Source organism: Cololabis saira, chromosome 21 (assembly GCF_033807715.1).
Source record: "Cololabis saira isolate AMF1-May2022 chromosome 21, fColSai1.1, whole genome shotgun sequence".
NCBI classification, from domain to species: Eukaryota; Metazoa; Chordata; class Actinopteri; order Beloniformes; family Belonidae; genus Cololabis; species Cololabis saira.
Window position 1 is genome coordinate 11,714,345 of NC_084607.1, and position 142,514 is coordinate 11,856,858.

At 39.5% G+C, this 142,514-nt stretch overlaps 12 protein-coding genes across 20 annotated transcripts; 8 read left to right on the forward strand and 4 right to left on the reverse strand.

Annotated features, from left to right (window-relative positions):
- Positions 1-12,721: 12,721 nt before the first annotated feature.
- fn3krp (fructosamine 3 kinase related protein) lies at positions 12,722-17,198 on the reverse strand. Its single transcript, XM_061711678.1, has 6 exons — positions 16,943-17,198; positions 15,652-15,803; positions 15,466-15,557; positions 15,268-15,350; positions 13,958-14,080; positions 12,722-13,857 (listed from the first exon to the last, which is right to left on the reverse strand). The coding sequence occupies exons 1-6, from the start codon at positions 17,081-17,083 to the stop codon at positions 13,519-13,521; spliced, it is 930 nt and encodes a 309-aa protein (XP_061567662.1). The 5' UTR covers positions 17,084-17,198; the 3' UTR covers positions 12,722-13,518.
- Positions 17,199-17,419: 221 nt separating this feature from the next.
- arl16 (ADP-ribosylation factor-like 16) lies at positions 17,420-21,066 on the forward strand. Of its 2 annotated transcripts, XM_061712436.1 has the most exons (5): positions 17,420-17,495; positions 18,223-18,278; positions 18,694-18,810; positions 19,188-19,303; positions 19,438-21,066. In XM_061712436.1, the coding sequence occupies exons 1-5, from the start codon at positions 17,420-17,422 to the stop codon at positions 19,601-19,603; spliced, it is 531 nt and encodes a 176-aa protein (XP_061568420.1). In that variant the 3' UTR covers positions 19,604-21,066. The 2 variants fall into 2 exon arrangements, with proteins under 2 accessions (XP_061568420.1, XP_061568421.1); XM_061712437.1 differs by lacking the exon at positions 17,420-17,495 and having other exon boundaries at positions 18,001-18,278.
- On the reverse strand, positions 20,522-36,403 carry epn3a (epsin 3a). Of its 2 annotated transcripts, XM_061712434.1 has the most exons (11): positions 36,103-36,403; positions 32,757-33,489; positions 28,201-28,319; positions 26,550-26,627; positions 25,931-26,077; positions 24,652-24,735; positions 24,293-24,422; positions 22,219-22,386; positions 22,023-22,106; positions 21,709-21,945; positions 20,522-21,619 (listed from the first exon to the last, which is right to left on the reverse strand). In XM_061712434.1, exons 2-11 carry the CDS (start codon positions 33,334-33,336, stop codon positions 21,315-21,317), a joined length of 1,932 nt encoding a protein of 643 aa, XP_061568418.1. In that variant the 5' UTR covers positions 33,337-33,489; positions 36,103-36,403; the 3' UTR covers positions 20,522-21,314. The 2 variants fall into 2 exon arrangements, with proteins under 2 accessions (XP_061568418.1, XP_061568419.1); XM_061712435.1 differs by lacking the exon at positions 26,550-26,627.
- A 6,933-nt stretch (positions 36,404-43,336) lies between these two features.
- Positions 43,337-45,212, forward strand: rasd2a (RASD family member 2a). Its single transcript, XM_061712479.1, has 2 exons — positions 43,337-43,880; positions 44,710-45,212. Exons 1-2 carry the CDS (start codon positions 43,337-43,339, stop codon positions 45,210-45,212), a joined length of 1,047 nt encoding a protein of 348 aa, XP_061568463.1.
- Positions 45,213-47,431: 2,219 nt separating this feature from the next.
- Positions 47,432-54,309, reverse strand: rsad1 (radical S-adenosyl methionine domain containing 1). Its single transcript, XM_061712333.1, has 9 exons — positions 54,032-54,309; positions 52,278-52,411; positions 51,989-52,193; positions 50,994-51,359; positions 49,610-49,673; positions 49,385-49,532; positions 48,422-48,476; positions 48,208-48,311; positions 47,432-47,949 (listed from the first exon to the last, which is right to left on the reverse strand). Exons 1-9 carry the CDS (start codon positions 54,173-54,175, stop codon positions 47,799-47,801), a joined length of 1,371 nt encoding a protein of 456 aa, XP_061568317.1. The 5' UTR covers positions 54,176-54,309; the 3' UTR covers positions 47,432-47,798.
- A 1,464-nt stretch (positions 54,310-55,773) lies between these two features.
- On the forward strand, positions 55,774-57,168 carry LOC133422363 (GTPase IMAP family member 8). Its single transcript, XM_061712332.1, has 2 exons — positions 55,774-55,839; positions 56,062-57,168. Exons 1-2 carry the CDS (start codon positions 55,821-55,823, stop codon positions 57,084-57,086), a joined length of 1,044 nt encoding a protein of 347 aa, XP_061568316.1. The 5' UTR covers positions 55,774-55,820; the 3' UTR covers positions 57,087-57,168.
- A 3,538-nt stretch (positions 57,169-60,706) lies between these two features.
- btr02 (bloodthirsty-related gene family, member 2) lies at positions 60,707-62,487 on the forward strand. Its single transcript, XM_061712035.1, has 6 exons — positions 60,707-61,015; positions 61,117-61,194; positions 61,276-61,512; positions 61,601-61,727; positions 61,827-61,853; positions 61,942-62,487. The coding sequence occupies exons 1-6, from the start codon at positions 60,746-60,748 to the stop codon at positions 62,484-62,486; spliced, it is 1,284 nt and encodes a 427-aa protein (XP_061568019.1). The 5' UTR covers positions 60,707-60,745; the 3' UTR covers position 62,487.
- Positions 62,488-64,113: 1,626 nt separating this feature from the next.
- cldnk (claudin k) lies at positions 64,114-65,385 on the forward strand. Its single transcript, XM_061712036.1, has one exon. It carries the CDS (start codon positions 64,127-64,129, stop codon positions 64,772-64,774), a length of 648 nt encoding a protein of 215 aa, XP_061568020.1. The 5' UTR covers positions 64,114-64,126; the 3' UTR covers positions 64,775-65,385.
- A 2,349-nt stretch (positions 65,386-67,734) lies between these two features.
- Positions 67,735-82,959, forward strand: hgs (hepatocyte growth factor-regulated tyrosine kinase substrate). 7 transcript variants are annotated; one of them, XM_061712028.1, is made up of 20 exons: positions 67,735-67,870; positions 72,722-72,806; positions 72,958-73,033; positions 73,617-73,709; positions 74,374-74,497; positions 74,664-74,716; positions 74,886-74,954; positions 75,088-75,212; positions 78,158-78,284; positions 78,402-78,500; positions 78,592-78,687; positions 78,813-78,851; positions 78,963-79,127; positions 79,247-79,460; positions 79,544-79,716; positions 79,803-79,943; positions 80,063-80,246; positions 81,019-81,155; positions 81,254-81,436; positions 81,532-82,959. In XM_061712028.1, the coding sequence occupies exons 1-20, from the start codon at positions 67,834-67,836 to the stop codon at positions 81,661-81,663; spliced, it is 2,352 nt and encodes a 783-aa protein (XP_061568012.1). In that variant the 5' UTR covers positions 67,735-67,833; the 3' UTR covers positions 81,664-82,959. The 7 variants fall into 7 exon arrangements, with proteins under 7 accessions (XP_061568012.1, XP_061568013.1, XP_061568015.1 ...); XM_061712029.1 differs by having other exon boundaries at positions 79,250-79,460; XM_061712031.1 differs by having other exon boundaries at positions 78,158-78,269.
- A 428-nt stretch (positions 82,960-83,387) lies between these two features.
- Positions 83,388-85,873, reverse strand: zgc:103625 (methyltransferase-like 26 B). Its single transcript, XM_061712204.1, has 7 exons — positions 85,778-85,873; positions 85,484-85,686; positions 84,424-84,586; positions 84,278-84,337; positions 84,132-84,199; positions 83,700-83,778; positions 83,388-83,613 (listed from the first exon to the last, which is right to left on the reverse strand). Exons 2-7 carry the CDS (start codon positions 85,681-85,683, stop codon positions 83,566-83,568), a joined length of 618 nt encoding a protein of 205 aa, XP_061568188.1. The 5' UTR covers positions 85,684-85,686; positions 85,778-85,873; the 3' UTR covers positions 83,388-83,565.
- A 2,413-nt stretch (positions 85,874-88,286) lies between these two features.
- Positions 88,287-92,515, forward strand: mrpl12 (mitochondrial ribosomal protein L12). The gene is made up of 5 exons (XM_061711458.1): positions 88,287-88,486; positions 90,123-90,321; positions 90,414-90,485; positions 90,621-90,758; positions 91,918-92,515. Exons 1-5 carry the CDS (start codon positions 88,428-88,430, stop codon positions 92,032-92,034), a joined length of 585 nt encoding a protein of 194 aa, XP_061567442.1. The 5' UTR covers positions 88,287-88,427; the 3' UTR covers positions 92,035-92,515.
- A 4,435-nt stretch (positions 92,516-96,950) lies between these two features.
- slc25a10a (solute carrier family 25 member 10a) lies at positions 96,951-103,754 on the forward strand. The gene is made up of 11 exons (XM_061711545.1): positions 96,951-97,311; positions 98,820-98,939; positions 99,037-99,151; positions 99,232-99,280; positions 99,392-99,433; positions 99,525-99,568; positions 99,850-99,920; positions 100,871-100,963; positions 101,042-101,119; positions 103,159-103,215; positions 103,312-103,754. Exons 1-11 carry the CDS (start codon positions 97,222-97,224, stop codon positions 103,411-103,413), a joined length of 861 nt encoding a protein of 286 aa, XP_061567529.1. The 5' UTR covers positions 96,951-97,221; the 3' UTR covers positions 103,414-103,754.
- Positions 103,755-142,514: the final 38,760 nt, after the last annotated feature.

Below are 142,514 nucleotides of genomic sequence, written 5' to 3' on the forward strand. Positions count from 1 at the left end.
ACAAGATAGTTTCTGTTACTTTTAAAATAAGCTACAGGCAAAGCAAACCACCAGTCAAAGACTCCATGAAACAGATAGACTGGAAAAGAGTATCATCAGACAGCACACTATGTCAGGAATTCACAATATCAGTCCACAACAGATACTCTGCTCTTATCGACCAACTGGACGACCTAACTGACCTCAGCTTAAAGTATGACAAGCTTGTAGATGTAACCCGATAAACTGCCCTTGATAGCCTTCCCAGAAAGAAGAAAACATCACATCTGATTTCCAACAGTGGTAAAGTGCTGGATGCAGGAAGTGTACTGAAGAGTGTGGCCAGCTCTCATAGAGCTCGTCCCACAAGGGGCTCTGAAGCCAGACTAGATGCTGCCAAGCTTGCGCTTAAAGATGCCTACACCAGACAGCTTGAAGAGCAGCTCATATCTAAAAGCAAGGAACTGGAAAAGGCACACATCGAAAGGCGACATGGAGCAGCCTGGGAAGCTCTAAGGGAGATAACAAACAAAAAGGCCTCTCCAATTATAAAGATCAAAGAAGACACTACTCAAGAAAGACTAAACAAATGGTTCGATCACTTCAGTACTCTTCTCGGAAGTCCTGACCAACAATTGGTTGACTTGAATGACCCTTTCTATAATAGGAGGGTGAGTGAGAAGCTACCCATTGATACCAACTTGTTTACCACGGAGGAACTCCAATCAGTCCTGAATAACCTGAATAAGGCAAAAACCCCAGGGCCTGATAATATTCCACCCTTCCTTTGGAAGCACAAGCTCTTTCACAATCAACTGTTGGAATTCTGCAATGGAACTTTCAAGGGTAGGAAGCCCAAAGCATTCTCCAAGTCTTGCATTATCCCGCGCTACCAAAGACCAGTGATCTACAACAACCAAACAACTACAGGGGCATCACTCTATCTGCCATGGCCTCAAAAGTCTACAACTCTCTTCTATTGAACAGGATCACTCCTCACCTTAACCCGATTCTTCGAAGGAACCAGAATGGGTTCCGGAAGAAAAGATCCACCGTCCCACAGATTCCGGCAATAAGGCGAATCATTGAGGAACTCAGGGTTTCAAAGAAGAGTGGCACAATCATATTTGTAGATTTCTCAAAGACTTTTGACATTGTGAATAGAGCAGCCATGATGCACATCCTCCATAATTATGGAATTCCTGAGCAGATAGTGAAAGCCATAGCCATAATGTATGAAAATCCCACCCCTTTCGTTCAAAGCCACAATGGTCCAACAAAAGAATTTACAACCACAGCTGGAATTCTCCAAGGTGACACGCTTGCACCCTTTCTGTTTGTCATCATGGTGGACTATGCTCTGCGGCAATCAGTGGACAACAACAGAGACAACGGACTCATGGTTGGAAGAATATCTGAGCGACCTCGACTATGCGGACGATGTCGCCCTGACCGTAGAGCACACAACATCTACCCAGACCCTGCTCATCGCATTTGAAGAAGCCACGGCCAAAGTCGGACTCAGGTGGAACTCAAAGAAAACAGAATGCATGTTTATCAATGAGTACTCCAACCACCCAAGTATTACATCACGGGATGGATCACACATCAAAGAAGTCAAGGATTTTAAATATCTGGGTTCATATGTGGCTGACAGCAGAAAAGACTTTCTTGCCAGAAAGGGACAAGCCTGGAAAGCTTGCAACAAACTCCTCAGAGTCTGGCAGTCAGGAAGTTCAATCTCCATCAAGGTCTCTTTCTTCAGGGCCTGTGTTGAAAGCATCCTATTATACTGTATGGTGCTGAGACCTGGACTATGAAAAATGAACTACAAGCCCGGCTCAACGGCACATACACAAGACTCCTCATTTGTGTCAAAAACATCTCCTGGAAAACACATCCAACCAAGGAGCAGATCTATGGTGAACTGCCACCAATAACAACAACTGTAGCATGCCGTAGAGCAATCTTTGCAGGTCATTGCTAACGTGCTACGAATAAAGTAATATCCTGCTATGGCGGCTCCCCAAATCATCCAGAGGAACCAGGCCTCATACTTATCCTGACACAATCTCTAGGGACACAGGACTTACATTCCAAGAACTGGGAGCAGCAATGGCCGACAGGACCCGATGGAAAGAAATGACATCTAGGATCTCGATGACAGTCGAGGGATGATGATGATGAAGCTTTATTGGCCAAGTATGAACATGCCAGACAGGGAATTTGTTTTCGTTTTCTTTCGCTCACTGAACCCAGATAGATAGATAGTTACAAACAGTAATAGACAAATGGCTCTTATCAACATATCTACAATTTAAAGGTGAAAGGTGCAGCAGTATGAGGTAGACATGGTTATTGAAAGGTGCATTGTTACAGCATATGATTGTGGTTATTGTTATTGTTATTATTGCACAGTGGTTGATTACTCCTAAACTCTATGAGTGATGAGAGTTCATCAGAGCAACAGCTTGGGGGAAGAAACTGTCTCTGAGTCTGGAGGTTTTGGCGTAATATTGTAGTGGTAACATTTTTCTTAAAAATATAGTGAAAGCACTGATTTGGTCCCTCTAGATTCATCAAACTGTGAAATCAAGAATGACGTAACACTTAAGAATCAATCTAAATAAAGAGATAACCTATACAAGATGTGGCATAAATACTATAACCTGTGCAGAAGATAACAGAATGTTGCCTCGTGTTGTCTGTTGGTTGTTTCTTTTTAGCAGTGGCATGGACTGAAAAAAAATGTCTCATTAAAAGAAAAAAAATAATTTGAATCTAAGCACCATGGGAGTGCTGAACATCATTACTTATGGCAATAGATCAGTCTGAAATGATATGAAAAACAAAAATACACACATTCTGTTCCGTTTCTTTTTTAATCTATGGTCATCGTGTAACATTACATTAACACTTTACTCTTTAACACCTGACATATGAATTAATACAATCATATATTTTGTTGTTTATTGTGTTTATTATACATTGGAATATAATCAACACAATTTATCTTCAACAATTTCTAAATAGTATTTTTTGAATAATACATTTGGTAAATGTATTATTTAGTTTTTTATAGTAGGCTATAAAACGTATGATTTATTCTTTTATTTCACGCGTCTTGTTAAAATATCATTTTCAGTGTCATTTAAAGGCACTTTTGCTTACTTTTAGGATGCACTGTCTATTGAAGTCTCTCATCCACCACCCAACGTATAGCGCTGAATCCAAGCTTGCAACATTTTCTAATGCATATCAAAAATACCTTGAAGTAAGCGACTCAAACTTGAAATTTCGTATAGATTTAATTATCTCGCACAGTAAAATGGAGCGGTTCAAGTTCATCCAAATTAAATCTGTTACTTCTGCCGATGTATTTATTTTTCCATCACTGTTTGCCACTGTTGGTTTACTTTTCCAAGTTTTATGGAATAACTGCTCCTTCACCTCTACTTTCCTTATCAATGTATTAATTAGTGATCAAATACGCCTTTTCATCTATCTGGGGGTTTTTGAACTGTTTTGTAATCTATATTTAAATTAATAAAAGTAGAAAAAATGTTTACTTGATTTCTTTTTGAAATTACACATATTTACTGTGTACCCTCTCAGTATGGAGTGTTAAAAAAAAAACAGAGACATTTATACTGCCTTTATACTAACAGCAAAAGGCAAGAAAATGCTCTAATCGCATTTGCAAAAGGTTAAGCTACTGTAAAACCAAACCTTTTATCACATGACTTCAATTCCTAAAGGTTAATTTCACTGACAACAAGTACACCGGCCATTTGGACACAACAGCATGGAATATTTGCTTTCAAAGTACTTTAACACTGACTCATCCAGTCATTTGCGGCCAAACACGTGCTGAAATATAACACCGTGTCCCAAACAGATAAGAATTTATGAAAAGTGTAAACATAAACCTCGCAGAAAGCAGTGATCTGTATGTAAATCCCCCCGCCCACACATGATGACAGATGTGACAAGAGATGGCACAAGAGGAAGTTCCCTCCATAAAGTGACACTTTAAAACAAGTTAAAAGAGGCCACTGTTGACAGGATTCACAATTTATTACAATCTGCGTCATAAAAGTCATCTTTTTTCGAGGCATTATTATAATATTGTATTTCCGATCTGGAAACAACATAAACAGAACAAAATCTCTCTTAAAATATTAAATATTATATTAATATTATTAAATATATTTGGGGAAGTCTTATATAAAATCAGTTGCCTTTTTGCAATTTTACAAGATATCATAGAAAGAAAATAAATTATTAAGGGGTAAAATTCCCCCATTTACACCCCAATAGAAACCAGAAACAGACCTTTTAAACTAATCTTTATTTAAATACATTTATGTATTTTAGTCCTCAGAGAACAATATATTATTCCCAAAGTATTATATCTAATATTGAGACCTTTCCTCACAGTTTGGCCACCACAAACCCCATCTACATCTGTTCTTATGATCCCAAGCTGCTCTCTGAACCTCTGAGGGGATTTTCACTGTTTCACGTGTTGCTTTGGATCATCAACAGCCTGAAAGAACAATTCAGAAAGTTAGAATGGACAAAAACATAGAAGATGAATGAAGATAATGACCAAAGTATAACCTTCTGGAGGAGATTCTTGGCAAAGTCATCTTCCTGAACTCTGGCAGTGGCCAAAGCTTTCTTAAAGTGGGCCACAGAAGATTCAGACTTTTCAAGCGTCACTGGAAAAAGAAAGTGTAGTGAATTAACAAAAAATAAGAAAATCTGATAAATATTATAATAAAATGCCCTAAAAGGTAAAAAAAAAAAAAAAAGTTACAAAAAAAGGAATGAACCATACAAGTCTTTAACTATGAACGTATTCTTGTATATAAAGTAAAAACAAAAGGATGATTTACATTCAGAAACGGCCACCAAAACATTGGCATACATCGTCCACTTCTCATCAGTTTGGTCAGCCGCGGCAGCTGAGCAAAGGCCGTATTCTCGGACTTCTTCGTGGCGATTAAGCTCCACGTAAGAACATACGCTGAGATGAAACAAACAGGGGCCTCATTTAAAATGGACTGCGTAAATTCATACTAAAAGTGCACGTACGCTCAAAAGCCGAAAATGGCGGGCGCAAAAAAAAATCCGGATCTATAAAACCGCGTGCACGCAGACTTCCACGTAGGTTCTCTTTATAAATCACAGTCCAGCTGGAAGGCTGCGCACGTGAATCCGCCTGGTATCCCGCCCCCTACACGCCCACTTTCTACCGAAAATGGAATCATTTTGCATATGAATGAGCCTGCTGAGCATGCGCAGTGGCTTCCTGCAACCTGTTTGGCTTCAGAATGAATGAATGAACGTGTCGAGCCACCGTGCCACTGAATTTCACTGAGATCTGAGATCTAGATGTTGTTGATGAGGAGGAGGACAGGAAAACCACATTATTTTGTGGTCACAGTAAAAGTAGAAAAATAAATAGTATAAAATAAAGCGAGTGAGTGGCAGCACGCCGTTGCTGCGCGGAACGCCGTGAGTTCCCCGGTGCAACAGGGGGACACATGTCCCCCCGTCTTTTCAAAATCATGTTTATTTTCCCCTTACTTTTTACAGTTTAAAAACTAACGGTAGGCTCAGCCTTAAATTGCAAATTATCAAGACACTGTATGAAAGCGATACGAGAACGGCCCCGCAGCCCCGCTTAACCCCCCCTCCTCCTCCCCCGTCTCCCCTCAGAGCGGCTCAGGCGGGTTTATGGTTCTGCGTCACCAACGCAGAGCCTACGGCGTAGGTGCGCGTCGCCGCGTACCCTACGCCGTAGGCTCTGCGTCGTTTTAACGCGGGGCCATAATTTAGGCACCATACACCCGCACGTAAAGGTTTCACGCGCCCGTAAAACTCATATGAAAACAAATCTGAGTCCCTTTAGGGAAGAAATGAGGGGCTCCGTGGGGCTCCCTAAACGCAGCCCCTCATTTGTTCTGTCCTAAAGCGGTGGAGGAGGTTCCCCGCGTGTCACCGCGGCTGCAGCTCCAGCAGCACCAGAGTCCTGACTGACTGAGCTTCACACACAGAGGAACACGATCAGCGCTATATTATTTTATTTTATTATTTTATTATTTTAAGTCTGATATATTTTGTGATATGTGATGACATTATTAAGAGTATGACATGAATCTGGCTTCATTTCACCACCTCAAACCCTGCGTCGCCAGTTCTCCGTGTCTTAAGTAAATTCTTACGGGAGGGTCCTAGTTGCCGTAAAGATAAGCAGATTTTTCGGTTAGTTTTTTCTTTTTAAATCCGAGGATTTGCGTAGAAGGCGGCTTCCGCAACTTTCAGGCGCTTTTTCTGCGCAAGCAAGCTTTATAGATGAGGCCCCAGGTCTTCTCCAAATCATCACAGACCAAGGGTATCATCTTCCTAAAGCTAAGATATAAATGAAGAGAGAGAAAAGAAAACATGTAACATGAATCTTTCATGCCTGAATGACAATTACTCTTTAAGACAGAACTTGTTTGAAATAAAGCAATATCATTTGATAAGCAGGTTGATGGTTCACCATTTACTTACAATTCAATGGCCAGGGCCTGTTCAAGTTCAACGAAGGTTCAGCCCATTTTATCTAGAGCTTTGGACATTTCTTCTGGACATTTGCAGTTTGAAAGAAAGATTACAGAACATTTTACCTCTTGCTATAATATAATGTGCTTCCAAATGTGCATTTTCTCAAAATTCCCACCACTGTTTAGCCAAGTCCAGGTATTTCTGGTAATGCTTCAATGCCTGGTCGAACAAAGCATTTCCGATGCGATGGTGAAGTTTGGCCAGGAACTGCTTTTTATTAGGAACCTCTTTCTCTGACCACATCTGCACTGTCTTCAGGACTTCTTCAGCCTTCTGAGTGGATTATTAATTTGCTTCATGAACAATCAAGTTATTATCATCAAAATTACCATTGTGCTCTTCTTAAATAGGCCTTAATGTAAGTCTCATCCGGTTTAATGGCCTTAATGCAGTCTTCAATGGCCTGGGGCCTCATCTATAAAGCTTGCTTGCGCAGAAAAAGCGCCTGAAAGTTGCGGAAGCCGCCATCTACGCAAAGTCTCGGATCTAAAAAGAAAAAACTAACCGAAAAATCTGCTTATCTTTACGGCAACTAGGACCCTCCTGTAAGAATTTACTTAAGACACGGGGAACTGGCGACGCAGGGATTGAGGTGGTGAAATGAAGCCAGATTCATGTCATACTCTTAATAATGTCATCACATATCACAACATCAGACTTATAATAAAATAGTGCTGATAACGGAGCAGGCGGCGGGGGGGGCGGGGAGGGGGATGGCTGCCGCTCCGAGCCCACTACTCCACGCCGAAGAGGAAAAAAGAAAGTGTTCTGATTAAAATAAGGAAAGTTGGACTATATAACAATTGCGTTCATAAGGATAAAGTTTTTAATAAAATAAAAATTAAAGAAATAGTCCCTTCTCCCCGTGTGTTTCTGCCTGTCATGCACGGGTACGTGCGCTCATGTTGTTACAGCCGAAATTATGGTTCTGCTTTCACACCAACGCAGAGCCTACGCCGTATGGTCCGGCGTAGGTGCGCGTCGCCGCGTACCCTACGCCGTAGGCTCTGCGTTGGTGTAACGCGGACCATAAATCAGCCTAGAGCAGCACTGAGGAGAGACGGGAGGGAGGAGAGGGAGCGGGGGCTGCCGGGCCGCCGTCCCGAGTGTCTTGATGATTTGCTGAGCCTACCGTTAGTTATTAAACTGTAGTGGGGGGGACAAATACATCATTTTGAAAAGACGGGGGGACGTGTGTCCCCCTGTTGCGCTGGGGAACTCACGGCGTTTAGCGCAGCAACGGCGTGCTGCCACTCACTCGCTTTATTTTATTGTATACTATTTATATACTTATTCTAACTTTTACTGTGACCACCAAATAATGTGGTTTTCCTGTCCTCCACATCATCTACAACAGGGGTTCTTAACCTTTCTGACCTTGGGGCCCAATTTTTTCAGTACAGAGTGGCCCGGGGCCCATTAAATATTAACATTGTATAGCAGGGGTATTCGACTAAAACTTTAAGATGTCCATTTAGAGAAGATTTACTCAAGCATCATCACATCATAATATATATATATATATATATATATATATATATATATATATATATATATATATATATATATATATATATATATATATATATATATATATATATATATATAAATATATATATTATATATTATATTATATTATTTGTGTGTATATATTCAAGTAGCCTCATAGTTGTATCAACATCTGCATCTGACTGTTATATTAAAAAAAGTACATTTCAAAAATATTTGCCACTTAACATGTTTAACTTGAATTACACATATTTTTTTCTCTTAAAAATAAAATTTATTTTATTTTATTTTTCAAATGCTATCTTATTTTATTTCTCTACCAGCAGTTTGAATTTCCCATTTTCTTTGTTAATTGTCTCAACACATTTTTATAATAAATGAATATAAACACATCTTAGCAATTGAACAGTTTTGCAGTTTGTCTTTCTTCCCCTTATAATCTTATGCCTCCACTTTCTGTCGTTCAGTGAGAGAACTGAGCTCTAACTTCTCCTGTCAGGACTTTAAATCTGGTCTGGATGGTGTCAGGTTCTCATACACATGAGAAGGTGCTCATATTTAGTTTTAATTATGTCCATTGTGGAGAATGCTGCCTCACAGCTGTATCTGGAGTCAAACATGGGTGTTTTAAGATTGTATTTATTTAAGATATTAAATTAATCAGTTGTCAGGACTCAGCGTGTCGGGCTTCATCCGAGCCTGATCAACTGCGACGGGCACGAGCCCGCAGCCCTCCGCGCTGCAGCCCAGTCACTTTCCAATGCTTTTGCAACAACAGTCCAGTCCAGCAGACACTTCAGCCCACGCATCTTCAGCAGTAACGACGGAGCCCGCCGACCGAGCGGCAGCCGACCTCCGCGGCCGCGGGGACGCGTCGGCTCCCGCTCAGTCGGGCGGCTCCTCCCGCTCTCCGGCCCGCCTCTCCGGCCCACCTCCCCCGGGAGTCTCGTCTCCTTCTCGGCTGCGAGCCCCAGGTCTCCCCGTCCGCCCCAGGTGTCCCGCCCAGAGCCGCCGCCGGGCAATCACTGGCAAATCACGCCCCCCTTCCCCCTTCTCATTGTGGCTTCAATTACGTCCGCCTTAAACCTGAATTATGGTTCTGCGTAAATCGACGCAGAGCCTATGCCGTAGAATCCCTGATCCTGGCGGATCTAAACGTACTCTGTGCAAAATAAATGATTTTTTCTGTAAATACACACCATTTCTCTTACTATTACACGTACAGCTAGCTCAGTGTCTTCTTCTCCTCATTTGGTCGGGAGTTACTATGCAGTCCCGCGGCCCTCGCGGCCCACATGTACAAAACTGAATTCTTTTTGCGGCCCTCTAGAGGGCGCTCGCGGCCCAACGTTGGGCCGCGGCCCTATGGTTAAGAATCACTGATCTACAACATCTCTGTCTCCGTGAAAGTCAGTGTCACGGTGGCTGCTACTTCTCATTCATTCTGACGCCAAACCATGGATCTGCGCCAAACAGGCTGCAGAAAGCCACTGCGCATGCTCAGCAGGCTCATCCATATGCATTTCTGGGCGTGATAGGAGGCGGATTCAGCTACGCAACCTTCCAGCTGGACTGCGTGGAAGTCTGCGTGCACATGGTTTTATTGATCCGGATTTTTTTTTGCGCCCGGCATTTTCGGCTTTTGAGAGTACGTGCACTTTTAGTATGAATTCTACGCACTCCATTTTAAATGAGGCCCCTGGTCTAGTTTCTTCAGCTTTCAAAGGAGAAAAAAAATGGTGTTATTTAAAGTAGAGACACATAACAGAATATCTAAAAATGTGGTTCTTGTAATCAGAGAAGAAAACACAACCTAACAAGAAAAAAAGCATCATTGGAAGAAGAAAGTAATTGTATGCTGGTTACTCACCTTAGATCCGACAGTGGCTTTATTACAGTACAGCTTGGCATTTGTATTGATATTGTTGGGGTCTATTGTTAGTGCTTCAGTGTACAGCTTAAAGGGCGCCTCAAAATTTCCCTCCTTAAACATCTTGTTCCCTCCCTCTTTCTTGGATTTTAGTGCTTTGGCATTCTAGGAAGATAACAGGCACAAAAGCCTTAAAGAGTACACTTAATCTGACCCAAAATGAATAAAATAAAAAAGGAATACTGTATATTTAATCTATATATATATATATATATATATATACACACAGTGTGTGGCGGACACAATTATGGACCTCGCACCCATCAGGACTGTAGGGAAGGGGGCGTGGTCATAGGTGTTTTATGTTGCTTAGCAACGCGTGTTCAGTTTCTGTTGTCAGCTGTTAGTTGTCAACTGTCAGTTCTGTTGGCAGTTGGATTCCGTTGTCTGGAAATAAAATCCTGTTTTACCAACCTCTGGAGTCAAGCTTCATCCTGCCACAGCCTCAAAATGTCCCTCCTTAAACGTCTTGTTCCCTTCCTCTTTCTTGGATTTTAGTGCTTTGGCATTCTAGGAAGATAACAGGCACTTAAGGAGTACACTTAATCTGAGCCAAAATGAATAAAATAAAAAAGGAATACTGTATATTTAATCTATATATATACACACATACATACATACACATATGTACTGTATGTATATATGTACACACACATCCATATATATTAGATTAAATGTTTTATTGTCGCTAAACGACTTCAGTGAAATTGTGTGATATGTATATATATGTATACACACACACACACACACACACACACACACACACACACACACACACACACACACACACACACACACACACACACACACACACACACACACACACACACACACACACACACACACACACACACACACACACACACACACACACACACACACACACACACACACACACACACACACACACACACACACACACAGAGTATTTAATCTTTCATCTGATTTCTTAAATTCTTGTGTGGAACCGCTCACCCTACATGCGAGACGAGCCTTATCGTGGTCGGGATCCATACGCAGAGCCTGGACAAAGAACTGGACAGCAATGCAGTCCTCAAAGTACAGACAGAGACCACGCACGTACAGAGAATCTGCATTAGTAGAGTCCATTCGCAGTATATCACTGTGTAGAAGTAAAAAACCTGAATACTAATGAAAAATGTGGCATTACATCCAAGTTCCCAGATGTAATTTATATCTAAAAACTAAAGTAAACCCTGGAAATGGTTTCAAAATGCAGATCATTGCTTTCCTATTTGTTGTATCCATTTGTCAAACCATATCAAACATACCTCAAATTACTTTATTTTCCATTTACTGCCTATTTGTAAGACTTCCAAATAATGTCTTATAAGCAGCTAAATCTCTCACAATTCTTACCTTGCCACAGACTGGGCCTCCGAGTATCGCCCCAGCAGGGCTAAACACTGCTTTCAGTATCTTGAACTTGTGGCAGGCTGGGGCAGATTTCAAGGCACGGTCCATGCAGAACCCAACCTGAGGACAACAGCGGAGCTGTCACAGTTTGCTTACCAGTGTGCTTACCATCCTGAAGTCTCTCTTGTCGAATCCAATCTCTGCCATTCTCTCATACTCCAAGATAGACTAGGGATTCTTCCGCTGCCGAAGGAATTTGTAGTATCGGTGACAATGTGCAAGACTTGCAGCAGGTACAGAACAACTACTACTGGCCTCGCCACCGTAGTTCTACCTGGCCAGCCCATAAACCTCTCAGCATGAGATTCGTGTGCTCTATTAGCAGTGGTTGCCCACGTTGTCAGATTATGCCATCTAAAACTGACCTCTTGCTGGGGGGGGGGCAATCACCTTTTCACACAGGGCTATGTAGGTTTGGATTTTTCTTTCCCATTAATAATAAAAACCTTCATTTAAAAACTGCATTTTGTGTTAACTTGTGTTATCTTTGTGTAATATTTAAATTTGTTTGATACATTTAAGTGCGACAAACATCACGAAGGGGGCAAACACTTTTTCACAAAACTGTATATATATATATATATATATATGTATATATATATACACACATACACACATACACACACACATACATACAGGACTGTCTCAAAAAATTAAAATATTGTGATAAAGTTCTTTATTTTCTGTAATGCAATTAAAAAAACAAAAATGTCATACATTCTGGATTAATTACAAATCAACTGAAATATTGCAAGCCTTTTATTATTTTAATATTGCTGATTATGGTTTACAGTTTAAGATTAAGGTTCCCATATTCTAATTTTTTTAGATAGGATATTTGAGTTTTCTTAAGCTGTAAACCATGATCAGCAATATTAAAATAATAAAAGGCTTGCAATATTTCAGTTGATTTGTAATTAATCCAGAATGTATGACATTTTTGCATTACAGAAAAAAAAGGACTTTATCACAATATTCTCATTTTCTGAGACAGTCCTGTGTGTGTGTGTGTGTGTGTGTGTGTGTGTGTGTGTGTGTGTGTGTGTGTGTGTGTGTGTGTGTGTGTGTGTGTGTGTGTGTGTGTGTGTGTGTGTGTGTGTGTGTGTGTGTGTGTGTGTGTGTGTGTGTGTGTGTGTGTATATATATATATATATATATATATATACATACATACACCTGATATCTCTTCAGGTCTGGGCGTAATAACGTCGTCAGGTGATTATACATTTATAAGCAGTTACTGATTAGACTGTTTGAATGGCACTGCTAATATAAATTATATACATTTACGTTAAGGTGATTTTAAGAGTCTGGTGGCCAGCAACCGAGTGATCTTGTTAAAAAAGAAAACAAAAAACATGAATTTAAAGTGCTGGTTAGTTCTTAAGGATGATAGAGGCATACACCTACAGAGGTATTACCAAATGATATACTTTCCTTTAAAGCAAATGTAAGATATACAACACACTTGGTTTGGACAAGGACTTTGAAATGCTGCAACTTTATTATTGGTTAGTGGAAGACAACACAGCAATCAACTACATTTTATGCAGTTTCCTGTTCACTGAGATTAAAGCAGTAAATAAATTGAATCCACAGGGATCACATACATTTCCTTAATGTATGTGGTGAATCAACCTGCATAGGATCCATATTAAGACTTCACAGTGAGACTCAGACATCCTTCATATCAGCATAATTAACTCTGCTCAACTGTAAACAATGGAATAAACGTATATGTTAATTAGAATTAGAAGAACTTGAAGTCTAGTAAGAGAATCAAAGAAAAAAAATACTTTGCATTAACAAGTCTCATAAAAAATATCCAATCTTGTGCTATATAAATAAAAGAGGAATGATTTTATGATTTTTAAGGTGCTTCGACTGTTTTGCAAATATTGCAATGTTAGAATGTTACATTTAGTCTATTCAACAATGTGCTACATTGCATAGGTCAAACTAGCAAACTAATATTTAAACTTTTTAACTTTGGCTTACCGGTAATACTGTAAAGCTTTCCATATATATAAATGCTATTAGAGCATTTATTCTAACAGGTTTTTCATAATCTTAATTGAAGAGGCTCCGTATCCACCACCAAAATGGTTCCAGTGATTTAAATAGTGGAACAGCTGGTAAAGCTGGCTCCTCTTTCTAAAACCTGGTGCTTGAGGAATCTTTTCATGGTAAGCAGAAAAAAAAGAGCTGTCAAAGCCCCCAAACATTTTTGAAATAGCCAGCTCAAACTCTGAATGGCCATAGTACGCCGCTGGGTCAAAGATGACGGGCCCGTCAGCGCACTCTGCCACATTGCCTCCCCATAGGTCTCCGTGGAGGAGAGCAGGAATAATCTCCACATCTTTGAAAAACTCAGGGATCTTCAGCTGTTAAGAAGAAACATTATTTACATTTGCAGCTTCAGCTCACTAACATGGTTATAAAGAGTTGAATAGATTTATGTGAATAGTCAAAGGGAAGGTGCACCTGTAGCCTGGCCCAAAGTTCTCTCGCTTGCCTGTCTCCATATGCTTTCTCCACCATGTTAAGTTGGTGCTCCAACCTTTGCTGGGAGTAAAATGCCACCCAGTCACTCTGCCATTCATTTACCTGGAAGGGTATGAAAACAAGAAAGATTCTGACTACAATATGCTAAGAATCAGAATCAGAATAAAACTCTATTGCCAAGTCAGACATAGTCAGACAAGAGAACTTGACTCCGGTTAACACCGCTGGCACCATTTGTTTCTACGGACGCTAAAACAACATCACAAGGAAAACTTGCATGGGTATGGGGGGTGGGCAAGTGGGGGCGGGGGTCTGTGAACTTTTCCCCAGAGCTACTCCTCAGCCATTGTCCTTGATGTTATCAGACGGCCCGGTACAGTTCTGATACAGGTCCACAGATGTCCTGGGAAGAGGAGGGCTAGTTGGAGCAGAGCATCTTGTTTTCATTCCTCCAGGGAGATTGTGACTGGAGCGGCCCGCCAAGCCGCTCTGCCAAGGTCAGATTATAGAATCAACAATTGTATTTAGGACAGGCAGACTCCAGTCATTTTCCATCTGCCTTAAGTCTCTGGTTCATCAATGGCGACTCCAATCAGAGGAATTTGTGGTCAATTCCCGCCCAGCCGAGCTTCCAACTTCTCCAAGGTCTTTTCCATCTTGCCAATGAGCTCAAAAACCACAGCTAGCATGCGATTCTGCTCAAGAATCGCATCCAGCTTGCGATTTTGCTCCCCCAGCGTTAGAGTCTGAGTGTTGGTCGCAGAGCTTATCCCCTCAGCCACGTCGGGCAGCTTTGAGAGGGCCAGAACAGCTGTCGACGACTTACGAATTAGTCGATATACCAGGTAACCGCCAGCTCCAAAAAGCAGAAATCATGTTATCATTAATCCAATTATGAAGGCATCGTCAACATCCTCGACCGACAGAATGGACAGACACAGGATCCTCCAATGCTTACAGGAGTCCATCACGTATCGGGCAAAAAATGTCCCGTCAGGGCAGGAAGGCTCCCTTGTCCCCTGACTTCTCGTTGCAAAAATTTGGTCAATTGTGCTGAGAGACCAGTTAACCAATTCCACGAATGTAGAGAGTTTCGGAAGATGTGAAAAAGAGAGGCTCTAAGAGTGACAAGACAAAAAGCAGCAGCAGGGCAGATAGGGAGGGAGCGGGAGCAGAAAAGCGTCCGCCTTCAATTAGGGCCGGAAGAAGCTTTAGAGTTAGAGTTTACAGATTTAGAGATTTAGAGTAACAAATATGTACTACAGTAATACATCCCAGTTTTGTTTTACCTGAGGTAAATAGCCACAGCATGTAGGTACATCAAAGCCAAATCTCTGAACAGCAGCCACCTCTGACTGACCCGCTCCTTTTCCTAAACGCAGTCATGCAGAATAAATCAGTTAGGATGACTTTCATCTAAAATTAATGAGACATTTTAGCACCACTGGAAATTTGTGTGCACTTGAGTGCTTTCAAAGTTAATTTACCCACTGTCTGCTGCTCTTTATTTTCTTTCTCAATCTGTTTTTTGTTGTGAAGATGAAGATCTGCCAGCTGCTCTCCAAGACCCTTTGTATACCTGCTCAGTGAAATGTAAAACCAGTGAAGCATATCATAAAGAGAAAGCCACAGTTGAGGCTGACATAATATAAAATCTATGGGACATTTCTTACTTGTTGAGGCTTTTCATATCCAGATGTTCCATTACAAATACACAACCTCTTGTGTCCAGCTCAATCACCTTCACAGGCTTTGGGACTCTGACAGTCTCCGTTTTTAATATGGCTTCCAAACTTGCCATTTCCCCATCAAACATCAATTTAGCCTGAATAAAACAAAATATAGCAGAGTGTCACATGCCATCACTGATGTTACTAAGTTCATGGTGTGCTTTAACAAATCGTATCACTGTTATCAATGACAATATGTTTACACCAGTGGTCTTCAACCCTGTCCTGCATGTTTTAGATCAGAGGTGTCAAGTAACAAAGTACAAATACTTCGTTACCTTACTTAAGTAGAAATTTTGGTTATCTATACTTCACTGGAGTAATTATTTTTCACACGACTTTTTACTTTTACTCCTTACATTTTCACGCAATTATCTGTACTTTTTACTCCTTACATTTTAAAAACAGCCTCGTTACTCTATTTCATTTCGGCCTTTAAAAAAAAACTATCCAGTTAAATTGCTCCATCCGGATAGAGTGAATTTGGTTGTGGTTGTTTCAGATGTTCTTGTCCAGTTTTGTTCTTACATCCGTTCCCTCAGATTCCTGCAACTAAACTTGGATGTACATTCCAATAAAGGTTAGGATAAATGATAACATGCCTCTGAAGTTTGACTTTTTGCACCATTACAATACTTATAGGCAACTAGTCATCATATCTCCTGCTCTCTGAAACACATGTTAATGCTCAATAGTACACATATATGCTTCTTTAATATATTTGCATTATACTAAGATACATTCATTTTCAATGGCTTTTGTCCTTAATGGCTTTTTCCCCCTTACATTACTTTTACTTTTACACTTTAAGTAATTTTGAAACCAGTACTTTTATACTTTTACTTGAGTGGATACTTCAACTTCTACAGGAGTATTTTTAAACTCTAGTATCTATACTTCTACCTGAGTAATGAATGTGAATACTTTTGACACCTCTGATGACAATATGTTTACACCAGTGGTCTTCAACCCTGTCCTGCATGTTTTAGATGTTTTCCTGCTTCTACCACCATGATACAAATGACATTAACAGACTTGTGCATACCTGGATGACAAGCTGATGACAGGCAACATGTAAAACATGCAGGACAGGGATTTATTTACACAACAGTAACAATAGCACTGCTCAAAGCCTTTAAGACCGGGAAACAATGGTATTCACTGAGTTTTGAAAAGCAGAAATAGAAAGCCCGGATTAAACTACGGGTGATTCATTAAAGGAGAGGAAAGATACCTCGGTTTTGTGATTAATCTTCACAAACACTCTCCCAGTGTCAGTATCATAACTCTGGCCCTCGCTGATACATCCTCCTCCTGAGTGGCCAGTTGCCTTTAACATGCTTGTTCCCAACTCCTTTTTTATCTTGGCCTCCATGATTCTCCCCTCAAAGCGTGTTTTAACAAAATCGTGGGACTTTAATACAAAACGACGCGTGTAAATGTTGATCCCAGAGCTCACGGGGGCGTCTCCGACATCATCCGTCGTGTGAGCCAACCGGAGCCAACTGAGGACTTTTGCTACCGGATGATGTTTTTATTCTACTTCCGTTGTGGCGCGTAGCTGGAATTCTAACCAATCAGAGACAAGAACAAGATGATTGATTGCCACATCAGCCAATGGCGCTGAAGTAAACTGGTCACGTGACGGTCGCCATGGTATCTAGTGAGACTGCACCAGGACTGCACAAGCTTAGCTGCTGCAGAACGAGACATGAGCAGCAGAGAAGTGTGTTTACTTCTCGGGGCAACCGGCGTAGGAAAGACGGTGTTACTTAAACGTCTGCAAAATATCCTTTGAATTCGTCTGAATGCTTATAGAGTTTTCTTGATTGTTTGTTTTTTCGCACTGGCTGCTGTAACTTGCTACTTTAGCTATGGAGGAGTGTAGTCAGTACTCGAGTTGTAAAGGGGATGGTGGATTTTATCATATGGGGACAGATAATTTGTACTGATTACAAATAATATAATATATTACAAATAATAGTACTGACCAAAACACCTTTTTTTTCACTTGAAATAAGTAGAAAAATCTGCCAGTGGAACAAGATTTTTTTGCTAAATAAGAAGATAAATCCACTGGCAGATTTTCCTACTTATTTCAAGTGAAAATTTACTTGAAACAGGTGAAAATTGTCAAATAAGTTATTTTTCTGGTGTTATTTTTCTGGTGATGACTCTAAATGTTGAAATAGCAGTAATACCACATTCATTGATGAAATGACATAAGGGATAGAAAGGGGGGGTAGCAGTTTTACAGGGGGGATGATTTTGACCGTTTTTATTTCCTCATCCCCCCTCAACTCCAGTACTGAGTGTAGTATTCGTAACTGTGAAGCACCAGTAAACGCTGTCCCACCGACAGGCTCATGTAAGTCAGTGCTAGTTGGCGTTATTCAGGCTTGAATGCAACAGCAAATGCTACTAAAAAAATGAACACAACGAACAAATGTTTGGATTTTAAGTCAAAGTATCAAGAAGCTACTGTTCATACATTTCTTGACAGATCTTGTTAACTGCTCAGTTTGCATGGTGTAAGTGAAATGGACTTGCTTCCTTCAACTCTCCCCACAGTAAGGACTATAATGAAAAGCAGCTTTATCATGTAGTGCAGTGGTCTTCAACCCTGGACCTCAGGACCCCCTGTCCTGCATGTTTTAGATGTTTCCCTGCTTCAGCACACCCTTATCAAAGTCAAAGTCAAAGTAGCTTTATTGTCGTTTCTTCACATGTCAGACATACAAGGAATCGAGAGGACGTTTCCCACTTCCCACTTATACAAATGACTGTGTCATTAACAGACTTGTGCAGACCTTGATGACGAGCTGATGACGACCATTAGGTGTGATGATGCAAGGCAACATCTAAAACGTGCAGGACAAGGGGGTCTCGAAGACCAGGGTTGAAGACCCCTGATCTAGTGTACATGCTAAGTTGGGATTTAACACCTTATCCCTGTTATGTCCATTTTCTCCAAATAAACTTCAGGTAGGAACCAATCTGACTGACCTGACCCTGAAAAGGAAGAAGTTGACAATACGGGAGCTGGGAGGTTGCATGAGTCCTATATGGCCCAGTTATTTCAAAGACTGTTCCTCTGTCATGGTATGACAATAAAATATATAAATACTGCATAGACTTTACTATGGAGGATTTTTTGTGCCAAAATTAAATAAATAAATACATCATTAATTAATTAAAATGGGAATAAAATATATAATTAATTAATTAAATGTGTCATTAATTAATTAAAATTAGAATTAAATATGTCATTAATTAATTAAAATACAATTCATTTTAAGTAAAAAAATATATTTATTATTTCAGCATTTAATTAATTAATGATATATTTAATTCCCATTTTAATTAATTAATGATGTATTTATTTATTTAATTTTGGCACAAAAAATTCTCCATACTTTACAAGCAAACATGAACTGACTATTTAAACTATGGTTTTTATGTCTTTGTGTTGTTCATAGTTCATGGTGGATTCAACCAACATTGCTCAGGTATCGTCCTCCTGCATCCAGTTGCTGTCTTTGCTTTCTGCTGAGCCTCTGCGCAGTGTCTCTGTGCTTATTATCTTCAACAAGAGGTGAAATTCCCTTCAAGTACATCAGTTGCTACTATTACCTGTTGCTTTAGCAAGATATCTGTGGGCTCAACGCGTATGTTTTCCAGTGTCACAATTTTGCGTATTTTCTTATTTATCCTTCCATTATTTTCCAGGGACATGCCTTGCATTATGAGCCTTACAGAGATCAAGTCTCTGTTCAGGATGGATGACATTGTTGCATCTGCTACTCAGCCCATAACAATACTGGAACTCAGTGCCCGCTCTGGACAGGGACTGCAGGACGTGTTGAGCTGGCTGGAGTCCGTCATAGTAAAGTGACACGTGTTTGCTGTGTTATGGTGATGCATAGTATAGAAAAGTCTAAGAAATGCCATGTGGCCTTTTGGATAGTGACAACGGTATTCTCATATGAAAGAAGCTGTTTACACTGTTTCTAGAGGATTTGTTGCAGTCTTTAGTTACACTGTATTAAATGTGTTAGCTAGATGACAAAAAACAAAACATGTTAATGGTCTTTGAAACCATGTGAATAAGGGAACTAATCACAAAGATGAAGAAAGTGATATTGTGGCAAGATGGGTCCATTTTATGAATGAGCTTTGTAACATTTGTCTTTGCACCCCTGCCGTGTTTACCTGCAGTGATCAGTTATTTATGCAGGTCACCTTCACTAATTATATTCTTGTCTTCAGTGAAAGTCATTACTGACTATAAAATGAACACATACAGTACGTAGTAGCTTCATGTAGTTGGAGGAAAGCTTATATGTGAATCTGCCTGGCCTATAATAAGCTCTTGCTTTTCAGCAAGGAGACAAATTTCACACATTTAAGCAAGTTGTCACAATTACCTTAAGTCTCAATACAATGTCTGTATCAAGTTTTAATCAAAATACCAGAGAAACAATTGCTTCTTTTTCTGTCAGATTTTTAAACCTTTGCTAAAAGTAGCTGGTGTAGAGGAAGCTCCTTACCTCGACTGCATCCTCTCTTCCGGAGGGTCTGTGTCTTGAATTTTGATGAACAGATTTGAGGTTCCATGCATTCTTATGCTTTTTTTTTTTTTTTTGGTGGAGTCTTTAACAATACAAACATTTGAAGCATATATCAAATAGCACAAACCCGAGGTCTTGAGTAAAAGATGAGAAACAAGCTAGAGCCGTGACTGTTTATAAACACCTTCAAGTATGAGTAACAAGTGCCACTGTACATTTTTGTTTTTCAATATAATTCAAACTTCATTTATCAATATCTTTATTTGTCTTTTTTCCATTCATATCAGTTATTATGATTCCATGGGAAATGACAAACGTGAAACAAACTCATCTGAGGAATGAAAGACTGTTATGATTATACTGTGAGCGAGCGATGGTTCAAAAGCAATGAATAAAAGTCAGGTTCATACATACATTCTTCAATCTTGCCTTGCTTATTAGGAATCCTGAAACACCTGATCTTCCCAAAGGAGAATTTCCTTCTGCAATTAATTTTACTATCGTATAACTCGTTTGCTGATAGTCAGTTCTCGTCCATAGAACCTCTACATAGTTAAATGTTCTGATGTAATAACAGTTTAGGCACTGAACACTTGTTTAAATAACTATTGCCAATTATCTGAAATCTGAGACATGTTCCTCTTCTAATGCCTAAGTTCACACACACAACAAAGTTTGATAAATCTGTGCTTTTGTGTAGTTTGTATTTGTCAGTCCTGGAAGATCATTGACTTCAAAGAAGTTTTATATAACATTAATAGGTTTTGATAAAAAACAATAAAACACGTTATCTCATCCTGTATGTCTCTGTTATCTCATATCGCGTCTTGTTGGGAGTGAGGAAAAGAGCCAGTTTGTGTCAATCTACAGGTTGCTGTACTACTGTATACAACAATATAAAAACAACTTAGAATAAGCGTCTTAGACAAGTCCTCAGGGCTGCGGTTTGGTCTGCAGATTGAGCGTTATTCCAAGAGCAAATCCTAAAGGCATTCTCCATATTTCTGAGACATTTCTTTCCAGTTTAGACGCTCCTCATAAGAAAGGGTTTTGACTGCTCTGTGCAGCCTGTGATCCCTGAGCACCGGTCGAGGAGAAGGGCAGCAGCGGCTCGGGGAGGTCGCCTGGAAGTACCAGACCCGGCTGGCTGGGGTGAGTGAGCGACGAAGGGATGCTGGCAACGTGATGGCTCATAGGCAGCGGCAGGGAGGCGCTGTACGGAAGAGACGGGACGTTGAGAGCTGCAGAGGTGGAGCCAGAACCCATCTGGTTCAGACTAAGTTTTGGCTGCTCAATTTGGAATGGGTTGGCGGGCGAGGGGGAAGCACTCAGGCCTGAACCTAAAGGAACAAAAAAGAGAAAAGTAATGTACAGCGTGTCTGCAGTGCAGAATGAGAATCGTACGTACAATCAATAATGCAGCAAATACCTGACATAAAAGGGTTCTTGTTCTTGGGTGGGGGGTTTGTTGGGATCAGGCTATCCAAGTTTACCAAGGTAGCTGCCGTGGGGCCCAGGAAGGACTCAGGAGTCCGGCATGCGCGAGGCCCGGGGTCAGCAAGGGTTTCTCCGAGACAGGTCAAATCAAAAGGCTCAGGGCTACTGTCCCCTCGTCCATTAATACTATCCTGACCACCGTCCATGGCTTCATCAAAGAAATCTCCATCTAAAAAGACAGAAAGGCACCGTCAGAGAAGGAGATGGACAGAACCTGGTAAAAATCCAGTAAAACAAACTTAATACCGGAGGGGCTTCCACTACGAAGATGAGGCTCATTATCTCCTCTTGCTGTTCTTTTTGACGGAACCAAGAATGGATCAACACCCACTGAAAAACCGTAACACAAATATGTTGTTGTAAAACACGGTTTCAAATATCTGCAGGTGTTGCGTTTACTTTAAGAGGAGCTGGACGAATGCATGCAAGAGCACACGCTCACCGGTGTTTGCAGGGAAAACACCCGCTTGGCTGGCAGCGTTGGGGTTGGAGGCGCTGCTTTGCGCCGTATTCCAAGGGTTGGCTGGGGGCTCCCACGGTGGTGGGGGGCTGTCAGAAGTTGGTGGCACCATCCAGGGAGAATCTGCTCTGGACATGGAGGCACTCTCCTCTTTGGATATAACAGCATATTTAGTGTCCAAATTATACAAGACAAATTCATTGTATTTAAAACCAAACCTTACTATATATATATTGTTAGAGCCAATTTATATTGTTGTGCTTCCCATTCAATAACAGGGGTATGTGAATTGTAGTGCCATTTTTGCACTGTAGGTGGTGTATGGAGCCAGGGAATAGGTTTTCTAAGGGAGGCTGGTTGCAGTTTTTGTTGGTCATGCAGTTTTACTGATCTCATGCAAGTTATGCAATATAAGCGCATGTAGTTCGTTGGTGTGAAAGGAGCTTGTGTGTACCAATAAATACCCCTTTTTGATAATCACAAAGGATGTTTATGGACACTCATTCACACAACTGACATGCTGCCCTAGGAGACGCGTTTAAGGTCAATCAGCGTCTCAGTGACTTGTAGGTTTTGTTTGGGTCAAATCAATTCAAGTCACAATATATATATATATATATATATATATATATATATATATATATATATATATATATATATATATATATATATATATATATGTATGTGTATGTGTGAAATGAATAAAAAAATACTGATACCATCGACAAATTCAACCACTTTTATTGAGATTACCACTAGCCCTAATAATCTAAAACTCCAGTTTGAAAAAGGAAGAACATCTGTTAATTGCAAAGAAAACCAAAATGCAATGATTCTGGTATTTCCTTAAATTTTTTATATATTTAGGGGGAGTATGAACCCAAGATATGCCATGTTTGTAATTTCATTTGTCAATATTAGGCATCCATTTTTATATTCCAGGCCTGCTGCGCCACATTCAAAAAAGGTTGGTATGAGAAAACTAAGTTCTGGTAAGGAAACAGATTAAAAAATAGTTTTGTTTTTTTTTCAAAACTGAACTGTCCACAGGTGATTGTAATGATAATTCGGTAGATAAGTTGTATCTGTGAAGGGCTGAGTAAAGTCCAACATATTTGTATTTATATCTCCTATAATACATAAGATCATTAAACAATTCAATGAATCTGCAAGAGTATAAGTGCATGAAGGGCAAGGGCACACGCCTAGGCTGAATATGCTGTGATTTTCCTTCAGATGGCATTAATCAATTAATAGATAAAGTAACAAAGGGCGATTTTGGGAAACCTTTAGAAGTAACTACAAAACAGGGATATAATCACACGATTCCATTTAAAACTTTACTGAAAAAAGAAGCTTTATGATAATGTTTTGCAGTGGCAGCATTGGTGTCTCTGGCGGCTGAGGCATCTGGGATGGATCGTCACATAGTGGAAATATGTATTGTGGTCATATGAATTAGTATTTTGGAAAAAAAAAGGGCTGTCACACAATCCAGTCCAAAAGTCCGGCTCTGCAAAGGTAGGGTGCTGTATTGTGGACTTTGGAAAAGCTCATCTACACTTCTGAGATGACAACATGAATGCTTAGAAACAAGATATTTTCCAGGGCTGTCTGTGCATTTTCCAACAAGCAAAACCAAATTCTGCGGATGTCATAGACATGACGGAGGAAGAAGAGGGTAAAATACAGGAGCAGCCTCCTTGCAGACAAACTATGTGCAGACTTTTCAAATGAAAATGTGATAGTGACCCTGTACGGTTGCATTCCTTCAGCTTTACAGCAAGAAGAAAACAAAAAAAGATAACACTTCATCGATTGGTAGCTGGCAAACATTTTACTGCCACATCTTTCTATTGAATGTATTGCAAGAAATAGGAAATTAGATGTATATTGGCGAATAAATCAATCTGTTTTATTTCTTTTTACTTGTGATTTCCGCATTGTCCCAGTTTTTTTTTAACTTTTCATTTGTTTCATAACATATCATGAAACATTCATCACTAAGTGCTTCAACAGTCTTGCTTTGGTCATGTTAAATTAAAACAAGGCTCACCAAGAGAGTCCCACGGGTCTGTGCCCCCGGCGCTGGCAGCTATCTGGTGGGAGGCATTATTCCAGCGATGATCACCGGGAGGTGGATCTGCAGGCACTGCAAAAACATCTACCAGGTCCATAAAGGACGTCTGACCACACAAACCAGGGGGGAAAAAAGTGTTAGCTCAGCATTTTCTTTCTGCACTTATATTCTGCAGTATAGGTATTTTCTTAGAATGTTTAGTCATAGTTCATGGTTGGGAGTTGATGCAATGAAATTACAACAAAGCTAATAGGTTAACATTCAAAGCTGATGAACAAATATAATTATGTGTCATCGCCCCCAGTTCATATATGTCAAATGCAAATATTTCGTACCCCGCCTTTCGCTGCCATTTCCCGTTTACTCTCCTCCAGAGCTTTCTGGAGCTGCATCTCATCTCCTTGGCGACTGAGTTGCTCCTACAAACAGATAGGGGACACATGTATGGCTTTCAGGGTGACAGTTTGCAGCAAGATTCACATATTGTTGCATCATACTATATTCATGAAGCAGCGACGCCACACAGGCGCAACAGATTCCGGATAGCTTGCATTTTTGCCAAGGCAACATATGCACGCAGTTGGCACAAACTAGAAAGTTCTCCGGTCAAAGAGCGGAGAGAGTGGAGCATCACTGGGATCTCTAACAGAGCAGTCCTATTGTGCTACTGTATATTAGCATAGACAGACAACAAAAAGGGAGAGAATGGACAAAGAAACAGAGTGCAATGGGAGGGAGGGGCACAAATTTGCAGAGATAATACAAAAAAAAAAGTAAAAGTAAAAATGGAAAAGCAATACAAGCAGAAGGTGTGGCAAAGAAAAAGAAAAATTATATGATAAAATTGTTGCAAAATACATGCATATGTGATTCAAATGAAAAAAGTTACATTCTGATTGGATGGGTACAAAAACTTCAGATTCAATTGCATTTAAACAATTTTAGATACACTTTAACATCAGGGTTATGTGTACCGTATTTTCCGCACTATAAGGCGCACCTAAAAGCCTTTAATTTTATCAAAAACCGGCAGTGCGCCTTATAATGCAGTGCGCCTTATACATGATCATTACGGTAATTTCTGTTACTGCAGTCAGGGGGATTGTAGCTACTGTAGTTGGTGTCGCCGAAGTAATGGCATTAAAAACGTCAGGAATCGTCACAGACGTTCAAGACAACAGCAGCGACGCTGACTCGCATAATGGCGACTTTGACGAGACGGAGCAAAGCTGGTTTTTATTTTGTTAATAAAGTTTGACATACGGTACTTTTCTTTTTTTTTTTTTTTTGCATTTGCTGTAGGATTTTGTAGCATTTCCTGTAGCGCAGCTCCATCAGGTAGGTACGTAACTCAACCTCAGCCACTATATTACTGTATTTTACCAGATATTTATGTGCGCCTTATAATGCGGTGCGCCTTATATATGGAAAACAGTTTTAAAGCACGTCATTCATTGACGGTGCGCCTTATAATGCGGTGCGCCTTATAGTGTGGAAAATACGGTAGCTGTGATTTTATACTCCTTTAGGACTTAAATGTACAGTTTATTTATTCTCTTTTTGATGATTCAACATGTGTTTCCAGCAGTTGTTGTGACCCCGCCCCCCTTCTACCTGCTGGTGCTCCTCCTTGCTCAGGCTCAGGGCTAACTGGAGCTGGGCGTCTTCATCCAGGTCCACGGCGGGTTCCGGTGCCGGTGCCGGTGCAGGTGCAGGTGCCAGTGCCAGTGCCGGTGCAGGTGCAGGTGCGGCTTGGACCGGCTATTAGGGTGTTAAACAGCAAGAGAATTATAATCGGCGTGTGTTTTATTAAAGAGGAATTCAAAGCTTGGACATCAGTGTTCATCACATGCAGTTCTAAAGTCCCAATCACAGTGAAGGGGTCAGTCCATCCAGCACTAGGTCAGAGTGTCTGGGATGTGCAGCTCACACAACCTGACTAAGAGAAGAAATTTAGTGATTAGTATGACAGAGGGATGGAGCCACAATTGGTTAAACAGTGGAGAAATACATCCTTTTGTGGTTTAAAACATGAAGTAAAGCAGCTGATATATTTAATTTATGTGCAAAAGAAAAAATAAATAAATAAAAGAGTGAGAAGTGCATGCAGTTGGTCCTCGGACAGAAATAGCATGAGCCATGAGAGGCAGTTCAATGTGAAGAGCCACAGGAAACGTGCTGCAAGGCAAAGAATGCGAAGGAAGGGTCATCCCTCGTCTGAGGATACGTGTACCTTCTGGGCTTCCTCCTTGCTGAGAGTCATAGCAATCTGGAGCTGAGTCTGTTCATCAATGTCCGTTGTGGGAGGGGGCTAGAGTCAAGCAGGGAGGATTTGGGGGGAGATGGATCAACGGTAGATGCTTGATTTTCTGAATTATTCATTAAGAAATCAACGGGATAACATAATTACAAGTTATTCAATAGAAAGAAGTAAAACTGCTTAAATATATGGATTTCACTTTTTATTGAAAAAAAAGATGAATCTTGATTTGTCTGATTTAAACCATGTAAGCTGTTTTGCATTGAAGTACATTTCTTCAGCAGCTGAGCAAAAGTCTCATCAGCTGCTTCTGCCACCAAGACTTCGGCAGGCTGTCGAGAACTGGATCGATACACGTATCCTGTCTGGCTTTCTTCCTTTTCCCTCTCAGCTTCCTCGCTCTTCTGCATCTCTCGCACTGATTGCTCAGAGGACCAGTATTGATTACATCATATCGCATCACTTTCTGTTAACGATTCTGGGAAATGATGACTCAGAAGACATGTGCTTCTCCGCCATGAATGAAGTGTTCAAGCGTGTGCTCGGGAGCCATTCAGGCACAGATTTACTAAACACGCCAAATTAACTCCCAGTCAAAAATCATAAATAGCAGCAACGGGAGCCTCTGACTTTATGGGTCAAGTCCAAACGCTGTTTATCTATAAACACGGGTGAAATCAGCTCACTCCAGTAATGACCAAAGTCGACTATCAGAGGCGAGTGGGATGCAAACAAGCTGATATTTCATGATCACTACACATGTACATGAAAAATAAGAATAGGCAGGATTATACAACTTCACACTTCAGGTTATCTACATGTGAATATATTATTGTTACTTATATATGGTCCAGGATCAGACAGAACATACGCCCGTTATTAAACATAAATTGTTGGCAAATATGAATGATAAAGAAAGTCTTTTAGATTGACCTAACAGTCGGCTATCACCAAAACCGACTATCCAACTCTGGGATATCTATAAACAGAGCTGTTGTTCCAGAAAATAAAGACATTAGAGTATAAATCTTTATATGGATCATTGCTTCTGGGCTTTTAGGTAACGTTAAACCCCTCTACTCTTGTAAAAACTGAGTACAGTGACATGGGGTGGGAGCTATCACCTCATCTTGAAAAAGATATAGGACATAATTGTGGACCTGGAATAAGCCAAATGCTATTTACATCTTGGGACAGGAGGATAACTGCAAAAACCTGGGCGTTCTCCTGGATGACAGAGTGGCCTAAAGGTGCAACACTGAGATTGACGATACACAGCACAGCAGATTTTTCTTGCGGAAGCTTCAAAATTGTTGCACATCATTGCATGGCTGTGGTGGAGTTCAGTTTTCTCTGCAGGCATCTGTTTGGGCAGCAGCATTGCATTCAGTGACTGGAAGGAACTCGTAAAACTCAGGAAGAAGTCTGGTTCTCTGAAAGGACTGTTCTAGACCACCTGAATCTGATTATACGAAGAAAAAAGGTGCATACATTGCAAAAGATAATGGCCGATACTGCACAGCTAAGAAGCCTCTTTCTTTTGGGCACGTGTGCTGGCAGGGGGAGAGGTCTGCACCCACTGGAAGTGTGTGTGGTGTGTGTGTGTTACTTCAGTTAGAGGCACCTTTTCACTTTCTTCTCGGCTCATTGCCAGGGCCAGCTGCAGCTGCAGCTCCTCTTCCCCGCTGGTCGCTGGGCGAGCTTGTTCAAGGTCTGGGGCGAGCTGAGGAGAGGAAGTGGAGGCTGCCGGGACGGAGAAGCAGACACGGTTTCAGGGACAAACAGGGGGCAGTAAAAATGAAAAGAGAAACACTTACAAATGGAAGGAGAGAAACATTTCAGGCAGAATATTATAGTCAGAAAAGAGCTGGTGCTGTGTTTGCATGTAAATTTTTCCACAGCTTGTTGTTAGGGGCCTTTGCTGGCAAGGCTTGCCACAGTCTGCCCGACTCTGCCTGCAATGAGAACAATGGTGCGGCTTGTGTGGAGAGGCAGGTTGCTGGTGAGGGGAGGAATGGACGGATTGGACCGGGGCCCACCTTATTACCCCGAATCCTACGCCGGGGTTTCAGGATTCGGGTCCAGAGATTTCTTTTTGTGTCTGTAAAGGGGGAGCGACCCACACGTTGGCAAAGTCAGGTCTAAGAATTACTTCCTCTGTGCTGCCCTTCCCCATCCCTCTGAGCTGGATTACTTGCCGGCAATTAGCTGCTGCTAACCTCCTGACCCCGGCCCACAGCATCCATCAGCAGTTTGTCCACACTGTCTGCACACTTCTATGTCCTGAAATGCCCTCCAGACCAACATTATCCCTCAATGTATCTTTAATATTTGACCAGAGCAAGAAACTGCTGTTGTGCCAGGAACCTAAGCAACAGCATATCCACTATTGGAGACAGTGCAGACACTAAATATTTAAACACCTGCTTCACGCCCTCAAGAACTGTGATTTATCAGCTGTAGCTTTTTTTTTTTTTTTAAAGCAATCTTGTCTGATTACATTACTTGCTAGGATCACCAAAGGGTTATCATTGTTGTGGTATCAATATGTTAAACCTTAGTTGAATCGACTACAGCAGGGGTCGGCAACCCAAAATGTTGAAAGAGCCATATTGGACCAAAAACATAAAAAACAAATATGTCTGGAGCCGCAAAAAATGAAAAGTCTTGTATAAGCCTTAGAATGAAGGCAACACATGCTGCGTGTTAGTTATAACTGGGGGAAGATTTTTTTTTTTTTCATTATGCACTTTGAGAAAAAAGTCGAAATGTTGAGAAAAAGTCAAATGTCGAGAAAAAAAATTGAAATGTCGAGAAAAAAGTCAATGTTGAGAAAAAAGTCAAATGTCGAGAAAAAAGTCAATGTTGAGAAAAAAGTCGAAATGTCGAGGAAATAGTCAGAATTTCGTGAAAAAATTTTAAATGTTGAGAAAAAAGTCGAAATGTCGAGAAAAAAGTCAACCTTTCAAGAAAAAAAGTCAAAATGTCGAGATTAAAAAGGAAAGGAAAAAGGAAGAAAAAAGAGAAAAAAGAAAAAAAGAAAAAAGAAAAAAAGGTCAAACATTTTTGAAAAAGCTCCAGGAGCCACTCGGGCGGCGCTAAAGAGCCGCATGTGGCTCTAGAGCCGCGGGTTGCCGACCCCTGGACTACAGTATGTCCCTGGACCACAAACCCAGAACTGAGTGGAAGTAACTGCCCACAAATTTCCCCTAACACTCCTTCTGGCTCAGAAAAAAATGTGCAAGTGATGTCTACTGAGTTGAGGATATAACGGAGTAACCGGGGTGTCATGAAACCACAGCAGCTCTACTACAGAATAACACACTTTGTAAACACCATGCACCACATGGACCACACACATGCTAAACTATACCACATGCCTCATTTACATACGACTGATACTTTTGCACCATATGTTTTCTGGTGTGTGCTGTTTGCGGCAGCTGACAAGTCAGTGACATCACATCTTAAGCCACCAGTGGTGGAAGAAACACTCAGATCAAAGAACTAGTGCAGGAATGTAACACTGCTTAATTGCAAGTAGGAGTCTTAATTATATACTTAAATGATGCGAGGAGAATATAGGTTAAGTATTAAAGTAAAACCGCTGGTGTTAATCATCCATGGCTATCTTATAATTTATGATTTAATGAAATGATTAACACTGAGACCTTCCAATGAACCACAGATGTTAAATCTGATTTATGCTCAAGCTCTGATATGCATAAAGAAATTCAATGTATAACATGATCTCTGCGCATCCGCATCTTAGATTACATTTCACAAATTTTGGTCTGATTAACAGCTATATTTTAGTGGAAAGATCGATGTTTATGTCCAGTATCTATACCCACCTACTCCTATTTAGGTCATAGGGGTCTGCTGGAGCCTAACCCAGCTCTCTTTAGGTTAAAGGTAAAGGTACACTCCGGAGAGGTGGGCAGTCGCTCACAGGACCACAGACATGTACAGACAAAGAGCCACACGTGCCTCTTCCCTCACAGCAATGGACAATTTAGAATCTCCATTGTTTCTGGACGGCAGAAGAGTCAGTAATTCCTGGAGAAAAATCCATGCGATTCAAACGCCACACAAAAAGGCCCCCTGCTTGGGTACATTTTCAAAGCCTTTCAATGAGTTAAACTTCCTTAAGACATGCCTACAGATGTACAGGACTGTCTCAGAAAATTAGAATATTGTGATAAAGTTCTTTATTTTCTGTAATGCAATTAAAAAAACAAAAATGTCATACATTCTGGATTCATTACAAATCAACTGAAATATTGCAAGCCTTTTATTATTTTAATATTGCTGATTATGGCTTACAGTTTAAGATTAAGATTCCCAGAATATTCTAATTTTTTGAGATAGGATATTTGAGTTTTCTTAAGCTTTAAACCATGATCAGCAATATTAAAATAATAAAAGGTTTGCAATATTTCAGTTGATTTGTAATGAATCCAGAATGTATGACATTTTTGCATTACAGAAAATAAAGGACTTTATCACAATATTATAATTTTCTGAGACAGTCCTGTATAAAAGACACAGAGAGCAGACACCACTACTTTCTGTATCACATCATAAGCAAAGACAATTGTAAGCAACAACAGGTCCTTTTTGGTTGATTATTATACTGTACTTTTTGTAATATCATCATCTGATTAGTTAGTAAATGTGTCGGAGCTATTAGTATAATATTCCCCTGCCAGGCAGAGTAGAGTGGAAGTATAAAGTAATACAAATGCGAAATAATCTTATAAAGAGCTAGTGAATCAAAACTGCACTAAAGTACGATACTCGAGTAAAGATTAATTTCCACCATTGCTGACCACCTAACTGCAATGATCATGAGCACCATAAGAGCTACAGCACAACGCAGCCCAGTACCCAGTCGTAGTTTCATATTTGAGCGAGACCGGCGCAAACAGGGCCTCTTCCTTTTGTAAATCCAGTTTAGCTGACACGATTTTAACGGAGAATGAGAGGAATGCAGATGCCCAACTGTCAGGGCCGTGTCAGAGCTGGACTGGAACGCAGGGAACAAGTAGCTCACTGACACTTGCTCAAATCTGGTGTTCGTGTGTCCTGCTGGTATTAAAATAGCATCTACAGTCCATCCGTTACAAATCACAGGGGAGGACTCATTGATCTTTGTATCACAGAACTAAAAAAAAAAACTGCAGAGAATAGAAATGAGGAATGGATAGTCCTGATAAATTGTCTGATTCTTTTCCTTTCTCTGAAAAAAAAACTGAAAATCTTAAAGGTTTTCAAGATGCTTTTATCAGTTTACTTTAGGAATGGGCGATATTTTACCGTTCACGATAAACCGTCAAAAAACTTCCACACGGTAAAAATGATAAAGGAAGGAAGGAAGGAAGGAAGGAAGAAAGAAAGAAAGGAACCAGAAAGAAAAAAAGAAAGAAATGAGCCAGAAAGAAAAAAAGAAAGAAATGAGCCTGAAAGAAAGAAAGAAATGAGCCTGAAAGAAAGAAAGAAATGAGCCTGAAATAAAGAAAAAAAGGAGCCAGAAAGAAAAAAAGAAAGAAAGAAATGAGCCAGAAAGAAAGAAAGAAAGAAAGAAAGAAAGAAAGAAAGAAAGAAAGAAAGAAAGAAAGAAATGAGCCTGAAAGAAAGAAAAAAAGGAGCCAGAAAGAAAAAAAGAAAGAAATGAGCCTGAAAGAAAGAAAAAAAGGAGCCAGAAAGAAAAAAAGAAAGAAAGAAATGAGCCAGAAAGAAAGAAAGAAAGAAAGAAAGAAAGAAAGAAAGAAAGAAAGAAAGAAAGAAAGAAAGAAAGAAAGAAAGAAAGAAAGAAAGAAAGAAAGAAAGAAAGAAATGATGATGAGAAAGATTTATAGTTACAAAGGTGGAGTTGAATTGGTATTTTTTTTATCATCTTTTTTATCGTTATCGGGATAAATGCCTGAAATTATCGTGATATATTTTTTAGTCCATACCGCCCATCCCTAGTTTACTTTAATGATTTCTAACTATATGAATGCACCTGATGGTCCTGAGCCGTGTGAATTCCTAACCAATGACAGGTCACATGCCACAAGAGGCATTCGAGTATCTATCAGCTGACTGCTATTAGGTACAAAAATGATGTTACTTTTGGAGATAAGCATGCTTGTGTTTTGTAAAGGGTTAGTTAGGTAACAGTACCATGTTACTCACAGTGGACAGATGACGGTGAGCATGTGGTGAAATCCTCCCTATACGACCCGGCGGAGTGGTGACTCGGGTAAGGAGGGGGCATAGATCCGGAGCCCAAGCTGCTGGTGACCCCCGCCATGCGCGATTTCGTCTTCAGAGCCTGGCTTCTCTCCTTCTTCAGCTTCTCCTCATCCCTCAACAGAGCCACCAACTGTTTCGCCTTCTCCCGGACATTGATGCCCTGATCATGTCCGTCTCGGTCTAAGTACTGGAAGTCTCTCAGCGTCTGAACGGTGTATATGTTGTCCCGGCATTCTTTGGTCACGCGCTCGGAGCCCGTTTTGATCAAATAATCCAGCAAAGTGAGCGCCTTGTAAACGTGACGCCAGTTTTTCCCGTGATCGTTGAGCCTCTTCCAGATCATTCCCATAACCTCGGTGAAGGCCACTACGTTGTAGGTCAGGTCTGCTATTTCAGACATGATGGAGCTGGAAGGCCCCCAGTGGTCGTTGGAGGTGGCTTCTCGGACCTTGATCTCAGCCTCGGTGTAGTTGTTGACCATGTTTTTCATCTGCCGGCGGAGTGATGAGGTCTGCATCATGGCAGTGTTGTTTTCAGACGTGGCAGGAGGTGAAGTCAAACAGCAGGCCAGCCCACTGCCTGGGGCAAGGTGGCTCGTTCAATTCTGCAGGAAAACGCTCAAAAGTAAAAAGGCAACTCGGCAACTTCAGTGACGTCCACAAGTGCGGGTCTCCTGGAAACACACAAAGATAAAAATGAGCCCGTCCAGGGTACACTAACACGAATGTTAAACATTAACGGTGAGACCTTTTTTTCCTCATACAGTCATCAACATTGATTTTCATAAGTCATTCTTTAAGCCGTTACACCTCCCAGTGATGTGAAACAAAGCGTGTGGGCCCAGTTTTCTCTGTAACCTCATGGAGAGATCTGAGCGCTTTCAGTGCATTGTTACTAATTAATCCCCTTGAGTAGTTTCAAAGTGATTTCCGAGATTTTACATAACCTTTTAAGCAAATATTTCCTTCAGGCTCAATGCTACTGAAGTGATTCAGAAACATGCAGCGACAAAACTGTTTGACTTTATTATCCGAGATGGGAAGGGCTCATTCCTGTTGCTCTAACCTGATGACATCACCATGGCAAGAGGTCAAGCTTTAAATCATTAGAAGACTCAAAAACTATTACATAGAGCCCTAAAAGTCTTACATAAATCCCAAAGTAATAGTTCAAATTAACAAATGTTTCCCATTTTAATAATTACTGCAGTTATTAAAGAAAATATTGTCACTTTGCCTTGAACGTCGGACTGCTTAGTCTAATCACGGTAGCATTGGGTTGAGCTGATAACTGTCTCTTCTTCTTAAGAAGAAGAGACAGTTCAGACTCCATAACAGGAAGGACCAGTCTTTTCCTTTCAGATTCAATAAGCTGTGTAATGAGTAGCATTTCCATATTTAAAAGTGGGGGGATAACATGAGTCATAGCCTTTTAAATGCACTTTATCAACTCCCTTGACACAGAGTAGCTACCGATCAAGGCAGCTTCATATTAACGGGTGTAAGATTCCTTTTCTGGTAGAGTAAACACACTGTCATGTTCTACGAGAACATTAGACAAACCTGGAAGTGTGCTATGACGATTAGACCACACCACAGTGATCTGACCTAATGTTTTGGATGATGTGAGAAGGCTGTGGGAGGGAGAATCAGAAATGCTGTCGCTCTCAGGAGGCCCAGTTCACCAAAGACCTCAACTCTGACCTGAAAGTGGCATTTCCTGCAACACTTCCTGTACATTCAAGTGGGCATAGAGGAGACATTTGATATATTGAGGCTATTATTGTTAAAAAGGGGAAGAGTACTGAAAGATTTGAGAGTGAGAGTGGCAGTTTAAAGCTCCATCTGGACAGATTTTCTTCTTCTTTTTTCTTTTTAGATCCAATCTGGTTTCTTTCACTACTGTTGAAAACACATTCAATGCAAGTACATTTTTTGATGGATCAGCCACTTTAATTTAGACATTCCCATTTCGGATTTCAGTAAAACAGGAGACCTCTCAAATATATAACTCATGAGCAGAGGTGGGTAGTAACGAGTTACATTTACTCCGTTACATTTACTTGAGTACGTTTTGGGAAATTTTGTACTTTTAAGAGTAGTTTTGAATCACTATACTTTTTACTTTTACTTGAGTATATTTGTGAAGGAGAAACTGTTACTCTTACTCCGCTACATTAGGCTATGTTGAGCTGTTACTTTTCTTTTATCCCTTTTATCTGCGTACGCGTCAATCTCATGGAATCACTGGGTGATTCTTTGGGAAAAATGTTTGTTTTTGCATGTTTTGTCACATTTACACAGACTCAAACACACACAGAGTTTCTATGAGTTCATGGGCTTGTTCTAGTTCTGCCTGGTTAAAAAAGAAAAGTACAAAGGCTTGAAATTTTGTTCTACTTGTGCTTAATTTATTTTTTTTATTCTGTTATTATTTTATTATTTATTAAAGTACTTGAATTTACATTAAGATTATTTTAATTTAAGCTATTTTTTATGTTTTGTTAATTTTAATTAATTTTATTATTTTATTGATTTAATTTGCCTGAAGATGATTATTTTGTACTTTTGTCTGTTTGAATGGTTGTGTTAAAAAATAAATCAGACGTTACTCAACAGTTACTCAGTACTTGAGTAGTTTTTCACCAAGTACTTTTTTACTTTTACTCAAGTAATTATTTGGATGACTACTTTTTACTTCTACTTGAGTCATATTATTCTGAAGTAACAGTACTTTTACTTGAGTACAAATTTTGGCTACTCTACCCCCCTCTGCTCATGAGAAAAAAAAACAAAAAATGTTATCATTTGTTACAGTGTAACATTCCTGTACAAACATGAGCAGGTCATTCCGGTCTCTGGTGAGAAATAAAATCAAAACACCTACAACAGAAGTTTGTCCTTTTGCGCAACTCAAGCGCGTTCAAATGAGATCCGAATATATGTGGAAGAATATCAAACCATTGAATGAGAGCACAGGACGAAATTCAAACTTGAATGTCCTACGTGTCCTTTATATCCCAAACCAGGACGGCTGACTGACTGATGGCGTCTAAAGGCTGATTTATGGTTCCGCGTTACACCGACGCAGAGCCTACGCCGTACCCTACGGCGTAGGCTCTGCGTCGATTTAACGCAGAACCATAATTCAGGCTCAATGGGACGATCGGTGAATCGCTGTGTGGCTGTGACTCAGCGATGTTTTCTGACTTTAAAAGTTCCAATCACGGCAAAAAAAATTAAAAGCAACAACTCGATTCGTCGCCTCCGGTTTCCCCCCCCTTTACCTTCATGTCATAACGCGTCACTGGGGTCCCAACTTGGGCTGGATTTGGGTGGAATGAGAAACGCGTCCGCCTCTCGGCGTGTCCCGTAGCCGTCCCGGAGAGAACAACCGCTCTGCTGTTTATTTAAAGCACAAAAGCAAAAAAAACATCCACCCAGTGGCCGTTTGTACTCCGAAAGAATGCAAAAGCTTAAGGAGATGATTAGTTATCAAACTTAAGAGTGCAAATCCAGGAACTGATCCTTGCAGATGGCACGGCCCCCTGAAAACACACATACACACACACACAGTTTTAAAAAAATGGATGGAGAGAAGAGAAGAGGAGGGAGGGTGGGAGGGAGGGAGGCCTGCTCAGTGCATGCAGAGTCAGACTTAACCCTTTCACAGCCTGCTGGAAAAAAGATTTGGTCTGACTGGAGCAGGTGATCACAGCCAGCAGGCTCAAAACACAAAAACTGCACACGACAAGATGTGTATGGATCAGGGGCGAAAATCCCGGGGGAGACAGGGGGGACAAGTCCCCCCCATTAGTAAAGCTGTCCCCCCCTAGAATAATTTGAGACAGAATTAATAATTTTGGAACAATGCAGTAGTATTTAGTAGTGATGCACCAAAATGAAAATCTGTGGCCGAAACCGAAATCGAAAATAATAATAAACAGTAAAATCTCATTACACTTAAAACAAGAGTCATCACCAGAAAAATAACTTGTTATTTGACAATTTTCACCTGTTTCAAGTAAATTTTCACTTGAAATAAGTAGAAAAATCTGCCAGTGGAACAAGATTTATCTTATAAGCAAAACAATCTTGTTCCACTGGCAGATTTTTCTACTTATTTTAAGTGAAAATCTACTTGAAACAAGTGAAAATTGTTGTTTTTTTCCAGTGATGAGTCTTGTTTTAAGTGTAATGAGATTTTTTTTAACTAAAAATGAGACATTTTAACGAGAAATAAGACAAATATTCTTGTTAAGATTTTGGGTTTTTGCAGTGTGTTATGTCAGATGTGCTGTAATATTGCCACCTTCCGCCTAATACCATTGTTTTGTATTACTCTAAGAAAGGTCTTCTGCCTGTTTGCGAGATAGAGTTGAAAATGTCAAAATGCTGTATTAAAGGAAGGCTAAAACTTTTATTCCTTGTCCTCCCCTGGATTTATTCTCTAAAATGTTACTGTTTATTGTCCCCCCCAACTATGAAACAGGATTTTCGCCCCTGGTATGGATAGCCACTATGAATATATACATCTTAGTAAAACTCCTAAATAGACAAAGATAAAATCTTCCACAATAGGAGTTAGATTTAGATATACTCAACCTGCCACAGAGCCTTTTATTCTCTGCAAATGTTTAATCGAAAAGCTCTGCCATGTCCCGAAGGAATCTTAAAAAGTACCGCATTTCCTTCTCGGCAGCTTCGTCTTTGCATTTCTGCTCTTTACTTATTTATTCCCATTAATGTGATGTAATGTGAGGTTGCATCCTCATGTATTATACATACATACAAGCAACTCTTTTTGTTGCTACATGCATTGCTTTGAGTACAGTCCAATGAAGAAAGTGACCTCGGGTTGTCTTTTTGAAAGTTCAGGAGGATCACAATGTCGTGCTGAGTGAAAAATGATCACTTGACTGACGGAGAAGCAGCAGGAGAGATTAGTGGGTCTCGTGGCAGACCGAGCAGGATATACAGGAAATACCAGCTCCACCTTGAAACAACAAATACACTCTTGGAGGTGACAACAGGGCAAAGTGCACACAGCTCAAGATTATGAAACTGACTGAAATACACTCCCCTAACCTTGGTGGGACATCTCCAACTGTATAAACTGGAAGAAGTGACTTTGCAAATGAGCCCGCCCCACAGTGGGAGTTGTGCATTTTTCTGCAGTGGTGCCCACAACAGAAAAGTTTTCATTTCCATGCTTCTCTCACTGATCAGGTCAATCGAGCTCAGCTTCACGTGCTTCCTCCAACCCTCCTCCTCTTTGTATCGGCACCCTCTGTCTTTATTTCTTTTGAAAACAGATGCCTGAACATTCTTTGTTTCCCAACAAAGGAAAGATGAGGTCAGTGCAGGGAGGACAAGCAGGCGAGGCCTGGGAAAGGAGAGGGGGAGGAGAGACAGCAAGCCGTGACGTCACACAGGAGAGCAAATCTGGCTTCTTCTGTGTATGAATATCCATGAGTGTGCTGATAAAACTTATGGTGTGAGGTTATAAAGCTCATTACACATTCACAGTATGGTAATTCACCATCCTTTACAAGAATAAAAAGCAAATCGAATGTTTGTGTGGTGTGATGGAGCCAGACATGTAATTAATGGATGTAAAGGATGAAGAGATTCAAATTTAATGGTACAGTAAGGTCCAGAAGAATTTGGCAAGGAAGAACTTTTGATGATTTTGCATTTATACACTATCACAATGAGGGTTGAAAGAAAACGGTCAAATGTGATCAAAGTGTACACTTTCAGCTTTAATCTACGGGGTTTTTCACTTTTAAATTGTATATATGTTAATAAGAGCCATTTGTCTATTACTGTATGTAACTATTTAAATCTGGGTTCATTGAGCGAAAAAAAACGAAAACAAATTCCCTGTCTGGCTTGTTCATACTTGATCAATAAAGCTTATTCTATTCTATTCTATTCTATTCTATTCTATTCTATTCTATTCTATTCTATTCTATTCTATTCTATTCTATTCTATTCTTTACAAAAATATTATATTTACCATTTAGTATTTGCAGCCATTTAAAGTAAAGGTTCTCCATTTTCAGGAGCTTATATATTGGATAAAGTGTACTTTTATTACATGGATGAAAATGATTTGCGGTCAATGACTGCCTGCAGTCTGGAGCCTGCGAGCATCATCAGACGCTGAGTTTTCTCCCTGGCGATGCTTTTCCCGGGCCTTCATTGCAGTTACCTTCAGTTGCTGATACAACCTTCAGGTTTGTCTCCAATAACTCAAAAGCATGCACCATTAGGTGGAGACTTGGCCATTGATTATTACATTTTTTCATCTTAAGCCTTGAGTTGCTTATAGAGTATGTTTAGGATCGTAATCAATCTGCACCGTGAAGCATTACCCTAGTCAAAATGATTGTCTTACTTCTGTTAGCGGTCACATCATCAATAAACTCCACCGGCAGCTGTATCCACCATGGTGTCCTATACCTTGGATCCCGAACTGTTATTTTCCTTCTCCATAGTTTTATCTTCTCATCATACATGATACATGATACAAGTTATTATTGGTTTCATCTGCCTAAATAATCTGATTCAAATTATGAGATGATCTTTTGTTGTTTTCTCGTAAAAGTCTAATCCTGCTTTGATATTCTTGAATGTTGTCAGTGGTTTTCATCCTATTGTAAATCCTCTGTGTTTACAAGGTGTCACTTTATTTTAGAATTTGACAATGGTATGCCTAGGAAAGGATTCTTCAATCATGAACTTTAGTTGTCTTCTGTGATCTGTGCTTTCTTTCTTTTTAAGAACGTACTGAACTATTGATTTGCCCATACCTAAGGTTTTTATTGCCACCTCTCTTATAGATTTATATTGTTTTTGTATTCTGTTTTGTTTTTTCAGCCTAATGATGGCCTACTTCACTTGGACTGGTTTACTGTTTTAAACCTAAGAGGAAATAGTTTCCCCCTTGACCAATTAACTTATTTTCAGTCAGTTGTCCAAATACTCTTGAGCCCTTGTAAAAATGCATATCATTTCCTTTAAATGGCTGTAATTCATGAAATGTAAATGTCCTATTCTTGGGAAACACGTCCTCTGATACCATCTTTGTTGCTTTATTTTACATCTGTTCAGGTGGTGTTTAAAGGCAAGGTAAGGCAAGGCAAGGCAAATGTATTTATATAGCACAATTCAACACAAGATAATTCAAAGTGCTTTACATTGACATTAAAAGCGGCAAGACATAATTAGACAGTAAATACTTAGACATAATTAGACAGTAAATAACAAATAAGATTGAATAAGATGATGATAATGAAATGATAAGAAAAGAAGTAAAATAATAAAAAGCACAAGCTGTTAAAAATAAGGGCAGTAGAATACAGCAGGTAAGTTTAATTTAGGGGTACGCTTGAGTAAACAGTAATGTTTTTAACCCTGTTTTAAAGGAGCTGACAGTTGGAGCAAAGTCAAAAGGCAAAGTCAAAAAGCCTCATTGTAGAAATACTCCCAGACCTAACTGTATCTGTGCTCTTTACTGCCCTCATGTGGCCATAACTGAAACTCTTTCTGCAATATCAGACTGCAGCCTACAGTACATGTAATCAGCTCCCAGACCAGCTAACTTTTAGGAAACAAAAACCTGCAGGACAAAATGGTCCAAAGGTGAGGTCTGAAAAAAAAACAGGCAGCCGATAAAACCCACTATTTCATGGTTTAAGCACAAGATGTTGAGACATAACTAACATAAGGATAATGTTTTATTCTGCACAATTTCATCATAATCAAACGCAAGTAAAATTGACACTTTTGTACCAAGTAGGTTTTTCTGTATTTGTGTCTTCCCAAGCAACGATTGGATGGTTCGTGAGGGGGTTTAATCTCCAGAGTCTTGTTCAACTAAACATCCTGCCATCGCCCACCTCTCAAGGACATGCTGAGCCTCTGTTTTTCATCAGAACAAAACAGCATTGCGATAGTGTTTTATATAAATAGCAGCACACCTAGGTCAAAGTCAGCATTATGACTATTCTTAGCAAATAGATCTAAGGCTGCTATGGAAACTGGATCGACTGCAGAGCACATGTTCAGGAGATCAGCTTCATCATGGAATACAATATGGCCTCCTCAGAGATGGAGAGTTTATCAAAATGATGCAGTACTCCACTGAACCAGTTCTCTGAAGTCCAAATATTTGGGGAGGGATAAGAAGCCTTTCACAGTTAGACAAGTGCCAAAAAAAAATCATTTTTTCATGAAACCCACGAAACCAAAAACAAGTTTGTGCCAAGATACTGTATGTGAGATGGATGTACTAAGGGAAAAGTGACAGATAATAACACCACACTCTTTGAAGCCCACTGTGAAATATATGGATGCAGGTTTTCTGTCTTTTTGAACCCCATTGTGCCAGAAAAGCCCATACTTTAACAGTTTAAGTTACTTAGCATGTGCTGTAGATATGAACAATACACAGCCCTGTGATGGGCTGGCGACCTGTTCACGGTGAACCCCTGCCTCTCGCCTGAAAATAGCTGGGATAGGCTCCAGCAGACCCCTGCAAAGGATAAAGTGGGTATAGAAAATGGATGGATGGATGAACAATAGAAGAGGTGGCATAACTGTTTCTCATACAGCGCTTCCTGAGAGCTCGAAGGCAGCACTGAGTGGGATTTTTGGCCTTTGCCTTTAAACAGTGGGATTTCTCCAAACTCCCTGACTCCCCTTTTGGTAATATTGCTGTTGTAGGTGTTGAAAGAACAGCGTCATCTGCAATTCTGCACTTAGATATATATTTTATATTAACCCTTTGGTAGACTTTTTCTTCTAATTCTGGCATCCTCATTTATCACCAGTTGATATGCTCCAGAGGAATCTTTCAAAAAAATTTTATTTCAGAATCTACACAATTTTCTGTCTGGGCAACATCTGTGAAACACCATTCGTGCTTACCAATATCTTTTTCAAGCAGCCAATGATAACGGAAGTTGGCACTTCTTCCCGCAGCAATGAATGTGTTGGTGGCATGGAATTCAAAATGGTGCATTAAAAAAAAAGAGTAAATTTCAACAACTTTTTCTTTTTCCCCCCTTTTAATAATTTTGAAACCATTAGTGTCCCAACTTTTTATGGAAACAGTGTTGCATAAATGTTTAATCCATAATGTTAAAGCTCCCAGTCATTATAAATATTTATCCAGCGGAAAACTATACCAGCACGATAATATCACATTTCTAAAGCTGGAGGGGCTGCAGAGGACTCATCATCAGCATATGTGAATCATAGATCAGAGAGTGAGCTATTTCCTGCTAAAGAGCAAGTCGTGATAACAACATGATGGGTCGTGCACAATACAGGAACAGTGAACTCACAGGAGGAATGCTATGTCACACTGTGCAGGGACCTGTTTTAAGTGGCCTGTATTATGAGAGAAAAGACCTGTGACCACCAACACATAGAAATGCAGTAAACAAACGGAAATCTACTGCAATATTGAAGCAAATTAAACCGGCACAGTTAATTAGTTCCTCCATTGCACCTCAGGGGCCCATGCTTACAGGGATTCATGCTGTTATCTGGACTGCCATGCATTAGTTCACAATCCATCCATTTATCCATAATGAAGCAGGAAACACCTGCATGTATAATGCCAGAAATAGATTTAATTATGGGCTTTTACAGGTCGTGGAGTGTTTTCCTCAGAACAAACAGGGCATAATAATGTAAGTTGGTTTAGATGGGTTTTTTTTTTGTTTTGTTTGTTTTTTAATATATCCAGAGGGTCATCACCACCGCCCAGAAGATCATCGGCTGCCCTCTCTCCACACTGGAACACCTCCACCACTCCCGTTGTCAGAAAAAAGCCCCAAATATAATAAAAGACACTTCACACCCTGGACACTTACTGTTTGAACTTCTGCCATCTGGGAAACGATACAGACTCATGAAAAAAAGGACAAACAGACTCAAACACAGCTTTTATCCAACAGCAATAACCACTCTTAACAAAAACAGGAGCTAATGTGCAATAACAAAAAAATGATTGTATGTTGATGAAAGTTCTTGCAATGTCCATATGTTGATGTATGTGTGGAGGGGTGAATGTATATGGCTGGAATCTATCCAGCCATATATATATATATATATATATATATATATATATATATATATATTTATTTTATTTGTTTTGATTTCATTTTATTGATTTATTTTTCAGTTATTTTATTTTTATATGATGTGCTGACTAGAGAGCACTTTTAATTTCGTTGTACATAGTGATAATGACAATAAAGATCTATCTATAGATAGCAGTATAAACCTTGACGTTTGTAAGATGTTTTTTTTCCTTTTACATAATGCTTGAGGCAGTGGGCGTCTTCATACTTCTAAAAATGGAATAGTTTGAGAAAGAGATGATGACGCAGGAACCGTATGAGGTGGGTTTATAAGAGAGGAGACTCAGCTCTGCCTCTGCGGACACATGGAGAAGCAACTGCATGTTTGATCCCATCGCCTCTCGGTGACCAGAACAGCGAGATGAACGCAACTGAGAAGTTTAACCTTCCCGTTGATGGCATCCTCGACATGTTCAACTCTTTCACCGGGCACCGACAGTCACCCATCAGTGCGCACGCAGCTCTCCAAAGCACAGCTCTCACTCCTCTGTTCCAGCACCCCAAAGTCTCCAGTATTCCCAAAACTGGCATGGGCATCATCAAAACGGTTAAAGGGTGCTGGAGACGACCGAATGGGAGAGTGACACGTCGGTCCTCAAGTTCCGGCAATCCGCACACTGTATCAACTGATCGACCCTCCAAAAAGTCATTGGAGCAGCCGGAGATGCGTCTGTCCAAGCCCAGCAACCGCCACAGGGTGGTGGTGCTGGGGGCGCGCAGAGTCGGTAAAAGTAACATACTCCGGCGGTTCCTGGGTGAAGACTATGAAGAGCACTATGAGCCCACAGTCGAGGATTTCTACACAAAGCTGTTCCTCATAGGAGGGAAGGCATACCAGATTGATCTCCTGGATGCAGCAGGTGAAAGGGAGTTCCCTGCAAAGCGGAGATTGTCCATACTGACAGGTAAGCACACAGGGGCGTCAATTGGGTATGGCAAGGTCTGGCAGCCGCCACACCTTGGCTTCAAGGGAAAATGTAAATGTTTGTTTTTTAAATACATTTATGGAATTATACTCTGTCTATTTGTATTGATTATTCTATTACTTAATACATATAGAATGACTACAAATGCAAATCAGAACATGATCGATTTCACTAGTTATTATACACTGCAAAAACTCAAAATCTTAACAAGAATATTTGTCTTATTTCTAGTTAAAATGTCAAATTTTTTGTAAAAAAAGATCTCATTACATTTAAGACAAGACTCAAAAACAACCATTTTCACCTGTTTCAAGTAGATTTTCACTTAAAATAAGTGGAAAAATCTGCCAGTGGAACAAGATTTTTTTGCTTGTATGAGAAGATAAATCTTGTCCCACTGGCAGATTTTTCTACTTATTTCAAGTGAAAATTGTCAAATAACAAGTTATTTTTCTGGTGATGAGTCTTGTTTTAAGTGTAATGAGATTTTTTGACTAAAAATGAGACATTTTAACTAGAAATAGGACAAATATTCCTGGTAAGATTTTGAGTTTTTGCAGTGAGCAAGACTGCATTTGAAAAAGTTCCAATTTTCCTGACCACACAGATCAGCTACATAGCAGACTTGTGTGATGAGTATTTGCTGGACGTGTTGGTTGATACTCTAGTTAAGTTCTGTGACTCGTAACCTTGCCATACCTTAGCTTCGACTGAATTGACGCCACTGTAAGCACACAATCAATTGTAATAGGAAAATGCATAGTTTTTAAAAACATGTACTAATCACAGATCATTTGTTTTTCTGCAGGGGACATTTTTCTAGTCGTCTTCAGTTTGGATGACAGGGAGTCTTTGAATGAAGCGCTCGTGCTTCTCGACGAGATCAAAGCTGCGAAAGCCAAGTTACTGAAATGCGCGCACCCTGCGGTGCCGGTGGTGGTGTGCGGGAATAAAGCGGACCTGGGCGCGCACAAAGTCCAGGTGGGACGGTCAGAAGTGGGACAAATCCTCGGCGAGGACGTCCCATTCTTCGAAACCTCTGCCAAAAGCGGCAGCGGGCTGGAAGGTGTGTTCAAAGCTCTGGCGACTTTAGGCGGACTGCCAGTGGAGACGTGCCCGTCTCGGCACCAGGTCGTGCCCATCCGCACCTACCGGTCTCTCCGGGGGGGCAGGAGGGGCCGGAGGGGGACACATGGAGCCCAGGCCGCCATGGACCCTCTGGCACAGCGCCCCAGCTTCACCAGCGACCTGCAGATGGTGCTTGGATCAAGCATCAAACACAAGAAACCCGAGAAGTGTCAGATTCAATGAATTGTGACGCATCTCGACAAACTCATTGCGGTAGTATGCTGCAATGTTATAAATGTAAGGAGTTATACTCCGTAGCACCTGGCAGGACCAGTGCATTCGTATGTTTTTCTCTTTTTGTATGTGTAACTGTATTATACCATGCTTTAATAAAAATGTAAAAGGGTTGTCATGGCTCCATCATGTTCATTGTCCACCAATCAATTCAGGAAACAGATCAAGGAGACACACGACACACGGACGTAAGCAATCAATTGTTGTCAAGTGGTGATGTAAAACCAGTGCAGAGGTGCGGGGGAGGGAGGCTGCTGAGGAGAGGAAATGAGTCAGAAAAACATATCGACTTTAAACACGAAACATCGTTCACACCTAATAAAGGATGATTTATGGCGTTACACCAACGCAGAGCTTACGCCGTAGGGTACGCGGCGACCCGCACGTACGGTGTGCGTCACCGCCTACCCTACGCCGTCGATTTTACGCGCACCATAAATCAGAAGAACGTAGTCGTGCGTAGTCGTGATGCACTTTACAATGTCCTTGATGGGATTCTGCTGCAGTCCTGCGAAAGCACACACCCCGGAATCATCACTGCGCATCACGTTCTGGAAACAACGCGCTGAAGTATGATTTATTTAATATGAAGAGGCGGGTGAAAAGAGAAGAGTCAGGATGAAATCAGCACCATGGAGAGAGCTCGGTGGTCATGAAACAGATGTTTCAGTTGTCAGAGGACACTTTAAACACTGTTAATCCTCAGCCAAGACCGTATTTAATCTTCAGGAGGTTCAGGTTGAAGCTGCTGAATGTATCACTCATTTTCTTTTTTTTCTCTGCATATATATTAATGGTTAATACCAAGTTTGGTAAAAACCTAAAGCATATGCATTGTAAAATATAATCAATTTCATACATAACGTAAAATTTTAATTTATATAAACATATGTGAAGTGGCGTCGGAGGTGAGGGGTGGCATCTGTTGCTAGTCTGAAATGAAAGAAACATAGTGTATTATTATATTAAGTTATGAAATCTCATGGGATGTTAAACTATAATATTATTATATTGTTATATATTATAGTATGGTGATATCATTTTGTTATATGTTATAATATCATATAAATTATTATGTTATCTTAGGATATTACTATATTATTACGCTATATTTATATTATATCGTGCTAGACCACTCTATACGATAATTATTTATTTGTTTACTTATTTATTCTCGAATTAATATTCTTAATTTATGTATCTACTTTCATAATCTTATTTACACGCACACACCTACTGTAGATACATGTCATTGTAACTGATGTCGTCTTTTGTCGCTGTTTGCACTGTATGTTAATAAATAAATTAAAAAAAATGAAATGAAAGAAGCAGGGAAAACGCACAACGGGCACACAAGCCTTTGAAATCTGTAAGAGAGAAAACAAACAAACAGACACGAGAAGAGGTAGAGACATAAGCAGCAACCATTAATGTCCCTGAGACTGAATCCAGACTAGGCTACTGCGATTAACTGTCCCCCAAAACTGTGGGGGAGTCTGTAGGTGAGTGTGCAGGTGTGTGTGTGTGTGTGTGTGTGTAAGGTGAAAACAAGGCTTTACCTGAACTGCAACTCCAGTGGAGGAGGGAGGCACAACCCCACTACCAGGGAGACCAGAGGCCACTCATTTTCAACAGCCGGTGACAATGAATGCTGCTTCATCACAGAAACATTAACTTCATAACTTCAGTGATGTACTGTCTTTACATTAAGATAAAGTTCCTAGAAGATATTTTATGTTAATTTCTTAAGTTTATAAAATATGGCTAATATCTTTCAGAGATTTCATTCAAAGAAAAACAACAAAACCATTGATTTATTTCTAATTAATTTGATTTAGAAAGTGTAAATGAATATGCACCTATTTATAGACCTACAATGTGTTTTTCCAATACAATAGTATTGTATTGTCATTACTCTTGAATTGCCAACTTGTTTATTTCAAGGCAACTGCAGTGCTGCAGGATGTCAAAATCATCTGATTGAGTGCATGCGCTCATTTTCAGGTGTTGCCTCAATACAGTTTGATAATAAAAGTTTTCTTAGTAAGTTTAATCCGTAAGCAATAATGTGCTAATATTACATGCATTCTCAGCAGACATTTCTGGAAAACACTCTCATATTAACTCGGGCTGTGGAGAATAATAATTATGTTAAGCCGACAGCAAAAATGACTTGATGAGAAATCTTTTTCTGCCTAACTTCATTTGAACTGTGTAAATGACATTAGAACCTAATTTCCTGAATCTCATTCATTTCTCATCCAAAACAGCAGATGATTAAAGTAAAGCCCATGGTGTGTTGATTTAGTTTATGTAAGTGGATAAGACAATAACTTTTTTCCCGACAGTGTGGTGGTTTATTAATACAGATAAAAAGCAACAGCCCCACTTCACACTTAGCTGAGAGGATACAATACCATTTATGTAGTGAATACTTCATTCAAGTACATACAATGTGTTTTTATTTAAAAAAAAGTCATATATTGTCAACGACAAGGAAATAAGGTGTCTATAAATTAATCTTCTCTTAAACTGTCACAGAGGGTTGGAGATCTCCGTATGTTCACCAGTCCACAATGAGTGAATCATGTGTGGCTTTTGGAGGATTTGCTTTTCCAGCTCCACCAGCAGAGCTGGAAGTATGCTGTCCAGTAGGGCCAGGCCATCCCAGGAACACCTCATACCCCTAACACATCAAGGGGGGTGGGGGGGTATCAAGATTACTAAATCCGCACACAAATTCAGAGCAAAATGGGTTTGAACATTCTCTGCATCAAACGTTTTTACTGTAGTTAGCGGAATATTTTGGAATGAAAAGATGATAAGGTGAGGGAGTTTAATAAAACTGTATGCCCTATTGACTAAACAATTAATCAGAAAATTATTTATGAACTGTAAATTAAAACAAATGCTCTATTACAGGCCATTTAACATTATAAATCACCTGTTATCAAGAATAAGCTGTCCACTTTGCAGAAGCTCTTGGACGTCGATAGATGCACCAAAGATTTTATAGAGATCCATCTGAGGACTGAATAAGTCCCAGTGCTGCAAAATACCAGAAAACCATCAAAAGCACCATGATTACATTAATGTTGAACATAGTTGTCAGTGACACAGATAGTTATAAAGAAAACAAATTTTACTGTGTGCTTCACCTTGTGATTAATGCCCTCAGTCATTCTCATTCCCATCACCAACACCTCCTCCAATCTGCCAAACAAACACGATTCTGAAGTGAGATTCACATTGACTGAATGGTAACAAGAACAAATCTGATAGTCTGACAGAACATCCTAGGGAACAAGCACATGCACAGAGACCTCTAAACCCCGCTGCTCACTCTCTACCCATAGGCTGATGCTTCCCTGCTACATAGTTTATAGTTTTATTTGGATCCCCATTAGCTGCAGCAAAACTGCAGCTATTCTTCCTTTTCACACGTGAAGATAGGGCTGGGCGATATGGACCAAAAGTCATATCTCAATATTTTCTAGCTGAGGGCGATACTCGATATATATCGATATTTTTTCTGTGCCATAATTGGGGTTTCCCCCAAAGCATTATAGCATAGCATCTCTGTTAGCTTCATTTTTTTCTGAGGCAAACCCTTAAAAAAACAGTCAGTTTTAATACAAAGCCTCGTGCCAAATGTCACACAGGTACCTTTATTAACAGAGGTCTGCACAATATCAAAATGTATAAAACAAATGAAATAAAAATAAACTGCCTGCATATACAGAATAAAAATGCTTCTTGAATAAAATAAAACAAATATCCCTTTCCTGCATAACAATTACATTAAAATACACTGTGCAATTAATACAATGTAGACAGTAACAGGCAGACCTTTCCACTGAGGTTGACAGTTGTGCAAATAACAAAACATTTGTGCAAATCTCAAATAAAACATTCAAGTCAATTTGTCACAAAATAAGCTATATCAAAATCATAAAACATTTTTTTTTTTTTTAAATCGATATAAACAATATTGTCTCGTACCATATCGCGTTTGAAAATATATTGATATATATTAAAATCTCGATATATCGCCCAGCCCTACGTGAAGACAATTTCTGGAAACAGTTCTGTTCTTATGTAATATCAGTGCAACAGCTCACAAGTCAAGATGGCTCAGTGGAATCCGCCTCCGCGTGCCATGACCCCTCTGCTGGACTTCACGGATCCACACGTCAGGCTCCAGAGTCTGTGTCCGGGCCTCGCGAACAACAACCCCCTCCGTGAGAGGAACGAACCGTCCGTGTGCTCCTGTAGGAGACTAACAAACTTACTTATCTACAGCTACTACCAATATAATTTATTGCTTTAAGTATAGATGATACTACCTGGGCCAACACCAATGTACTGTTTTCCTTTCCAGTAGTTCAAGTTGTGATGGCTCACTGAATTCTACACGACAAAAAGACAAGCATTACTTTGCTGCTGTGTGTGGAAACTGCTTTGCTGGTGAAGAGTTGATGCTTTAAAAAAAAAAAAAAGGAAAAGAAAACACTAAAAATAGTCAACTGTTTTCTCCATTATTGTGCATTTTTTCACCTCTCTTTTTCTGAGGATAGTTTACAAGACAGTAGACAGTGCCAGCTCCACAGCAGAGAAGCATTGTCTGCAGTGGTCTGATTTCAGAAACAGAACTTCTTTAGTCTCAAACAGATGCTCCTGAATATGAATGAGTCACGTTAAATTAAATATATTCTCACTATATTCTCTCTTAAAGCAGCACAAAAGACTGTACTCCATGTTAAGATATCAGTTTCAGTTCCATGGAAGGAATATTGGATTACGTTCAGTAAGTGTCTTTTATCTCTTGCAGTCACACTTCCCTGCTATTGGCTGAAACCAGCCAAAGTAACTCTGGACTCCCATCCCACATCTCTCGTGTCACAATAGCGCATCACTTCCCAAATACTATATCACATATCCACTTGAATTTAGCCCACAGGCGAAAGTGGACATCATGGTAGAGGGAATTAGGAGACTCAAGAATGACGGAAGAGATAATGAGAGCATGAGTGAGAAAGCAAATGAATAAGAGTAACACAGTGCACACTGTCGTGAAATTGACTTAACCGCTGCATCTTTGTGCTGCTCTAAAGTGCTGGCTGCAGATAAAATAGATGGAATCCTGGATTGAATGAAGCATTTTTGATTTTAAATCCCTTCAGCAGATGAAGTCACACTGCTTTACTACACCAATGATGCTTTTCAGAGAGGAAATTAGCAAATATAAATTCATAAAAATGGCTATTCTAAAAAGAAAACCACAAAGAAGTTACTTTGGAATAATATCTAAGTGAAGAAGCTCACAAACTTGCCTCTTTCTTTCTTTTGACATACTTTGCAAGATAATTAATGCCATGAAAAGTAAGGAGTTTAACTGTTTTATTCATGATGTGTTTAAGCTGCTCCACTGTTCATGACAGATGTGGACTGCAGCAGGAATAGTGCAGCACCTGGACTTTACTTTCTGCAGAATTTACCTTGGCATTGTCATGCTGAAAGAAGTAAGGCTTTTTCTGAAAACCCTGTCATGTAGACGGGAGCTTGTCTTGCTAAAGCACTTTAAAAAAAGCCCCTCTTTGCCAAATGTGATATACATTGTAATGAGGACAGGTTCCTACCATAAAATTTGATTTTCTTTGCGTTGTACACCTCACAACATTTTAAAAATAAGGGTCGTAAGAAACAAGTGACTTTCTGCTGTAGACTTACGTGTCTTGCAAAATTAGACACCTCGTACTGCAGAAAGCCATGCTGGTGGAGAGTCTTCCTGGCAATATAGTACATCTCTGCTGTTGCTTCCTCAGATGGCATGGTCACTTGTCCACTTTCCACTTGTTTAAACAGCTGGGTGCCTCTCTCGAGGGTCAGCTGATACAGAGACACATGGTCGTCACACACCCTCAGCATCTCAGACAACTCTTGTTCCCAGGACTGAAGCGTCTGTTTGGGCCGTCCAAACATGACATCTACCGACACCCTCCCGGGGCACAGCCTCCTGGCCTCCTCAAGGGTCTTCAAAGCTTCCAGAGAACTGTGGTCTCTTCCCAGACTTTTCAAGTCGTCATCCTGCAAAGACTAAATGACAGAAGATAAATTACAAGAGATCTGTGGGTAGATCTGTGTATATTTATGTACAGAAATGGGCAGCAATATATATATATAAATAAGTATATTTATCTAAATATCTATATGGGCATATGTGTACAAATATATAGAAATATGCAACTATGTGTATGTATGTATGCATGTATAAGGATGTGTGTGAGTATAATTACATTATATAATAATAATAATAATAATAATAATAATAATAATAATAATAATAATAATAATAATAATAATAATAATAATAATAATAATAATAATAATAATAATAATAATAATAATACTGTTACTTAGCAGTGTGGGAATAGTTATAAATACAGGTTAAATGATCAGTGAATGGGGGTAGGACTAAATAAGTTTACACTTCTTTCTACTCCTTTTTTGGCACATGTAAATCAAGTTAGCAAGTTTTAAAGGATGAAATTCTTCGTTATGTTGTTATTTTCTTAAACTTCTCATGAAGTGTTGTTTCTTTTTTTTTTTTACATGTACAAAAATAAAATAAATCAAATCAAATCAAATCAAATCAGAAAATGTAGTATACAACCACAGATGACACTTTTATTTTGTGGGATCAGAAACCTCTAAATTATATTTACCTGCACCCCGATGGAAAAACGGTTCACCCCAGCATGGCGATAGTCCTCCAGCTTTGACATTCCCACAGGAGTAGGGTTGACCTCGAGTGTGACTTCAGCCTGATCTGATAGAGTCGCCTGCTTGGAGACAGTTTCCAGGACCGCAGCAATGGTGGAGGGGTGGGCCAGGCTTGGAGTCCCACCACCAAAAAACACTGAGGTGATACTGCAAATAAAAGGATTTTGATTCACTGGAAACTGCATTTTAAAGTGGTTGATCGAATGTTGAAATTCTAGCAAATCACCATACCAGGATACTTGACTGAGCTGCAGCAACGTCTCAGTTTCCCTCTGAAGGCACTCAGTCATGATGTCATCATTGTTCCCTTTAGGTATATACTTGTTAAAATTACAGTAGGAGCACCTCTTGAGACAATACGGCCACTATAAGGGAAAAGGGGGTGAGACAACATTTGTGTAGGACATAAACTGCAAACATGCAAAAATAAAACCTATGTGCAGCTCCAGTACAGATAATGCATGAGTCAAACTTTGAAAAACTAAAAAATTTGACAAACTAACTTTATTAAAAAAAAAAAGAGCTCACGTGGCTTGCATTATTTAATTCCTTGAGCGATGTTTTCAATATGATCATTGATCCACATCCTCTGATAGCTATATTTGGAGTAAAACCTGAGGACTGCGACTGGCCATTAAACATGTATAATGTGGTGGCCTTTACTACCTTTCTGGCCTGACGCCAAATATTATTGAATTGGAAGAGCTCAAAACCTCCCTCACATGTCGGGTTGGATTAGAGACATTGTTTCATCTCAAGTTGGAGAAGATCAAATTCACTCTGAGGGGTGATATGGACACATTTAAAAAGGTTTGGTTGCATTTTCTTATATATTTTGACAATCTTACTACTGTCACAAACTGGGACCCCTCCTGATCAGACCCTGGTACAGCCCAATTCTAAGTAATCATAGGACAAGGGTACCTACATGTGCAGCATCTGACCATAGCTGTCTTATATGTTAGTACTATTAGTACTTTTTTTGTCTTTTCTTTCTTTCCTTCTTAATTCAGTTATTTACTCATTTAACTATTTATTGTTGTTGTCATTATTTTCTGTATTATGTTTTCCCCTTATTTTACTTTGTTGCTGTATGTAGGGGAGAACTACATTTTAGAAAACATAAAGTACGAACAACAATGAAAAGCATGTGCATATCGAACTGTGGAGTGACACTGTGGAACAGTTTGGAGCAGGAAATGAAACAAAGTACTAACATAAATCTGTTTAAAAAGAGATTCAAAAAAATTATTTATAAACAGGTATATGGAGGAGGAAAAGGGTTAACGAGGAATCTGAGAAACAAATAAAATAGGGAAAAATGGTATATTATACTTGCTTAAGATATGTTTAGATATTTATGTAGTATATTATATGTTGAGAGGGATAGTTCTAATTATGTAATATATTTATTATGTATGTAGCATATATATATATATATATATATATATATATATATATATATATATATATATATATATATATATATATATATATATATATTTATAGGGATATGTATGTAGTTTATATAGTATATATTTATATAATATTTATATTTTCTAAATATTGATATAATATGAAATATTTATATTTTCTATATACTTATATGGATAATTATTTAGTAATAGGCATGTATGTTTACGTAGTATTTATATAGACTATATTTATATGGATATTGTGTAGATATAATAATAGCAATAATGTAAATTCATAGTTATAAAGGGGTAGGAACTAGGAAAAGGTGTATACTTCTTCCTACTCCTTTTTCGAACATATGTGCATATGAAGATGTTACTGTTTATTTTTATTATTTATATACATGTTACAAATAAATTAATTCCTTCATTCATTCATTCATTCATTCATTCATTCATTCATGTATGTATGATTTTAAGGACATAGGCCTATTGTGTAATTTATTATTTTTCTAATAACAGATTTTTCAAAAAAAAAAAAAATAAATAAATAAAATAAAATGATCTCACATGAACATAAAGAGACGCCTGCTGTGTGAGCTGTGGAGAAGCAGCCGGATCATCAGGATCATCAGCTGTCATTTCTCCGACAGAGAGGCGTCTCATTCCTGCAGAAACGGCGCGCCTGAGCGCCCGGGACGCGTGTTGGATCATGTCGTGTGACTTTTCTCTGGCATGTTTATCTGTCTGAACTTGACGGGGACCAGCGGACTGGTTCTGCTTTCATAACAACTGTCACTGCAGAAATCAATGCTGCAAAGTTGTCCCCTGTTTCCGGAAGTCCCACGTTTCTCCAAACAGGAAATACGTTTGATGACTTCCTGTGCGATTCATAATTTGTCCACGTGGAGGCGCTGTTTATGTACAATACATGTATTTCCCCCGAGAAAAATATCCTGGGATATTAAAAACAAACAAACAAACAAAAGACATTAAAAAAACGGACACCAACTCTGTGTATGTGAGTAAATATGTGTATTATTTCTGATTAATTGAACCTTTACTGTGGTTTTGGGTTTACACTCTACAAACATCCAATGGTTAAATGGTTTATGTTATCTAACTATCACATTTTTAAGCATAATGTCAAATATTTACTTTATTCTGTGTAGGACGGAATGATATTTCAATCAAACCAAACCTAATGGAAGACTATGGATAAAAATGAAATACGTCTTTAAAGTGACTTTATAATATAAACTGAATGACTGAAATTGTAGTTTTGCATTTGTGGCTCAATAAACTATACGTTATGTTGATTATAACTGAAGCTGAATAAAAATGAAAGAAGGTTTGCAAGTTTTAAAAAACATTAAGCATCTTTTACATCTTTATAGCTCCTTGTCTATTAAAACTCTCCCAAAAATCTGAAATCTTTTTTTTTTAACCTTGCAGCTTTTAATTTAACTTAACAGCCTATGCAATTTGCTTTAATCTATCAACCAATTAACTTTGCTTTTTATCATGATTCTATTCTACCTTTATCAAACAGATTTCAAAAGTATGATTTCAGAGCAACTATGAACACTTCTAAACTTGGACTTTGGATAAGCTGAATTCAATTATCTGCAGGATTTATATTGTTGCTGTTAGAGACGACAGTCTGCATTTGGAAAAAGGGATTTTTTCCCCCCCTCATGACGGATCAAACTACTTTAATGAGCTATTGATTCCCCTGAAATAGGAATTGAAAACAAATATAGTCTGGTCCAGTGACGTAACCTTGTCAGATTCTCTTTTTTCAGTTAATTCATAAATCAATTACATTTGTTTTGCACATTTTTAAGGACAACCCCCCCCCCCCCAAAGAAAACCAAAAAACATACATTCAAATGAGTATATGGGAGAATTTACTTGCCCACAGAGTACTGAACAAACAGCTTTGCATCTGTTATTCTTATCTTCAGCTGTCCACCTCTGATCAGCACAGTTAGTTTTGAGGTTGAAAGAACAAATCAGCTGTATGATCTGCGTGCAAGTGATCAAACTGACTGTTCATCACCTGCAAAAATTAATATAAATGCTGCCACCCTTTCACCTGTTTTCATAAAACAGAAAAAAAATATGTAGTACTTATTTGAAAAGGATAACTTGAGAAGTCAATAAATGTGGATGTGCACACTGGTGGTTTCGGACCCCGAGGGGCTTTTCCAGTTGATAATAAACCTGACACCACATTATCTCATCAGCAGGGAGAGACAGACAGGGAGACAGAGACAGAGAGGAAAAGGCACATGCTTTTGCAGAACACAAGAAAAACAGTTGAGTCCAGTTAGTTCAAGTTTAACAAGGGAATAAAATGGATAAGAGGACCAAAGGTGAGCTCTGATGTAATACTGCAACATTTCTGTAATAGTTATTTCTCTTGCTTTCAATTTCTCCATTTTCTATTGTCTCCAGTGCAACTTGTTGCTTAAGAAAAGATTCAATGAAAAGCAATTTTCTATATAAATGACCTGCTGTTCTTTTTTTTTGCTCTTGTTTTATATTAAGTGATGTTTAATATTTCTTAACTCAAATCAAACTGAATGCTCTTGCAGGATCTGCTAAGGAGTTGAGACTGTTGGTGGTCGGGAGCAGTGGACTCTCTCATTTGCAACTCACCAATGCCATACTGGGAAGGGAAGAGTTTTCCAAGGACTTAATAGGCATTTCAAGCAGTATTAAGAAAGTGGGAGAGTTGGCTGCTAGATCAGTGGCTGTAGTCAACGGTCCAAACATCTATGACAAGAATATATCGCATGCAAAGAGGAAGATGGAGCTAAGGAGGTCCAAATGCTTATGTATACCAGGTCCTCATGCCTTCCTTGTTGCCTATGACATGGAGAAAATCTCCCAAAACGACATAAAAACCCCCAGACTGTTGAAGAAACGCTTTGGAGGAAAATGTTTGAACCACTGCATGATCCTCCTGACCTGTGAAGGACATGTGGATAGAGCTGTCGTGGAAAACAGGGTGAAGAAGTCCGACTGGTATCTGAGGGAACTGATCGAGACGTACGGCGGACGCTTTCACGTTTTCAGCAAGAACTGGAGAGATCGAAGCCATGACAGAGAGCTCCTGAGAAAGATCGAGTTGATGGTGGCTTCGTTAGGAGGGGGCTGCTTCTCCAGCAGAACTTTCCGGAAGGCTGAGCGCAGCGTGAAGAAGGAGGAAAAGAGACTCAGGAAAAAAAGAGCTGAGGAAATAGAGAGAACATGGAACAAGATGGAAAAGAAGTACATCGCCGAGGAACTATGTTTCCAGAAAGATACTTTCATTGCCAACGTTGGAGCAGAGATCCGAGCCAAAGCGGAAATTGACAATGACTGGCTCAGGACTTCCCTGGCTCGAGGACTGGGGACTGGTGTGGTTGTCGGGGCTGTGGTTGGTGCACTTTTTGGATCCATCGAGGGGCCAGGAGGGATGGTTCTGTATGGTATAATCGGTGGAGCAGTGGGAGGATCTGCAGGAGGAACCGCTCAGGTGGCAATAGAGCATATGGAGGACAAAGTGGCCCCACCTATCGGGCTCAACTTCAACTCAATTTTCATTAATCGCTTCTTTGCAGCTCCTCATACATGACCAAATGACCTCCTTTTATGGAATAAAGCTTGAGTTATGGTTCTGCATCAAATCGACGCCGTGCACACGCCGTCACCGTGACGCCGTCACCGTGACGCCGTCGTGAACCCTTCGGACTTCTCCGTCACTCCATTTCGCCGCGGTGCAGTACCCCCTGTAACCGCTAATTCGCGATCTTTTCCTGAATGGTTTATCCGACTTTTTCCGGTCACAGTGAATCAAAGAGATAAGGACAACTATTGTGCAAAAAAACAAAACAAAAAAAATCACACATACACGAAGAAAAGAGCGCTGAAAGTTCACGACTGCTTCAAACCGGAAATCGGAAATGCGTTGCTTCCAAGCAAACCAATCACAGCCCTCTCGTCTGCGTGTGGTCTTCGTCGCCTCGACGCGTAGTTACAATTTTCGGGAGGTAAGCGTCAGTGACAGCGTCAGTGACGGCACGTAGGCACGGCGTCGTTTTGACGCAGAACCATAACTCAAGCTTAACTCTTAGAAATATATTTTAGCATAATGCTCTTCGTATCTGACTGTTCAGTATATAGCACCTTGATTGGGTCAGGTCATATAAGAAGGTTAAATCTTTTTAATTGCTCTCTACAATATTTACTGTACGACGTGCTTATGTAATATATTTATTTGTTTATGATAGTTAAGTGTGAAAACTTTGTACCGGTGGTATCAGTTTGAATTAGTTGGCACTCCTGATGACAAAAGACATAGAAACATCTGGAGAACAGCCAAGAAAAAAGCTCCCCCCTGTTTATACGCTTAGGATTTAGGGGTTTTAGGCGTTTTCGAATGCATCTGACCAATAAGTTGTGTATGCTTTCTCACATGATGCAACAAGTGCAAAAATGTAATTTATTTCAGCACTTGTAACACACTAAAATGTGAAGGACAGACACGTACATGTTATGTAACGTGTGCAAGTCAGCATATGTTATCAGTTAGGAAATAAATAACAGACACTCAAGGCTACGCAACCCTGCAAGCCTCAGGAAGACAACCTGACCTTAACTGTGCAGAGTCATTTATCTGCACAGGCAAACTAGTAATAATACGATTTATCAAGGATGACACACTTTTAGAAGCAGCGGTCAGTCAAAGCACAAGACTTCTAACATGTACAGCTAAGTTTACATCTGTTTTAGGAAAATATACGTCATGTTTGGGTTTCTCATCTCTGCATGGTAAATTGAGGAAACATTATTTATCAAAGGTTGTTTAGGATTCCTTAAAGAACATTTGTTTATGACTTTCTTAAATATTCAGACGTTTGCATACGTCTGTGACATTAGATAGTTTGGAGAATACCGCATGGTGATCTCCAGGTGTTAGATAATTCTGACAGGTTAACTCTTGTTTCAGGTCATTCAAGGCGCACTCGTGGGAGCATTTTTAAGGCACACCTTCAACCACAAGGGTCTACTTCCACAACATTACATAAGATAAGATAAGATAAGATAAGATTGTACTTTATTGCACCCTCAATGGGGACATTCACTTTTTGCAGCAGCAGTACACTCAACACACACATGCAGGTAAAGGGTAAAAAGCAAAAAATATAATATTACAAAATCAAAAGAATCAAAAGATCATCAAAAGAAATCGACCCAGAAATCGAAAAAAAACAACATTTCTCCAGAGATTTACAACTCTGGTTCATCCTTGGGGACCATTTTCAGATATCTGGTCTGTTCACACACACAAGTATGAACACCATGAAAGCACATAGCCATCATACCACCAGAAGGGAGATGACTCTGCGTCAGAGATGTATGTGAAATGTGAAAATGAAAACCAGTAAAACAACATACAGTAAGAACTTGGAAAGGTGCCACCTGAAACAATAATTTGTTTTAAACAGCACGTTAACATCTGGTTGCAACTTGTCTTTAACTTATGTTGAGTTAGGTGTGCATGAGCTGTTACATTATTAATTTAGGGTGAACTTGTCTATGTTAAATAAACCATTTCTTAAATGTAATCATGTTATATTGATGTTCTATATATATATATATATAAATATATGAATTGTTTGATTATTTTGCAGTAGTTAACTTTGAATGAATCTATTAGAAGTAAATGGAGCCATGATTCTCGTTGTTGAGTTTTTCTTCTTTGTGTGTGTGCACATGCATATGTGTTTGTGTGTAGGTGTGTGTGTGTGTGTGTGTGTGTGTGTGTGTGTGTGTGTGTGGGTGTGGTATGTGTCTGCCTTCCAAACATTCTGTCCAGGCTGCTCAGATAACACAGGGCGGAGTTTCAAACACTTGCCATCGTCATAAGCACTGCCCCTAGACAATACAAATACCTGAGCGCAAACAGGTGAACAGGTGTTGTCTTCCTAAATAATACCTATAACTGTGAGTTCAAGCAGCGCTGTGTGGAACAAATTACCTGGAATCGGTAAGATCACGTCCGTCTTGCTCATTTTTCAACCAAGAATTGTTCTAGTTTCTATAAACTATTCAGTTTATGACTGCCATTCCTCCGAGTCACCGAACCTGTTACATAACCTGAGAGTGATCTGATATGTGAGGTAGGTGTTGTTAAATCTCAGGAAATATATGTTAGAAGAAACATAATTTTAACATTTGAATAGTCTCTACTTGTTGAGTTGTTTTTCCCCAGCTGCCGGGTAGGCCTACCTGTTTGACGACATATTTAGTCGCTTCAGTTCTCGAATGCTTTATCTGCCGTTGATCACAAAGAACTTAAAAGACAGTGACAATGAACTCAGGGTTGGGAAAAAAACGAGACAGGGTTTTGTTCAAGACAAAAAAAAACTAATATTTGGTTATTTGCTTAATAAGAGAGTAATGCGCCTCTGATTACAAACATGGATGTTTCACTTGCTCTCATCCGTCCTGAATTGTTGTAAGTAATTTCCATGTTAATGTGTAAACGTCACTTCTCTAAGTCGTCAGTGGTCAATTTCTTCAAACGAGATAAAGACACTTTTTGTACGCATAAGAAAAACGTTTTTACTCCATACATGTGTTAATCAAGTCGTTCCCTTGCAGCTGCTCCAGTTCAGTATCAGTTTTGATTTCTCTTAAACTTACCATTCAAACTGCACTTAGCCCTGGAAGACTTTGGGTAAAAAGTAGAAAAACGTTGTTTTATACTTAGTTTACAATATTTTCCACACTATAAGGCGCACTGCATTATAAGGCGCACTAAATATATGGTAAAATACCGTACTATAGTGGCTGGGGTTGAGTTAGGTATCTACCTGATGGAGCTGCGCTACAGGAAATGCTACAAAATACTACAGCAAATGCAAAAAAAAAAAAAAAACAAGAAGAAAAGTACTGTGTGTCAAACTTTATTAACAAAATAAAAACATGCTTTGCTCCGTCTCGTCAAAGTCGCCATTATGCGAGTCAGCGTTGCTGCTGTTGTCTTGAACGTCTGTGACGATTCCTGATGTTTTTAGCGCCATTACTTCGGCGATACCAACTACGGTAGCTACAATCCTACTGACTACAGTAACAGAAATTACCGTAATGATCACATATAAGGCGCACTGCATTATAAGGCGCACTGCCGGTTTTTGAGAAAATTAAAGGCTTTTAGGTGCACCTTATAGTGCGGAAAATACGGTACATCAATTAATTATTTTTTATTATTCTCATCATTTCCAGAGGATGACCGCTACCATCAGCCTCTTCCCAGAGAAGCACTTTTTGTGTTCTTTGTGCAGGGACATCTTCTCCAACCCAGTGACCATACCATGTGGTCACAGCTTCTGCTTGTCCTGCGTCTCCAACTACTGGACACGGAAACAGTCCAAGTACTGCCCTGACTGTAGGAGAGTGTTCCCCGACAAGCCCGACCTCAGTGTCAACCACATTCTGGCAGATGTTGCTGACGACTACAAGAAAATTCGACCTCAGAAACCACCTGAAACAGACATGGTACTGTTTCACCTTTATCAGTCATCAAAGCCCACTTAATAAAATCATACAAGTTCGGTGTATTTGTACTCGTTGTTTACATCGTGGTTGCATGTGTACAGGTTAAAGATGTTGCACAAATGATTCAGGAAAGGCAGCAGAAGATAGAAAGGCTAAAAAACTCTCTTGAGATTCAAAAGGTGAGTTGAAATATAAGTGAAATAAGATTATTTCCTAAAATGTTCACTCCTCCTGAATGACTGATGATGCTTTCCAATCAGAGTTCTTACCTCCGCGAAGCGCGGGAGAGCCAGAAGGTCTTCTCTGAGCTCGTAAATGCGATGGAGAAGAATCATAAAGCAGTTGTGGCTGCGATTGAAGAAAAACAGAAAGAGGAGGAGAAGAGAGTGGAAACTCTAGTGAGAGAGCTCAAACAGGAAATCCAGGAGCTGAGCAAGGACATCATTGAACACGAGCCTTCTGCTGATCAATGGGATGGCATGAAGCAAATCGTCCTTGTAAGCATCTTCGTGTACCGCACACAGCAGGATGATAGTGGTGAATTATTTTCATAAAGTCATTTTGAACATTGTTTATTCCTTGTAGCCTCATGAGATGAAGGACTGGTCCAGGGTCACCATAGAAACGGACCCTTGTGTTGGGATCACTAGAAGAGCATTGTCAGACATACTGGAGAAAATAAAGATGGACGTTAACAGACTCTCCAAAGCTGGTGAGTACTATCCTGTGGCTGTAACGTTGTCTACTTAGTCAACATTCTTCAATACATTCAGTGACGGTGATGTCTCTTTTAACCCCTGCTGTCCTTCAGAACTCAAGAGACTTCAGAAACACAGAGGTAAAGCTTTGTTGTTGCTGGAATGACATATTCTCCATTGAGATTCTCTTGGACAAATTCCTTATTTTTTCTCCTCCTTCTTTTCTAGTTGACATTAACCTGAGTGCCAAGACAGCCCACCCCTTCCTCTCCGTCTCAGATGACAGGAAACAAGTGAGGCACACCGATAAGCTTCAGGAGGTACCAGAGAATCCCAAGCGCTTTGACCGTGTGGCCAACGTGCTGGCCAAGGAAGGCCTCACCAGTGGGAGGTACTACTGGGACGTGGACGTCGGGGAAAAGATTGAATGGAACCTGGGTGTTGCCAGACAGTCCATAAACAGGAAGGGAAAGTTTACTGTGTGTCCCGCGAACGGCTTCTGGACTTTAAGCCTCAAGGCTGGAGGCCAGTACCTGGCCAACACCTCTCCCGTCACCTCGGTGGCTCTGGAGCACCGACCCAAGAGGGTCGGGGTGTTTTTGGATTACCCAGAAGGCCGTGTGTCCTTCTACTGCGCAGAATCTGGAGTCCACATTCACACCTTCACAGACAAGTTCACGGATAGGCTTTACCCGCTCTTCAGTCCCGGGCGTCTGCATGGTGGCAGAAATGCAGCTCCCCTAAGCATCTCTTCTAGTTTTTGTAGCATCTAAGTCCTGACGCTTGTTATCATTGTTTCAACTTTATTACCCTTCAGAAATTGTATATATATGTTAATTCAAAAATGCATTTGTCGTTAATGAACCACATTTCTACAATGAATGGAGATGAAGAGGGCGCATACGGTCTGACTCCTCACCATTGAGCACTTCAATGTAAGGAACCCATAGACAGATTGAACAGAAAGAAAAGCAGCGTTATGGAAAAGAGAAGGCTCTCATAAGTGAACAAGTGTGTTTAAGTCAAAAGAAGAGGAGAAAGAGGGGATTGCAGCGTTGGATGGATGTGTGGGGCAGCGGGGTTGGGACAGAGGCTGACGAGAAGCTCTGAGGGAGGGCGCAACAAAACAGCAGGGCATTGTGCTTTTACACCAGGCACTGGGAGACACACTCAAACACATTCACACACTGACATAACACACTGACACAAGCGCATGCTTCTGCCCACTGTCACACAAGATTCCCGCTGGCATCTTGGAGGGCAGTCCCATCCCCAGAGCAGTCCAGGGTGTAGAAGCTGATTGCTTCTCTCTGCTGCAGTCCACCTCTGAGACAAAGCCTGGTCCTCCTGTCGACTGAGCTGAACTCTCAGGGCAATCAAAACACCAGGTATCCACTGCTGGAAAGACCAGTGAGAACGACACCCAAGGGGGAGCAGTGAACACCCAGCATCCTTCATTGACGGTAAATATTATTTATGATGTCCAGCGCTTTCAAAATGCTTGTCAAAATATATAAATGTGTCACTTGTTTTGTTTTATCTTCTATTGTATTACTCCTGTCTACAGGATGTTGAAGGTGCATGCATGTGATGTTATCAGCTGCTTTTGTCCATTGTTTTGCTTAAAATTACTCTCAAGTACAAATCTGAGCTTAAAAAAAAGGAAAATGACCATTATGCTCTTTTAATAAGATCCATTTTGAGTGTAATTCATTTTTTATCGATCAAAATGTACTTGAATATGACTCGTAGGTGCAGGCTCATCACACGAGTGTATTCCTCTGATGTTGTGTTTCCCGATGCATCTCTTGGATTGTTCTTGTACAGATTGATTCACAGAATTGGGCAAATGTAAGAGCTGTGATAAACAGATGACACAGGTCCTGCTGGCCCACTCTACAAGCTCTCATGAAAGCTGCTTGTGTTCAGAGTCCCCTCATGTTTTTCTGAGATAATCCACTCGCCCGGCAAGGCGTAGCTTGACACCCACAGCTGTGTCAAAGAGGGCTATTCTCTGCAGCGTTCACTGGAATCCACTTAACATGGGCCTCTCAGCCCCTTTCCAAATATTTATGATAAATATATGCCCCATTAATTTTTCATAATTCATAACCATGTTGTTGTAAAATGAAATGTCATTTTTCTGAGATTTACTGTACATATTTTATTATTTTGCATCGAAATGTTTAAACTGGCTCAACTTTCCCATATTTCCTGAATTCCAGGAGATTTCTTCTCTTCTAAGTCTGCCTGAACTCATCAACATCATCGCCACTCAGACTGAGGACGGAGAAGTGGACCACGATATTTCCAGCCACACAGACTATCACATTTTTCTTTCTGGGACAATAAGTCGACCCCCAGCGGATAAAACAGAGTTGAATCCACCCGATTCCAAACAGCACATTTCGAGATGGCGACCACAGGCATGCAGTTGTTGGGCCTGATCCTATCTCTCGTAGGCTGGGTGGGTGGGTTAGTAGTCTGTGCCATCCCCCTGTGGCGAGTCACTGCCTTCATCGGTAACAACATAGTGACGGCTCAGATCATCTGGGAAGGCCTTTGGATGACTTGCATAGTGCAGAGCACCGGTCAGATCCAGTGCAAGGTGTATGATAGCTTACTGGCTTTGCCCAGTGACATGCAGGCTGCCCGAGGCCTCACCGTCTTCTCCATCCTGCTCTGTGGTCTGGCTCTGGCTCTGGGAGTCCTCGGAGTCAAGTGCACTAAATGCATAGGTGTAAACAGCCTGAAGGCTCGCATTGCTCGCATTTCAGGTGCCCTTTTTGCCATTGCAGGGTTCCTTTACCTTGTACCCGTCTGCTGGACAGCCCACTCCATCATCAGGGATTTCTATGACCCTCATGTGGCCGCTCCACACAAGCGAGAGCTTGGCCCTGCCCTTTACATCGGCTGGGGAGCGTCAGCCCTGCTCCTGATCGGGGGATCCCTGCTCTATGCAGGTTCGAGTCCCCCCGGCATGCCCGGCTCTCCCACCTTTAGCAGTGGAGAAAGTAGTCCACGCAGGGCACCTGCCGGACAAGTCAAAGGTTACGTCTGAATGCCCCACATTTCCCAGATCCACCCCAAATGATGACAAACCTGTATTGGTTTCCTCTTGAATTAGCTCCCTGTCATTATTTTACATGTAATGTTACTCCAATTTTTCCTTTGAAAAGCCACAGGAGGCTGTATAGTGACATTTTTATTTATTTTATTATTTCATACCTGATTTCTTTCAATAACCATTGTTTTCCTTCTGTGAGTAAAATACAATAAAAACTGTATCCTCTCAGAGGAAAATCGTGTGTGTTCACATTTTTACAAATATAAAAAGGCTTTGATAAAAACCTCTTTCAGCTTTATGTGTTTACTATGTGTAGATTAGAGTAGTGCTACACTGATAGTTAAAACAAAATGTTTGACTCATTTGGATAAACACTGCTTTGGCTTAATGGAGAAAAACAATACTACAATGGGGATGTCTGTACATTTGCTTGTGGTGACATATTGTTCAGAAGTGTGTGTGTGTGTGTGTGTGTGTGTGAATGTGTTCCTTACTTCATCTTGTTTTTCCTGTCTTAGCTACTCTGTGCCAGGGGGCGAAGAAAAATACATTATTTTTCTTCTATCATGTGAAAATAATGGCTTTTATTTTTTATTTTTTATTTTTTAAAGAAAACATAAGTTCATTAAACCAGCGTCACTTAGCTCAACTCTATCAATACATGGTTTCTTTCTTTGAATCACAAACATTCACCCTTTAGCTAAAGCTTAAATTACAGCAGCTGTCTTGAATAGTTCAAGTCATATTTTGACATTAAGTATAAACGCAACCAGCACATGTAATGTGTATACAAATAAATTAGCGTGTGTGGGATGTTATTCATAAGACATTATTCATCATCTTCAGATGCTGCTACTTTATTTTGAGGTGAATATTTGTCCACATACAATGAAAACAACTGCAGAGATGTTTTTTTTATAATTACCAAGAGATTACCCTCACTGAACATGTCTGAAACATTTTTGGTGCTGCCAACTGTAAATGTTGATCATAGCTGCAAAGACGTGGATCGCTCTCTTAGTTTTGTCCCTTATGTCTTTGACAGCAGAACGACACAATGCCACTTTATAGAACATTACAGCACCACAATAACAATGGCCATCAGTGTTCCAAGTGCCAGGTAGTGACTCATACATGACCCAAAGAGGCCTATACCATGATGGCAGAGTAACGCTGTGAATACCGCCAGTCTGTATTATTAAACTGTTCTGTTGTAGAGGAGAAAGGTCAAGTTCACCTCTTATATAGTAAATCATATATGGAATGCCTTTAGTGTTTGGTGCCAAGACAATCCCTGAAAATGACATTAATAGATCGATCATACAGCTTTGCATATTTGTCATGGAAGTCAGTCATCTGTGGGAGTAACTATACAGGTCAGTAGAGGGACAACTCTTATTTCAGCTCACTGAAGAGCTTCTCTGATTTTGGCCTTTTATGAAGAATATGCAGTCTAATTTAAATCATTTGTTTCTTCTGGTGAAGCTGAATAACTTAAAAAAATGGCTTCCCAGTAAAATTACGTTGGCACATAAATGTACCTACAACATGCAGCTAAATATTTTTCTTTAATTCTCTTTAATTCAGTTATAAAAAATAAATCTGCTTTCATGGATTACAGAATATAAAATATACCGTGAATGATTAAGGGATTGGTGTGCAATAATGTTCTTTTCTTGCTAAAGATGACATTTGTCCTTTAGTTAAGGTTAAAGAAGAGTTATTAAATCTGCAAGACTGCTCCTTTGGATTCAACCTTTTAGTCAAGCAGAGGCATGGTAGCAAAAATATAGTTTACACTAATTGTATATCAGCACTTATCTTTTCATCATTACACCCGCCAGGCTGGATTATACAGATGTATTACTAAACCGCATCTCAGAGAAACCTAACACCAGGGCTAGTACAATAAGGACTTACAGTAGCTTCCTCCCTGGTTATTGAATTCCCACTGATCAAATTGGCTTTGGAAAGAAGAGTCCATGAACCTGATGAACATCCAACAGTGATGTCATAGTTTCCTAAAATACAGTGTAAATACCAAACTCTTTCTTTTTTATTTATTTGTGTTTTATTGAACACAATTTATAAACCAAAACACACATTTATACAAACTGCTTGTGGAGGAAATACAATACAATATACAAAAGTAGAACATATGTCCAGTTTCCTGGTGTTTGTAAGGCCTTTGTCAGTAAACAGTAAGGCATTTTAATGCAAATAGCATAAACATTTCAGAAAGAGATTAAAATAAAAGATACTTTGATATATCAGCTAATAATTTTTTTGCAGAGTTTACCAAACTCTTTTATGATGGAGTATTAGGGCCAAGCTAAGACAAAAAAAAAAAAAAAATGGAAATTACGAGAATAAAATCATAATATAATGAGAATAAAGTCATAATGTTGCAAGAATAAAGTCGTAATAGAATAAAGTCGTAATAATATGAGAGTAAAGTCGTAATATTATTAGAATAAAGTCGTAATATTATGAGAATAAAGTCGTAATATTACGAGAATAAAGTCGAAATTTATGAGAATAAAGTCGTAATATTATGAGAATAAAGTCGTAATATTATGAGAATATAATTTATGAGAACTCTAACAGGAAGAGCAGTCTTCTCCCTGTGTTAAAATGAGGAATATTGAGCATCTTGTGAAGTAATATTTATAATATATTTAATATTATGACTTTATTTTCAAAATATTACGACTTTATTCTCGTAATATTATGACTTTATTCTCATATTATTATGACTTTATTCTCGTAATTTCCTTTTTTTTTTTTTTGTTTAGTTTGGCCCTAATACTCCGTCGTACTCTTTATATGCTTTATATTTATATGGTGTACATGTACATTGGTGTACTTGTAATGTCAGTAGATGGACGCTAGAGGGCGACATCCGCGCCGCGTCTCTGTTCCTGCGGCGGAAGTGGGAAGTGCTGCGCTGCTCCAGCTGCGGCTAACTGCTAACTGCTGAGCTAACACTTCAGCCTGAACGGTGCAAATACCAGGCTCCGTCTCGACAACCGCTTTGACACTCTCAACCAAATATGGGTAAAGGTGGAGGAACATTTGAGAGGCTTCTCGGTGAGTCGACAGCCCGGTTACCGAGTTATTAAGTCAAGTGTCCTCCTGCGAGTGAAAAGTGCGATGTTTTGCAGCGTATTGTTGTGTGTGTGGCCGGGGCTGTGGCTCTCAGGCCGGCCAGCTCCGTCCAGCTAACACACTCACTGCTATTGTTCCAGGGCCAGACCCAGTCTATTTGGTCTTTTTATTAACAAACTGGCAAAATAAAAAAAAGTTAGGAGACACAATGTTGTTTTTATCTGACAGGTATTCGACATGTCATTGCTGAGCTTACCTGTCAAGGTTTGGATTTAAAATTACGGTGTATTTTCCGACACCAGTCCAACCGAGGTCCAGTATCTTACATTTTAAGACAGATTTAGGAGAAATCCAAAATAACTACCTGTCAACCACTTACAATCTACAATTATGTGCTCATAGCCTGACAGGCCGACCTTTGTTGACACTGAAATGCTGTGTACTTCCTATGTATGTAGTTCCTGTAATATAACCTAAATGGAGACACAAAGGCGAATTAAAGCACATTTATTTATTTTAAATTGATTTTGAGTTTTTTATTTCGGTCCATTTGGATACAACATAATACAACATAAAAAAAAGGTCCAATATATTAAATGGCACCGAAAAGGTATAGGCTGAAGCCAAGGCTTATTATGCCTACCCTTTTATGAACCTCGACTCAGGAGGTTTTATACAAAACAAAACTAATAATTTGGGTTCAAACATTGAAAAAGAATGGATATATTGGACAAGAAACAAGCAAAGACAAAAAAAAAACAAAGATGAAAACAAAACGAAAAACATACTATAAATTGCAAGGAGTGATAAATTAAGTGGTTCTTGGCTAGAGGCTGTACAGTGCAGAGAGCAGAGGTTAAGAGTAGGGTGTGTAAAATATTTTTTAACATACCAAGTGGCTTACAGGGCACCTGGTATGATGTGGTGCTGCTTCACCACACTCCTCAGCTAAACGGCCATAGAGAGCGGTCATGCAAACACTTGCTTCAATTTGGTACTATCATGGTATTTATTATCATATCAATGTTTTATATTTATTTAATATTTTATTTAGAAACGTATTTTTGAATTTGGTTACAGTAGTGCATAGTTTTAGTTCATTTTCTAACTTGACTGGTATGTCGGCGAGGGTGCTGTTCGTTGTATTTAGATATGACACATTTGCTTAACAGTGATGGCACTAGTCAAAGGTTTACCTCATAGCTGATACATAATACATGACCAGTGACGTGTCCAGGAAATCCAGGCGGAAAAGCATAGCGTTTTTATTAATGTGAACCTAACCCTTCACTTTTCTGTCCTTTTAACATCTCAACAGGTTTGTTTATAGTTAAATATATTTAACCACTAATCTGCACGAAATTACGCTTCGACTCCTTATAGTAAGTTGGTGAAAAATGTAATTAAATTAGTCTTGGAAATAACATGTTCATAAGTTGTTGTAGTTTTAATCTAACAAAAAACATTTAAAAATATAATTAAATATCTTTATTTATGGAGTTCATCCTGTGGTATCTGTGTTGTGTGTTTGCATAAAACACACAGATGCTGGAAATTATAATGTATTTATTACAAATCTCCTTTGTGCAGTGAATTTCCTGCAAACCTCAAATAGTTACGTGAGATATTATGTCAGAGCCAATATATAATTCGATTGTCTTAAGTAAATGTTTATTAAAACCATTGTTTTATTGTTTTGATTTAGCCATGCAGTCAGTCTGCTCTTGACATAAAAGTTCATGAAAAAAATGCTTTATTGTTACAAAATGACTGACATTTAAAGAAACACAATACATGTGTTTTGTAAAGAAGCTTAGAAATGTTTTAAGACGATAGTCCAGTTCTAAAAAATATCATATTAATTAAAGCATCAAGAAACATGAAAAACTAGATCTTTACTGATTAATGAAATGCCACAGGCGTTAAAGAATTAGTTTTGAGATCGTTAATAGAACATATTCCTATTAATGCATATTATAGGAAGAAGATGTGAATGTTTTTTATACTCATAAGGAAATCTGACATATAACATAATCAGGCTTAAGTTCTACATATAGACACAGTATGCAGTTAAATGTGAAAATATTATTGATAAAAAAGATCAATTATTAAATGTCTGTTTAAGAGTAAATTACTATCTGGACAAGAGTATAGTACTTTTCTAGATATGAATGAACAGGAGTCAACATTATTACTTTAGTTCTCTTAGTTGCAGTTTCATACAAGTGGTTAGTGGTTTTTCACCAAAAAAGTGTAATTTGATTGCAGAGTATATGTTGTCTTGTTATTTATTTTTATTTTTTTGAAAGAAAGCTTGTCTACAGTATGTCTTTTATGAGAGTATAATCCAGCACATTAACAAAACAGTCTTTATCAGCTCAGGAATTACATGAACCTTTGGGTCAGGGCAAACTGCACTGTCATTTCTTTATGCACTCAGAGTTTGCACACAGACCATGTACCACTTATTTTCTCAAAACATGTTGTTTTGTCTTAAAAATCCATATTCCGCTAACTAATGGCATACTGTATTATGTTAAACAAAACAACAGTAGATAAAAGTATTTTCATTTAGAGATCTAGCAGATGATTTACACTTGGAGTAGAAAAAAAACTTTTAACTTAGTCAAAGGTTTACAAAATGGCTTCACATTATGTTTCTTATTCACCCATTAACACAAAAACTACCGGTGCATCTTGCATTTATTGTACCGTATGCAGTTTTGTGGGTCTTTAATTCCCCCACCCAGCAGCAGTGTGTGAGCTCAGTATCTTGAAACATGGAGGGGCTGGAGATGGAGCGATTGATTCTTTGATTGGAAGATAATCACTTTAGCCACAGTTGTGCTAATGGCTCTATACAAGTACAGGCTATATGAGCAGAAAGAGCCGAAGCTTCAAGTGTAACTTAAATGATTTGTATGACTTTTTTTCTTGCTCATTTGGTTTGGATGCTAGGGGAAAAGTATTGGTTTATATATCACACTTCATTTTGTCACTGCAATTTTCAACACAGTTACTATTGCTTAGCACATGTTCTCCTAATACGGTATCTTGCAGCAATACTTCAGATTTGCCTTGACTGTATGTTGGTATGTCCAACCAATTCAGATTGCTATCAAAATCGGTCTGCTATCAAATGGTTTGACTATGAAATAAGATTTGGGTGCTTTTATTTGTGAGGTGACAATTAGTTGTTTGTACTTTATCCAATTTAAAGATCAATGAACTAATAAGTTTCAAACTTCACAACGTGTATGAAGTGCATCATGACACAAAGGATATTTTTGAGAGTTTCAGGAAATGATCTGTTGACCCTCATAAAATTGAGTTGTACAAAACCAGTTATAAAGATTTTTCACTATATACATACGGTCAGAATGTATACAAATGTAGGAAATTAAAGATGTTTTCACTCTCTCCAGGAGTGCCTTATCAACAAAGATAACTACAGGCATAAGCCGTGTTTCCATTACACTTCCGCGCAAAAGAAAATCAATTCTCTCAAAGTTCGACAAAGGAAGCGCCGCAGGGCGTCTGTCTTTCCATCGATTGCTGTTTTTCAAATAATTATTTCTTGTCCTGCGAGACTTCTCTACAAAATAAAGAAAAAGAAAATTTCAACATTGAAGAAAATGGACGAAAACATCTTTAGTCTTTGCTAAATTATTGCAATTGCCGCTACCGCTGTTGAGGAAAAAGCCAGATGAGGAAAGCAGCGGATGATTATTCAAATGTCTATTCAAAAGAAACGCCCTTATGTAATGTATAATGATTAAGTAGTGTTACAGGACAACTGCATTGTATTATGAGGCCAAAAACAGCTTGAAACTAGATTTTGATTACTTTAGATTGACCGGGTATGTCACATCTAGTGTTGCCAGAGATGTGAAAATTCGCAAAAAGCGTTTCCATTACACTTTTGCGAATAAGTGGATTATCGAATCACCTGAGAGCCTGATGACCTCCTGGGAGCGTAAAAAGGTTCATTCGATATGCAGGAGTTTTTTCAAATTAGTTCCATTTCCATTACAGGATTTCTTTTACGATATTTGTTTTTTTTGCAAATCTAGGGGTAATGCGCATATACAATGTTTGAAACCTATAGGGCCATAAAAGATGTTGGAGTAACATTCATGGAAATAAAACTGAAAGAAATTCAGCTGCCTATTGTTGTAGTTTTGTAAAAATAAACCTAAATATTGTCTGGAAAATTATTTGTGGATAGTCAAGAGAAGACCAAAACAGACATTTTTGGTTAAAATAATAGGGACAGTTTTTTTTCCCCCCACGTAAATAGGAAAACATGGTCAACCATAAGAGCCATATTCCATCTGTGAAGTTTGTGATCGTTTATATGCGTCTCGATGGACCAATACATTTATAAATATGCTTTCTAAAGTGGAATGTAAACACAGCTGACTCCAAACTGTATTTTAAGAGATGATATTCATCCAACAACGTAACCTTCAGCGAAGAGTAAAATATATAGTTTAGAGTGACCAAACAAACTATTATCTCTAAGTTGATATGCAAGACTGATCAGCTGCTACTAGAAACATTAAGCTGTTGCTGCATAAAGGTTTATGTTGGTCACTCACAGAAGTATAATATCAGATACATTTCTCTCTAACTAAATGACCAAATTTTTCCAAAGGTTTTCCAAATTTTAATGGATGTTTGCATTCCTTAGAATTTGAGCTAGTGTTAGTTGAGTTTTTGGATCATGTTTATATATGAACATGCAAAATTTTGAAGGACTCGGAAACGTTAGCCACTGCATTTGATAATCATTATTCATGATTAATCTTTAATTATCTTCCTTAATTTCAGATAAAGCCACCAGTCAGCTGCTTTTGGAGACTGATTGGGAATCTATTCTTCAGATCTGTGATCTCATTCGACAAGGAGACACGCAGTGAGTTACTCAGCCTATTTCCTGTCACATTCATATGCTGAGATGTTGCAATGTATCGGTTTTAATGAAACTTTACTCTGACAATATTCTTTGTTTGTTGTTTTCAACATCTAAAATCTGCATTGGATAATGTGTGTTTTTGTAATTGCAGAGCAAAATATGCTATTGTGGCCATTAAGAAGAAGCTGAATGACAAAAATCCCCATGTGGCTCTTTATGCACTTGAGGTATGACTTATTTGCAGTGGAAAATATACTGGAAGCATGTGAGTTGTATACTTCATGTGTGTCACATTTTTTTGTCATCGTCTTTTTCAGTTCAATTTATGGTTACTTTATCCTGTAGGTTACTTTCCAACAGAATCTGATTGTGCTTGTAGAAGTCTGAGGAGCAGTTAATTCAGCCCCACCGCTGTTCTTTTCAACTACATTTATATGTATCTTTACATTTACATTTAACTTTTCATTATTGGTTGTCACATATGAGAAAACAGAATACCTTCAAGTTTTTGTCTGTCACATTAAGTTCCTTGTCACATGAAGATGAATGCTGATCCTTCTTATTTCTCCCACTAAGTGAAGGGACTGATCAAATGCATTTCTGCTTTTATTTGGTAAAATTTGTCACCCTCATGGTTTGAATAATCCCACTTATTTATTATTATAGTAATGTGTTGGTGCAAGCTCTTTTTTCGCAGTGCCAAAAATGCTCAATTGACATTAGTCAGCCAAACTTATGTGCGCCAACTCACTTTACTGAAACATTTACAATAAATGGTGCATAAAAAAATAATGTTCTTTCACGTGTCAGGTCCTGGAGTCGGTGGTGAAGAACTGCGGACAGACGATACATGATGAGGTTGCCTGCAAACAGACCATGGAGGAACTAAAAGATCTACTTAAGGTGATTTTTGTTAGAAATTACACTTTTCCTTTGTGTCACTCTTCATGTTCAGTTTACAATTAAGTTAAATAGTGTGAAACTCTAAATTCACATGTTACTTCTATGCTGAAATAGCTTAAATTAGCACATATGCCTTTGCCAAACTAAAATCAGATTCGGTGCAGCTTTGCATTAGATCTTTATTCTTCTCCGTGTAAATAAACGGGTATTATAAAGTAGGGTTATAGTGTTTTAATTTTTAACAGACAAAATGAGCTGTCCTCCATGTTTTGGCTGGAAGTGTTACCATTCTTCCAGCCTCTTTGCCTTGTTGGACACTGCTCATAACTATCTGGCAACTGACTTTCTTACACCAGATAGCAGCATTTGATTGGACCTTCAGATACCATGTGACACAGGCTCTACAGCCCATGTTGGTTTCAACTTCCTGGTGATGTCATTGTCTTGTGACAGGAGCATTTTTCTCAGGCAGACACTAGGGACTTCCCACCTCACTTGTTGCCATCCGTCTCAATGTTGCTAACTTCTGTTATTGCATGGAGAGCACAAAGACAGGAAGGACTTAAGAATGTAAAGGCATGTTTTACATTGTGTTGTTTGAATTTCCCTCGGAATTAATAAAGTATCTATCTATCTGTCTATCTATCTATTCTGTTACTTCAAGAAACAGACAGAACCAAATGTCAGAAACAAGATCCTGTACCTGATCCAAGCCTGGGCTCATGCCTTCCGCAACGAACCCAAATACAAAGTCGTTCAAGATACGTATCAAATCATGAAAGTGGAAGGTAAGCCTGCTTTAGTGGTGTTTTCTTTATATTTAAGGTCACTATTCTGAAAAACAAACTATAATCTCAGTGAAGTGTTGCGCTACACAGCATTTATTCTCATTTTTTTACTGTCCAGTTTTTAAAACCATTATGAGATTTACTCAACAATTCTGTTTCCCAACAGGTCATGTTTTCCCCGAGTTTAAGGAGAGTGATGCCATGTTTGCAGCAGAGAGAGTGAGTTTTCTATATATATTATTTCACCTCTTTTGCAGTGTTTGTTTTATATGGTACATTATTCCCATGAAATGAAATGCTCGCCATGACAAATTTAGGAGACTGATGAACAGATAAACATTCAGTAAACTTGTGATTTGATATTTTTTTCCCCCAATGCTCTGTGCAGGCCCCAGACTGGGTTGATGCTGAGGAGTGCCATCGGTGCAGAGTCCAGTTTGGAGTTATGACAAGAAAGGTAGGCTGGGCCTTGTTTGAAATAGGGCACATGGAGATTGTATAGTTTTCGTCTTTCCGCTGGAGCGCTTTGCTTAGAGTATTTGCTTAAAGTTTAGAAAGTGACCCTTGATTTTTGTTCTGTGCTTTTCCAGCACCATTGTCGAGCCTGTGGTCAGATTTTCTGTGGGAAATGTTCTTCCAAGTACTCCACCATTCCAAAGTTTGGCATTGAGAAGGAAGTGCGTGTGTGCGAGCCGTGCTTTGAGCTGCTCAACAAGTAAGTACCCTAATGTCCTGATGGAAATACCAAAGCTGGTGTAAAAACCAAACTGGAGTATTAGTGTGTGAAATGTGGTGATCCTGAATCTTAAGGTCAGGCTCCAGACTGTAACTGACTGGGTATATTTAAAGGTGGTTTTTAGCTTGGTACAAGGTTTTGTTTTGCCCCTGTAAAGATCTCTATGACCTGGAAAGTTAGGCAAAAGTTAGGCAAATATAGTCAAATGATCTCTGCACTTCACAACATAGGCATAGCATGCTTCTTTTGTTTTGACTATATTTAACAAATTTGAATACAGCTTTGTAACAGTATTCAGCCGTGCTTACCGTAATGACTTTACTAAGTCTCACCCCTGTCCAGTGACATCTGTTGGATACATCTGAGAGTTAAAAGCAACAAGATTATACACTGCAGGCTGTGGAAATATGGTGGATGGTAAAAATGGTGCAGAACAAAAGAAACTTCAAAAAATTACATCTGCATTGAGCAGAAGCAGCTGTGCCTTTTAAAGCAGCTCATTTATCTTTTGATTCTCAAAGAAATAATGTTCATTTTCTTCTTTTAATGAGGTCAGCTTAAGAAAGTTTTAAAACTGCAGATATTTTTGTCTGTTTCAGGGGGTTGATGCCACATATTTAACAACGTGTTCTCCATCGGTTGCTGGGAGTATGCCCACCGATGAGCGTACGCATGTGTTTCAGTGAGCACATCAGGGCAGAACCCGTGAGACACAACAGAGAAAATTATAAACACGTGGCTAAAGACATGCTTGCCGTGTCTTTGGGTTTTTTTCTCTGACACTAAGGCCCACATAGCTCAGAAAGTGCTCCCCAAAACTCGATAAAACGGTCCATAATGTCCAGCGTCCCCCTCACTTCTCAAAGCTGCCGATGGCCACTCAGCATACGTTTACGGTACTGTCAAGTGTATCATACAGTACACCATGAGAAATCCCTCGTTTTCCACGTTAGAAACACTTTAAAATCTTGATTTGCACCAACCATTTAGGAGTGACGGTGGTGAGATGCTAATGTTGCAACTGTGGGACTGTTGACTGTAAATACATGTGTGAGACTGCTGAATCTTTTCTGTGGTTGTATATCAAAAGTCCTGGTGGCACTGCAAAGACTCGTGTACGCAAAGCTCTATTTCCCTCCCTTTTGGTCTTGTCCTTTCACCTATTCACTTCAGAGTGAATCATCATCATCTTCTGTCACAAAAACTACCTTTGTGTCCTCTTTCCCTTCTGGTATCCTGTGATTTTCTCATAGTATCTTAAACAATCAAGGAGTAATGGTTATGAGTGCTCTGCCAAATCCTGTTGGAGAAAACAGGTCGTAAAGGGGTTTTAACTTGACCAACTTTGTTTATTTTTTATAGTGTCATGAGCAGCAAAGGTTGTTCATCACACAGCTAAATAAACCACGTATTTTTGACTGAAGAAGTCATTATCAATGTTTTCTTGTTAATTGGTGCATGCCTTAAACATTCTTAGGCCAATTTTAATACCTAATATGTAAATATAATGGTTTGCCATTGCACAACTCATAATCCGATTAATGTTTTCAATAATTGATAGATTAATCGACTAGAAAAATATCTAGATATCAAAGTGCTACGTACCTTCTGTTGAAAGGTTGGTCCTATGATAGAATAGAATACTTTATTGTCACTATTCATGGGTACAGTGAGATTAAAAGAAGCATCACCTTTCCAGTGCAAGATAGTGCAAACAGATACAAGAAATATAAATAATATAAAAAGGTTAAGGTGCATAAGGTGCATTTTTAAATAGGATCTCACGTCTTGATTTGACTATCTACAGATAATTACACATATTGATCTGAGGTTTTGTACTCCACTTTTTTTCCCACATTCTCATTATTTTTGTTCTTGATATTCACTCCACTCGTCTGGGGTTGTGTCCTAGGGCAGCAGGCTAAGCAGATCCCTGGTCACACCCTCCATTCAGAGGTGTTCCCCGCCCACAAAGAGAGAGACTTTATCTCTCCACCATGTCCTGTGTCTGAGGACTTCTAACCAGGAGCATCTAACCAGATTATTGAACCACCTTAGTTGGCTTCTCTGAATATGCAGTAGGTCTACTCTGAGTACCAGATGACTGAACTTCTCACCCAGAGTCCAAAAGAGACACCATTCAGCCTGTGGAGGAAACGTATTTCAGCAGCCTGTATTCTCACAACCCTTGTTTTTTTGTTCATTAGCCACAGTTAGTGTTCATAGATGAGGGTAGGAACATAGATCAACCCATAAACAGATACATCAGACAAATAAAGAGTCCTCATTACAGCAGATGCCACAATGATCCACTCACCGATGGCCAACTCCAGCCTTCCCAAGACCCCACCATAGTTAAGCTCTTCTATTTGAGGCAGTGCTTCTCTCCCAGACTGGAGAAGGCATTTCCAACTGAGGACCATGGCCTCAGATTTGGAGGTGCTGGAATTTATTCCTGCCACTTGACACATGACACTCTGCGGTGAACAGTCCCAGTGAGAGTTGAAAGATGCGGCATTGTGATGCAGACAAGACTGCATCAGAGCTGGGAACCCGAGCCCACTGAATCAGATCTGTGGCAGAACTGAGAAATCTTTTGTCATAAAAGTTGTAAACAAAATCAGCACCAATGAAAAATTCACCCAAAATGGATCTGATTTGCTCCCAGCAATGGAGACCAGAGTTTCTCCATTTGCAGAGAATGAATGAATGATTAATACTGTTGTTGTTACTATTGTTATTTATATTATGTTGTTGTGCGACTTGTGTGAGATTAGATTTAAACTTTAATTAAAGATTCTTGAACATTTCATTTGAAAGTTTTTATGTGCTGTTGTTTCTGGAGAGTTCTTGGTGTTTTATGCAACATGCTCTCCTCTGATTCACAAGGTTGTTTGTCCCTCCTGATCCCTTTTCCTTACCAGCCACCCCTCCCTCTCTCCTCCACTTAGGAAGGCTGAAGGAAAAGCCCCGTCCACAGGCTCCGCTGACCTGCCCCCCGAGTACCTGACCAGCCCGCTGTCCCAACAGTCACAGGTAATTCCGGAAAAAGTAGGTTGTTTTCTTATTCCTAATCTTTTCATAAATCCTTAGAGTTTTCAGATTCTCATAGTTGGTTCATGTTTTTTTTTGTTCCTATTCCCAACTCTTGCTCCTTTTGCTGTTTAGATGCCCCCCAAGAGAGATGAAGCAGCTCTGCAGGAGGAGGAGGAGCTGCAGCTGGCCATTGCACTTTCCCAAAGTGAGGCAGAAGAGAAGGAGCGGATGGTGAGTTGCCCACGAGAAAGTTCAATTTGCCCTTTTTAATGCCTGATTGTTGGAGGGTAAATCTAATGAATTGTAATATAATCACTTTCAGAGACAGAAAAACTCCTACTCAGTGTATCCCAAAGCGGATCCCACCCCCGTGACTTCTTCTGCACCCCCAGTCAGCACCCTTTACTCTTCTCCTGTGGTAAGACAAAACTTAATATTTATACAAGAAGACATATTTGTTATTGTGTTATGACCAAAATACTTTGAAAGTTTTGATTATTTCACAAGTATGTCTTATGATTGACCATCTATGCATTTATGCAGAATTCCTCCGCTCCACTAGCTGAGGACGTGGACCCTGAAGTATGTTTAGTTTATTATTATAATTTCCATTATTATTTTTATTAGTTGTAGTATCATTAGTATTTTTGATGGAGCCTTTGTCTTTAATTTTTTCACGTCACATAATTCCAGCTGGCCCGCTACCTGAACAGAACGTACTGGGAGAAGAAGCAGGAAGAGGCCCGGAAAAGTCCAACCCCCTCGGCTCCTGCTCCCGTGTCGTTGGCTGAGCCGCTTCCACCAGTCAGCCAGCCTGTGGAAACCCACGTCCCTGTCCAGCCCGTCAACATAGTGGAGGTATGTTTACATTTGACACCGATGGCAAATATTAGACAGAATTTCTTTATTTGTTTTATCTTTATAGTGGCCAAGGTATGACTGACTACTCACTGTTTCCTTGCCATTGGCTCTTTCAGCAGCAGTACCAGAACGGTGAATCAGAGGAGAACCATGAGCAGTTTCTGAAGGCTCTGCAGAATGCCGTCACCACCTTCCTTAATCGCATGAAGAGCAACCACATGCGTGGGCGCAGCATCACCAATGACAGTGCAGTGCTCTCACTCTTCCAGTCCATAAACAACATGCACCCACAGCTTCTGGAAATCCTCAACCAACTGGATGAAAAGAGATGTGAGTGTTGGTTTTGCATGTGTATATTTGCATACCTGCCTTCCTGTTGCATCCGGTCTGACTTCCAAACTGTATTTCCCCAGTGTACTATGAGGGACTGCAGGATAAGTTGGCTCAGGTGCGCGATGCTCGGGCTGCCCTTAACGCACTCCGAGATGAGCACAGAGAGAAGATGCGGAGAGCTGCAGAGGAGGCAGAGAGACAGAGACAGATCCAGCTGGCACAAAAGCTGGAAATAATGAGGCAGAAGAAGCAGGTAATAAAGTTAGCCCGCCCAGTAAGAATAGGGATGCTGTTGCCTTAATCTCGACTGTGGCAACAACTAGTTTCTCTGATCTCTAGGAGTACCTGGAGATGCAGAGGCAGTTGGCTATTCAGCGTCTTCAGGAGCAAGAGAAGGAGAGGCAAATGCGTTTGGAGCAGCAGAAACACACAATCCAAATGAGAGCCCAGATGCCTGCTTTTCCGCTACCCTATGCCCAGGTACATGCTGTAACAGTTTTCTCACTTCAAACAGAATAAACTGACTCACTCTGACACTGCATTACCTCCTCATCCTCTTGGATACATGTTTATTGATGGCTGAATGTGCTGGTATGCAGATGCAGTCTTTACCTCCCAATGTTGCGGGCGGGATGGTGTACCAGCCCGGTGCTCCACCGAGTTACCCGGGAACGTTCAGTCCTGCCGGCTCCGTGGAGGGTTCACCCATGCACAACATCTATATGACTCAGCCTGGGCAGACTGCACCAGGACAATACCAGGCCATGCCCAACCCTGCAGCAGGTGAGGAGGTCACCAAACACCTGACATGTAAACTTGGAAAGAAACTTCTTTTTAATAGCTTCTTACTGAGAATAGGGCTGGGCGATATGGACCAAAAGTCATATCTCGATATTTTCTAGCTGAATGGCGATACTCAATATATATTGATATTTTTTCTGTGCCATAATTGGGGTTTCCCCCAAAGCATTATAGCATAGCATCTCTGTTAGCTTCATTTTTTTCTGAGGCAAACCCCTTAAAAAAACAGTCAGTTTTAATACAAAGCCTCGTGCCAAATGTCACACAGGTTCCTTTATTAACAGAGGTCTGCACAATATCAAAATGTATAAAACAAATTAAATAAAAACAAACTGCCTGCATATATATAATAAAAATGCTTCTTGAATAAAATAAAACAAATATCCCTTTCCTGCATAACAATTAAATTAAAATACACTTTGCAATTAGACAGTAACAGGCAGACTTTTCAATTGAGGTTGACAGTTGTGCAAATAACAAAACATTTGTGCAAAACTCAAATAAAACATTCAAGTCAATTTGTCACAAAATAAGCTATATCAAAATCATTAAAAAAAAAAAAAATTTAAATCGATATAAACGATATTGTCTCGTACCATATCGCGTTTGAAAATATATCGATATATATTAAAATCTCGATATATCGCCCAGCCCTAACTGAGAACATCTAACCTGATTGATTGGTTAACTGATCATGCATTGAAAATGTTCAAATGCGATCTTTCTTTTCGTGACTGTCTCTCTTTTTGGCCAGATCCCAATATGGTTAATGCGTACATGTATCAGGCTGCGGGCACCAATGGGCAGCCTGCTCCTCCTCCAGGCCAGGCTCCACCCACTACCTGTCCACCCTACACCAACTATCAGCCCACACCAACACAGGCCTACCAGGTCTGTATGACTACAGTGTAGTTCTCTGACCATTACGTCAAGTACCACAGAAATATGTAAAACAATATGACTGACTGTTCTGTCTGTGCCTTGTGCAGAACGTCGTCTCTCAGGCACAAAGTATGCCCCCCATGTCGCAGCCAGCCCCCTCCAACGGTATGGGTTATATGAGTTACCAACCATATAACATGCAGAACATGATCTCTGCTCTGCCAGGACAGGATCCCAACATGCCTCCCCAACAACAGTACATGTCAGGCCAGCAGCCCATGTACCAGCAGGTCAGTCGTGGCTCACACTGATGTTGGTTTCAAGTCATCTCAGTCTCATCCTCACTGGTCTTTTCCTTTTTTCCTTTTACATTCCTCTTTGCAAGGTTGCTCCCCCTGGTGGCCCCCAACAGCAGCAGCAGCAGCAGCAACAGCAGCAGCAGCAGCAGCCACAGCAGCAGCAGGCACCTCAGTCTGTCCCCGGCAGCACAGAGGCACAGCTCATCTCCTTTGACTAAAGGTTCCCAGGTGTCAGGAGCCGACACACTACACCTTCTCTCCTCCTTTGGTTTGTCCCCCTTCTCCTTCCGGATTCTGAGGATGCCCTTTGGACACACACACATGATTCTCACCATCCACCTTGCTGTTATCTTGTGGCAAAGTGAAATATTGTGATGATGTTGCAGAACTGTAGTTCTCCTTGCTCTCTCTCCTCTGAAATATGGGAACCTGGTGGGGGGAAAAAAGCTGTGATGGAGAGCACCATAACCCAGATCCTCTATCTATCTCCCTCTGTTTTTCCAACTGATATGTATGTAGTATTTCCATATTAAATGAATAACTCAAGTGCAGAAATAGTAAGTGATATTCAAGTTAAAATGAATAAAAACATCATACTAATTTAGAAGATAAAAAGAAGACAAAACCATCCTTTATCATATTTTTCTAAAGCAAAATTTGCATGTTAAATTGAGATTATTTTCTGGAATTGATATGTGTTATTGCGTCCTGTTTTAACAGTCTGAGCAGTGATTGAGAGACGCTATAAGTGGTTTTGAAGAGGTTGTTGATGTCTCAAAAGAGCAGTCTGTCGGTAATGAAAGCACAGTGAGAAGCATTGAATAAATGGGAATAACTCGCATCTCCCGGTGCGTAGCTTAACATTCCAGTTGTAGTTTTCCGATCACATTACTCATGCACACAGACTGGGGGTCCTCTTGTTTTAGCATTTATTTCTTGTGTGCTGCTTGGACTGTTGAGTGTCTTTATGTTGTTTCTGAGATGACAAAAACGCGTTACAGGGATTGTACATTGTGGGAAGAGTGTTAGATAATCTGCTGGGTGGCTTTCTAACCTTCACAGAATATGCTATCACAGACGGAATAATCGAAATTCACTACTAGTTACCGTGAAATAGACGTAATAAACTCAGTACAGAATCATAATTGAAATCTGCATCTTTTAACTGAAATGACTAGTGTTGCCAAACATAAAGCACCATCATAAGGCTGGAGGCATCAAAGAGCCTTCACCTGTGATTGACTGCAGGTCGCCTCAGGGTGCCGCGACCCGCGTCCAGGTGGCTGTACCTGGCACATGCCGCATATGAAGTTCAACTGGACTCTCCTGAAGTGAATTTAACTATTCAGTAATGTGGAAATGTAGAGTAAAAGCGATGTGCTGCATGTATGTGTCACTCTTTCAGTCTGTCATATCTGTAACTTTTCAGTTTCCACCTGTGAACTTCTGTCTCCCATCATACTGACTTTAATTTTGAAATTTATATTTAATAAATATCAGGTTCTTATTGTCCAGTGGCCTCAATTTTTTTTTTTTCTTTTTCTAAGCTGCCTGTGATTAGAAAAATAAATGTGTACAACATGGCAAACTTAAGTCATAGTTTTGTGTCACATTTACAAATATGCCTGTTGTGGTTATAACAACACTGACAACATTAATTAAATACAAACCAGACTAAACACAAAACACAGCAATTAAAAATTGTTTAAAAACGACAACATAGAATACACTGAAGTAGAGACGGTGAAAGAAACTAAAAGTGGTTCCAAAAAGGAAGAAAATAACTTCTCATTTGCAGAAAAACTGCAGGGGAAAGATCCATTTATTTATTCATTTTATATACATTAGCAATTTCAATTTCTAATATTCATTCAAAATGTATAAGAACCTAATCAATGTTTTCACTTGAGCAGTGATGCATTTCTTTGCTTCACTATACATTTACAAATGTATATATAATGCAAATCATCTTCCCAGTTCCAGGCCTCCGTCCAGCTCCATACATCGTAGATACCATATTGGCATAATGTCCAGTGAAGTTTCAAAACCTCAGCAGTTGTTTTAAAACAGGTCTGCACATTCCCAGAAAGCACGAGTGAATCCATCCAATATATTACATATTACAGTTTTCTGAAAATGAGGCATTTGTAGTAGTCATCCATCTCGATCTGGAAAGGAATCATTAGAGGCATAAAATGATGAATTGCTGGTGGTGACTGATATGATCACTTCCATAAGCTGCATCGTGTCTCACCATCCTCTCCAGACGAAGCCCATTCCCATAGGCCAGCTGTCTGAGGACATCAATATCTGGAAGACCCCACTCTGGATTCCTTTGAAACACATTTAAATATTTCACAAGTGAGGAACATCCTACCTGCAGAACCAGACCAATCACATGATTTTCTGTAGCAGTTAGGCTGACTGACTTCGGAAAAGACTCTTAAAGACGTACATCCAAGTGTAAGTGTTTGAAATTTGAAATGAAATGTTACTCTAAGCATGATTGAATGACTTAGCATTCTACAGGCTTTAAACAAGGAGTTTAAACAGGGTAACATTAATGCAGTAATTTAACATTGCAATGATTCTTCTGACACTTAATGATATAATTATATATAATTGTATATAATTGAGTGATGACGCAGCACTGCTGCACCCAAGTGTGTCAAAGAGTTTCACTCACAATTTCCGAAGTTCTTCATCCAAGTCCTCATTACAACTTGGTGTTATGATGCCATTAACGGCATATACCTGCAAAAAAGAGGACATTTTAAAAATTGTTTTATTATCATACAATTAGTGTAAAATAAACCTGTCGTTAGAACATACCCCGTAGGTTATCAAAAGTCCATTTTGTTTGAGGATTTGACCCGATCCACTGAAAACACCCTTTGGAGTCATAGATAACAAGCAGTTATCAAGTTTCTCAGCTGCATAAGAAAAGCCACTTAACTTTTTATAATATTTATATGTACCTGTGCTGTTTTGAAGGAGCTGTACTGCAGTAGGTTTATGGCAATGATGACATCACAAGAGTTGCAGGACAGGCCTGCCCATTTCTCCCAGGGTTCGCTGGCATCCAGGTGGACCGGCTGTAGCACTGTTGTCACATTGGTCGCAGCAATATATGCCTTGATACTGTAAACACAATGTGTTCATTGTTTCATCACAACTAAAAAGTATATATATTTATATATGTATATGTAGTACTGGAGTTGAGGGGGGATGAGGGGGGATGGCACCCCCCCCTGAAATAAAAACGGTCCAAATCATCCCCCTGAAATAATAACGGTCCAAATCATCCCCCCTGTAAAACTGCCATCCCCCCGATCCATCCCTTATGTCATTTCATCAATGAATATGGTATTACTGCGATTTCAACATTTAGAGTCATCACCAGAAAAATAACTTATTTGACAATTTTCACCCGTTTCAAGTAAATTTTCACTTGAAATAAGTAGGAAAATCTGCCAGTGGGACAAGATTTATCTTCGTATTACAAGCAAAAAAATCTTGTTCCACTGGCAGATTTTCCTACTTATTTTAAGTGAAAATCTACTTGAAACAGGTGAAAATTGTTGTTTTTTCCAGTGATGAGTCTTGTTTTAAGTGTAATGAGATTTTTTTACTAAAATGAGACATTTTAACTAGAAATAAGACAAATATTCTTGCTAAGATTTTGAGTTTTTGCAGTGATCCATTTTACGTATCCTGTGAAGGACAGAATCATATTGATAAATTCAGAAAACTGTTTTTATTTTTGTGTTTTGATGTATTTGATGTAAGCCCAGTGGATATTTAAAGCTTACAGAAGGCTGCATTTAACTGCTGCTATGTCATTCCTGCAGTATTTCTGCAGGTGTTTTGGTCAATGCTATTATTTGTAATATATTATATTATTTGTAATCAGCACAAATTATTTGTCCCCATATGATAAAATCCACCATCCCCCCTGATTTCTTTTTTACAACTCGAGTACTGTGTATATGTGCAGAAAGCTACATAACAGTTTAAGAACATTTTTTTTATAAGAACCTGTCCCGAGATTCCTCTTTGATGTCAGAGGGCTGCCATGTGATGAAGGGTATCTTCTGGGCAAACCGTATGACATGCTGTCCAGTTCCCGAGCCCAGCTCCAAGCCAAACAGCTCCCTGTGGGACTGGTCGTCCAGCACGTCTTCAAGCACCGAGCAAAGACTCTCCCAGTTCCTCTCTGCCTGAGGAGACACCAGCATGGCCTGGAGAAAGAGAAAGAGAGATCATGTCAATATTTCCTTCAAAAATAACCAGAAAAGGGAATATGATTCTCTGTCAGTAAATGCAGTGTACCTTTGCTTGAACTGGATAACAAAGGCAAGTGGGGAAGTTGCATATTGGTGGGGAGCGTAGGTGGTGGATGACTGTAACAGCAGATGGGTGCACAGATTACCTGGTTAAGAGGATTCCCTCTGTGCTCCTCCTTGGTAGAGTTCAGACAGGACACACACACACACACACTCACTCTGAGAAACACAATTTAAATAATGCATACAATAAATGTTTATCTGAATGATAAGGTGCAAATATTTTTATATAAAAATAATAGTCCACTCAATATTATAGGAATAATATTGAAAGATCTGCGTGTCCGTTTGTCTGGTGCACCATAAGAAAACCAGTGAACAGAATCAAAGTTATTACAAGCTTTATTATATCATGCACAATGTTTTTCAGCCGGATGTACACACCTCTCTCAAACCACAAAGGTAGGAGAGAAATGCACACAGTGGTCATCGATCCGGTCGTATTTATACTAAAAAGGGAAGTGTTCTTTGTACGTGAACCCTATCTGCCAAACATATCAGACCTTCAGCCGTATATCCCTGTTTATTGCTTCCTACTTGAGATGTCAACACAGATAGCGGATGAGACCCATCAGTGTTAAAACATATGTTTGTCGTCATTATCTTCACCTAAAGAAACACTATTTAACAGCCTAGTCATAAAACAGGAGTTTAACCTGCAAATAGAGAAAAACCACCAGTGTAGAATCTTATAGAAAACCCTTCAAACCTTTAAAAAATTTGATAAAATTCTAACAATATGAATATAATACATGTTAATAGTATAACATGTATTGTATTCATATTGTTAGGATTTGTGATGTACTAACTTAATACATTACACCGGTCATGAAATCATTACACTGGCTTCCAGTTAGTCAAAGGATAGTTTAAAATCTTACTGCTGGTCTACAAAGCACTGAATGGTCTTGGACCAAAATACATGCTTGATCTGTTAGTTCCCTATGAAGCTCCCAGACCCCTGAGGTTCATCTGGATCTGGTTTGTTGTGGTTCCCAGGAACCAGAACCAAGCAAGGTGAGGCAGCGTTCAGTTATTCTGCTCCTCACCGGTGGAACAAACTTCCTGTAGACCTGAGGTCTGCTCCAACTGTCAGCTCCTTTAAATCAGGCCTAAAAATCAGAATCAGAATCATCTTTATTGGCCAAGTTTGAACATTGTCCAACAGGGAATTTGACTCTGGTTGTTTCGCTCGCTGTATTTAAAAATAGCAAACAGTAAAGTAAATAAACAAATGTAGGCACTTATTAACATATATACAATTAGAGAACTGAAATGTGCAGCAGTATGAGGGAGAAAAATGACGGCTCTAAATAAAATAACATATGTACAATTTATTTATTTTTTTAAAGTGAAAGGTGCAGCAGAATGAGGCAGACATGATTGTTGTTGGAAGGTGCATTGTTACAGAATGTGATAGTTATTATAATTACTGCTATTATTGTTATTGCACGGTGATTGGTTTCTCTGAGACTCTATTAATTGTGAGAGTTCATCAGAGCAACAGCTTGGGGGAAGAAACTGTCTCTCTCTCTGGAGGTCTTAGCGTACAGTGCATTACTTTATTACTGTTTACTCAAGCGATACATAAACATTACTGTTTACTCAAGCGTATTCTTAAATTAAATACTTACCTGCTGTACTCTACTGCCCTTATTTTTAACAACTTGTGCTTTTTATTATTTTACCTCTTTTCTTATCATTTTATTTCATTTATTTGTTATTTAAGCCTACTCTTAGATCAGCAACTTGTACTTTTTATTATTTTACCTTCTTTTCTCATAATTTTATTTCATTTTATTTGTTTCTGTCTAATGTCTTGCTGCTTTAAATGTCAATGTAAAGCACTTTGAATTACCTTGTGTTGAATTGTGCTATATAAATAAACTTGCCTTGCCTACATCACATGTACAGGACTGTCTCAGAAAATTAGAATATTGTAATAAAGTTCTTTATTTTCTGTAATGCAATTAAAAAAACAAAAATGTCATACATTCTGGATTCATTACAAATCAACTGAAATATTGCAAGCCTTTTATTATTTTAATATTGCTGATTATGGCTTACAGTTTAAGATTAATATTCCCAGAATATTCAAATTTTTTGAGATAGGATATTTGAGTTTTCTTAAGCTGTAAGCCATGATCAGCAATATTAAAATAATAAAAGGCTTGCAATATTTCAGTTGATTTGTAATGAATCCAGAATGTATGACATTTTTGTTTTTTTAATTGCATTACAGAAAATCACAATATTCTAATTGTCTGAGACAGTCCTGTAATAATGCTAATAAAAAAGTGATTAATAATTCTTATATTTTTTTGTAAAAACGTTTAAGTGGAATTAATAATATATTTATATTTGAAAGAATGGTGTTCGTTATTAAACAAACTTTGATATTTACTGAATGTATTGTAATGTGTCACTACTAAAAGGCGAAGTTCCATGCGAGTGTGGCTCGTGGGCTCCCGTGGGTTTCCTAACAGTTCACGGGCGCGGTGCATTGTGGGTAGGTCAGGAGCGGAGAGGACGCCATGTGCCTGTGAGGCTGGAAGCAACCCCCGTCTCTCTCCGTCACGCCCGGACTCTATTCCAGTCACCTCCACGCCGTCTGCACGGCTCCAGCCCCCGCTGACATGTACTGCACCAGCCGCTGCCTCCGGACCGCAGTGCGGGCCGTCGCCTCCTCACGCCGGTACGTAACGCGTGTGTCGGTCACGTAACCGCGGATCTGCAGCACATCCCCGAGCCCGGTGCGCTGCTCAAGGGCAGACTGCTGCCCCCCACCCGGGACCCGCACCAGCACGCTCAGTCCTGCAGCCCTCTGCACGCCCCACACATTGTTCATTTTTCTCAAAAATACATGTTCATGTTTGGCCTGATGGTGTTTTAGTAGGTTAATGTTTCCATTCAGGCTTCTGCTGGATTCAGCGTGGGAAAAAAATACACCAATTCCTCCTCTTTTGTCCTCATTATAAAGTCTTTGTGACCATCCTTTTCCTCATTAAGCAGCTTTTCTCAAAACGGCACAGATCAGGATGCAAGGAGACGTGCGATTTGCCCTTTCATCACCTCTAAAACGTATTATTGAGGACTTATCTTAACCTTCTGGCTCTCTTATGTTCCTTAGTGGATTTAATAATCTGGAAGTAGCACATATGGAAGAAGTGTTTATTCTACAAGATTAAAAGGTGTTGCTCAGTGGGATGTTTTAACATTTGTTACATACAGTTTAGATGTATTTTCTAGACTTCGTTACTAGGGGTGGGTATTGGGAAGGACCTCACGATACGATACGCATCACAATACTTGAGCCACGATACGATACACATTGCGATATCCCGATTATGCGATATCCCGATTATTATATTCTACATAGTTCACCGAAAAAATTAAAAATGCATTACACATCTTAAAATCCAAGTTGTATGTACATCAGATGATAGTGATGGATCTTAAAATCCGAGTTGCACGTTCATCAGATTATAGTGACAATTCATGGGGAAAACTGAGTCGAAACAATGTTTTATTATAACTATACAAGCTAAAGTTACAACTTATTTGTATATGTTTTTCATATTATTTACATCATATGAAATTAACATTAAATTTAGTATGAGGTTGCTTTAATTATGTGGCAAATGATAATAAACACAAGAAAGATGGGTACTAAAACCAAGGACAGGCACAGTGATCAGTCAGTATAGATATAAATCCATAAATAAATAAACCTCTGTCCATTATTTTTCATTTTTTAAGGACAGGCAATTGTGTTTATATAAAAAATAAATTATAAAATGAAATAAAACGTTAAATAAAACCTGAGCTCAGTGCAGGGCCCTCCCAGGGTTGGTAGAGAGTGGCAATGCCCAGGACTGTCACTTAGGTAGGAGCACTGGGTGATATAATGGGAAAAAAATCGGGGATAAAAAATATATAAAATAATCGATATTCAAATTTTTAATATCGATATTGAATCGGCTGGAAAAGTATCGCGATATATTGCCATATCGATATTTTTGCCCACCCCTATTCGTTACAGGGTTTATTTTTAGAGGGCCAACAATTACATTGATTGATTGATGGATTTTACACTGTTGCTGAGCAACAATTAGTAGTCTAACAGTGCTAGATACCATATGTGAAAAACCTGAAAATGGCGTTAGAAAGAACTTGAAGATAAAGTGAAGTAGTAAGGGGAAATTTAATAAAAAATGCTTGATATTCAGATGTCAATTGCACAAAGATCCTCATTCAGTATTGACCTTGTATGGTCTGTGACTCTCCATGTTATTATTTATATAGCTAACATACTTGTATTAAATCTTCAGGCAACACCTTCAGCGGCAGGCTCCATCCTTGTGCGCTCTTAGACTTCTAAAAACCAGTCCAGCCACCCACTCGGATGCCATCGCCACCCCACAACTCGATGGAGCACCCAAACAATATTCCCAGAAAATCCAACAGCTTGTCAATGACATTGCCAGCCTCACCCTGCTAGAGGTGTCAGACCTCAACGAGCTCCTTAAGGTTTGTGGAAAAGTCCTCAGGGCGGCATCTAAATCAGTCATCAGTTGGTATCCATGTTTAGGGCTGATCATTTTTCTTGTTGTTTTTCACAGAAAACACTGAACATTCAGGACGTTGGAATGATGCCAATGGGTGCAATGGCTGCATCTGCACCAGCAGCCCAGGTACAAAATATCTCACATTTCTGTAAAGGAAATAAGCACACATATTTGAAATAGTCTATCTGTTTAAACCAGCATGATTCAGCAGTGTGCGCAGTGCTGTCCTTATTTTATTTCATTTATTTATTTTTTAATAAGGCCACAGAAGAGGAGGAGGCACCAGTTAAGAAGGAGAAAACCCACTTTACAGTCAAATTGACAGAATTAAAGGCAGCAGAAAAAGTGAAGCTCATAAAGGAAGTGAAGAATTGCATCCAAGGCTTGAATCTTGTTCAGGTAAGTGTAATCTTTAGACCCTTCAGGATTATCTCATGGACGTTTTATTGTATTGCCATTTATGACCTCTTTCAAATATGCGCTTCATTTTATTCATCTGATCTGCTTGATATTCATATTTGAGTCTTTTTCAAATTTTTTGCATCAACTGTTGTAATAATCATACTATAACTGACTTTAAGAAGTTTTGCATCCAGGAAGAATTTGCCGTAGTGAGTAAAGATGTAGTTACAAGTGAGAGACAGGCAAGCCTATGTGGTAAAACCTCTGGTTCCTGTGAGTGTAACAAGCATAAGTGTTGTTGGACTGTTCAGAAAAAGTATTTAAAAAAAAAAAATATATATATATATATATATATATATATATATATATATGCTCCACTCGCCATGTTGTCACAGGGAAACCCTGAACGCACGCATTGAACATTACTTGATATGTAGGTATCAATCATTAATATGTGTGCAGACAAGGTAAAAAAAAAAAAAGAACATTACTTGATATGTGATTGACAGATAGTGAGTACAGAATATACGTGCTCATGCAGCTGTGGAGAACATTGGCTCTTAAGTGGCTCTTTCACTTTTATGTTGATGAAAGCAGCAACATTGTATATTTGATGTTGGTGTTGGTTGTGGTCATCTGTCATTATGTATTGTACCACCACAGGAAAGGAGCATCAAATATGGATGTAAACAATTTAACATTTTCTTTATAACGAGGGTGGCCCTGTTAGCACTAATATAATGTTGATATTTTAACATTATTGATGCGGTATTTATGGCCTTAAATTCCACATTTCAACAAAGATAAAGATCATAATGATAGACTCTGAAATGATTATCATAATAACATATTTGTTGTGATGTGTAACCGGCTAATGTGTGTAAAGAACATGCAGCTTTTATCATAGCTTTCTTTGTGGTCTTCCTTTTAGTTTTCAGTGTTGTCTGATTGATGCAACATCATTAGGAATAAATGTTTTCAAATTGAAGTCAAAATACTGCTGAAATAATGATTTTATACTATGTTTATTGTACTGTATGTTGTTGCTGTGTATATGCACTGAAACATGCGTGACTCAAGTTTGTGTGAGGGCGCAGATTTTGATAACCACTTTAAATCTTTTTCTTTTTTTTCTGCTTTTGTTCCCATCCATCAGTCTAAGAAACTAGTGGAGTCTCTTCCCCAGGAAATCCGGGCCAACGTATCCAAAGAAGAGGCAGAGAAACTTAAAGCAGCCCTGGAGGCTGCAGGCGGCACCGTGGTGTTGGAGTAGATCTGTGCCCCGACGTGCCCACCTGTCCTCTGCCATTTTGCTGGTCATGCACTTTGTTCATCATTATGTCCTTTTTTTTTTTTTTTTTTTTTTTACACAACCAAGAAGATTTTAAAGAGGAAAAGAAACAAAGAAATGCCTTGTTCCAGTAATGCCGTCTCCTAGCAGCATCAGGTGGAGCCGAACAACTCAGATTGAACTTTCCAAGGACAGAACCTGCACAATCGACCACCTGCTGTTTGTTTGTTTGCTCATGTGTTCGTCTGACGCTTCTGTAGCAATCAAGCTACAGAAATAGTGGTCTGTGTGCCATGGAAGTCATGTGTATGTAAAATGTTTCTCAGTGGGAAGGTTGTAGGAGCATGGTTACAGATGTTGAGAAACTCCAGATACTGTATCTAGCCTGTTGGATGGCAGCGCTGAGTACTTACGTGGCTCATGGAAAATGCTAGTAACATGATTAAAGTTATCATTTTCTTCATTTCTTATGTGGTGTTACTTTGGATAAAGTTTAAGACTTTGTGACAATGTAACTTGTCTCTTGTCTTTAAATGTAATGCAGTCCTGGAACTGAGAAGTGTTTAAACTGCTGAGGAACTAAATATTATCTAAAGATGACATCCTGCAGTACCGCTGCTGGCCACTAGAGGCCACTGCGCTTCTGGAGGATGTTTGTTGCAGTGCGTTTGTGTCCAAGATTACAGGACTGTCTCAGAAAATTAGATTATTGTGATAGTTATTTATTTTCTGTAATGCAATTTAAAAAAAGAAAAAAAAAAGGTCATACATTCTGGATTCATTACAAATCAACTGAAATATTGCAAGCCTTTTATTATTTTAATATTGCTGATTATGGTTTAGAGTTTAAGATTAAGATTCCCAGAATATTCAAATTTTTTGAGATAGGATATTTGAGCTTTCTTAAGCTGTAAGCCATGATCAGCAGTATTAAAATAATAAAAGGCTTGCAGTATTTCAGTTGATTTGTAATTAATCCAGAATGTACGGCATTTTTGTTTTTGTAATTGCATAACAGAAAATCACAATATTCTAATTTTCTGAGACAGTCCTGTACATCTGATATAACTAGTTTAATGTTAACGCTAATAGAAGTAAGTTACTGTTGTGGATGAGACAAAATACGATTTCAGATTTAGGTAGTAAACAATTTGTGAAGAAAAAATATGCCCGTTGCTGTGATAATTAAGACTAGATGTTAAAAAAAAAAAAAATACTAGAAGCCTGAATCCAAGCATTTAACGATTTACTGAATTTATCTTTTCCTTTAAAGTGTCCATGTTTCCAACTTCTCGGAAAAGCACTGATCACAATTTATCTGTCAATGTTCCAGTAAGGTAAACAGTGCATTTGTAAAATACTGAAAATGAAGCTACTAGATTGACATAAGCTTACCATTTTTAAATCCTGGACATGATGAAACCACACGGGTCATCACTGGCTGTAGATTTCCTCTAGGAGGTGGATGTACTGTGTGGCAAGTACGACTGTCGACTAAATATAACCAAAATGCCAAGATTAGATCATGTTAAGTTTCAAAGTCGGCAAGACTGAACTGTTGACATCTTAATGATTTAATAATTCATGTATGACTTAAATGATGCCACCTTACAGCAAAGATAGTTTTCCAAGCTGGTCAGTTGGATTACATACGATACTCTGGTGCAATTTAAAGTTGTCTGTATAGCACACATTAGAGAGGGTTACACAGACAAAGAGGAGGATGACAGACATCTTTTTATGAAGAATCTTAAAAAATGTGTAATAGAAATAGATACTTAAAGAAATGGAGAATGTTTTTAAAAGGCTGGTTGAACAAAAAGAAAATACACTGAGATGTTTATAATCTGAGAATGAATGTGCTTCATGGACATGGCCTCCAGGGGGAGTGTGGGCTTCACCAACGCTCCTGGTCTGTGTTCCTCTGGAGCCACAGCCTCATGTGACATTTTTCCCTGCTTGGACACATCAGATTCAAATGAATGGTTCAGCAATAGAGTTGTGCAGGCCTTGAGGGAACCTGGTGGTGCATTCATTAAAATCATGTGTTAAGGAGCAGGAAACCATCTTAAATGTGTAGGACAGAAGTCCCCGAGGACTGGCACTGAAGAACTGTCATAGTAGACGGGTGGATATTGTAGGTGGTGTAAAAATGTTCAAACCTGCTTTGGTTGTAAATGCAAACGTGAACATGCTTGTCCCACCCCACCCATCATGTAAAATTTCACAGTTCTTTTCCACTAGTAGTCTACAGGAAAACACAGGTGTTAGGTATATCGACATGTTCTGTACATGTTCTGATATCTCATTTGCTGTCCTGAATTCTCACATTTGTCAATTTCAGTAAAAAAACAAGAGTACTCCTTAGGACAGCTGTACGTGCCACTTTGCACAGGTAAATAATAAGACAGGAAACGTGGGAGACCATCGAAACATGACAGGAGATAGAAACTGGGGATGTGTTTCACAGTCATCCAATTTCCCCCTCGGAAAGAAACGTCAGTGTCGTTTTGTCCTGGTGACAGTCAGGAAATAGTTGTGGAGGATGATGAGGTGATACCCAGCTGAGCTGGAGATGATGGTTTCAGGCTGCTCTGTGGCAGCGCATGAGGGAAACGCTCAAGTCAGGAAGCATTATGACAACAGACCCGTGCAGGCAATTTAATTAAGTTTGAAAGAAATCATCTGCATTAGTCAGCCTATTTTTCCTTTTCTTTTGCATTCAATCAGCAGCACAGTTGATATCAAATAATACAAGATAATTGAAATTTAATTCAAGAGGTTTCACAAAAAAAGTGGGATTTACAATCTACAAATTAAAGCACCTCAATCTGCAAGGGCTGAAGTGCAAGTTCAGCAAGTAAAATTAGATGATTGCAAATCATTTTGTGTCTTTGGTTAAAATGGCTTGATTCCTAAGGGCTAAATAGTATATTTATCTGTTTTAGCATTTGTTATGTTGTGTTTCTTTACTGCTTGTATGGCGACCTTGAGTATCTTGAAAGGGGTTTAATACTAAGTAACATTTATTGTTACCATATTTTTGTGAAACCTCTTAAAGCTGCGAGTCAATACATTAATCGCACACTGATTGATATATTTCCATGCCATTTGTGCTGGTGTATAGAGGCAAAATTATAAAAACTGTAATTTTACTTCTAAATGTACCTGTAACGCTGGAAGACTGGAACCAGGGCGTACATCTCATCTCAGCTCAATTTTCAGAAAAACAAAATAAATCAAGATTTAAAATATGAAGATTTTTCTTATTTAGAAAATTAAACCTGTTTTTACTGAAGGAAACCACAGCAAAAAGCTTAGTTTGCAGGCATCAATATTGGCAGAATACAACGTCAAGTCAACTCAGACTGAGTACTACCAACAGTAATGTAAATAATGTTAAATATAATTGATTAGACTCATGTAGACACAAACATTTGATCTTTGGTCATAATAACAGAGTGTGCCTGCCAAATAAGAGAAAACAACTCTAAAGAATGAAATAGTGCCACTCTGGCCAGCATTTACTTTAGATCATTTTTGTCAGACTGAATTAGTTTTAACTGAGTGGAGCTCATAAATGTGTCACTGAGTGGATTGAACACATTAACATCTGCAGACCCCTCACACCGGGACACAGTCTGTTTGAACTGCTCCCCTTCTGTTGCCTCCCTCCTACCTCTCCCATCTATGGGGTTGCTGGTGGCCTGGGTTCCAGGTTCTTCCTTGTCGGCCTCTGGTCTCGCGGGTGGCGGGGTTGCCTCCCCCGCCTCCCCCACTATAGATACACTTCAGGTGGAGCTTTGATAGGATTATTACACGCACGCACGCACGCACGCACGCACGCACGCACGCACGCACGCACGCACGCACGCACGCACGCACGCACGCACGCACGCACGCACGCACACACACACGCACGCACGCACACACACACACACACACACACACACACACACACACACACACACACACACACACACACACACACACACTTACATATACATAGCCACATAGACATATATACACACACATATATATATATAACGGAAAGCTTAGACTGTGATCGGATCTCGAGATTTGGGTCGATTGCTGCTCGTGTTTTGGTCGGCTCCGTGTCGGTTTTGTGAAAAAAAAAATCACTGGGTTTGTATGTGTATATATATGTGTGTGTATGCGTATATATATGTATATATATATATTAAGTATAGTAATAATGCACATATATATGCCTTAGGTTTTTACCAGTTAAGTGTTAAAAAGAGCCATTTGTCTTTTTTTCTGTTTGCAACTATTTAAATCTGGGTTCAGTGACCAGAATAACCAGAGTCAAATTCCCTGTTTGGCATGTTCAAACTTGGCCAATAAAGCTGATTGTGATTCTGATTAACACATCAGTGACTGCTATCGCGAGACGTGTCCGTTGAGCCAGCATATCCGGGGTGTTTGCTCAGGCCTTGCTTTGCTCGTACGTGATGAGGTATCCAGTTACGGCCTCTGTCATATGTCTGGAATCCCCTCCCTCCTGGCCGCTTCTGGGCCAGCACACGGCGCTCTGCCAGGCCCATTCATACCACTGCTGCTCATTTAAGACCATGTCACGCTCACACTGAAACAGCCGCTTGAGAAAAACAAAAACAAACAAAACCAAAAAAAAAAAAAAAAAAAGACAAGAATATGGCCGCTTGAACTCATGGTGTGCTGTTGTTGAACAGTTTAGACTGAATGTTGAGAATGTATAAGCCTTTTATATGACTCTGAGACGCAAGATTTGAACTTGAACTCTTGCATGTTGCCATGCTACATGCACAAAACTATAGCAGCAGTCAAGCTATTTTTATATTAGTCACATACTCTCCCTCCCACAAACCAGCTGCACCCCTTTCTTGGCACAGAAACGCACACGGAGGTGCTGCACTGACCCAGGGCTGAGCTCAGCCATGTGCTTTTCCAAAATGTCCAGCTCTTAATCAAAATTGCTGATTCACATCAACATGACCTTTTGAACCAACTCTGCGTACCTGCATTTAATATGAACAATACCCACAAACCACCAGCAGCGCAGAGAGACAGAGATGAAAAAGGGCACCCTTGGACAAAGTTGTCCCTGCAAGATCTGAGGAGGCGGCCTTTTCCGCTCTTTCTTTTGGAGTTTGTGACGCTGACAACATGCAGGAGAATCGCATTTCCCGTTGGTACTTTGGTGGAGTTTCCTCCAGCGCAGCTGCCTGCTTAACACACCCACTAGATTTGATTAAGGTAAGATAAAATGAACTGATATTGTACTATTGTGAGACACTTTCCTATTGAAATTGATCCTAGCAGTGGCATTTATATTATTACAACAAGAACATGGTCTGCCATCCTCTCATTTCTTCGGTTATTTACAAGTTAGAAGTTATCTGGAAAACAGTGATATACAGAAGAAAACAATTAGAGACTTTCATCCTTTGATTCAATTTTTAGTTAAGAATTATAAGTGTGTGAATGTTAAACATCATATATCGGTATTATATAATATCTTAGAAAGTGATGACGAACCAGAAGAACTGAGACAAAAAATAAGATGGCAAGAAGAACTCAATCTTATTATATCTAAACCCGATTGCGAAGATATAAGTTTATCCTCACATAAAACAACTGCATCTCTGTTCTGGCGAGAATATGCATGCAAGATTCAGATGAGATATTTTCTAACACCTGTCCAACAAGCTAAATTCCAGCAATCCGCAACATCAAAATGTTGGCGGGATTGTGGTGAAAACCATGCTGATTACGGTCATATCTTCTGGTCCTGTCCTATTTTGAAAACGTATTGGTCAAGTATTTGTAAAAAAATCTGTTGTATTTTGAAATTGGACTTAAATATCGATTATGATTTTGCTTTGTTAGGGAAAATGCCAAAAGAGATAGTTAAAACTGAGGATAAGTACCTTATAAGAATTTTAAGAATAACAGCTCATAAACTCATAACAAAAAACTGGCTTCAGAAATAAAGTCCGGTTTTAGAGAAATGGCGAGACTTAATGGAACAAATAAAAGAAATGGAGCAATTAACATATAAAATCTTTGGATGAGACACATGCTGTGGGCTAAATGGGAGAGCTATATAAAAAATGGGGGTGAAATGCTAAGATTGCATCTAAATGCACCTAAAAGCTTAGTACTCTTAATACTGAGGCGGTCAATGGATTATTTGACAGATAGATATATGGAGGAGTCAACAACTGAACGGGGAGCACTTAATGTTTTTTGTTTGTTTTATCTTTTTTTTTTTTTTATTAACTTTTTTTATTTTTATTATTTTTATTTATTTATTTTTTTATTATTATCTTTGGAGGTATTGTCATGTACTTGCTTGTTTACTTGCTCTCCTGGTGCGTCTCTCTCCCTCCAGAAAAAAAAAAAAAGAAATTGATCCTAGCAGGCTGCAGTTATTTGTCAAGGTGTTTTAGACATTCAATATGTTTTGACAAAGGTTAATAGTATGACATCACAGGTTTTTTTTTTATCATTTTAGTTCAGATTTGTCATGCCCTGAACACATTTTCTTATAAGCAGCACACTGGACTGACTGCTCGAGGTGAAATTGTAACTCACCTGCATCTAAATAGTTCATGTTTGAACCCGTTTTGTTTTAATGATGCGCAGTTGTACCTGTTCAAGGCTTAAAGATACTTTTTTTTTGAGGGGTGTCTAACCCCTTGGGACAGCCGTAGCTGCTCTAACCACAGACGTGATCGAGTGTCATTGCTGGACGTTTCCAGGTGCACTTACAAACGCAGCAGGAGGTGAGGATGAAGATGATCGGGATGACGTTGAACGTCGTGAGGAAAGAAGGTTACCTGGCACTCTACAGTGGCCTCAGCGCCTCCCTCGGCCGGCAGGTGGAAATTTAAACCGGAAGTAATGTGCACACGTTTTGTAATCCTCTACACGATGCACATTCTTGGTATATTTTACAGTTTTTGTGCTTTTCTCCAGATGACATATTCTTTGGCACGGTTTGGCATTTATGAGACAGTCAGGGACAGGGTGGCAAGAAATAACAAAGGTCCCATGCCTTTCTACCAAAAAGTCCTGCTTGGTGCCTTTGGAGGTAAGAACACCTAAAGAGGTTGACGAAAATTGAAAATTTAGGCAGATATTTTTCATCATCATGTTTTCTTTTACCAACAGGTTTAACGGGCGGTTTCATAGGGACCCCAGCTGACCTGGTGAATGTTCGGTACGTTGACGTCGTACATTCATTAATCCACTAAAGACCACCACCGTAATCTTGATTAATCACACTTACAAGTCACTTGGCTTTGAAATCTCTGAATCTCTTCAAATACAGAATGCAGAATGACGTCAAGCTGCCGGTGGAGCTCAGAAGAAAGTAAGAGCATGAAAATGGGAACAATTATCCTTCCTATCAAGCGCTGGAGCTTCATTGTGAGATCTTCTTCTTTTCTTTCACTGTCTGCCAGTTATGCTCATGTGTTTGATGGACTATTACGTGTGATGAGGGAAGGTAAGATGTTTTGTCCTCTAATGATATGAGGTGGGTAAGTTGTTCCGGTCATACCTGTGTGCTCAGTTAGATGTGCAAAAGATGACAGAATCTAACGGAAAATATATATTTCAATCATATTTATATTTTTGTGGACACTAAACACTTACATTTTGATGTTAAAAATCTTTAAAAGATGTTTTTTAAATAAATCCTGGTAACTTTGAGTTCACAAACACAGATTTTCCACATTATCTGCTTTTTCCTTCACAATGATCTCCTCTCTTCAATTTTTCTCGTAGAGGGAATGAGAAAGCTTTTCTCTGGAGCGACGATGGCCTCTACTAGAGGTGCACTGGTCTCTGTCGGACAGGTAAGTCAAATTCTGCTCAGTCAGAGAAGTAACTAATTATTACCTACAAACAGTACTGGAGTTGAGGGGGGATTAGGGGGGATGGCACCCCCCCTGAAATAAAACTGTCCAAATCACCCCCCCCCCTAAAATAAAAACGGTCAAAATCATCCCCCCTGTAAAACTGCCATCCCCCCTTTCCATCCCTTATGTCATGTCATCAATGAATGTGGTTTTACTCCTATTTCAACATTTAGAGTCATCACCAGAAAAATAACACCAGAAAAATAACTTATTTGACCATTTTCACCTGTTTCAAGTAAATTTTCACTTGAAATAAGTAGGAAAATCTGCCAGTGGGACAAGATTTATCTTCTTATTACAAGCAAAGAAATCTTGTTCCACTGGCAGATTTTTCTACTTATTTCAAGTGAAAACCTACTTGAAACAGGTGAAAATTGTTGTTTTTTCCAGTGAAGTGTAATGAGATTTTTTTACTAAAATGAGACATTTTAACTAGAAATAAGACAAATATTCTTGTTAAGATTTTGAGTTTTTGCAGTAATCAAATTTCACCTATCCTGTGAAGGACAGAGTCATATTGATAAGTTCAGAAAACTGTTCTTTATTGTTGTGTTTTGATGTATTTGATGTAAGCCCAGTGGATATTTAAAGCTTACAGAAGGCTGCATTTAACTGCTGCTATGTCATTCCTGCAGTATTTCTGCAGGTGTTTTGGTCAGTGCTATTATTTGTAATATATTATATTATTTGTAATCAGCACAAATTATCTGTCCCCATATGATAAAATCCACCATCCCCCCTGATTTTTTTTTACAACTCGAGTACTGCCTACAGACAAGACAAACACTGTTTTAGTTCTTGAGCTTGTTTCATCCTGACTACACCTCAGAAAACATGGATATGGAATAATATTTGAGAAACCTGCCGTGTGTATTTGGTCCCTGCAGCTCGCCTGTTACGACCAGTCCAAACAGCTGGTTCTGGCCACCGGCTACCTGACGGACAACATCCTCACTCACTTCCTGGCCAGCGTGTTTGCAGTAAGTGGTTCGTGGCTGTCAGGAAAAATGCTGTGAAATACAAATATTCACTTCCTTCCTTCCCTCTGTTCCGTCCAGGGCGGCTGTGCCACAATCTTGTGCCAACCACTTGATGTTGTCAAAACAAGATTAATGAACTCAAAATTGGAATATCGGGTGAGTGTTTTGTGGAAAAGATGAGATCTGCCATCTGTCGCACGAATTTGGACTTCATGCTGTTTTTTTGGTTTATTTTAAATATGAAATATGTTTTTCCTTCGAGGGTGGAATGATGATATAGCTTACATCCTTTATTGAATTCTACAATTTTACTGAGGAGCCCTGTGCAGCAAGCTCATTTCAGTTGCTTTAGCTGTCTAATGATCGTTGGAGGGTTTTCCATATGAATTGATTTAATCAATCATAATAAACTGATAAACACATTGGAGTTTCACACAGTATCATTAAAAAGTTGTGCAAGATGTTTGTCCAGTTGCTGGCAGTTTGATTTCCAGCAGCATTGCTTCCACAGTGCTATCCTATTTTCTCCTAATAAGTTCTACATAAGTCTATTATTCATTAATAATGTCAGAGGAAGACTATGGTAAAAGAAAAATGTCCACTGACAGCACAGTAAAACAGAGTTGAGCATATTTAGCCTTCAGTTTACCACCAGCGTTAAACATTTTTGGGCCAGTTTCTGTTCACACAAGCTGACTAATTCACACTGAGCTGCTCCTGTGTGAAATTCATATTCATTTCAGAGAAAAGAATAAACAATTGTCACGTTGTGGTTCTGCAAGGGCCCTGCGATGGACTGGTGACCTGTCCAGGGTGAACCCCTGCCTCTCACCTGTAATGAGCTGGGATTGGCTCCAGCAGACCCATGTGACGATGGATGGATGGATGGATGTATGGATGTATGGATGGATGGATGGATGGATGGATGGATGGATGGATGGATGGATGGATGGATGGATGGATGGATGGATGGTTCTGCAAGCTTGTGAATAACTGCCTGAAAAGCAGCAGCCTGTCTGCATTTGTGCGTGCTCAGGGCAAACCTGTCCTCAAAATAGACACCAGTTTAGAGCTTGAAAAAATAATATAAAAATATATGAATAAAACCCCGGGGAAGACCCAGGACACGCTGGAGAGACTATGTCTCTCGGCTGGCCTGGGAATGTCTCAGATTCTCCTGGGAAGAGCTGGAGGAAGTGTCTGGTGTGAGGGGAGTCTGGGCATCTCTGCTAAGACTGCTGAATAATTTAAATGCAGATGAAACATCTTCACTAGATGGGTTATTTTGGAAAATACCTACTGTAACATTACAATGCAAAAAAAAAAAGCTCAAAAGGCTCCATTTTTCCACACGTGTGCATTAGAAGATTAGAGGAAATGTTGCATTAACATAGACATTTGAGCTTGTTCAACAAAGATTTTTGCTTCTGGCTGGCTCTTTTACATACATCCAGGAAGCCCTATAAAAAATAATAATTGAACAGTTTTATGTGAATGAGCTTTTCTTTTTCTTTCACTTCTTTTTCTTTCCATGTGTTATGTGCTTATGCTTGACATAACTGTTGCTCTTACAGTGGAAAGGCTCAGTTTTACTCCTCTAACTACATCCCTGGTTGTTCCTTAGCAACCAAAACTTTTTCTTGTATCACTATTAATCCAAGGCCTTTGAGTCCATAGTGACTTCCAACTAGTTTCTGTAGATTTACAGTCCACTTTCTGCACTGAGCTCAACGGTATTTACCAGGAGTTACTTGAGCTTTCCCAGTTCGGTGGTAAGCAACACACAGGTCCGAGGAAGTGAACATGTGGCCTCATCCGGCCCTCACAAAACAATGAAAACAGTGAAAACAATGTCGGTATATTTTAATTTTAGAACCGGTATATGTGAATTTCATCCTTACATGACTGAATAAAACTGGAAGTTGAATTAACTTGCATCCGATATCACTGTGGATGTTAGATTAGATTAATGTTGTTCAATCATTCTGCCCCACAACTGGTTTTAATCCGATTATTCAATCCTGTGGTGTTTAAACTTGCCTTTGTGACTGTTTTTATTAGAGCCTTCTGTTGGTACAGTTGGGATTATTCACAGGGTTTCTCCTTCACCATTCTGACGCATATGTTTTATTTATTAGTCAGGGGAAATTTGCTCTGCTTGGCATGTCTCACGTACCGTTGTCTCCTTTTTCCAGAGCGTGCTTCACTGCCTTTCGGAAACGGCGAAGCTCGGCCCGAAGGCCTTCTACAAGGTGGTTGATGCTTTGACTGTCATAAACACAAATGTTTTACCTCACCTCTAATGGTCAAAAATAGCATTTTATAATGATGATTTGATTTGTATGCAGGGGCTTGTTCCCGCAGCCATTCGTCTCATCCCACACACGGTCCTCACCTTCATCTTCCTGGAGCAGCTGAGGCAGCACTTCGGAGAGGTGATCGTCACCTAAGAACATCAGCCGAAGGTCATGCTTGGCGAGCGATGGCTGCTTTCCTTCCATCTCGGGCAGCACGGTCTGCTCTTACTAAGTACCCATGTCTACGGTCTAATAGAACCAAGAGGAAATGAAAGAAGACGTGTCAGAGTTTATTTATCCATAACAGAAAGTGAAAGTGTCTCGTGTTAATATTCAGTGATATTCCAGGCAACCAACCGGAATTAAATATACATATATTTTTAGTGCGTGTCTCATAGGATTACAGGATCACTTGAATCATTCAACCTTGTGGCATTAACCCTGTCATGAACTGTACGACGGCTGTGGTTTCTCAAATAAAAACTGTGATTCAATTAGAATCTGGACTATGTGGAGTTGACGCGAACAGATGAAGACTTTGCTCTGTGCTGGCTGGTGATTGTTTTCATAATGTTCATGTCACAGATGAAAATGTAATTATTTTATGTCTTTGAAAAGGAGCCACATGACCCATTGGTTTCTGAAGAGTGGGTTTGAATCCAGGTTTTCTTCGTACGGGGCGCAGCCATGTTGCTCCTGAAGCTGATGAAACGCCGCCCACCGCGTTTCGACCAAAGTTAACTTTGGCTACCAACTCTTTCAGCTGAACCGCGCGAATATATCTCCAGAGCGGTTGGCAGACGTTTACAGCAGAATATAGAGTTTATCCCGTCCTCGGCGGTGGAATCAAAATCAATGTAGCGTTTAACCGACCCTGGGGTGCGGTCCCAAGAGCTAATACTTGGTATAATATCGCACACATTTGAAGACATCTCTAAGGAATTTGAACTCCAACTACAAGCTGAGGACTGAAACCAACGGACGTCAGAAGAACATCATATTACAGAGCTCAAGTTTACACCGTGAAATCAAATGTGAGACGTTATTTGTTTTGAAAAAAACCTACTTTGTACATAATGAGGCGCCTTAGTTTGGTTTCTTAAGATAGCAAACACTGATGAAATTGTTTAAGGAAAAGATGAACAGCCAGGGAAGGAAGGAGGAAAATAAATAGACCCAGAATCAACTGTTTGACACTTTATTTTCATCCAACCTCTTAGTGGAAGAAGTTCAATGACAAAATTCTTTGTGTAAAGACGTTCCAACAAGTCTTGTGTAAAAAATCAGTAAACTCCAGGGGAGAAAAATCCAGAGGGTTAAAGACAATTTTACAAGTTTTACACATTTGTTGGTGATTACTATGAATGCAATAAATGGACTTCACTTTTGAACAGATTTGATGTTGAGGATTCAAAATGCAGCACTGTCAGAAAATAAAATAAATAAATAAATATAAGGTTTGTACTCAACACAGCTCAAGTAAATGTCACTGGTCGTTTGAGGTAATCCAGTATGATGAAAATAGCCATAGGAGCAACAGTTTCTCAACAGTTTTTTAATTTTTTATGAACTCACAACTGTCTTTTTCTCTTCATACAGAGCATTATTTGCCCTCCGGGGGACACTGTTACACTGAAATAGAGCGAGGTGCATTTCTAATAGTTCGTTTTAGTGTGATTGCAGTTGTATTTATACACATTAAACACCTTGGCAGGATTCCTCCTGGTAAATCACAAATACTAACCTGACCGGCTCAGCTGGTTTAGATTGAAAAGCTTCAAAGTTTCTTGAACACATTATGGCCGTGCTTTCGTGAGAACAATCAGGAGGGATTTTGAGAAGTTTAGAAGAGTTGTGTGTCTTGGTTCAGCCGGTGTATGTGGGTTCGTGGCTTCATGTTATTTAATATTGTTCTAGGTATTATTTTTCTAAGTATCCCTTTGTAGAACGAGGTACAATCCATCATGCTCAGTCTTAAAAGACACCGTAATATTTTTTCCATTTTTCCTGATTTCCCTACTTCCTGAGCCAGTGTCTGCTTTTGAGCCATGATTTCTGACAGCTCCATGATGGAGCTGTCATATAAAAGGATTATATAATCTGATCTTTCTCCCAACGATTTGTGCATATTTATAGTATAATCACTAAAGCATCTCTTTTGATAGATAATAGTCGCTTTTGACTTTCAGTCTGACTTTTTGAGTTACTTATAGATAATGGAAAGGTTACATAACCTTGTTAAACCTGTGCAAAAAGCCATCTAATGATGCTGTTATCATCCACGGTTGTTATGGAGCTTGGAGAACGCACAGGATGTAATGGCAGATAATGCATCATATAAGAAGAGTACACCGAAGCCACATGTGTTTTTGCATGTACTTCCCTCTTAATCAGACACTCTCACAACACACAGACCCGTTTGCTTTAAAACAACTATTGGGGTTTCAGTTAATGATTTCCATCACATGCACATATGGACATACATACATACATTTTAATTATTATTTTTTTCCTGTTTCTCCCTTTTGCAGAGAAAGAGGGAAACAACTCAAATTCTGGTCTGAAGCTGAGACCAAACAAACTCAAGGGTGTTGACAATAAAACTAATATTGGAGATATTGGAGCAAAACTAATCTTCATAGCAGATGCTGTGGGCTTATATCTCAACACAAGGGGCAAAGCTTTGCTTTTTTTTTTACCTGATCCAGCACTCCTGGTATATAAAAACAAATCTGTTTTTTTAATTTCTTAAGAGCTGTTCATCTGAAAAGAAGAGAACATCTCTCCTTCATAGGAAAACGGGACAATACAGAAATACATGTGGGAGCTGGCTATAATTTGATGAAAAACACGCAAATAGAAAATAATTCAGGTTCGTATTTTTTAGACAGGGACATGAACAAGGTTTCTGCTTCACTGTTATAAAGGGAAACACTCAAAACATATCCATCTCTTAATGAACATTCGTACCAAAACAGGACTGAGATTGTTAAAGGAGCACAACCTTTTCATTTATTAGACCTATTCAATCTGTTATATGAAGATAATGTTATGACTTTTTATGGATTCACTCTTGAACATGTAACTAGACAGCAAAGTCAGTTAAAGCTATTTAGAAGGTTTTTTGAAACATTTGCTTGAGTTTCAGGTTATAAAATGTTCATACTTGAAGATGGTGCCCTCTTTCAACTCTTCTTAGCTCTAGAAAGAAAACACTAAAGTCTCCATTACTCTTTATAATTAGAGTATCTAGAAAGCAAACTTGTTCCAAACATTCCCAAATCACAGATTTTGTTAAAACAATTATCAGCAGTTTTCATGCAAGGTGGGATTTCTCTATCTTGCTGCAAATCTGAAATACACGAGAAACAAGAAACAAGAAAAACACACAACAGACACAAACTTTTGGCATCTGAAAGAGAGAAAACAAGCAAGAACAGAAACAGGCAGAGACAGAAACAGCAACCATTCCAGGTCTCTAAAACTGAATCGGGACTTCTGCAATTATGTGTCCCCGAAACTGTGGGGTGAGCATGTAGGTGAGTGAGTAAGCAGGTGTGTATGTATGTGTAACAGTGTTTTTGCAAGGTAAAAAAAAAGGTTTTACCTGAACTGCAACAAGAATAGAGGAGGGAGGGCACAACCACGCCACCCGAGAGACCCAAACCTGAACCCAGGCCACCAGCAGCCCCACGGAGGAGCAACGAGCCGCACCCGCCCCGGTGACCTCAAATATGGATTCATGTCCACCCTGCCAGGGGGGATCTGTAATGAGGAGTTTTGCTCATCAATATGTTCACCTCTGTAACCGGTGACTCTTGCTTTAGCAGGACAGTGGTAAAAGCATCTACTCTACATCCTAAAACCAATCTTTTTCTCATCTCTATCCAACCGATCCCCTCTGAATTATTTTGCTCCGTTGGGATTTTCTTCAAATATGCTGGAACAGATTGACTTTTTTAGTAACATTTTTAAACAGATTTCTAAACAACTCAGTTTATCCTCTGACCACTGCGGTCTAAACTGGAACAGATGTCTTTTGTCTTTTTTAATCCAGACTTTTAAAGACAATAAAATCTTGTTATTATTTCAGACTGAACAGCAGGACAGCGAGTGACTGTATTTCCAGTCTAGTCAAATTCTTCAGTCTCATCTTTGTTTGTGCATGTGTGTCAATTTCAGAACGTTAATGTGAGTTAATCCAGTCAGCAAGTGTTTGTCTCTGCGAAGACAAAGTGAGCTTTGGTCACGCTTGTTCAGACAGATGACAGAAGCCTCGACTATTGCACAACGGCGGCCGATGTGAATGCATCCACTCATGATAAACCCTAGTATGATAAACACTAATCCTTTACAGTGTGTTGAGTCTGAAACAGAAATGGCTGCTTGTGGCAAGAACCAGAATTTCTCAGCAGATGTGCGATACAGACATCAAAATTGTTGAAATGTTTCATGAAAGAGGGAAATCCCAAATGATTGATACTTGCTCATCATCAGTCTCAGTCATGTTGAGCAAGAGAGCTGGACATGTTTTCATGTCTGCCGTTCGATATGGGGAAACATCTGCCTGGCAAGTCCCACAAACTCTTGAGCATTTGGAAATGGTGGGATTGGGGATGCAGGAGAGAGGTGACGGGGAGCAGCAAGCTGACCCTGAACAAGAGGTTAGATGCTGTTGTAAACTAGTGTTTAATTCACTTCACTTTTGTGTGTGATTATCATACATCTTAAGCCTCTGTTTTGGCTCATGTTGGAGTAAATGTAATCACCAGCTGCACAAATGTAATACTTTTTTAAAGGACAGTTTTTAGATTGAGTTAACTATTGGATGCAACTTAAACCTTGTAAAGGTGAATCTGCACTTTGTTTGGGGTTCCCACCGTTGAAAGTTCAGTAAATGAGCAAATGGAGCAGCTTCTTATCGTACTTGTTTCTGTTTTTAATGTGAATCCAGAGCCTTAGCCCTGTTCCCCCTTCAAATGTATTTTATCTGTGTGTTGTCATTTCTATGCCTTGTTATTGTTGTTTTGTTGTGTGACTTGTGTCTGCAATTGTAACTTCTTTTATGCTGCTGTCTTGGCCAGGCTTCCCTTGGAAAAGAGGTCATTGTGTCTCAACGGGACCGACCTGGTTAAATAAAGACAAAAAAAAAAAAAGATTTTCAGGTCCTCTCTTACTGCCACTCCAGAGACAGATGGCTTTCTGTGAATTAGTTTTTTATTACCCACACTCCATGTCTGCTGGATTTCTTCCAGCTTGTACAGACCTTGTCGTTGCATCCCCTTTATCAACCGCAGAGCCAGTCTTGAAAATTGTCCTTGGAAGCTGAAAAATGCTATACACAGTGTTTTGAATGGCCTTCATGAGCCCAAATAAGTGCAACAAAGGAGTAATAAATCCACAAAATTATATCTAAAAAGGAAAATAACCAAATTGTAGGTCCCAGGCTTTCACTTAACAGAAAAAAACTTGTTGCCAGCTTCTTACTGTGTGGTAACACCGCTGATCTCCTTTGGTTTGGAATGACGACAAAGTTGAGAGAATAAGTGATGGTTCCACATTATGGAAAAGTTTGTGGGAGAGAGTGGGAGCCAGGCTTTTCTCTTGGGGTCTGACTGGATCTAAACCTACATGCCTCATCTCTCCGCTCCATCCTGCTGCAGCCTTCTTCAGGCAGACAGAGCATGATCTCTACAAAATAGGAACTAGACCCAAGAGTGGCGACTTCAAAAAAATCCTTCTACGAGGATGATAACAGGTCTTGACTGACAGACCAGAGCATCAGATTTATTTCACCTTTTGCTCCACAGGCTAGAAAGCACAAAAATGTCATAAAAATCACAGTTTTTTAATTAGTTTTGCAGGTAAAATATAAGAATTACATGTCGTGCAGGCTCATTTCAATTAGTCCGTTTTCTCTTCGAATCAACAGTTTATGTCTAATTCTGAAGCTGGACTCATTGCACTGGACTATTTGCCGACACTGTTTCTGCTGTCAAGCCTTCTTTGAAAGGTTGGGCATGATTCCTACATCTGGAATAACAACAGCTGCAATAATGAAAATACAAAACGTTGTTACATCCAAACGTTCAAGGTTGATTTTTCGTGTCCAGAGTAAGTTGGTTCTGAGTTTAATTTCAGCCCACTTCTGCATCTAAAGCCAACAATTAGAAAAAGGTCAAAACTGTCTCAGCTGTCAAGTTTACATTCATCGGCATGATTTATAACATCAGTGAATGATCAGAAGCTATCACTGAACCGAGGAAATCAGATTGCTTGTGATGCATCTTTGGTTTGTTACAAAGGAGGAGTGGAGAGAAATAAATTTGAAATTTGACCGTTCAAGAACAAAATAATTTATATTTACAGTCTGGCTCATGGTTTCACACATGAAGGACTTTCTGATGCCTCAACACCATCCAGGTTTCAGCGTGAGGGCTGTGTGAAGCGAGACGTTGTACTCTTGACCAATCTTAATCTTATCTCCTAATCACTGCTTACTCAGGAAGTGTTAAAAATGACTTGGTATTGAACTGAGAGTTTGTGGATAATCAACAGGACAAGATCTCATTACTCAAGTGTTGGAGACCTCCCAGCTGGCTCCTGCGTCTGGTTTCTTTGGAAACGGCAAAAGGGCATCGGCTCTGAATCTGTGTACTCTGGCAGCCCTTTGTTCCTGCGGTGACATTGGGGTTTAAGTGGTTTTCTCCTCCAGCAGGATGCTTCTTTTAAACCACCTATACAAAACACTGGAGCACTTTCGTGGCCCATCAACAACATCTTGAAGTCCATGTGATCAAAGCTAGTGGTGTTTATTGGTAGAGTGGCCAATTTATTTCATGGAGCATAAAAATGCAATAAAGTTTATTGAAATGGTAATCTAGAGCAAGGTTGTTCTTACTACGTTACATAATGTCCCCCTTATTTTATTTGAACGCGACACCTTATAGCGCTTGTGCCCCAACTAGTTTCCAAACAATTTAATAAGCTCCTAAACATCTTAGTTGCATCCTTTCAGACGGTAGGCATTTCACGTGCACTGATACGCAGCGGGAAAATAACCTTGTTCAGACCAGAACTCCGACACGTATTCATCATAGGGAAAATATTCTCATTTAATCACTAACTACAGGGTTGTGCAAATCTGCCCAGCGTCTCATGATCATGATTTCTTTTCGGTCGTACTTTTTTGGGAGAAATTCCTATTTACTTATCAGCGTGGAGGATTTGAGACCGCGGATAAATAAAATGAACAAGGATGAGAACACGGCAGTAGGAACATATTTCAGGCTCAGAGAGGTATAGGGTAACCGTAAAGGTTACATATGAGTTATATAACATTAGATGTCATTTTTTTGTAAAATGTGACCATGTGATGGATGCTATACCTGAAAATATTGTATGAATTTATGTTTCTTTCTTGCACATGTATGTTAAACTACAGAAAATGAAGAAAAGGATTAGATTTTTTTCAAGAGCTACCTCATTCATTTGAGGATGAACCAATTTCCCAACATATTTGGCTATTAACTGGGCAAGTAATCCATCAAACCCAGTTAAATTTGGTCACATATGGGTATTATTACTCTCTCTGGACACATATGCCAAAACACAAATCGTGGACATATGAGCAAATGGCCTCTTGGAGCAGAACCCACTCATTTGTAAAAGGAGAACTTGTTAACAGCTTGTTAACTACTGACTCCTTCTTTCCTTCTTTTCTATCATTTACACTGCAGCTATTCAGTTTTCATTTGGGAATTAATTAATTCTCAAATAAATCCAGTCTGTCGACCTTGCAGTTTTCAGAGCTGGACTTTTTGTATTTGCCCTGGGGTGTTTGAAGAACTGACAGGCCTCCTTTTCTCTTCAATTCATATTCTAATTATCTTGCTGAAGGATTAATCAAGCGTCCAGAAGGTACACAAAGCCCTGCTTGTCTAGCAGGTATTAGTTCCATCCATAGTGACTGTGTTTAACAGTCTAAATCTTGCATCATTAACAACTACCGTCGTTTCTAGTTTTTCTATCAGCACACAAATTATTCATTTTAAGCTGATATTAGCTTTGTGCTACTTTCATGCAACACTTCTAAAGATTTCGTTTAAAATAACGTAATAAATGTGTAACATAATGTAAACCAGTGCCTTAAATTGAAACAATACTGGAACACCACTAATCTAAAACCTCCAGGTGTGCCTTGGAAAATATTAAGGAGTAATATGAAATATATCTTATTTGTTCTATATTATATATATATATCCTCATGCAGCCGCGTGCAGAGCTGAGGTGCACATGTTTTATAGATGTATGTTGTACACTGCAGTCATCATCAAATCTCTCTCTCTCTCTCTCTCTCTCTCTCTCTCTCTCTCTCTCTCTCTCTCTCTCTCTCTATATATATATATATATATATATATATATATATATATATATATATATATATATATATATATACATATACATAAAAGAATACCTATCAAATAACTAATTAGCTAATCTGGACGGGATCAAGTTTTCCTCCTATTTTCTAAAGTATTATATAACCTTAACAGAATTTGTAACACCAGACCGTTACAATATATTTTTGTAAGATTTCCAATATAGAATTGAACTAATTAAATAGGATTGTTTTTATTTCTATTATAACGTATTTGACTCTCTGAAAAGCAAATGCAAATTTTCATATTATGCTTTCAACGAAATTAGAATTAAAAAAATAAATACAGTGTTTTCTCTTTCACTAAAGCCTTGTTTGGGTAAACTTGCTTGACGTTTAGCCCAAATATACCTTGAAAAAATGACTTTTCCTGGTCTCTGCCTGCCTGCCTCTAACTAATCTCCATGTTTTGCATTTATGTGCCTGGAGACGGTTCTTGATCCATTAACGTGTAAGAACAGTCAAATATTGCTTTGTTGCCACATTATAGAAAAATTGCTTTAATTTCCTTTGGTCCTATGTTTCGCTCCTTTGGCCAAATTAACTTATTTAAAATAAACAATAGATTCACCCATAAATGCATATTTCAAATGGAGGAAATAACATCTGGCATAATATATGAAATGTTCTTTCTGCTGCTGCGGGTTGTTGCTGATTTGTTTTAAAGCTTGTCATTATAAACCTAATACACCTCCTTTATTAAACAGCGGAAGGACAGTATTAGTAGAATATTGTTTTGTTCACACCTTGGCCTCTGATAAAGATGCAGTCTTTAGGGAGGCGGATGTTAGTCATCAACAGAGCTGCGTATCATTGGCAGCTAAACCTGCTAAAAAAGGAAAGATCAACAGGTCAGTCGGCCTGTTGCTCTGTGCAAAGAATAAATAATTCAAAAGCTGCATTAAACATACATTTATCAGACTTTAACTTGTTTTCATACAGTAGTGAGGCACAACTTATGCTGTAACCTTTGAGCTCTGATGTTGTAACCTATCAGCACTGATGATGAATGCGTCATCAGTGATATGCAACCTTTTAAAACAAACCTTATTTCTTCTGTCCCCTAATTGTGCTGCCATTGGTGTTAACAGTTCACATGCTTGATGGTGTCTGTAGGATCTGCACTGAGTTGGTGAATGTTGAACTCCAAATTATTTGGAAAAGGTTTCGTAACCCTTTCCAGATTGATGTCCAAGCAACAACTGTTTCTCTACAATTGCTGCTTACGTCTTTCACTCTTGGCATTGTCTTAAGATGCATTTGTATTCTCCAGACCATTGTTGTGGAATTTATCAAAAACCAGTTCAGAAGTCCGCTCGTGGTATAGAGAGGTTTTAATCAGTTCAGCCGGCGGTCGACATGACCATCGCAGATCGAGTCTGTATTTGGTGTGTCGACACAAATTGGTTTGTCCGAAGGGTTTTTATACAAAAGTTACAGGAATAAACCAGCCCAGTGAGAGAGGTGGGACTTTTAGCTTTGGGACCACCCCTGAGTGATCAGGAAGTCCGTATATGTTCTTTGTCTCTGTGGGGGCTGGAAGTCTCGGCAGGGATGCAGAACGCCGGACCTTGCGTGACAATGTCCCGGCAGGGGTCCCCAGGAACTGGAACCCGCATGTCTATGAGCATAAGGGGGGGCTTGAGCAATCTGCAAGGCGTCGTTGTGTCCCTGCAGGGGGGCCAAATGGTCAAAATGCTTCATCAATTCACAATTTTTTTTTTTTTTTTTTTTTTTTTTACAGTGGAGTACATCATTTTAGTAATAGTTTGAGTGATACATATGTTTGCAAGTAAACCTTAGACATGTGGTCGGAAACCAAATAACAACAAGCCAACAAAGCAAATTCAAAAATCAAGTAACCAACGTGTCCTAACTGTTCTTTAAACCAATGAAACAAACTACTTATGACAGGTGTATGTAACATTTTGGCAATATCTTTCAAGTGATGCGTTATTTCTTGGACTGTGGCATTGCGGGTATAAATGTACAACATTCAGTTTTAATGACAGCACAAGTTCCCCCTTGAGAAGCTAATAAATCCATCATCCCTACAGCAGTCATTTCTTGTGAGAGCATAGGCATGTCTTTTGCAGTGGTGTTGGCTAATCTTCAACTGCATGGGATAAATCTCTTATCTGTTCCAAAGCTGCCATGACTCCGTAATTTGGAACGAGGGCACCAAAAAATCTTGTCCATGGTGTTTGTGTGTGTGTGTACAATTCTCTTCTAACAATGTGAACGATTCTCATGGCTGGTACCGCATGGCCCAGACCACATATTCCAGACCAACCGTTTGGAAGATATTCACAAGCCTTCACGCCACAAATCCAGTAAACATCCTTTGGTAGAGGTATGGAACAGCGATTAACCATTGTAGCAAGGTAGCTATAATCCTCAATGGAATCGGGCAGTGGATTTTGGCTTGTTTTAGGCTTAACAAGCGGTTCTTCAGAAGGAGAGCATGTGGAGTCACAGTTTGGCCTGTGCTGCTCCTTTGCTCCCCTGCTCCCCTGCTCCCCTGCTCCCCTGCTCCTCTGCAGAGGTCCCAGGTGCTGGAGCTCAGCTACTTCCGGGCAGGAAGAAGAAGGAATCGGCTGGTTTCCGCTGCATGGTCGAGGAGTTGTGTTCTTGCAGTGGGATGCGTGGAACCAGGTTAGACGCCCCTCACACTTGACGGCGGTGTTGGTGGTGAGCAGGACGTGTTGAGGTTTAGACCAGCGAGGTTTCAGGGCGTTTTTCCGTCGGAACTCCCTGACACAGACCCAGTCGCCGGGTTGGAGGTTATGGCACGGTTTGTCACTAGGAGGAGACTGGACAGCATTTACTTGTCTGTGGATTGACTGGACAGCAAAAGTTAGAGCAGAACAGAATGATATCATGGATTCATCCATGGCATGGAAGTCCATCTTCTTCATATATACAGAACTGAATTGCTTGGTATGGTCATAGGTCTACCCATAATCCTTTCATGAGGCGTGAGTTTTGTGCTTCCTAATGGGTGTTAACAGGTGTCAACATTGTCCATTTAAGTCCAGTTTAAAATTCTCTGCACATACAAAAACATTTTCATACATGAACATTTTCATACAAGAATAATTTCATATCCCTCACATAATGTCTATTTGTAGAGCTTCAAAAAAAAAAGTCACGGTGGGGGGAAGTGTTGATAATGTTTGCAATATTTTTATAGGATGCAAATCTTGGAGCTTATCAGTCTTTCAACACTATCTGACACATTCCCCCTTTTGCTCATCTGTGATTGCCAACTGTGATCAGCTATCACGGGTACAAGGATGTGGGTGCAACAACGCGGCCGTCGTTGCTGACCCATAATTGTTTACATTTTTACAACCATGGGAATGCTACAATCCGTTTTTTCTTCACCTCAGTAGTCTTCTTGTAGGAGGGCTACATCATTAGGAGAAACCAGGTCGTTAGCGGGTATAGAAGGGCAAAGTTTTACATAGACAGGTAAGCCAAATTTGGCAGTTTCTTTTGCTGCATGGTCAGCTGAAGCATTGCCTAGTGAAAACAGGGTTGGACTGGGTGTGGGCTTCACATTTAACAAAGCAATAGATGAAGGTAGTTGACAGGCTTGTAACAGTTCACCAATCAATTAACCACATTTATCTCCGAGGATGAGATAAATACTCGGTTCGCCCACAATATATAAAATCTATAAAATACAATATACACAACCAAAAGCATATCTGGAATCTGTATAGATTGTAACAGTTTTACCTTTTGATCAGTATATATAGTTTCATCTACTTGGGTGGAGCTGGAGGAGGAGGGCGCTTTCAACAATTAAGAATTATCACAAATTGTATAACCTGCGTATGGTATTCCATTTTTATAAGCAGAGTCGTCAGTGAGGAAAACAGGAAAGGTCAGGACGAGTGTTAAAGACAGAGGTGTCAAAAGTATTCACATTCATTACTCAGGTAGAAGTATAGATATTAGAGTTCAAAAATACTCCTGTAGAAGTTGAAGTATCAACTCAATATTTATTTATTTTATTTATTTATTTTTTTTCTCAAGTAAAAGTATAAAGTACTGGTTTCAAAAGTACTTAAAGTATAAAAGTAAAAGTAATATAAGCGGGGAAAAACCATTAAGGCTAAAAGCCATTGAAAATGAATGCATCTTAGTATAATGCAAATATATTAAAGAACCATATATGTGCATTATTGAGCATTAACATGTGTTTCAGAGACCAGACACGTACAAACCAAATATGTTTATACTTCTCATCCAACCACAACCAAATTCACTCTATCCGGATGGCACAATTTAACTGGATAGTTTTTTAAAAAGGCCGAAATGAAATAGAGTAAGGCTGTTTTTAAAGCGTAAGGAGTAAAAAGTAAAGATAATTGCGTGAAAATGTAAGGAGTAAAAGTAAAAACCGTCTGAAAAATAATTACTCCAGTGAAGCATACACAACCAAAAGTTCTACTTAAGTAAGGTAATGAGGTATTTGTACTTCGTTACTTGACACCTCTAGTTAGAGATTAGTTATACATGCATTCAGAGACGTTATAGTAGGCCACAGACAGATTTCCATGCACTTACATGATGAAGTTACCATAGGCAGGATAAGATTATGTAAATTGGGATGCTCTGATTTGGCTCTCCTCTCAGCGCTCAACCTGTGTAGGAAACACTTTTGAAAAAGACATTAGTATTTTCATACATTTCAGATTCTTTTTTTTTGCGTTATCCAGGCCTACCCTTTGTGGAGGGCAATTAGCAAATATATATTTTGCATGTACCCTGGAGGGAATCCATCAATCTGATCTCGTGACAGACCACAATTCTCTTTTGCTGTCAACATTATTTTAGCATAAAGCTCCCTGGGATTATCAATTTCCCCTTTGAACTGTTAAGGCAATAAATACTGTGAAAAAAGGTCTGAGCTTGCTCTGGTGTGATTTTGGCAACAGCTGTGGGATTAAAAGGGAATTCTACAAGCATCAAGTACTTTGCGCATCAAGTACTTTACTTTTCAAATCATGTGGCAAAGTTAGTTTAACAGCTGTTTCCTCTAGCCATTTTGTTTATTAATTTAAAATCTCTTACTATTATTTGGCTCCAAATTTTGTAGGCAACAGATCTTGGATTTTTGTAAAATCCAGTCGTCATCAGAAGTGTCATCGTCATTTGATTCTTTAATCAGTTTCACCGGATAAAGGTTTTGATTTTATCATTTAACTGGTTCTCTAATTTCATTTTCGTCTGCGTTGTGTTTTTAAATCCTTGTAGTAGAGCCATCAGCTTTTTATTTAGATCAGTAAGCGAAGCTATTTGGGATTCTGCATTACGGCGTCTACTTTCATCCCTCCAAAAATCTGAGGGAGTTTGAAGTGCTTTTTAGTTATTTTAACAATATTTAATACTAACTAAGTAACAAAAAAAACTAACAAATAAAACTATCGGTACCGTGATTACCATACATGTATTTAAAGAACTGAAAAACTTCCCAAAAACTTTCCAACTATCAGTCTACCTGAGCATATAAATCATTCCTGTTGATGCAAAGAAGAGCGAGTCGATTCTTGCAGAAATGAAATATACTCCATTTGGGAGAGCGTGTCATCCCCACTTATAAAATAAAAAGGGCAGTTCTTCTACATACAGTATGTCTATTTCTCACAAATATATCAGTGTTCCAACACTTACGGACCCCACGTCCTGCATATGCATAAGAATAGTCCCCCTGGACTATCTTTTTATTGGTACCAGACCAACCATGGCGCCATTTCTCTCTTTAATGTTACCCGAGATATTAAACCTTTTTTTTTTAGAAGAGCGAGTCAATTCTAAGGCAGGAGAAGCAGAACATTCTCACAACACAATCAAATTCAAGTGTTATGAAATTGCCAGCATTCCTAAAACATCTCTACAATAACCTTCCCAATAACACAAAATAATAATAAAAAATATAACCTTCACAACCACACAGCGGACTTACCTAAATTTAAGGATAACGTCAACTTTCTCTGGCACTCCAGTTCACAGACTTTCGACAACAGCCCAGAAACAATAATTTGGGATTTAAATGGATCCCTTACCTTTGAAAATTTAGATAGAGTCGGTGGTTGTGCCGTTGGTCTGGAAAAGGAGTTTCCGTCGAAGGTTTATTGTCAATCCGGGTCACAGCACCAAATTGTTGTGGAATTTATCAAAAACCAGTTCAGAAGTCCGCTCGTGGTATAGAGAGGTTTTAATCAGTTCAGCCGGCGGTCGACATGACCATCGCAGATCGAGTCTGTATTTGGTGTGTCGACACAAATTAGTTTGTCCAAAGGGTTTTTATACAAAAGTTACAGGAATAAACCAGCCCAGTGAGAGAGGTGGGACTTTTAGCTTTGGGACCACCCCTGAGTGATCAGGAAGTCCGTATATGTTCTTTGTCTCTGTGGGGGCTGGAAGTCTCGGCAGGGATGCAGAATGCCGGACCTTGCGTGACAATGTCCCGGCAGGGGTCCCCAGGAACTGGAACCCGCATGTCTATGAGCATAAGGGGGGGCTTGAGCAATCTGCAAGGCGTCGTTGTGTCCCTGCAGGGGGGCCAAATGGTCAAAATGCTTCATCACCAGCAAACTGTCAAACATTTACTTTTATAGGGGTCTGTACACTTATTGAAGATCATCTTAGGCCTGATGATTATGTGACAACCAGGAGGAATATTCGTATCTTCGCTAAGAGTAATTATCTTGTGTGGTCGCTCTTGCTCTGTCTCGACTTTAGAGTCCCTCATGACAGTGAGCAGCCTTCTGTTGCATCTTACCTTTTTAAATCCTGTGTAAGGAGATATGTTATTGTTTATCTGAGGTTTGTTTCCCAGCTATGATCAGAGGATTTTTACATTTACATTTTACATTTTTATACTTATACTATAGTAAAAAAAGATTGATATGAATGTCAAGCATGTGATGGTAAGTCAGTGCAGCTTTGTGTTGCTTAACACTATTACCTTACAACAATGAACTTCCATTTTCTTAGCAAACTGGTGTCCACCCCAGTCCAAAGAAATGCTTTTAATTAAATTCACTGGTCTTTTGATGTTATCATTCTTGTGGCTCTTTTCAAATGTCTTATTTTTTGAAGTTTTGCATGTTAATGTTGCTACAGGACAGATTTATTTCCGTTTCTGGTTTAAAATCCAGCGCGTGTGTTTGACTTTGATAGTTTCAGTAATGAACTAGCCTATTGTGACAGGCTGCATTCGTTCACAGCCAAAAAAGGAGAAGGAATGCAGTGTACTCTGTGCATGGTCCCTGCCATTGGCACTTGATGACAGTCATTCAGATACAGGAGTGGCTTGGTTGGAGGATGTGTGTGATTACCGTTGCTGCCGAACATCAATCAGCCTCTCCCATCAATGGGGTAACTTATTTTTATGTCCGCTGGTTCTCGGACAAAAATGTCTCCGGGGGAAATAATTTAACGGGTGAATGATGCACAGAAATGACAAGGCCTGAATGGGAATACTGCTCGTGCTTATCAGGTACGGCCGGTGGAAAATGATTGCTACTGGCTGGCGGTCTAACAAGGTAATTTAAACACTGCCACCCGGATGCGATCTCGCCATGATGTTGTCTGTAAGCAGCCTCTAACACAGACTCACAGCCCCTGGTGAACATGCTGCCTCGTCATCACAAAAATGAGCCCATTAATCCCATCCTGCAAAGGACAAAAAGCCTTTTAAATCTCTAATTGATTAATTATCCTTGTTGAGATATACACAAAGGACATACAAACAGTGCTGGGGAAATGTTGAAAACATAAACAGGAGCCTGTTTGCATACAGTGAGTGTCTTATTTTTGAATTGAAACTGAATATAATTTACTTGTAAATGTAACACCGCTTCCTAATACCGAGCCAATTCAAGAACAAATGCATCCTCTGAGAGTGTGTGAAGAGAATGTAAACTATTGGCCCCCTATTTCTAGCTTTCAGCACTGGATAATGATTCCCAGCAGGCACTGCAGGATTTCCAGTATTTATGTGGTTATAGTAAGCAGGGGTGCAGGCAAGAGCTCTCACCTTTCACTGCAGGAACACGGTATGTGTGGGCAGCAGAAAAATGCTGCTAACATACTGACACAGCAGGCATTTTCAGGGCTATTAACCTCTTAGTCTTGTATGTAATCTTTGGTCTTTCATTTTCTAATTGTTTTGAATCATTTTTATATTAGAATGAATATAAATAGTTAAATCATGAATATACACGTTTACATTAAATAGCTGCAGGGTTTCCTGTAAACACAGAAGATAGGGAGGCTTTTCCAATCCCATTATAATAAAAGAAAAAAAAATTCCCAGTTTTTTTTGTTTGTTTGCGCTTTAAAAAGTTAATTGAAACCACATTCACATCCATAATGGGTCCCTATATACCTGTTTTATTTATTTATTTATTTTTACTTCTTGTGTAGAGCCCTCAGCCAAAGGGGGCTGTTATCCAAATGACACCAAGCTCAGTGATGTTTTGTGAGGAATGTAACATACTGTACAGGTTGCCAAACTTTTAATCAGCTATTCTATTTATTTATCTATTTTATGTATTTGTGTATTTCAACTTTTTCCTCATTTGGTGAACAGGGATTGATGAATATACTAATATAACCCTGTGATGTTTACATGAGTGCTTTAATTGTACTGAAGCTATTTTGAAACTACCACCAACAGCCAGACAAGTAAACTTACAAAATCACAAAAGCCATATGAAAACATTTTTAACCAGTTAACTTGCTGCTGACATCTGGTTCATGTTTAAAACACATTATAGGCAGCTATTAATATCTCCTTCTAATTATTTGTAAGACAGGTAATTAACAAATCTTGCAAAAGTCACATAATATAGTAAGGTTAATATACTGCCAAGGTTTACTGTAAATATGTGCAATTAATTTGTGTAATTGATCAGGACCGGGAATTTTAGTTACACAGTGTTCTTCATGCTTCATTTAATTAGCAAGCTTTAGCTTGCTATTTATTTTATATATTACTGTGTGCACAATCAACCCCCAAGTAATTTAGCTTTGCCTCTTTCATTACGGTTGCCAAATGAGAAACCATATGAGAATCCTTGTGCAAATAATTAAACACATCTGTTATAGCAATTTTCGATAACACATAAGCATTTCAAGCAGTAGGAAGAAGCCACTTTGCCTGCTAATAATCATTCCACTCGTTCCCCTGCTGCTGTTTTCATCACTGTCTTTAGTTTGCTTTTGTTGCTTTTAATGTGCCCTGGGCACGGCCAGTCACGCTGACGACCGCCGCATGGCAGAGAAAACAATTCATTACTTCGTAGCAGCTCTTCTCTCGTCCCTGCATAATCAGCCAGAGCCATTAGCTGACAGGGAAATCATCCTGTCGGGTAATGTTGGTGCCAGGGCACTACCGACACTGGAGCAATCAGGGAATGCCCCCCAGAAAAAATGAGACATGTCCATCTTTTTAACCCTTTAAGTGGAAGTGGCCCGTGAGGGCCTGAAACAGAAGTAAGATAACGATTAGAGAAAAGAGCAGCAGTTGACCGTCACATAATGAAATTCAGATATGGCAGCCTGAGAAGTTTCACAAATTATCGTGGAAAAACAGAATGTCTCAAGAGAGGGCAGATGACATTTCCGGAGGAATGGCATACTACAGATGATTCAAAATCTGTGCAGCCAGATTACATGGCCCATCAAACTTGTAGAAACACAATAAATTATGTGTGTGCAAATTATCAGAATTTTTATTTCAATACACTAGTTGATATTTGGTATAGAAAACTATTAAAATAATGAATGATTGAAACATATATTTAAGTATATGGCCCTGTGAGAGACTGGCAACCTGTCAAGTGTGTATCCCTGGATGGATGGATGGATGGATGGATGGATGGATGGATGGATGGATGGATGGATGGATGGATGGATGGATGGATGGATGGATGGATGGATGGATGGATGGATGGATGGATGGATGGATATAGGAGCAGTTTTAGTAACTGAATAATTGTGTTCCAATGTGTAAACTACTGCCTTTTATATGTCATTTTAAATAAAAAAGAGACTGCTAAATGCTGCCATTATTTTATTAATACTGAAAGATAAAAAAATTAAAGACTTTGTGTTTTCACTACTTTCCAGTTTGGATTTCATCATGAGTTCACCGTCTTTAGCCAGATTATAACTGTATAAGAGATCATAGCCTTGTTATACAATAAAGTTAGAAAAATAATATGAGTAATTTAATTTAAATTTATTTCCTGTAGCATAATCTTGGGGGAAATAAAAACACATTTTTCCTTTTCTTTTTACCATGCAATGGTTAATAAATGGAAAATATGTGCACTTTGGTCTGTGAATGCATTTATGGAATTAAACTATTTTTTTAAATCCAGTTTCTTATGGACACATCTTTGATTATCAGTAAGACTAAACATTACTCAGGCATTAACCTTTATTTTTAAATCAGTGCTAGAAAAACAAACAAATATAAAGGCTAATTTTACCGTGTCTATTGAATTATTTACTTTCACCATACTGTTTTTTTAGTCCCTCGTTTCATCTGTATGGCAGACGGGTTGCACCGTGACCTGCAGCGTCTTGTGCCGCTAAATTAGGCAGAGCGCTGTTGCCACTGTCTCTAATTCAAACTGACTAAGAGCTGATCATGCACGATTATGCCTCTGAGGGCAACATGTAAGACCCAAATATAAGAGACAGTGCTCGGCGCTCTTTTGAGAAACGTTGGCGGCCCAAGCACACCTCGTAAAAACCATAATTTATACCATTACTTTATGACAGAACATGTGTTTGGCAAACTTTTAGTGCTCCTGAACTTGATCTTTCTTTATAAATAATTAGGACACAAATACTCCAATAAAAATATGGTAGATTATTATTCTCTAACGACACTCTCAGTTTTAAATAGCTTCACTTCCCCTTTCATATATTTGATGGATGCTTCTCCTCTGAGTTCAGGTCTCTTTTTAAGCTTTTTTTTTTGGCTAAACCAAATATAACTATGTTCCACTAAATTGTCTATAATAATTTTGCTTCCAATTATGACAGCTCTGTAGCCATGGCAAAGAGAAATGAGGCAGACAAAGATGCCTCGGCAAGCTTCCATGTTTTCTTTCCAAAGAGAAGAAAGTAAAAACACAGTTTTAACGTTTGCTCACCTGGGCTGTCCTGTACATAACAAAGGAAATGTAAGGACTTAAAGCATGAAATCTGCCATGAATACATTTCCTGAGAAGGAGCAGATAGGGGACTGGCATTGCCACAGGTTTTGCAGCTCTGTTGCTGAGTGGTATTTGCACTGTGGTACGCCTAAGCTTAAACAGCCTGGCGTCTTCAACCGTGGTGCTCTGCGGAAAACTAACGAACCAAGAAGAGTTTAGCAAACTCATTCATAGCTGGAATATGGAAAAGTCTCAGTTTAGGCATCACTTCAAATTAAAAAAGGCACAGCCTCATAAAGCAAACCCCTTATTCCATTTAACAGCTGGAATTCAGCATGTCTGAATTCTTGCATGAATACACTCAGAGTCGATTTACAATTCAGAGAGTCTATGAACACTTTAAGACTTCACAATCTTGTAAATTTTTTCAAATTTATACTTATACTGGTTGGTTGTTTTTTTTTATGTTTGTAATTATCAGATTCAGCTGGATATTTAGTCTTTATAGAATTATATTTGCTCTAAAATGCTGTTGATCATGGATTTATGAAACTGAAAGAGGACGCTCGAGCAGCCATTTACTCCGTCAGAGCTGCCAAGATGACAGGCCCTTAGTCGTGAAGATAAAATCTTCTGTGTTTGTGTGTGTGGGGTGTAACGATACACTAATCTCACGATACGGTACGGTACACGATATTGAGGTCACGATAACGATACGATAACGATACGATATATAGCAGTATTTTTTTGCAACCTTGAATGAGGAACATATGACTGGAAAAAAATGTCCTTTATTTGAAAGACACAAAATACAAAACAGTGCTGTGTGTTTGCCCTATTGTTACAGTTTGTAATGCTTTATAACTGTTTAAGTTTTAAAGAGAAAGCCAGGCCAACCATTTTCCACAAACTGAACTAAAAGTAAATGTCAGGTTTGCATTATGCATCTTCAGTTTCATACAAGTAAAAATATTTTGCCGCAAACTGAATAGTTTCTCTCATGTATGATTCTACTTTTTTCTTTTCCAGAAATTTAACAACTAAAATTAAATAAATAAATAAAAGTAAATAAATACATAGCCTACAATTTTACATCATAAAAAGGATTGATTCATGCTCACCTTATAAGTGTAAGAAGAGATTTCTTTTTGTTAAGAAGGTTATTTTGGTAATTCAGGGTTCATTATTTTATAAATATATTCTTTATATTCTGATGTAAATCAGGGACTATAATGACACTAGTCAGTTTATCTGTAGTGATTAGTCTGTTTTAGATTGGGCGGAGTGATACAGCACTAGGTGCTGTGTTAAGGTTCTAAAATCCTACACTGTTGAGCGGACATTAAAGTACACTGACTGGAACTCAGCAGAAGTTGTCCCGTGTTTATCCTACTCACGACCCGAAAAAGGTTTAATTTAATAAGGTAAGGCTTAACTCTACACCAGCCTTACATAAGTAAAAGTTCAGAGCTCAAAACGGGACCGGAAAACGGGACTAGTTTCTTCTGAGCGGAGTAAGATTTTGGTCCGCGCGGTCGCGACCGCGGTCGAATGTGTGTTACTAGTCAACACAATAGATTAATATTAATAACCCAATATCGCGATACACTTTGTCACCTCCACGACACGTATCGTGACGTTTTTGTATTGCGAAATTTCGTGGCACGATATATTGTTACACCCCCCTGTGTGTGTTTGTGCATTTGTGTGTGAGAGTGGGGGATAACTGGCTACAGATACCAAGACAGGTCAAGGAAAGAGTCAATTTAATATCTTAACCTCAGGTGTAAAACTTTGTCAGCATTGGAAGCAAGATGCACTGACTAGTGACTGCATGTCATTCACCAACCAGAATCAGGAATAATTACGTTATATGGCTTCAATTCCCCTGAAGTGTTTGCAGTCAGATGTGCACTCTGTGCTGCCTGGACTTATTGGGATAACCGGCAGACGTGGGTAATGTTGAAAATCTGCCAAAAATGGAAATACTCTGGAAGAACATTCACTCAACATTCACAATTACACACAGGTGGCCTCCTGCATACCACGCTGTGTGTGTGTGTGTGTGTGTGTGTGTGTGTGTGTGTGTGTGTGTGTGTGTGTGTGTGTGTGTGTGTGTGTGTGTGTTCAGTAAAAAATAGACATTTGAAAGCTGACAGTCAGCTTGTGTGGAATTTCCTTGGTGAAAAGAAAAACCAAAGAGTTAAATGGCCTGGCCAGCCATCCCAATTATTTTCTTCTTCAATCCAAAGATTCCATCTGATTTCAGGGGCCAGAACCAACGTCCTCTGGGAGCCCTGAGATGGACATGCTGCCATTCAGAGAAACATGCGTTGCCATAATCAGACTAATATCAACAAAAAACATCGTAATTTACCTGCTGTGAGTGGGAGTGGTCCCACACACATTTCAGAGAGAATAAGTATCTTTGGCAAGACTTGGTTTAAAGGGAATCCTGACTAAAATGTCTCGTATGACCCATTAGTTTGACATTGGTATTTGTTTCGTGGGTGCAATAATGGTTAAAGGAATTGTTGCTGTAAAGTTAAGATAAAGCCCTGCGTGTGCTCCCTGCAGGAAGGCTGCCTTTGAATATAAATGGAGGAACCAGGTCTTCTACCATCTTGCGAGCTTAAAGGTGACCTATTATGGCATTTAATGTATATTTTAAACAGGCCTTGAATGTCTTAAAAACAAGCTTTTGATTGTTTTTTCGACATAAATCAGAAATTCAGCCTCTGGGCCATGTCTTATTTTTTACCGCTTCTAACCTCCTTCTCTATGCTGGATTCTGAAAGGAGAGGAGATTATGATAATGAAGCTCTGCGCTGATTGGCTGCCTGAATGACGTGTAGCAGGGGGAGGGCACAAAGCATCGCTCTGGGCAGAAGATCCAGCTCCGTACACTATTAAAGCGTGTCCCATGCGAGCGAGCTTCTGCGATTGTATTGGACTGTCCTAACTGGCCGCGAGTTTAACGGTTTCAGTGTGGACAGAGAGCGTCCGATGTCACGCAGCTCGACGCGATAGTCGGACGCTCGCATGCTGTTAGGACACGGTGTAAACGACTCCCTGGGATCTTAAAGCCTGAATTACGGTTCTGCGTTAAATTGATGCGTACCCTACGCCGTAGGCTCTGCGTTGGTGAAACGCGGAACCATAAATCAGCCTTTAGTTACGTGAAGAGGGGAACGGGTCACCTTGTCTTCACACAGGAAGCTTTAATTGAATTCTAAACAGTTACACCACAGTTATTTACTCCGATTCCTCATCATTTCATTTCTTATGTTACAAGAAAAATGAATCATGTTAACTGTAAAGAAATCACAACACTGAATGTTCACAAATGGAAACTTTATTGTTAAAAAAAATCTAATAAAATTTGTACACATTATATACACCATATACACTACTTACAGTATATACACCATACACTGTTTATATACACCAAGTTGTATATAAACAGGTGCATTGCTTGGAAGATCTGAAACCATAGACAGAAAAAAATTTATTACTAATAGACCTAACGGGTAATCTGTGTTGGCAGGGTGGCACTTTATATACTGTATGTTAAAGCAAGAAAAAACGTGTTTTTCCATAATAGGTCCCCTTTAAGGTAAACCAACTGTCCTGAGCCAAACACTAAAGGGATTTTGAGTAACAAACATTTTCAGGTCAGCATGTGCATAAACTCAAGGAGCTGATAACTTCCACTACAAATTGTTTATTTGTGATGAACCAACTGTGCTTCAGTGGCGTCGTGTTTGAACTCTAACTGTTGTGGTTTTCAAGGTTTAAAAGGCTGAGAACAGTTTGAAATCTTTCAAACCGTTACTAACTGTCCTGCGGGAAACAGGCAGACACAAGCCCCTTTCACACAGAGATTCCGCAATATTGGTGTAAAGAAGTCCTGCCAATACGCCGCCTTTGTTGGTTCACACAGAACCATACAACGCCGGCATAACGCCGCTCCCGTCTGTAAATTCACACAGCATGCCGGCGTTCCGCAATCAGAGGCGTGACGACAGCGTCCGCGTCTAGTGGCATGCCGGCATGCCGGCTGTGTCATTCACACAGACCCCGTTTCGGCTCTGTGACTACCTCCGCTGCCGGCTTATTGGTGGGGCCACTTGGCCCCCCCATTCCGCCTCCGTGACTTTCACACAGAACAGCGAGGCGGCTTAAAGGCGCAACGTTCCCGCCTCGAACTGGCTGTGTGAAAGGGGCTAATGTCAGCGGTGGGGGTTGGGGCATATCTAAGGACAATCAGAGCATTTGCTCAGCTTCCTTGCATACTTTGACAAGTGCTATTTCATTGTGGTAATCCTGCTACGTTTCGCTGCTTTTGTGTTTAGTCTTGGTGGAAACAACTCACTGACTAGTAAAAGCTGTAACACGATTAAAATAGTAACAAAGTGACAGAATCATCAACCCTGAATGCATCACGCTTGTCCCAGAAACCAAGCTCTCCTCCCGATCGCAGAGATAGCTGTCTAAATGTAACAGTCAAACCTCCACATTGTCTTTTTGTTTTGCATTTCTCCACTGAAACCGTCCTGTGCAAATAACCTTGACTTTTATTTCTACCTGCATACATTTTACATGTACTTAGTCATCAGAAACACACACACACACACACACACACACACACAGACAAAAGCAAACTTGATAATATTTGTGTGGTCACATAAGTTGGAGCAGCAGATTTGTAGGTCTAACCACAACAGAAACTGTTTGCGCTTCATCCTCCTGCCTCCTCACTGGTCATGTTTGATCAGCTGCTGGACATTATCCTGCTCTGCCTTTTCCACTTCACACATCTTGGATGGCTCAACTAATTCCTCTCCATCTCCACTGAGGTGTGAACTGGATTATTTTGCCAGCTGGATCATTACAACCTGCCTTCCAGAGATAATGGCCTCCCTCCTTTCCATCCTCATGCCTAGCACTCATCACCACTGCACCTCTACATGCCTTCAAGTCAAACTGTTGCAGCTGGGAATTATTGTCAGGTCAGCTTTGGGTGGAATATGGATAAATTTGACACCTTTTAGCAGATAATGACAAGAAAAGAGCCTACAGGATGGGCAGAAATAGATATATAATATCAATATGCTGTAACAAGAGACATAAATGAGAAAATAAATCTTTATAAAAGCACTTTTATTTAATCTGCGGGGTAAGTTTTACTCGCTTTACCACACCGTGTGACATATGACCATTATAAAGTGCAATATGATCATAAATCACTGCATTACTGCTAACTGAAGAGATCGTGAACCATTTCTTTGTAACAACCTGAGAATAAATAGTCATTTCAAGTCTTATGAGCTATGAAAAAAAGAGGGAAAGTTTTTAAGTATTTAGTAATTCCATATAGTTTATCATACCATTTCATTCAGAGATGGTTTGCTGTCAAGGGAAATGATTTATGACGATGATTAGAATATGATGTATGAGGCTTCTTTCCTTTCCACCCAAATCTGCAGATATTGAGAAAGTTCTGTCCCCTCTAAGCTCACTTTTTGCACATAAACAATCACACAGTCACTTATTGTTTCCAAACAGTTGTTTCCTTTTTTTTTTTTTTTTTATGATTAAACTTTTTTATTGATTTTCCATCACTCGATCAAGCACTTCACATGTCCATAATATGGCCATTTACAGCAATACAAAACCACGCTGTGAACACGAGAAAGGAAAAGACAAAGAAAAAAAACAAAAACAAAAAAAAAAAAACAGAAAACAAAGAAAATGCACATTCCTCTTGACACCATATGCAACACCGCATTTCCTCCTACAAAATTGCATTTCACATTCATCTACCACACATTATTTGATACACATACCTCCGGGATATGACACAAAGATTTCAATTATTATGGCTAACCTCTCCACTCATCATTTGCAGATATGGTTCCCAGACTTTTCTGAACACACTTATACTGTTGTTAACTCTGTGAATAAGCTGCTCAAATGAAGCTATTTTAGCCAGTTCATCCCTCCATTCCTTAAAACTGACCTTCTCTCTTGACTTCCAATGCCTAAGTACTATCCTGCTTCCTGTTAAAAGGGCCAGTTTCACCCAAGAACACTTATGTGCAGACAAGTTAGCTTCTGTTGGTATGATGCCTAATACACATAGTGCTGGATCCTCCGTGAGTTCTGTTCCCAATATATTGTTAATACACCTAACAACCGCTGACCAGATGTCCTGTACCATTTCACATTCATACAACATGTGGATCAATGTACCCCTCCCCTTGTCACACCTCCAACACTTGTCGTCCTCCCTTAGTCCCAGCCTCGACATCTTTGCTGGTGTCCAGTAATTTCTATTTATTATCTTGAAATTAATTAGGCGTGTTTGCATGTCCCGGGCTGTGGAATACCACGATTGTATTGTCTTCCTCCAGCTATCCCCTTGAATAGTTATTCCCAAATCTTTTTCCCAAGCCAGTTTGACACCCACATAATTTGGTAGTTGATATTCTCTAAACTTATTATAAAACCTGGACGTCCCTCCTTTAAGCTTCCAGCTCGATCGCCACAACTCCTGAATATCAGTGACAGGGGCAACATGTTTCTTCCTATCTGCTGTTGTTATGCAACTCCTAATTTAACAGTTGTTTCCTTTTAATTAAATCACTTACCCTATTGCAATTAAAACTCAAATTTCTTTTTTTTTCTTTTTTTCTTTTTTGGAAAAGATGAAATAGAAGAGTTTATCATTAACAACTGTGAGCACTGATTATTCTCACTGATAGGCCATAATTCTAATGACACTAGATCGTGCTAATGGTACAATGAGCATATCGGCAAGACACCCCATAGCCATTTTGAGGCGTAATCAGCCTCATTCTGTCAAATATTAACGCAGGGACAATAAACCGAGACACGCGGCACTTCCCTGCGTGTGTCTCACCAGTTGTTCCCATCAAAATGACGATACCTCCCACCCAGTTTTAAATTTGAGTTGCTCAAATTGTTGCAAAGTTTAATGTGATATCTTACATGCGGGTATTTGAAAAGTTCTGGTGAGGGATAAGTAAAATTGCATTTTAAAGGTGGGTTTTTCTATGCCATTTAGATTTTTGGCATGTTGCTTTAACTGCTCAGAGTTGGTCTTTCAGTGCGTTCGTTGTCTGATATAAAGATCCTGGTAGTAATGGCACAGACCCACTTATATTATATTTCACTCTGACAATGACATGGAAATCTCACATTTGTCAACTGACTTTAAATTGTACAAGCGACTCATTGTCTGGATTATGGTACTTTTTATTCAACCAAGGAGTCCAGCTCCTAATGTTTTACATCAATAATGTAAAAATCCTTTTAGGGCAGCCAATAAAATACTTGAAATTTAGAAATTTCAACCCAAGGGAGTTGTTGGAGAACATTAAACAGCCCTTTTTTATTTTTAAAATGTTCATAGTATCGAGGTCAACTGAAGCTACCCAATAGTTGTAATGTCCCCTTATTCCTATTGATCAAGCACCACTATTTAATCATCTTACTTTAATAGCGAGTCAGAAACTCTATGGCTCTGTTATATTTGCAGCCTTAATCTTCTACTCTCTGTGTGCTCTGGTGAGCTGTTTGGTGATCAGATTTTAGAGGACTTATTTGCATAAGCAAATTATTTATCTATCTAAAATGGAATCTAAATGTTCTGTAAAACTGGATTAATCACAGTTTAAGGCAATTTTAAACCTTTAAAGGTGTGGAAAGGCGTAATATGTGCCCTTATAAAAAATCCTTCTGGTTATAGTATGAAACGTCTGTGCACACAGAAAGAGTACTGATGCATGTATTATTTTTGTTTTGTTCAGATCATTATTGCATGTAAGAGTTACACTATTTGTTTACCGAACTGATAACTTTAAATATGGTTGTGCGCCGCTGCGTGGTCTCTTCTCAGCTGTAGAAACAGGGGACAGGGATCCAAGGAACAATACCAGGGAAGGGCCATTAGTACAGCTGTAATGATCTTCTTCATTAAATGCAGTACTGTGTAGTGTGAGAGACCTGACTGCTGCCAAGATGCTCTGAGACTCTTTTTGTCTGGTTTTCTTTCAAAAAGAAATGATAGAAACCTTGTGTACATGTGGTTGTGGGTCCAGAAAACAAATAATAACATAAGCATTTCAGCAGTTTAATTACATACTTTTTTAATTACAGTTATTTAATGAGTATTTACATGGAGAAGGCTCCCGAAAGCATCATTATTGAAAGTATATAGCATCATGCTCTTCAAGACCCTTCCAAGTGACCAACAACCTCTGTGGAGAGGTTTATGGGGTCCATTATGATCTGAACATCATTAGATATTCTTTTTTTCGTTCCACTTTAGTTTTCCCTGTAACCGAGGTAAACCCTCGAATCCAACCACTTCCAAAACAGGTCGCCAATCTACTACACTTTTCTCCATCTTTTTTTAAGCATATAAATCATGTGGTTCAAATAGTCCAGGCAGCAGAACTGGTTTTCCTCACATGAGAAAGCTGTGGTTGGGTGTGAGTGGTTCCAGATCCTGAGGGTCATCAGGCAGGTTGTTATGGGTCACACAGGTCTTTTTGGGTCTGCTGTGGTCCAGCTGTTGCTGCTGAAGAACTGAACTGGAAATGTATTCAATTATTATACCCATGCATATTTAACCTTTCCCATATGCCACCATAATGTGAGCCAGTTAACGGGTTAGGGTTAGGGTTAGGGTTAGGTATATGTCATGACTCTTTGATGCAAGGTTCTTTGAGTCTGGCTATGATTCAGAGATGCCAGAGCTTCTCTCATTTCCCGCCCTGCTTCTACAAAGTCAGCACCAATGTCACATTGGATGAGAGTGACCTCTTCTTCTGATAAAGCACCATCTTGCATTATTGCATTATTATCTACTAGGTGGATTGCTCTACTGGAAAGACATGTAGTCATTAATCCATATCTTTTAATTGCGCTTTGCCTCTTTTTTGACCTCCTATAGGTCCAAATTAGTCGACTCCAACATTTGTGAGTTGTGGATCAGGCTGGAAAATCTGCCTTTTTTTTTTGTTTCATTATTTTCCCATGATACCTCCTATGATGAGAACATCGCCTTGCTAACTTCCAACTCAACTCAGCTTTTACTTTATAGTCCCCAGAGGGCAAATGGTTGTTCAGCAAGACATCAAAAACAGACACAGACAACAACAAAAAACAAACAAACCATAAAGTACAGTGTGTGTGCAACATACATAATGTTTCCATGCATGATACAACCAAAAAAAGTTTTGTTTTTTTAAATATAGTTCTAACAGCAAAATCTCCATTTATGATCCAATATCTTCTTCCTAGGGTTATAAGTGTTTGATTTACCATGATGGCCACGTAGATAGATGTCCCTCCAATTGAGTGAAGATATCTGCTGATTTTTTTTTAGGGATGCTTAGTTTGCTCAGGCAAATGCACTTTCCCCAGTCTGCCTCTAAACCAAAATAGCCTGTTATCCATATATGGATCCTATTGCTAGAAGGCTCGATGGTTGTTTACTTTGGCTTACCATTTGCAAACTGCTACGAAAGGAAATGTGGCAGTTTTCACCATCAAACCTTTGTGGCTGACAGAAGCGAATGGTTGCAAGCTCTGCTTTCGAACCATGGTTCCTCTGTTGGTTCATTCACATCCTTACCTCTGTGTACCTCACGAATTGCTTGGAATATGGTTTGGGTTACTTCGGATGTGAACTTGAGCTAATTTTATTCTACTGTTCGCCATGGAGTGAAGCTCGCACAGCTCAGAGAAGATGCACCAAATAGATGAACCATGCTCCTGAACTCAGCCACTCCATCAGACAGGTACCTATAAAGGCACACGGAAAATCTCTGTCTTTAACCCCTTTGACTTAATGGGACTTAATAAAACTTGCTTCACATATCCTTTATCAATAACCTTGCTCATAAATATGGTGTAGTCTTGATGCTACTGTTCTCTGGCTTTGAAGAACAAAAAAACTTTTGTTCAGCTACCAAGAAGTTGTCAGGTGGTGTTGCATTTTCCTGCTGAAAGGCAGGGAATTTTCCATCATTTTCAATGATTTATTGTCTTCTCCTGTCTTCTGTCTCTTCTCTTCAGTGAAATTATGGTTGTATATAATACTGTATGTCAAATTTCTTTCACAAAAATCCAGGTTACCAGGTTAGCTAAGGTACATTCATCTTAAATGTCGCTCGCACTTCCTGCTAAAGGGCCATTAATTACTCGCCCTAATGCCGTCTTTAAAGCAGAACAAAGACGACAGTGATCTTCACCAGCTGTGTGACCACATGTTTTAAGAGTGGCTGTATTTTGAGATGTAGCAGGCTGTTTATATTGTGTTAGAAGAGGGTTGACTGTTTCTTTTGGGTCAATGTGAGGCACACAAGGATGACTTCTCATGTACGTAGGATTCTTGATAAAATTGCTTACCTGTGGAGTAGTAGCATGTTCTCTTCTTGCATGCATTGAAGGGAAGGGTTTCCATGAAATTGCAGCACTCTTGGATAAACTGTGGAAACACTCTTAAGTGAAGGCCACACTCAAGTATTTTATTTTACTTTCTAGTGTCTTCCCAACTGTTGCTTTGCATGTATCCTTGATCTAGTTGGATGCAGATGCTGATTGCTCCAGTGCAGCTGCTCACCAATACTCTCAGCTGTCATTTTTAAACAGTACAAACAGTTTTCACAATTAGTTTTGTCCTCTGTTCCCTGTTTCCAGTGATGGAGGGCAAAAATGATATTTAAAACCACCTCCATCAAAACATGAATATCTCTTGATGAAAAGAGACAATAAGCTTTGCTGCTTGAAAAAGTTTGTTTAATTTTGTTTATTCAATATTACGTATGTAAAGGACCCAATGGCAATCCATCATTAGCTACCTTAACGCCGTGTCCCTCAGTGTGAGCTGACGTGGGAACCACTAATTGAGTCGGTCGTACATTTTGATGTGATAGCAATCCATCACTGTTCAACGTTTTCTTTAGAATAACAAGTTTGAATTCCTTTTCCATGAGATTAAATGTGTTTAATTTTTCAGATATGAGTTCATGCCATCTGATATTGTTGAACTGATGCAAGTTTCCAAGCTCTGCAACACATTTAGAAACAGCTTCCATGGGCACACACTCTACATGTTGATCCCTTTTCAATATGCATGTGCACAGACATCATTCGGGTTTATCAATCACGTTTACCCTTCCATGAGTACAATGCATTTGATTTTATGCCTCTGCTGTGTCTACACCTTAATTGATTAAATAATGGCTGTACATTTCACAGCGCTACACACATTCTAACTCTCCGTCAGGTGCCGTAAAAGAAATCTTGTCATGTAGAAATCAATCTACATGACAAGTCATCTTAAGCTTGCCCCCTTCAGATCCCTTCGGATGCTCTGCGTTCCTGCTGAAGTGCAACCATGAATGGGATTCCCACAAAGACGCTGTCGCTTCCAATCTACCTCCTGTCCCTGTCATGTACACAATGAGACCAACCAGATGCTCCTGGTACAGATTGATGATCTCATTTCATGGATCATCCTGTGTGGATAGTAGTTGTTGATTATAGTGGTTGACACTCGGGGAGTTGCAGGTCGTTGCGTAGATATGTACAATACGTAATTCACTCACTCTGATGTGTTTGCATGGAATGGTGATCCCAAGATTTCATATTGCTGATTCAGTTGTTATTTATTGCTCCCCATGCTTATCTCCAAAAGCCTCCAAACCATAATATCATACAAAAATAAAGAAATAAAACCAGTGACGTCAGCAAAGCATATGGCAAACAGGTACAGTCAAAAACATTGCTATTTTTGTGACATTGCTTGTTGCAACACAAACAATGAACAAGTATAACACCAACCGTGATGTTGGCTCCACACAAAGTCCATGTGCGTAGTGTTACGTAGAACCATGATTCCCGATTTAATGTTATTGTGGCTGAAAGATTTCAAGAATTGAAGATAGTTTCTGCCATCAGTGTTGGCTTTTGTTAAGCTCCAACTGCACTGCAGTCACATTCCAGTGATATCGAAAAGTTTTAGGCATATTTTACTATTCATAAATTGATATTCAGTGAATAACTTCTTCTTTGTTGGTTTGCAAATTAGACAATTTTATGAAGCAATAACAGTCCAGTACCTGGAGAAACTCTTGTTGGTGTTCATGTTGTGTTTTGCATTGTGGAACACAGCCTGAGCTTTTTCTTTGGCTCTTTGAAGTCATACTTCATCCCTTTGCTGATTTGGTCATTGTGATGTCCTCCCTGTGGTTCTTAATCCTTCATCCGATGCAGGTGGTAAATTGGCCGGTGAATTGGCCTCTCTGAATCCACGGCTGGAAGGGAGAGATGTGGTGAGCTGATTGTGGTGGGAGATTTAATTGAAGCATTTTCAGGGGAATAGGCTGCTGCTTCTGATTGAGATCCTGGATTTCCAGCTTTCTTTGGCGTCATGATCAAATCTCTAAGGCTTTCTGATGTTCCCTGTCATATTGGATATACTCTCTGGTCAAATTCAAAATGCATTTTAAGGCGGATTGGGCAGCACTTCCCTTTGCAGATCATCCAAAAAAAGAGTACAACCAATCTGTGTAAAGTTTGGACAAATCTTGGACTGATAGTGTTCATACATACAAATGTCTTGAAACACCAAGTTTGTTTACTAATTCCTATCATGATAACCTGAAGTGCCTGACAGATGATACATTTGTGTACTGCTTTAGGAGCACACTGATCTTTAGCCCAAAAGCTGAATATGCTTTGATTCAATCAGACATGTTTATATTTAATGTTTAGGAGAGAGGAGGATCATAGTTGGAAAAAAATGCTATAAATGAAGACAATTTACTGTATATAGTGACTTCACTGATAAATCTGCTAGTGTACAAACACAGCCTCACAAGTGTTGATGAATCTGCTGTAAAATGTGATCTATTGATAGATGTGCTGTCATGTGATTTAGATTTTTTATTTATTTGATTATGTTTTTTTTTGTTGTTTTTTTGGTTTGATTTGCTGCTACTTGTGTTTTGTCTTTGCCTTCCTTCTTGTTTTATTTTGAAAGTCGGAGTCCTTGTGTGTCCAGTTCAGGTTTGACTTCCCCGGTTGTCATCTCTCCTATTGTTTGATTTTTCCTGTGCAGGTTCGTCATCGTTCCACTTATCTAGTCAGTTTTTTTCCCAGTACTCTACAAGTGTTTGTTCTGTGATTGCTGTAATCAGTGTTCAGTTTTTGTTGGAATTGAAAATATTTACGAATGAGCTTTTAACAAGTAAATAGTACTATATGCTTGGAAGAGATTTTTTTCTTTCTCTTTTAGTTTTTTGACTGAGATGACCTTCATCAAGGTTTGTGTCCTTCGTGTACTTTAATTTGAAGCTTTATTTTAAAAGCACTTGCTGTTTTATTTTAACTCCGTTTGGTGAGAGAAGTATTTCGTTTGGTCCATCCATTAAAACTTATTTGGTTAGGGTTTGAGTAAACACCATGACTTACCATTCACAGACACTTGGGTAAATCTACGGTGTCCACATCTGGATGATGAGTCTCACACCATCTGCAAAGAACACAAATAAACTAGTGCCAACATTTTGAACATCGCTGTCTTCTGCAGCTTCAACAAACTAGCTCACGCAGTCCTGTAAAGGGATGTGCAGTTGTTACGAGAGATGACTGGGATGGGCCAGTTTGTGCTGACAGTACAGATGGGAGACTGCAGGAGCCTGACGATTCTTCTTAAAAGTAAGCATATTTTTAATGAATTGAAACAAACTGTTTTAACATGAACAACGTGCTTTCACTAAAATATTTCAACACCGTCACTGCGAGGCGTCTGCTGATACAGAAGGGTGAAACTAAGATCAAACTAAACCATTTGTTTTTCTGCTTCAGTGTAGGTTATAGTAGTGTGTATCGTACAGATATTTACTAGACCGCAGTGTGTAAATACACTCCTTTCATGTTTGGTTCATTGGTTAGACCATCAGAAAAAATGCATTCCCTTGTGTGAATGAGGCTATGTGCTCAGAGATGGTCTTGACAAACATTCTGCTTCGTGTTCACTGATGTATGATGGTCTGATGCTGGTGAGAAGAAGCAAATGAGAAACTGTCAGTGGAGATGTAGTATGTTTTTCTCATTCACTGTCAAGTGGCCTGACGGTTGCCTGGAGGCAATGGATGTGAACTCGACTATAAAACCGTCCCGACAACTCACTGACACTACTAGAGCTCCAAGTAAACAGAAATAAATAGCAGTGTGTTCAGGTTGGATGGTGTGAACAACAATGACCTTATGAAGCGTGCTGTCCCCTTCACTCGGAGTGCACAAACTAATACAATCCCTCAAGAAACACACAGTTCAACTTTATTTTGTATTTTTCTCCACCAGAAAACATTCCTTTCTTCAACTTTTGTCTAGTTTTGTTTCATTTCTCCCCCGTATCACCTCGACCCAGGGCTTTGAGATTGAGACTGTGTCCCAATACAAGTACCTGGGAATTCTGATCGATGACTCTCTGTTTTAAGCCACAAATTCATCAACTTGTTGGAAAACTTAAGTTGAAACTAGGGGTTTTCTTCAGAAATAGGGCATGTTTTTCTTTTGAGGCTAGGAAGAGGTTGGTTGCAGCCACTTTTATGTCTGTGCTGGATTACGGTGACATTCTGTATATGCATGCATCTTCTCAATGCCTCCACTCGCTTGACACTGTTTATCATGGTGCATTGACATTTATTACGAATATGAGAGCTCTCACTCACCATTGTACCGTGTATGCCCGGGTGGGTTGGTCGGCCTTGTCCACTCGCAGGCTCAACCACTGGTACATTTTAATCTGTAAGGCTATTCTTGGTCTGATTCCAATATATTTACAGTCATACATTGACCGTAAAGAATCAGGAGGCTACCATCTACGCTCTCAGGAAGGTCTGCTACTATCTGTCCCTAGAGTGCATACCGAGCTGGAGAAAGAAGGGAAAGAAGGCCTTCAGGTATGCTGCGCCTTCCTCCTGGAACCAGCTGCAAAACACCTTGAATCTCAGAGAGCTGGTCTCACTTAATGCTTTTAAATCGCTCCTGACAGATCTTGAGATGTCCAATTCTGCCTGCAGATGCTATGAGTAATGTCAACAGTGTTTTGTTTTGTTATGTGTCGTGTCATATGTCGGAATCATGTTACTGTGTTGCTGCCTGTCTTGGCCAGGACCCTCTTGTAAAAGAGATTTTTAATCTCAATGAGTTTTGTTTCCTAGTGAAATAAAGGTTAAATAAAATAAAACATTTCAGAGTCTTTGCTTCTAAAGAGATGAGGACAACCGATGTGGCAGACGATGCTTCAGCGTGGTTGCAGGTCATTAATGAGATTTGCTGCTCGCAGAATCCCATCAGTGTGTTTTTGGAAGCTGTTTTAGTGCGACTGATCCGGCTGACTTTTTCTATTTGGCAGCGTGATTACATCTTCATTCAGGACTCAATCAGTGCTCTTAGAAGACTCGCCTGGCTAAACAGTCATTTTTCAGCTTCTCTGTTAATACTTGGTCTTATTTGGAATGTGCTATGGTTGCAAGAGCAAACTGCATTAGATGCGAGTGATATGAGAGGAGTCCATCAATCCATTTTCCTCTGCTTATCAGAGGTCAGGTCACGGGGGCCGTAGCCTCAACTTATATCTCCCTAGCCACTTCATCCAGCTCATCTAGGGGTATCTTAAGGCGTTCCCAGGCCAGCCAGGAGACATAGTCCTATAGTTCCAGGCAGAGCCGTCTGGGAGATTTGCGAGGCCCTGTGCGAAATGGCCGGGGGGGGCCCTCGCAAAATTTTTGGGTTTTTCGGGTCGGATCAGGTGTCGGATCAGCAAAATACTGGATACCTTCCCCTGCCTCATCATCATTTGGCTTGCCCCGACGCGGGGCCCCACGGCTGCTTGAGACCCGGTCGGATCGGTGATTTTTGTAACAAATTTATCAAACGTGCCTTTCAGAGAGGCATTAAACTCTTCCATTTTCTTTTGTTTTTTTCTTTTTTCATCCCCTGATGGAAATTTCCTGAATCTGTCTCGTTCTCTCGACATTGTGTGACAGTTTGTTCCAACTCCACCCGTCTGGATCAGACTAGCTTGTGTCGGCGCTTGGTCTGATCAGTTGTATTGAACAACAGAAACGCATTGCACATATATTTATTGATATGCACAGACCAGTACACATTTAGGTCTGTAATGGAACGTGACTGTTGATATTTATAAGGGAAAAAACGAAAAAAAAGAAATTGGCCCATAGCGCGAGGCCCCTTGGGGCGTGAGGCCCCGTGCGGTCGCACAGTTCGCACACCCCTTGCGGCGGCCCTGGTTCCAGGCCATGAGAGGAATAAGACAAACTTATGTGCTGCATGACAAGAAAAAACAAAGGAAGTTGTGTTTAACTTGGCTGCAGTCCATCTTTTTCTTGCACAGGTTGTGGGGTTTATAGTAAAGATGGGCAGATAGCAGGCATGGCACTCCAGCGACAGCAGTGATGTATAATCACAGCTGAGGAGCTTGTCATCAGGAGAAACAGTCCGTAGGAGGGTGGTGGAAAAATACTCCTATAAACAGCTGCACGTGCACGTGAGATGACCTGGGATAAAACCGTATGTGTCTGAGTTGAGCGTGTTAATATTTGGTATTCCAGGGATTTTCAGATGATTCAGGGTGCACAGCGGACTCCAGTCACACAGAGGTTGAGCCACACAGAGGGGGCTGTGGTAAAAAGATGTGGATTTGTGGTTTGTCTCGTAATCATGGTCCTTAAACTTTATAGAGTACACCGAAGGAATGAATGCCTTAGAGGTGAATTGTGTTTTTTCTATTTTTCATAGAGGAGGATATCTGAACTTTCCTCGGGGATAAAACACTGGAAGCTGTGTACATATCAAAAACATTGAGGAAACAATTAAAGGAAACAAATGTCTTGTCCAAATGAATTTTTTCCTTGTTTTTTCATAGGTTTCTCATTGCAGCCCTGAAATTCTTAACCCTTTGTTGTGATTTAAAAGTTTAGGAAGGAAATGTTGTTTCAAAAAAGTTTCAAATGTACGGTGGCCGAGACCCGCCATTGCTGAAAATAAAAGTAACGCTGCAAACAGAAACAAACGCCAATGCAAAAAAAAGAAACGCTGCAAACAAAAAGAAACGCCGCTGCAAATAAAAGAAACGCTGCAAATATAAAGAAACCCCACTGCAAATAAGATAACGACGCAAATAAAAAAGCCACAACGGAAGTGAATTACCGGGGACTATTTTTGCAGATACACCGGTGTTGCACATTAAAAATGACACGTAGCGACGTTGAACACTAACCTTTTCACTTATTTTCTCGTTCGTTGTTCTTCTTATTCCTCGTTCTTCTTATTTCTTCCTTTTCACTTACGTCCTCTTCGTCTTCCTCTTCTCCTCTCACGTAAAAAACACCGGTGCATCAGCAAAAATAGTCCCCGGTAATTCACTTCCGTTGTGGCTTTTTTTATTTGCGTTGTTTTTTTTTATTTGCAGCGGCGTTTTTTTAATATTTGCAGCGTTTCATTTATTTGTAGCGGCGTTTGTTTTTATTTGCAGCATTTATTTTATTTGCAAAGCGTTTCTTTTATTTGCAGCGCTGTTTCTTTTTATTTGCAGCGTTTCTTTAATTTTCAGTAATGGCGGGTCTCGGCCACCGTACAAATGGGCTGGTCAATACATCCTGCACTATTTTGACTTGTATCTTTCTCATGCTGTTTCTGAATGACCTCATCCGTGTGAAACACAGAAAATCAGTGCATAAATCGCATTTGACCTTAAACAAAGCAATTGACCCCTTCTGTAAAGCATAACAGGTCATCTGTCACTGTCTGCAGCGCTCCTCTGGCCAGGTGGAGCGCTGGAGATTTAGTGCACCCGTGGCACGCGGTGCATGTGGTAAAGATTGAGAAGAGATTCATTCAAAACAGGAACATTTCTACCTTCTTCTTAAAGCCACCAACTTTGCAGATACAGAAAACAGGGGAAAATCCTAAAGGTAATCATTCACCTGTCAGTGTATGTGTTTACGCAGCAGGGGGATTCAGTGAGTCGTGCATCTGTATTCACTTGCCGGGCTGCTGAGTTAATGAATCTCCAGAGAGCTGGAGGGTCAGTGCTGATCTCCTGGCAGCTTCTGCTCACTGGACCTGATTCTTCTTCTGCATGAAGTTGCAGCAGGTACCAGGATTACTGTGATGCCAGGGTGTTGCTTGAAAGCTTCACTGACTGCAATGAGCAACGAAAGAAAATGCTGAAGCCTCGCTAAGGCCATCAGTTTGGTCATGAAACCTTGAGCGGGAAGTTACATTTGGTCCTTTAGGCGAAGTGTGTCCAATGACAAGGTCGTAGTCTGGTCAGAGAGTTCCATTAAGAAGGTCACGCAGATGTCGAGCTGCTTGTCTGCTTCTGGTCACAAGGCTTATTGATCTAAGAAGTCGGCAAAATCCATTCAAGCGAGTTTGTGGCTGCTCAGGCTGAGGTCTTATCTCATGGTGATGTGTCCCTCCATCCCCAGCACAGAGCTTTCATGATGTAATCCCATTAACCCCTTAGGTCGTTCATACGCCGCTCAGCATGAGGTCAGTCAGTTCATGCATTTGTGTAACATTTCAACCAATTTATGACCTCTGTATCCTTTTTATAAGAGGAAAAAACCTACTATCAAATAACGTGATGCGTTAATTGACCTGAAACACAAATCTTCATGATTTCAAAATGTTACAATCATCCAAAACTATATAAAAAGTCCTGATATTGTAGTGGGAGGACATAAAGTAAATAAATGAGAGAAATAAGCTCTTCACATAAGTGTCAGGAACTTTATTCTTTCTCCGTGCCTTATTTCTTTGTCAGTCTCTTTCCTCCGGAGGGCGGTTGTAGCTGGGTTATTACAACTCTGGCATCACATAAATGTCAAGTTTTGCACGTGCAGGGATGCATGAAAGGGCATGTTTTTATACTTGATCATTTTTAATGGGAGATGCAACATATAATCTTTTTTTGGCTCTTCAAAAAGTAACAATCACGTTCAAAAAATGTTATTCAAATCGGAAAAATCCGTGATTTTATGGATAATGTGAAGAAAATATGTATTAAAATACTTAATGGTTCAGAAAGCATGAATGAAAAGTGTTTTTGTGCTTTTTCTTTTCTTGTAAACTTTATTACATTTATTAACACTCTTCTGTGTGTCAGACCTGTAATATATTCCGAGAAAAGTTGGGGTAATAAACCTTTAAATGAACATTTTACAATGCTGACATTCCTCCACACACACGCTCGAGACGGATCGAGAGCCAGTACCTTCTTTATCCTCAGCTATATATTTTTAAAATGGCTTTGCATTCTTTCTTTGAATAATCCACAAACATCCCTGGAAGGGATGTCGTCTCAAAGACTGCGTAGGTTGCTCCTTAAATCTTTTTCTGCATTAATACAGCCATCACAGAAATGTAAATGACTTTTGCCAGGAGCACTGATATAACCCCATGATAGCACAGAGCCTGGCTTTTTGATGTTTTGCAAATAATAGTCTGGACATCCCAATTTGTACAGGTACATTATGTCTATTCTG

Excerpts from the sequence above, each read along its gene's own strand:
- slc25a10a (XM_061711545.1), top strand. The coding sequence starts at position 97,222 with ATGCAGGAGAATCGCATTTCCCGTTGGTACTTTGGTGGAGTTTCCTCC. Across the intron at positions 99,281-99,391 it reads GCTGACCTGGTGAATGTTCG|AATGCAGAATGACGTCAAGC; the intron begins GTACGTTGACGT and ends CTTCAAATACAG. Across the intron at positions 103,216-103,311 it reads GCCCGAAGGCCTTCTACAAG|GGGCTTGTTCCCGCAGCCAT; the intron begins GTGGTTGATGCT and ends ATTTGTATGCAG.
- cldnk (XM_061712036.1), top strand. The coding sequence starts at position 64,127 with ATGGCGACCACAGGCATGCAGTTGTTGGGCCTGATCCTATCTCTCGTA.
- mrpl12 (XM_061711458.1), top strand. The coding sequence starts at position 88,428 with ATGTACTGCACCAGCCGCTGCCTCCGGACCGCAGTGCGGGCCGTCGCC. Across the intron at positions 88,487-90,122 it reads GCCGTCGCCTCCTCACGCCG|GCAACACCTTCAGCGGCAGG; the intron begins GTACGTAACGCG and ends TTAAATCTTCAG. Across the intron at positions 90,486-90,620 it reads CATCTGCACCAGCAGCCCAG|GCCACAGAAGAGGAGGAGGC; the intron begins GTACAAAATATC and ends TTTTTTAATAAG.
- rasd2a (XM_061712479.1), top strand. The coding sequence starts at position 43,337 with ATGAACGCAACTGAGAAGTTTAACCTTCCCGTTGATGGCATCCTCGAC. Across the intron at positions 43,881-44,709 it reads GAGATTGTCCATACTGACAG|GGGACATTTTTCTAGTCGTC; the intron begins GTAAGCACACAG and ends GTTTTTCTGCAG.
- btr02 (XM_061712035.1), top strand. The coding sequence starts at position 60,746 with ATGACCGCTACCATCAGCCTCTTCCCAGAGAAGCACTTTTTGTGTTCT. Across the intron at positions 61,195-61,275 it reads ACTCTCTTGAGATTCAAAAG|AGTTCTTACCTCCGCGAAGC; the intron begins GTGAGTTGAAAT and ends CTTTCCAATCAG. Across the intron at positions 61,854-61,941 it reads GAGACTTCAGAAACACAGAG|TTGACATTAACCTGAGTGCC; the intron begins GTAAAGCTTTGT and ends CTTCTTTTCTAG.
- zgc:103625 (XM_061712204.1), bottom strand. The coding sequence starts at position 85,683 with ATGCTGGTGTCTCCTCAGGCAGAGAGGAACTGGGAGAGTCTTTGCTCG. Across the intron at positions 84,587-85,483 it reads AAAGAGGAATCTCGGGACAG|TATCAAGGCATATATTGCTG; the intron begins GTTCTTATAAAA and ends TTGTGTTTACAG. Across the intron at positions 84,338-84,423 it reads GCTCCTTCAAAACAGCACAG|GGTGTTTTCAGTGGATCGGG; the intron begins GTACATATAAAT and ends ATGACTCCAAAG.
- epn3a (XM_061712434.1), bottom strand. The coding sequence starts at position 33,336 with ATGATGCAGACCTCATCACTCCGCCGGCAGATGAAAAACATGGTCAAC. Across the intron at positions 26,628-28,200 it reads GCCGAGAAGAAAGTGAAAAG|CCCCCTCCCACAACGGACAT; the intron begins GTGCCTCTAACT and ends GCTTGACTCTAG. Across the intron at positions 22,107-22,218 it reads TGTTTTCCCTGCAAACACCG|TGGGTGTTGATCCATTCTTG; the intron begins GTGAGCGTGTGC and ends ACGGTTTTTCAG.
- arl16 (XM_061712436.1), top strand. The coding sequence starts at position 17,420 with ATGAGCAGCAGAGAAGTGTGTTTACTTCTCGGGGCAACCGGCGTAGGA. Across the intron at positions 18,811-19,187 it reads AAGACTGTTCCTCTGTCATG|TTCATGGTGGATTCAACCAA; the intron begins GTATGACAATAA and ends TGTTGTTCATAG. Across the intron at positions 19,304-19,437 it reads CTTATTATCTTCAACAAGAG|GGACATGCCTTGCATTATGA; the intron begins GTGAAATTCCCT and ends ATTATTTTCCAG.
- rsad1 (XM_061712333.1), bottom strand. The coding sequence starts at position 54,175 with ATGATCCAACACGCGTCCCGGGCGCTCAGGCGCGCCGTTTCTGCAGGA. Across the intron at positions 51,360-51,988 it reads GTTTTTCCATCGGGGTGCAG|TCTTTGCAGGATGACGACTT; the intron begins GTAAATATAATT and ends TCTGTCATTTAG. Across the intron at positions 48,312-48,421 it reads CTGAGGGCATTAATCACAAG|CACTGGGACTTATTCAGTCC; the intron begins GTGAAGCACACA and ends GGTATTTTGCAG.
- hgs (XM_061712028.1), top strand. The coding sequence starts at position 67,834 with ATGGGTAAAGGTGGAGGAACATTTGAGAGGCTTCTCG. Across the intron at positions 74,955-75,087 it reads TTGGAGTTATGACAAGAAAG|CACCATTGTCGAGCCTGTGG; the intron begins GTAGGCTGGGCC and ends GTGCTTTTCCAG. Across the intron at positions 78,501-78,591 it reads CAGAAGAGAAGGAGCGGATG|AGACAGAAAAACTCCTACTC; the intron begins GTGAGTTGCCCA and ends AATCACTTTCAG.
- fn3krp (XM_061711678.1), bottom strand. The coding sequence starts at position 17,083 with ATGGAGGCCAAGATAAAAAAGGAGTTGGGAACAAGCATGTTAAAGGCA. Across the intron at positions 15,804-16,942 it reads AGATTAATCACAAAACCGAG|GCTAAATTGATGTTTGATGG; the intron begins GTATCTTTCCTC and ends TGTTTTATTCAG. Across the intron at positions 13,858-13,957 it reads AACTTTGGGCCAGGCTACAG|CTGAAGATCCCTGAGTTTTT; the intron begins GTGCACCTTCCC and ends TCTTCTTAACAG.